Raw genomic sequence first — 141,585 nt, 5'->3', positions numbered from 1 at the left:
GAGCCGGTGGCGGCGGGAGGAAGGTGGGAAGAGGAGGCTGAGGTGGGGGCTCGGCGGTGGGGGCTGGAGCAAGCTCCAGCACCAGCACCACACGCCGGGCCTGCGCCAGGGAGGCTCACCAGGTCCGAGCGGTACCGGCAGCGGCGAGGCCGGATGCCGGTGGCGGCTTCCAGCCTGGGTACACCGTGGTGGGAACGACGCCTCGTCCTGGCTCTGCGATGGCTCCAAGCTCGGCACATTGCTCCGGGTTTGATGTGCGGCAAGGTGCAGGAAGCGCCGCCGGGTGCGTTGCAATGGTGGGCAGCGGGTCTGCTGTTGAATGAGCTTGGAGGGTTTCGGGAGCTGCACAGGGTTACCCAACAACGGCTCCAGATGCCTTCCAGCCTTGGCAGTGGCAAGGTTTGTACAGGTTTTGTTTCGATCCTGGAAACATCCGGTAGTATTAAAAGGTGCAGTTCACTGGTGCAACGTGGACATTTGTCATTCACCATGACAGGATGTCGCTCGCTAGAACACAGTCTTAAGTGCAAGTTTGTTTTTTTTCCCCCCACACCTTCGTGCTCTAACAAGTGGTTGTCAGTTAAGCTGTTATTTGCTGAAATGCATTTGTTCAGGGACCGGTTCCCAGGACCGCAGTGAAAACATCCTAACAGTATGTCAAAACCTTAATCCACTTTAGGTGTCTTAAAATACAATGTTTAAGTGAACCGGCTGATCCAGGAGGCAGATGGTTTGCTGTTGAAGGCTTTAGTCCCAGGTGATACTGTGCTCTTGCTGAATCCTTCTTTTCCATATTTTTTTTTTTTATGACTTTCTGTCACTATTGCACTGGAACCTTTTATTTCCTCTTTAAATGGACTGGCTTAGGTGACACAAGTGGATAACCAGGTTATCTTGGTTTTACAGCACATGGGCAGGAAAGCTGGCCATGTGTGATTAGGACTTACAGGGAGATTCAGTTCTCATTTTCTGTATATGTTTCCAGCTTGAACCACCTGCAGAAATGATACTCAAAGGGTGGGTGTTCTGCGCTTTCTGGAAAAGGGACTGGGTGGATTTTTGTTAACTATTAAAACAGAAACAAAAGAAAGTAATAAAAAAATTGCCCTTGGCATAACCTTCCTTTCCCTAACATTTAAGAGGATCCTTTTGTCTTCTCTTGATAATTCCCATCTTAAGAATGCACCCTCCTATAAAAAATATTTCTCCAGTGCCTTAAGCTGGATTTCTTCTGAGATGTCTATTCGTCATTTGTATTGTAAACAATGCCTTACAAAAGTACCAGTTTTTGTAAGAACTTTGGGACTCTGCTTCCTGCAGGAGTGGTTCCTTATGGTACAAAGGAGGGATAAACTGAGTCTTTCCATTAGCTGGATTACTGCACCCTTCCCTCTCTGGAAGAGTAAGTGTTCTTGGGTTCTCTTCCAGTGCTGAAATGCAGGCAGCTGAGATCAAAAGTGAATAATTCTTGGCAGTGTCTGTAGTCCTTGAGGTATCTGCTGAAGTTATAACAAGGAAATAAGTAACTAGAAGAAAATGACATTACCGTGACTTTAAATGAACAGCTTTAGGTTGTGTTTACCTTGTACTTGCCTATACAGGCTTGGGGTAAGAAGCAAAAATAGGCATTAATGCTCCATTCTTGTCATGGCTTAACCCCAGCTGGCACCCAAGTACCACAAGGCTGCTCACTGACTCTTACTCCCTGCCCACACCCCAGTGGGCTGGGGAGGAGAACTGGAAAAAGGTAAAACCTGGGGGTTGATATAAGAACAGTTTAATAATTGATATAAAGTAAAATATAGTAAGGGTGGAGGGGGGAATAAGAGGAGTAAAACCCAAGAAACCCAAATGATGCCCAATACAATTGCTCAGCACCCACTGACTGATACCTAGCTGGGCCCAAGCAGCGATTAGTCCCTTCCAGGTGACTCCCCCCAGTTTATATACTGGACATGATGTGCTGTGGTATGGAATACCCCTTTGGCTAGTTTGGGTCAGGTGTCCTCTATCTGCTCCTTCCTGGCATCTTGTGCCCTTCCTCACTGGCTGAATGTGAGACTGAAAAGTCCTTGATCAGGGTAGGTGCTACCGAGCAGCAACTAAACATTGGTGTGTTATCAGCATTATTTTGAGGCTAAAGTCCAAACACAGCACTGTACCAGCTGGTAGGAAGAGAAGTTAACTCTATCCCAGCCAAAACTCAGGACAGTTCTATAGCATGGAACTTTCAGGATAAATATTGAAAGGAGCCACATAAGACTGGCAGAAGCAGTTTGTTTCATCCTGGGCTTACAGCTGTCAAGACCTTGAGTTTCCTTCTTAGGATGACTCTTTGGAACATCTCCACCCTGTGCTAAGTACTGAAAAGGGACCTGTCCAGTACTCAGTACTAGGATCTGCTGAAGCAGAGAGAAAGAGCTGTGTTCACTTGGTCACAAGGGCTGCTCCTGTTTTCTATTTCCAGCCCGTTTTAGACCAACGGTGTTCCCTCTTTCACTTACTTCAAGCTCTGTGTAACCCTGACAGACAGCCCCCAGCATCATCTGTCCAAGCCTAGCTTACCCCAGAGCTGCAAAGAGGTGCAGCATGCTTTTGAAGGTTAGAGAGATTGGTTGCTAACTTCTGAGATCTCAGTGTTAACCACTTGTATCCCGTACATGTATCCCAGACACTGGAAACAGGCCAGCTTTCTCAGTAGGTGAAAAGAACTTAGGAAAAGTGAGGGCAAAGTGCCAAATCCTTTCTCCAGAACAGAAAGGTGCAAGAACTGAAATGAAAGGTTTTGAGTGTAGGGGTGGGTTTTAACGTTTTAGGGGGATTTTTATGTATATATATATTTATTTAAGTGAGGTAAATCAGAAGTGGAGTGAGGAAAATTCCATTAAAATACGATTTTTAGGAAAGCAGCCTGAGACATAATTAGGAAAAAGAGTAAAGAAGGAGTAACAGGTGGTGCTATTGCAGTTATGCAGTGAGTAGGTATCTTAATCAGTGCTTACTGTGTGGTGGTCTTTTGAGAACTGAAATAGTTGTAAGTGCTGCAGGTCTGTTTTTCAGGATGTGTAATAATGTGTTGTTCACTGACAAGTGAAAACAAGCCTCTGATGTCTTTTGTACTGTTTTTTTAGGACAGGCTGTTCCATAATGGATGGGGCAGATGGTACTGCTGACCTTGTGATTAACAAGAGGTTTGTGTCTGAATCGGAGCTAGAAGAGCGACGGAAGAGGAGGCAAGAGGAATGGGAAAAGGTCCGAAAACCTGGGGATCCAGAAGGTACAGGATAGATTTTAATTATGGGAAGGTGATCTGAGAATATTTTGCTTTCATGGAAAACAGAAATAAAAGGTAATAGTTTGTGTTCTGCAATTTCAGAAGGTTTCTAAATGAAGAAACTAAGATCTGTTGGTGATTTAGTATTCCTAAGATACGGTCTCATTTCTGGATTTATTCCTTCCTTTCAGAATGCCCAGAGGAGGCATACGACCCACGTTCCTTGTATGAAAGACTTCAGGAACAAAGAGAAAAAAAGCAGCAGGAGTTTGAGGAGCAGTTTAAATTCAGTAAGCACCAGTAGTTCATATTTTGAAACAAAACCCAGCAAGCTGCATATATTGTGTGCAATAGCTGTGTACAACATCTGACTGAGGGACATATCTGTGTGTCTTGTAATGTCTCTGAGAGATAAATAGAGGCTTCAGAAAAGTATTATTGATGTCTTGTATTGTTTGAGGGGGCAGATGTTTGCAGACAAAACATTGTCCTGGGCCCTGTGACATCACTGCACAGGTGTGACACTCAAAAGTTGCTTGCAGTTTTGAAGCTGCATTCCTGTAAGCATGGAATGTTTGGCTTATTTTGCACTATTAAATAAATAAAAAAAATATCCCCTGGTACCAATCCCTGGAAGAGTGGAAGTGTAACATGGTTTTGAGACTCTTGAACTCATTCTTTAACACAAGACCGTTCTATTTGAATCAATAAAAATAAGCCCTGTTCCAGCAGCTGTTTTATTTCCAAACCATAATTGATTGACACAACAGTGAATTGAGGCTCAATAGACTATTTGGAAGAAGTAAACATGCAGGAGTTGATTATTCTGAAAGTAGGTGTTTAGCTCTTCTTATGAAATATAAACCTAATTTCTGCTGATGTTTGAATTTCTGGCTTTGTAGAAAAATCACCTGTATACATGCTGCTGAGTGCAAAGATGATAATGAGAACTAAAAAATTATTAGTCAACCATTTTGGGAAAAAGGGAGCTACTGATGCGACAAAATCATGTCTTATCTTTATCTGTGGGATGATCTGAGTTCTGTTAGGTAATGCTCTCTGCCCCTGCAGATGCTGTCAAGTATGACACTGATGACCATGACTGCCTTTTCTGTTTTGTAGTAGATGCTTTTAGAATCATTCCTGTAGCCAAATTTCTTTGGGAGAAGGTGAGTGTGAGGAACTGACTAACTAAAGATCAGTGTTGGGTTAACTGTGGACCACTGCATTATCAGATTTCAGCCCAATTTGGCCACTTGTGACAAAATTTGTCAGCTAATATGCTTGAATTTGCCTTAAAATGTTCATAAAATATTTTTCTATCCATGGGAATTTTGGAAGAGTAGAAAATTATTTTGGTGTGCTGTCATTCCGATCTGTCAGAATTGATGATGGGATGTGGGAGGAGAAACACGTTAATGCTTAAGAATTGTGTTTGCATAAACAGACAAACTTAGCTATGGTCTAAACTTTTTGTGCAGATAAAAACCGGTACACAGACTAGCAGTTCTTTCTGCTGGGTTATTCAGCGTTGCAAGAATGTCTTCCTTTTCAAAGTAAAGTAATTTTAGTAGACTGTTAACAGCATTTTAAATGAAAAATAATCATAGAACTGTAGACTGGTTTGGATTGGAAGGAACCTTAAAGCTTATTCAGTAGAACCCCCCTACCACAGGCAGGGACACTTTCCACCTAGACCAGGTTGCTCCAAGCCCCATCCAGCCTGGCCTTGAACACTGCCAGGGATGGGGCAGCCACAGCTTCTCTGGGCACCCTGTGCCAGGGCCTCAGCACCCTCACAGGGAAGCATTTTTTTCCATTCTTTATGATGCAACTTTAAAAATTTTCTTTCTGAATGATCATGTAACCAAAATAAGGAGAAATGGAAGTTGTTTCCTGTCTCTCAAATGTAATTTGTATTTTTGGTGGTGAAAAGTGTAAATGACAGATAGGAGCATGAATGCATCGAAGTCTCCAACTGTACCTACAGGATTCTTTCCAGCTGGAGAGTTTCTAGTTTACTGAAGTCAACTCTTGATCCAGGTCATTGTTGGTGATGTGACTAAGCAATTCTTGTCCAGGTAGCCACCAGGAAACTGACTGCTGGCAACCTGGATGGGAAAGACTTCTGGTAACTGTCTAAATTGATTGTTACCCTTGCCCAGTTAGATCCGTACCATCTTCCCTTTTGTTCAGGAAACCTATAAACCGAGTACTGTGACGAAACCTATAAACCGAGTACTCCTGAGAGGGAGTAACTGAGAGGTAAACCAACAGCTCCCTTTAAGGCAACCACTGCAGAATAACATATCTGGTAACCTGGAGGGCAAACTGTAATGTACAGTATTTAGTAGGGAATAATGACTACAGACAGCAAGCCTTGGCCTTTCTAAAAAAAGATTTTTTATTACCTTTCAACTAAATCATTTGATTGAAAGACGTTGAACATTTACAGGTCAGAAAATTAAAAGACCTAGCATGCACTATCCTTAGGGCAGCGTGCGTAGAAGGAATTTATTTTTGTTTCGAAGTTAGGAATTATCCTGGTTCTACTTAAAAAAACCAAAACCACAGATGTTAATCTCAGAGAAGATACTAATTGTTTGCTCTAAGAAAATGTGCTTCCTATTTTGAGGGAAGATTCATGGAGAGATTTATGTGAGGTTTTTTCCAGTTATTGATTGGCTTTTAAGAACAGGTTCTGAGGAGACAGCCTTAAACTTGGTGCCCAAAACCAAAACAATAAAGATATTGCTTACTGTGGTTATTCCTTGTTTTGTGTAAGCTGTTCCAGATGGCATTCCAGACCTGCAGCAATTGATTTTCCCTAGCTGTATCAGCAAGTCTAACGGCATTTAATGCTTTCCTATGAATTGTGTCTTGCTTTTCTCTGTAGTAATAGTGTTGTGTTCAAACTGTATTAGTTTGTTGTAGTTCGCGTGCTTGAAGGTGTAAGAGTTTCAGTTTGTTAACATCCAGTATCATTCACAGGGAAGTATTTTTACTCCTTAATTACAGAATCCAGCAGAATTCAGCTGCTTCCTAAGTGGTTTTATGGCTTATCAACATGCATGCTTTTCCTTCACTCAGAAAATATGGTAAGAGGCTTAGATGAAGATGAGACGCATTTCCTTGATGAGGTGTCTCGGCAGCAAGAGCTACTAGAAAAGCAACGAAGAGAAGAAGAGCTGAAAGAACTAAACGAATACAGAATATCCTTTACATTAAAATGGCTGGTGGTTGTCTAGAGGAGGAGAAGATATGGGGCTGTAGTTTTATTCTGCGATAGACATTGTTTCTGTAGAACTGCATTAGAGAACATGTAGTATGATAGACTTTTTAACATTTAATGTTTTCATGGTAACTTGGATCTCCCACTGTAACATTTGATGAACCTCCCTCTCCCTCAACCCCCACATGTTTTTGGTACTTTTCTTCTCTCCCTCCAAGTTGTTTGGGATTTCAGTTCTGTTTTCCTGGTTGTTGAGGGCATGAAATACCATAGCTAAAAAGAGAAAAAGAACATAGAGGAAAATCAGCCTATTACTTCTAATCTTTTTGTTTTGTCTTCTTACTGAATAGTAAATGTGCTTATTTGTTTGTTTTTTTTTTAACTGTATATTGGCTGTTTTCAACATACCTGTTTGAAATAATGTTTGAATGTCTGTTATTTTTTTCAGAAGTCTTAGCTACTTTCTCCCTTGCTAATAACTGCAGGATGAGAAATTACATATGTCTGTGCAGATGTGCCAACTTTCTTCTAGGAAGTCCGTGCCCATGGAGACTCAGCTCCTTTGGGTAATACAGACTTTCAGGCAGTACTAAGAGCAGGATGGTTTGGCTTTCCTGGTAAATGCCAAATTTTCACAAAAAGTATGCTAGAAAATAATACAGGATGCTTTTCCTCTCTGATCATGGCAGTCAGGTGAGGTTGGAATGATTTGAGGATTTCTGTGCTAAGCTAAGTGTTGGGTTTTTGAGGTTTACTGAATCTGTGCAGAACCTGATGGTGTCTTGCCTCCTGATGAAATCCATTGCTTTTAAGTCATCAGGGAGCAAAGCACAAGCTCTCTGGGATGCTTGAGTATAAATGAAAGAGTTTTTCGGCACAAGGAGGTAACTAAAAGCAGTCAGCAAGTTAAGCTGAATAGTACCAAAGCTACAGAGATCTGCATTACCTTGTATCTGTTAATGATGTACAACTTAGAGTATGTGTTCTGGGAAGACCACCTAAGTTACCTCAGCACTATGATTATGAAAAAGCAATGATCCTACAATCCTAACATGGTTTGAGTTCTAAGGGACCTTAAAGTTCCAAACTCCTGCCATGGGCAGGAATACCTTCCACTAGGCCAGGTTGCTCCAAGCTGCCTGCAACTTGGCAGTGCTCATGCATTTTTTTCACTTGAGAAATATGCTGTAGTTGATTGAATGACTTGGAATGTTTTCTTGATTTGCTGGATGGGATGTTCATGTGGGATATATTTAGTTTTGGTGATTGTTGCTTGCGAGTCTGGCTGGTGTGGAGATGTGCCGTATAAGATTGTGCTGTGGAAGCAGCTGACACCTCTAGTTAGGTCAGATATATCAGAGGTGAACCATACTAGCCCAGAGGGAATCTTACATTGTCTTGAATTAGCCACATAACACATGGATCCCTGAATTTCCTGAGCAGGGCCTGTTCAAGATGTACATGCCACCTAACATCAGTCTTTGCAGTCTTAGAGATACTGTTTGGCTTTGTATCTGCAGTCTTGCTGTAAATTGAACTGCAGAACTTATTGCTGATGGAGTGGGCATAGGGAGAATGTTTTACAGTCACCTCATCTCATGAGGAACTGAGGAGTTTTGCTTGTTCCTTTCCATTTGTTTTGGGGTGGTTTTTATTGTTTTTTTTTTTAATTCAAGCATACTATTTCAAGCAACCTCAAGGGAACTTGCAAAATTACTCATCTGTGTTTTGAAATCTTTGGTAGTATGCTTTTGAAACAGAAAAGGTGTTTTTATATCCTCAGGTTGTTAGTAATGGTTTATCAGTGCAAAATGGTTTGTCAGTGATAAAAACCAGTGGATGCTAGGTAAATGTGCTGGATCTATAGGCACTGTTCAAACCAATTGGTTCTTCAGAACCATTAAGAAGAATGTCAACACCCTGGGTTTGATTATTTGGTCTTTTGCTTGGTATAGCACCCAATTTAAGCTACACAGAGGCATTAACTTCAGGACAAAAACTACGTAAATGAAATCTAGTATTTTAAAGGATAAACATGCCTTGGAATATTGTAATGCATTCTCAAGCATTGGAAATTCATATGCATGGATGCATAGGAATTTTACTTCTACTATATGAACAACTACAGTTTTTTACTTCCTGCCCTATCCAGACCCCACTGGTTTGACAGTGCTTAAAGATTTACAGATTTTTTTTTAATTTTTATTTTTTAAGCCATTTCCAAGAAGTGCTCGAGAACAGCATTCTCTTATTTTAAATCCTGTGCAAATGTAGGAAAAGTCCCACTCCCAAGAAGCAGGCTCCACTGTAGGACAGCTTTTTAATTGCACTTATATTTAAGATCAGGAGGTTTATTTCTAATACAGACTACCTGAGAGGGAATGCTTCTTGTCTAGTGTTACATTTGCTAATGTCAGCAGCACATAGAAGATCTCTGTTAAAAATGCATGGTGCTGACTCTGGTAGTTGAGGAGTGTCAGGAGAACACTTCCTGGATGGAAGTGGAAACCCTGTAGTTTGGTATCATAGGAAAGAAAAGTCGTTGGGTTCTTCAGCCTGGCTTTTGTACTGCAGTGTTAGAATACAGCAAGGTAATGAACAGACACGTGGAAGCTGATCACTGATATGTGGAATCATGTATTTGCAACATCAAACCATGTTTGACACACTGAGCTTTCAGACTGCTTCTGATAGCCACGGGATGGCACTCCTGCGCCAGCTAAAATAAATCTGAGCAGGGGCTTTGGCTGAGGCAGCTTTCGGTTGAGATAGGGAGCAGTCTAGGTTACTGCTGTATCCTTAGGAAAATTCAATAAGGAATGGCGTCTGAATGCTCTTAATTGTAAAGTGATCGGAGATTTTGAGTGTGTCACTTCAAAGTAAGTTGTAAGGGGGTTTTGATTTGCAGAAGTTCAGTCAGGAAAAAAATTGACTTCAAATATATGGTCCATTGATGTGAAATTCACTGTCCAATTTGTCTGCAGTAACTGGGGCACCTGTGAAACACCAGCTTGTGGTGATGTCTTGTGATCAGTAGAATTGCAGTCAGGTTAGATTTAGGATTATAAACAAATGCACTTTTAAACTGGTTTGATTTGCTTTTGCTATGTGTGCAGTTTAAAAGTTTTGCAGAAGCTTTTGTAACTCCTCTGGCACCTCATTAACGAACAGGATATTGCTTCATCAGGAGTAGTTGGACATGAACAGTTGTCAGGGATGGGACTAGGTCCTGCATGGGAGACCTGTTCGGTATGTGTGCAGTGTGAGTGCACCTTAATAACAGATCAAGCTCCTCCTTATCCTGTCTGAGAACCTGCTTAAGCTTCTCCACCTCATTGTAGGTTTCAGCTGTCCCACCATTCTAACACTGGTTTACGTGACATAAGATTTTCTGTGCTGTCACAGTCTTTTTGGGTGAGTTTTGAGCCCTATGCACCTATAGTCAGATGTGCCTCCTTCCTCTTGGGTTTGATATTCAAAGTGGCAGTAGTGGCCCTGTGGCCCTTAGACGCACTGCAGAGTTAAAAGGAAAAAGTTAAAGCTCAGTGAGAAAGTTGAACTGTTTTGCTGTGGCAGGCTGATGTCTGCTGGACTCAGCAAAAGGAGGGTTGGAGGAGTGAAAGTGAGCCGACATATTGCTACTTCTTTTTTTTTTTTTTTTTTTTTTTTAAGGGTTTAGAGGTTGCAGCAAACTTTAATTACAAATGTATTGATCCCCATAGAAGGGGGAAGTATTCGTAGAATCATAGCATAGTTAGGGTTGGAAAGGACCTTAAGATCATCAAGTTCCAACACCCCTGCCATGGGCAGGGACACCTTGCACTAAACCATATCACCCAAGGCCTCGTCCAGCCTGGCCTTGAACACTGCCAGGGATGGAGCATTCACAACCTCCCTGGGGAACCCATTCCAGTGCCTCACCGCCCTCACAGGAAAGAATTTCCTCCTTATATCCCATCTAAACTTCCCCTGTTTAAGTTTTAACCCATTACCCCTTGTCCTGTCACTACAGTCCCTAATGATGAGTACATCCCCAGCATCCCTATAGGCCCCCTTCAGATACTGGAAGGCTGCTATGAGGTCTCCACGCAGCCTTCTCTTCTCCAGCCTGAACAGCCCCAACTTTCTCAGCCTGTCTTCATACAGGGGAGGTGCTCCAGTCCCCTGATCATCCTCGTGGCCCTCCTCTGGAATTGGTCCAACAGTTCCATGTCCTTTTTATGTTGAGGGCACCAGAACTGCACACAATACTCCAGGTGAGGTCTCCTGAGAGCAGAGTAAAGGGGCAGGATCACCTCCTTCGACCTGCTGGTCACACTCCTTTTGATGCAGCCCAGGATACGGTTGGGTATCTGGGCTGCAAGCGCTCACTGAAGCCAGCTCATGTTCATTTTCTCATTGACCAACACCCCCAAGTCCTTCTCCTCAGGGCTGCTCCGAATCTCTTCTCTGCCCAGCCTGTAGCTGTGCCTGGGATTACCACATCCCAGGTGTAGGACCTTGCACTTGGCATGGTTAAACTTCATGAGGTTGGCATCAGCCCACCTCACAAGCGTGTCAAGGTCCCTCTGGATGGCATTCCTTCCCTCCAGCGGATCAACCGAACCACACAGCTTGGTGTCATCGGCAAACTTGCTGAGGGCGCACTCAATCTCACTGTCCATGTCACTGACAAAGATGTTAAACAAGACCAGTCCCAACACTGATCCCTGAGGGACACCCCTTGTTACTGGTCTCCAGCTGGACATGGAGTCATTGACCACAACTCTTTGTGTGCGGCCATCCAGCCAGTTCTTTATCCACCGAGTGGTCCATCCATCAAACTGATGTCTCTCCAGTTTAGAGACAAGGATGTTGTGTGGGATAGTGTTGAACATTTTACACAAGTCCAGGTAGATGACATCAACTGCTCTAGCCCTGTCCATCAGTTCTGTAGCACCATCATAGAAGGCCACTAAATTGGTCAGTCAGCATTTCCCCTTAGTGAAGCCATGGTGGCTGTCACCAAGCACCGTGTTGTTTTTCATGTGCCTTAGCATGCCTTCCAGGAGAACCTGCTCCAAGATTTTGCCAGGCACAGAGGTGAGACTGGCTGGTTTGTAATTCTCTGAGTCATCCATTTTCCCCTTCTTGAAAATGCAGGTTATAGTCCCCTTTTTCCAGTCGTTGGGAACTTCACCTGACTGCCATGATTTTTCAAATATGATGGCCAGCAGCTTAGCAGCTTCATTTGCCAGCTCCTTCAGGACCCACAGATGGATTTCATCAGGACCCATGGACTTGTGCATGTTCAGTTTTTTAAGATGGTCTCAAATCAGATCCTCTCCTACAGTGCACCCAGGGTCTTCATTCTCACAGTCCCTGCGTCTGCCTTCCAAGACTTGGGTGGTGCAGTCAGAGCCTTTGCCATTTTGTGTTCCCATATTGTGCTGCTTTTTTTCTTTTCCTTCTTTCCCCCATTGGTCCAGTCTGACCTTTTTGTTTTTCTAAGACCTTTAGGAAAAGGGAGGATGCTGAGTACGTTTATGGGTGCTGGATGTGTCATGTGTTGCACCTTTCTGCCTTCAGAAAAACATTTCCTGATCTGCTGCCTGAACGTCTTTTCAGGGAGAGATGGTATTGATACTGAGAGAGCTCCAAACCCAGAGGATGAAGTCTCTGCTGTATTGGCTGAAGGTGTCAGCTAAATGTCATTATAAGTAAGGTTATTTTGATAGAATATGTGAATGCTGCTGTCAGCAGAGCTGGCTAAATATATCAAGAGAGTAAGTATCTGTTCTCCCATTTTTTCCTGGATGATCCTTAACCCTTAGTTCACAGCACTCTCACCAAAGTGGGAGTCGGTATGGACCCAAAGAAGGAAACTGAGAAGAAGTTGCCCATGAAGTCAGTGGAAAACAAGAACAAATTCTCTCAGGCAAAGCTGCTGGCAGGAGCTGTGAAACACAGAAGGTTAGTTTCACACCTCTATAAATTCATGAGGAACAGAACCCAGTTAGCAGTGTAAAGGGAGGCAGGCCAAAACTGCCTTCAGCAAGTGAGCTGTGAACCTTAGCCCTAAAGAAAAAAGGGGGGAGGTAGAAGAAAAGACCAGCCTTGTTTCCGTAGGCTCTCCCAAACTGTGGGAAAAACATGAAGCAATTTAAATAGATAAGCATGTGTAAATGCAAGTGGGTAGACTCTTCATTCTAGACTGCCAGGCTTGGGCAATCCTGGTTGGGGATCTAGAGGGAATCTACTTTATATCTCTATTTATAGATATCAGTGTCACCTCACTCATGTGATTTCATTCAGGTTTGTGTAGTGTATCAGCTGATTTTATCTGTGTTTTAATTGCTGCTGGGGGCATTGTGAGGGAGATGGAGGTTACAGAGATGAGGCTGGTGTACCAATTTGATCTTGAGGACATCAGGCAAACTTCCCTTGTTCCTCACTGATTTGCACAGATTCATCAACACCCTTTCCATACCAGGGAGATGGCAGCTGGTTTTGTGACCTGTTTGCTGTTTTGATCATGGTCTTCAGATGCAGCTGCTGTCATGCTACAGGTTATGGAGAAATTAGGCACGTGGGACTAGGCTTATTTTCCACAGATGAATCATGTAATGCTTCAGATCATTACTGACATCTCAAAATTCAGTCAGTGTTTTAGTCCCAGAGAATGAGAGATTATTTCAGAAGCTTATCTTGTAGGGTGATGTTTAGCTGCCTGTATAGCAGTAATTGAATGTCTGAAGCTGAAGTATGTACTTCCACCACCTAGTGTGTGGGGTTGCATAGTTGTTTGGGTTTTCAGAAGGCAGAGAAAAGCCTTGAACTGATAACAAGCAGCCAATAATATTTTGGGGTTGGATTTTTTTTTTTTTTTCCTTTCTTGTGACTACTAGTACTTAATACTGTAGAATGTAGAGAAGGAGCTGGTATGTGCTTAATGGCACATCTGAAGTCTGCAGATGGCATCTGTTTGAAGAGAGCAGCTTAACTGACATGTCAGTGCCATCACAGACTTGCTATTCAGTGTTCTGGTTTTGTTGTCTTTTATTGCAAACTGTCCAAAACCAAGTGTAGCATGAGATCAACATCTGCTCTCTAAGCTTTGTAGTTTCCTGTAAAGGACATACTGTTATTAAAACTTTTCACCTCTACTGCATGCTCTGACAGGGACAGGAAAGAGTTAGTGCGTAAGAATGCTCATGCTTCATCACTTTAGTTCATCACAGCTGAAGCTGGGAAGCATTTGTTTATGTGAATGGCTTAGGACTGGGAACGTGCAAGAGCAGGGGAAAAGAAGCTGAGTAGTGGCAAGAAAGAGCTATAGAAGCTCTGCAGAGTCCAAGTCGAAGTCACGCTCCTTTTCCCAACAGGACCCCTTTCTTTTTTAAGTCAGACACTGCCATTGTGAATTGCTGCAAACCCTTCTGAGCTTCTTACTGGGTGCAAGACTTCTAGATGTTTTAGGACAGGTTTTCTAGGTGCTTGAAGGAGGGGAAGGAAACCCTGGAAGGGAAGAGACATGGGTGTTGCACCAGCAACTGTGGTAGTCATCCATATGAGCTAGCCTGTGGGCATGTGGGGTGGCTGAAGCTCAGGTTGTCATTCTTGATCTCCTTTGAGGTACTTCCAGCTGAATAGGCAGCTGTGGGTTGCTGTGCAAGAGGTCTGACTTTGACTCCCAAAGTCCAAGTGTGTGTTTCCCAGGTTAACCTATTTGCAGTGTAGGTGTTGGCTCTGTCTAGAATCCTGCATGTTCCCTGAGAAGCTCCAGTTAACAGCAGTTAGAAGTGGTGGTGGTCATGAGGGGATCCCGCTGGCATTTGTTATAACATTTGAGGCAAAGATGCAACTTTAACTTCACAGTCATTAAATGGTTACCTTATGAGGAACAAGACACTTTATTTTGTCCACAGTTCAGATGGTGATAACAGTGTGAAGAGATTGAAACTAGATACTGATCATGATGAAAAGAATCAAGGTATGTCCTGATTTCTGCATGTGGGAAGCTAGCTGTCTCTCACCTGAACAGCAACTGACTTGATGTTAAATCTGATAGAGGAATTGCTTGTCTGGTCCTTTATTATGCAAGACAGCACAGGCTGCAGTTGGCAAGTTCTCTCTTAAAGCAGAAGAAACAGTAACTATAGGTGCTGGCAGCAGCCTTGATAGAAAATAGGGCTGGAGGGAACCTCTACAGATCATCATATTCTATCCCCTGCCTGAACCATTCCTGATAGGTGTTTGCCTAAGCTGCTCCTAAATCTCCGTAGGTAAGAGTTTATTCATCCTCCTTAGGCAGTTTATTCTAATGCTTAACTGATATTACCCTTAAGGAGTTCTACCTGATAGCTAATAGGAGTCTCCTTGTCTGCATTTTGAGCCTAATGCTTGGTCTGTCAAAAGGAAACATGGCGAACAGATCATTCCCTTCCTGTTCACAGCAGTGTTTGATGTATTTGTATATATCCACTACTAGCTGTTAATTAGAAGAAAATTGAGTTGCATTTCAGTCTTAGCTGTCAGGACTGCAGTTGACCTGCTGTCAAGATACTCTGACACAAATAGGGTGAGCTGCAATTGTGTAATAGCAGCCCAAGGTGCTTCCTGAATCTCCCTCTGTTCAGTATACTTGCAGAACACTGGAAATAATTAGTTAGCAGTGGAAGATGGGAGATGTTGACTACAGAATGATGGACTAAAGCTTTTTCTTCAACTAAGCTGTTACATCACAGAAAAATCCTCAATTACACAAAGCAGAGCTATTTATTCTCATTTAGTGGGTTTGGTATTTGACGAGCATTAAACTGACAACTTTAGAATGAAAATCTGTAATGCCAGCATAGAGCTGGACTTAAATGAGTGATGAGGGGAAAAAAAAATAAAAAAATCCCCTGAGGCAGCAAGTTCTTCCTGTCAGAATAGCTTCATTGCAACATAAAGCTGCCTTATACTTTGATTAAATCCCGCGGTCATCCACTGCTGTGACAGTAGCAGGTGACTGACATGAAGCTGATTATAAGCCCTTTTCCTGCACTCTCATTTTTTACTTAGGTACTTCTCTTTCAGAAAAACCATCCTGTGTTCCCCTGGGGAGCAGCTCAGTGGGAGGCTCCACAGTCCACTGTCCTTCAGCAGCTGTGTGCATTGGGATCCTACCTGGCCTGGGCGCCTACTCAGGCAGCAGTGACTCCGAGTCCAGCTCAGATAGTGAAGGCACCATTAATTCCACTGGGAAGATCGTTTCTTCTGTCTTCCGTAGCAACAATTTCTTTGATGGTCCATAATGAAATCCTTCCGTGTGTAATGTAGTGCAGTGTATCTTCCAAAGCCCTGATGGATGCTTGATGCATCCTTCTGCCCCAAATATAATCTTTATAGCTAACCTCTCAACTTTAATACACTCAGCTACTCCTGAAGTAACTCATAATATTTCACCACCACCACCACCTTTCCATTTCTGGGGTGCATACTGAGCCTGTAAGAAGGGCTGCAATCCTAAACCTAGTAACTTAGTGAAGGTCTGCGGGTAGGGAGGAGAAAGCCTTATCTTTAAAATTTTCACAAAAAGAATTGAGTTCTGGTGATCTAAGAAGTTTACACAAGACTAACAGGCAAAAAATACTCACTTGAAGCAATGAAGTCTTGTAGAAAGAGCCATGTGTTCTGCTTTAAAATGCCGGTTTTGTTCTGTATTTGAGAAATGGGGGAAGAACAAAATTCAAGCAGATGGTGAAGTGTAGATTGCCATGACACTGTAAAGAAGTTTGTGTTACATGATTAAAGATATTCTGAATGCATTTTTTTTTTATCTCAGCTTGTGCCATTCATAATTGTTCCCATTCCATTAATCAGTTTCTGCACTACCCAGCCAGCCCCTTCCTCAACCCACCCTCCAGGAGAGGTGCAAGCCAGCCTCATATGAATGCAGAGGGTGAGGGGAAGCTCTTGTTCTGAGTGAACTGGCAGGAGCTGCAGTTGGCTGTTCTGCTCCAAGGCCATTGCTCCTGCACCTGCATTTGACAAGTCGATCAGCTTTTCTGCAGCAGTGTCCTGACGAGCATGAATCCAGAGTGGGTGTGATTCCCCACTGCAGCCAAATCTCTTTGTGCAGAAGCTGGGGAGCTCCACATTCCTTTGCAGTTGGTGGGTTTTGAGTTTGTTTTGGATTTAAGAAACCTTACTTAGGCATGTTTCTGGGTGCTGTGGACCAAGAAGCCAGGCGCGAGTGAGAAGTACTGGCTGTGGAAGCTGAGGGCCCATCCTTTTCATCTCTGTATGCAAACAGCTTGGATGGGAAGTTGGTGGGTTGGAACAGCTCAGCTGAGCCACTTGGAGGTGAAAATGCCTTTGTGACAAGTCTCCCTCACAGAAGTCATGCTCTTGGTACCACACTCAGTGTATATGATGCTGAGAAGACAGCCAATGGGTGCATACTACTGAGCAGTTATCTTGAGTGTGACGCTGAGCAACTGGTAAGAGCAGCTGGGATAAAAGAAGGGAAAGCTGAAGGCCTTTAGTTGGATTCACATCTTTGCTTGAGTGCTGAAATTCCCCAGAGGAAACAAGGGGAGTTACTCTCACAGTGAAGCTATCCTTAGCCAAGCACCCTTTTTATTTGACAGCACTGCTCCACAATCAGTTCCTTAAAACACCAATTTCTCCCCTGTTCTGGGTTGCCCAGCACCTCTTGTATTTGCTCCAGTTGCTCCTGCCTCTTCTGTAGCTACTGTAATTGTGGCACCTTCAATTGGAAAACAGCTAGAGCTCTTGCTGCGTCCCTTATCTATTGGTTTCGATGATTTTCGTCATATTTAGCTATGGAGTGGAATGGAAAGGATGCACCAAAAAATGCTTGTTTTTCTTGAAAATTGAACTTGTAGGAGCCTTGAGCAGTTGGTGTGAGAGGTGAAGGTGTCTCCCTGGCATTATTAAGCTGTATCAACAATCTCTATTGAGAGAGTTGGAACAGCCTGGCCTGGCTGTGAACATGCTGAGGTCATTTTCCTGGTATTTCACACAGCTGCTATGAAAAGGGCTGATTCGGATGTCTTCTTCAGGGGAACTGCCAGTCAGTTGCAGCAGATGTCATGATGGTGGTCCACAGGGACTGCAGGTGAGATCAGGAGGGGATGTTGGACTGTGCAAAGCCAGGAGGAGATGTACTTCAGTAAAAGCAGGTGTGGGAGCCCTCTGTTTTCCTCTTGTTCCCCTAGAAACAGGAATAAGGAATTTGGGGAACTCAGACAAACCTTTGGGTGAGCCACCTCTGCTGTTCTCATGGCCTGGCCTGTGTCAACAAACTGCAGACCTGGCACAGCTCCTTACTCTGTCAGTTTGTCCCATTTGACTTCTTGCAGTCAGAAGTCATCTGATAAAAAAGGGCACTGAGAGGCACGCTGGGGCATGAGGAGTGCAAGGGGTAGAGGATATATCAGCAGCTGTGGCAGTAACCTTGCCCCAGGGCTGATGTGCTGGAGAAGAGCTGGCTCCAGCAAAGCCAGCAGTCGGTGGTGGATTTCTTTATGATTTAGGAATACCCATGACTGCATAGTGTGTCCTTCACCCCCTCCCCAGGGGTAGCTTTGTAAATGGCATGTTGTCTGTGCTAGCTGTTAAAGCTTCACAGAGGTGGGGGGGGGGGGGAAAGGTACACTCTACTAGCAGAAGAGCTGCATGGGAGGTTCTCCTGTGGAAAGAAAAAAAACCCCCACATTTCCTTCCAGGGCCACAGACTCCAATATGGAAGCTGAACTGTGTGTACAGCATCATTTTTAAGTGAGCCACCCTTTAAAGGCTGCTTCTCCATTTGAAAAAGGGCAGTGCTTATTGGGGTTTTTCCATTCAAGAGGGCTTTGCAAAGCACATACTTCAAGGAGCAGTCCCACTTCTCCCAAGAGATAGGGTCTCAACCAGTGCCGTGCTCAGAGCAGCTGCACCACCAGCTTTGGCTCTGTGCTCTGGTCGAGCTGTGGGGCTCATAGGGCAGCCTGTGTGCTGGTAACTCGGTGGCAGTGGTGGAAGCCACACATTTGCTATCAGTGGTCAGTGGCAATGAACACAGCTAGTAGCTCACGTGCATGCAGATGAGCTGAAGGCTTCACACAGATGCCAACCTCCCACCCTAGTGCTTTTGCTAAGGGGGAGAAGGGAGATGAAGTCTGAGTTTGGAGTGAGGCTGGTGATCCCTGCACTGTATTCAGCTTCCTACCTGCCAGCTTCAAAAGCCCTTAATCTAGTTAACTACAGAAGAAAGCAGCAGCTAGCACTGGAGATAGCATGTTGCTGATGAGCAGCCCAAGGGAGCTGCTGGAGAGCAGGATTTCATTATCCAGCCCATCTTCTCCCAGGCAGCAGGGAGCTTTTGTTACTCAGACTTGGAAAAATGTCTAGGGATAAAGCAGCAGTGAACCATGAAGCTCCCTTTGCCACTTTGTTGTAGGTTCACTGACGTTTGCCCCACACACATGGTGTGTGCACACTAACTCGCTGCCCTTGGCTCAGGCAGGCACCAAATCTTAGAATCACAGAGAGGTTTGGGTTGGAAGGGGCCTTAAAGCTTATCCAGTTCCAACCCCCTGCCACAGGCAGGGACCCTTCCGCTAGACCAAGTTACTCCAAGCCCTGTTCAACCTGGCCTTGAACACTGCCAGGGATGGGGCAGCCACAGCTTCTCTGGGCACCCTGGGCCAGGGCCTCAGCACCCTCACAGGGAAGAACTTCTGCCTAAGAGCTCATCTCAATCTCCCCTCTGTCAGGTTAAAGCCATTCCCCACTGACCTGTCCCTACAGGCCCTTGTCCAAAGCCCCTCTCCAGGTTTCCTGCAGCCCCTTTAGGCACTGGAGCCGCCCTAAGGTCTCCCCTTCAGGAGCCTTCTCTCCTCCAGGCTGACCCAGCCCAGCTCTCTCAGTCTGGCTCCAGAGCAGAGCTGCTCCAGCCCTCGCAGCATCTCCGTGGCCTCCTCTGAACTCACTCCAACACCTCCACGTCCCTCTTGTGTTGTTGCCTCAGAGCTGGGCACAGGACTGCAGGGGGGGTCTCCCCACAGTGCAGTGGAGGGGCACAATCCCCTCCCTAACCTGCTGCTCACACTGGGGATGCAGCCCAGCACACAGAGAGGATCTGGGCTCACGCACACACTGAAGCTGGGTCATGGGGAGCTTCTCATCACCCAAACCCACCAAGTCCTCCTTAGGCCTGCTCTCAATGTGAGGTGGGGAGGTGGGGGGTGGGGGGGATGCTGCTCTCCCTTGGACATCCATATGCACCTCCATCTCCGGTAAAGCATCTTCCAGCATGTTGCTGCTGGGGGCTTTGGGCTATTCCCAGGGCACAGTGAGCAGAACCGCTCAGTGCAGTGTGAACGGCTGTGGACCAGGACTGCCTTGTCAGGGTGACTCAAACACCCTGCACTGCTGACCTCGTAAGGTGCTCCCAGACCTTGCCATCTAGGAGACCCTTGTTTTAAATGTCCAAGTTTCTTTATTAACCTGAGTATAACAAATATAACATGTACACAGTATAAAAATGAATGTAGAGAGTGACAGATGTACAACACAGATACACGAACTATACAATGACCAGTTCATTGAATGGCAACAATATATATTAAGCATTTCATTACTTGGAAAAAGCAAGTTTTGATTGTAAAAACTGTATCCTGTTCCACTGAAACGATACAAAGTACATTCAATACTGAAAAGTGACACAACAGAGTGGGATGAGGGCGCGGCTGGGCTGCTCAGTGTCACCTCAGGTTGGGACTGTACAAAATGAATCCGGACGCTTCTCTGAGATGAGTTTTACGAACTTAGCAATTAAGAAGTGTTTCTGGGGGTGGGGGGGGGGTGTATTTTTCTCTTAAAAGCATGTGGAACATGCATTTCCAGTAGGACCAACGGGCTTCGGCAACATGCAGGGGGCGCAGCCTTGCACAGCTCTATGCCTGCTCCGAGTTGATGGGCGGCAAGTTTTGGTGCTTGAAGTACTGCACGACTTGCTGGGGCAGCTCTGCCAGCACAGCTTTGGCCAGGGTCTCCTTGGGGGCCTGCAGGCAAAAGGGAGCAAACACCATTGTAAGAACAGCCATAGGGACTGACTGAGCAAATGTGGCTGAGCTGTCCCTGACTCCAGCGTGTGGCATTTCATTTAATGCCCCCTCGAGTCTACTGGCAGCCAGCATTTTATACACCTCTGAAGATGACATTCCCTCCAGGGGGTAATTCAGTGATAGGAAGGAATAAAACATCCTGGTTAGGTTAGGAAAAAAAAATGGTATTGAGTAACAGCAGGTGAAATGGAAAAACACTGATTAGGTGCAAAAAGAGTTAAGATAAATATGGGCTGATGTTATGCACCCTCTGGCAATCCTGTGCCAGCAACAGCATCTGGCCCAGGGCTGGCTCACAGCTGATCATGATGGGCAGGCAATAGCATCTCATTTTGACTTTTTTTTTCCTCTTTTTTTCTTCCTTGATCAGCTTTTTTTCCAAAACACAAGGCTGGGCTGGGCCACCATCCCATAGAGGGTACCCATGCAGGGGCAGTGCCAGCATCACCCCTTTCCACAGGTGCTGTGAGAGGATGGGGACGAGTAGGAGCTCACCCCAGCATTAAGCCCTCAGCACATGGCACATCACAGGTGCGGAAGAGGCCTGTGTGGGAGACGCCAACATAGGACCATGGTGAGGGACATGAGCCCAGCACTGCCCTGGCTTGCTATGGAAAACCTGCCGCAGTGAACAGGTTTTTGGTCTGACCTGCCTGGCAATGACAGGGGTGGCGGTGATGGGGGGATGCTCAGATGGAGCACACTATGGATATACAGATCACTGTTGCCCCTGGCTGCGCTTGCCTGCAGCACTGATTTATATGGTCCACACCAGAGCAGCACTGAGGGATATGGAATCCAGGGCCAAGGTAAGGTGGGCTCTTCCCTCTGTCTGCCTCTCCAGGGGTTGCTCCACTTCCAGGTTCATTTCCAGGCTTGAGACCCCATTCCTGCCTGCAGTCACCCGCTGCTGCCCACACTCACATTGCGAAAATCCCGGAAGGGCACAAACTGGACAATGTCGCGCACGGCCTCCTCGCCCGTGTGGGAGCGCAGCACCCGGCTGTCCCCATCCAGAAACTCCATGGCAGCAAAGTCAGCATTGCCGACCCCCACGATGATGATGGACATGGGCAGCTTGGATGCCTGCACCACGGCATGTCTCGTCTCATCCATGTCACTGATCACCCCATCTGTGATGATGAGGAGGATGAAGTACTGCTGCAAAGGGGAAGGCAGAGGGTTAAACTCAGTGGGATGCAGGTGCACCTTCACGCTGCAGCCAGAGCCCATGGAGTGTGAGCACACAGGATGCTCCATTTATGGGGGGGAGGCAGGTTCCCTGGGGATTTAGAATCACAGAATCATAGAAGGTTCTCTGGGCAGCCTGTGCCAGTGCCTCAGCACCTTCACAGGGAAAAACTTCTGCCTAAGATCTCATCTCAGTCTCCCCTCTGTCAGGTTAAAGCCATTCCCCCTTGTCCTGTCCCTGCAGGCCCTTGTCCCAAGCCCCTCTCCAGCTTTCTTGTAGCCTTTTCATGCAGTGGGAGCTGCTCTAAGGTCTCCCCTTGAGCTTTCTCTTCTCTAGGCTGCCCCAGCCCAGCTCTCTCAGCCTGTCTCCAGAGCAGAGCTGCTCCAGCCCTCAGAGCACCTCTGTGGCCTCCTCTGAACTCACTCCAACAGCTCCACGTCCCTCTTGTGTCGTTGTGCCAGAGCTGGGCACAGGACTGCAGGGGGGGTCTCCCCAGAGCACAGTAGAGGGACAGAATCCCCTCCTTTGACCTACTGCTCGCCCTCTGGAGATGCAGCCCAGCACACGAGGAAGTTCTGGGCTTAAGCGCACACTGAAACCTGGTTATGGGGAGCTTCTCACTGACCAATACCACCAAGTCCTTCTCAGGGCTGCTCCATCCAGTGTCCCCAGGCTGTGTTTGCACTGGCGATTGACCTGACCCAGGAGCAGGATCTTGTACTTGCCTTTGAACTTTATGAGGTTTGGTTTGGGAGCACAAGGCTTACTGCTCTTCAGGGCAGCCACCATCACCCTGCATAGCAGCTCCCAGACATTTCAGGTATTTGCCGCGTTTTTGAAAGATCGAGCCAACAACAAGCCAACTTCCGCCCCAAAATGTTTTGCTGATTTACTAATTGAATGTACTTAATGATGGAAGAAAAAGCCTAATCTGTGCAGACCTTCTGTGTCACAGCTAGGAGAAGTTTGAGCCTGGGGCAAAAAGCTCAGGTTGTGGGGTCCTCTTTGGCACGTTGCATAGATGGGGAGCATCCCCTGCATCCCAGCTCAGGACTCATCAGTACCTCATACAAAGCTGTGGGTCTCACAGGTACGAGGGAGGATGCAGAGGGTGGAACAGGCTGAGGGAGGGGATGCCACAGCAGCGGCATTTGCACCACTCCCCGGTATGAAAGGAGAATGGTTGAGGGCGGTCCTGCAGAGCAGGGAGAGGATGGGCAGATGGACAAATGGAGCATCCTGCTTGACTCAGCGAAACAATTCCGGGGAATGTGGACCTCCAGAAAGTCCATCTCCTCTGCCTCCAGGGAAACTAATGGTTCAATTTTAGCACATTACACATCCTGATTGTGCTGGAGAAATGACAAAAACAAGCACTCAAGCGCATTAAAGCCCTTTGTTCCTCTCCTCATTCTTTCCATTTCCTCTGAAAACCACTAGTGCAGCCATCCCGGAAAAGCCCATTTTCCTGCTCTTCCTCCAGCCCACATCTGAAACCTTCCCTTAAGCATCATCTTGCCTCAACACTCTCCAGTGCTACACTCCAAGTACAAAGGAGGCTGGGTCGAGCTTAAACACAACCCAAGCACGTGGGCAAGGAGATTTTCCCAAGCAGACAGACAGCCCATTCCCAACCCCGTTGATTTATTAGCTCTGCCTACAAAGCACCCTCAGGGTTTACTTTTTCCCTAAATCCAGACTTTTCAGAGCAAATTAGGGGAAGATGTGGGTCTAAAGAGCAGGACCCTGTCATCCAAGCCTGGAGGGTAAGACCTGCATTCTCTTCCATGGGGCCAGGACAAGTGACTGCACCCTGACCCTGTCTGGGAACCAGTACAGGAAGAATAGAACCTTGTGGATAGCAGCTGATAATGGAACTGCCTTTAAGCTGATTCCCCCTGGCCTCTGTGTATGATCAAAAAGAGGAAACCCAGAAAGGAGTATTTCCCTTTGTTCCCTTTTTAATGCAAAATCCATAATGGGACCAGAGAAAAATGCTGGGAAGTTTGCCAGGAAAGAGGGGGCAGCAGAGCTTATCCAATGTGTATCACAACATACTTCAGAGGCCAAGTGGGATAAGAGCTGATGGTGAGGGTCGGCCACAGCCCACAGCCAGGTACCACCTTGAGCTTCTGCGGCAGGGAGCAGGCTGCTAACGACATGAATAATTAGGCTCATGTGTGAGCAGGACTTGAAGGGATTAAGCAGCATTAAACAGCATGGGGTGAGAAAATAGGGGGTTTGAATGCAGGGGCCCTGCTGGAAAGGTGTGTTTTAATTCCTGGGAGTTTATTAATCCTTCCCTGAGAGTGAAATCGTGTGTAATCCCTCTGCCTCTTCCCCCCAACACTGACATGTTTTAGTACTGCCATCCCTTACAAGCCGACACCTCCCGTGTTTGTGATGTGTGTTGCCATGGTAAAACGACAAGGTTCTTTGGTTCTATTTGAAGTGCTAGGAGGAAGCAAGAGTGGAAAGAAGGGGAAGGCAGGTCTCGGCAGCCGCCGAAGCCAGCAGCATCAGGGGGTCTTTGCTGCACGTGTTGAAGATGGGACGGAAGAGAAGACGACCCCAGGGGAGTTACTCATCAGTAACACTTTGTGCTTCCATTAAACCCTAAGGAGTCATCGGAGGCTTGCCTCTGCTGGCGCTACCTGTGCTTGTTATTTAAAATCTCCCTTGATTAAACTATTAGTGCCAGCGGAGGGGTGCAATTTGCATGCGATTAGTGCCTTTGCTCAGCACGGAGCCCGTGGGCTTCTCCCTCCCCCACTGATGCCTAGACAGGCAACAAAAAAAAACAAAAGCGACCAACCTGGATTTTTGCTGAATTAAACCAAATTCAGTATTTCCTTGTGCCCACAGCTGGGAAGAGTAACAGTGTTCAAGGCAAGGCTAGAAAATATCCTCTTGGATCTCTTCCAAGAGGAGGAGGTTTCAGGTGTGATTCAGCTCTGCTCCAGGCAGGAATCAGAGAAGCTTCTACCCTGAGGCAGCTCCTGCCACACATGCTGATGCTCAAGCTGAGCTGCTTTCAGCCATCTAAACCCAGGGGCCAGACTTGCTGTCATTCATAGGCAGCCTGCTGGCACAGAGACCCAGGTAAGCTCCATCTTAGTGTCTTCATAGAATCATAGACTCACAGAATGTTTTCGGCTGCCAGCGATCTTAAAGCTCATCCAGTTCCAACTGCCTACCATGGGCAGGGACACCTTCCACTAGACCAGGTTGCTCCAAGCCCATCCAGCCTGGCCTTGAACACTGCCAGGGATGGGGCAGCCACAGCTTCTCTGGGCACCCTGGGCCAGGGCCTCAGCACCCTCACAGGGAAACACTTTTGCCTCAGAGCTCATCTCAGTGTCCCCTCTGTCAGGTTAAAGCCATTCCCCCTTGTCCTGTTCCTACAGGCCCTTGTCCAAAGCCCCTCTCCAGGTTTCTTGTCAGCCCCTTTAGGCACTAGCAGCTGCTTTAAGGTCTTCTTGGAGCTTTCTGTTCTCCAGGCTGCTCCAGCCCAGCTCTCTCAGCCTGTCTCCAGAGCAAAGCTGCTCCAGTCCTCGCAGCATCTTTGTACCTCTAAGAGGACACCCCAGCCACCTCCAGCAAGGCTGGACCACCAGCTGCAGCTCCCAGCACGCATGGGCATCCCAGCATCCCTTCACCACCAGCTTGCTCCTCCAATACCAGGCTGGTTCTGGCTCCCTTGTGACCCAGCATGACTGAGCATGGCTGCACAGGGCCCCCATGCTGACTAGCAGATTTTTGACATATGGATGTGAATGCTCAGATGGACTTACTAACAGGGAGTTCCAGGACTGCTGAGAGGCTGGAGAGCCTGGACAAGAACCCCAAGCCTGGCCCTGAGCTGACTAACACTTGTCCAAGCGGTGTAAAAAGCAAGGATCAAATGGAGCCTCTCTGTGGTTTTCAGCAATTAAAAAACTCTTCAAAGGGGAGTAGCAGAAAGGTTTTCTGGTTCGGATTTGGCCATCAGCCACGTCAGAAGCATCATGCTTTACTCCATGGCTCAGGCTTGCTCACTCCCGCTGTTTGAGGGCTGGATGTGCACCCCCAGAGAGAGCTTCCTCCAGCTATTTGTTGTCCAAGGAAAATAAGCTAAAGGTTTGAACTCATGCTCAGCCTCTTCCCTGTGGCTCGTGTTTCCCGTATGTGCCAGGACAGCAGCATGACCATTCTTGTGCCCCCCCCCCCCCCCAAGCCCGTCTTGTCCATCCTGCACCAGGACAGTCCTGCAGCATGCAGGAGCTGTTCTGAAAGGAAGAACCATGCTCCTGAGGACTATTAGTCCATCCATAAGTACAGAGGATGCCTCTTTAGAACAAAGCCCCTTGGAGCTCAGCAGAAGATGTTTTAAGAAAAAATGAGGAAAGAACAAAGCTGTCCTTCCTGTTTCCTGCCACCTGCTGCCCAGCACATGCCAGGGACTCCTGAGTTCACACTGGTGCAGTGGTGAATGGCCTATGATGGTCTGCTACAAATACAGCCTTTGCCTCTCTGAACCATCACAGTCCTCGGCTCCTCTGAGGTGCCCTTCCCAGGGCAGTCTCATGTCCCTGACATCACTCCATACTGGCCTGTTCAATACCCATCACCCAGCCATTCCAGGGGGGGCTTGCAGCCCTTCCCTGTCAGAATTAGGGAGAAATCAATCACTTTTTCAGCATTCCTGAAAGACATGAAAGGCTTTGCACTGCCCTGCCCAAAGCCATGGGGATTGCCATTGCCTTATGGGATCTGACAGACTTACAGATGCAGCTTCTTGTTGGGTGGCCTGAGACGCGAAGCGAGCCACGTGGTTGACGATAGGGGAGAAGTTGGTGGGTCCATAGAAGCGGATGTGGGGCAGACAGGCCGAGTATGCTTGGACAATGCCCTCCACACCTACAGGGAAAGCAGAGAAACCAAGCATTACAGTTCACCACAGTTCAGGCCCACCACAAGTCCAATTAGGCTTCATGAGCTAACACTGTCATGGGAGCTGAAGTCAGACCTATTCCCCTCCTGCCCATCCAGCTCCACAGGTTTTATCCACTTCAACTCAAATTTCCTAATACCAGGGCTTTGCTTCTTAGTTACTTTGTAGGAGGTCCTCAGACCTTCTGGGGTAAGAGTGTTCTCAGAGCGCCCACAGTTAAAGAAAGCTTTCCTTGGGGTTCTGCAAAAATCTTAGCATCAAAGAGGAAGAGCAAACAGAAAAGCAACTCCTGGTCTCTGAGCATAGCCAAGATCCAGACAGACGTGAGGCAGAGGTTGAAGAGAGAGGCAAGACAATCCCTCCAGAGCCCTCTGAGCTCCCAAACTGTGTTGGGAGCAGAGGGCAGAGACCCTTTTGTTTCTGCCACACCAGAACAAGGTAAATGGCTGCTCTCCTGGAAGGATGCATAATGTGTAGTTCAGAAATGACCAATTCCACAATTAACCAGCTGAGAGCCAGTCCTTTGGGAAGGACCTGACTCTGGTAAGAGTTGCAGGTGTCTTCTGCATCCCATCATTCCTGCAACAAATCACGTCCAGTTACCGGAGAGGAGCTGAATGAAGCCAAGGCAGCAGAAGAGCAGCTGTTCACAGCCATCTTCCATGGACTGGCAAGCCAGCAAGATCTGGGGGCGGCCTGAGCCCCGATTTTGTTGGGGTAGGTCAAACCAGATGGCTTTAGGAGTCCATGATGGCCCCTAACCACTTAAGATCTGAGCAGTTCTTCATCCACGACTGTGACCAGCCCCCAGCTGCTAAATGAAGCATTAGGTCTGAATTCCCCATCTGCTAAAAAAGGCTAGTTTCTTGCAGGCTTGCTGGAGGAGGTGGCGGCTGGTAGGACACAACAGACATCATAATGAAGGAGGGTTTTATGCTGTCTGAACCCAGTTGCGTTTTACCCTGGGCATTCCTACACACCTCCAAATTTTCTCTGCTTTGTTCTGAGTGCGCCCTTAGCGTGTGCTCTGCTTCACTGTCAGCTCCTGTCTGAATGCACCTTGAAAAATGCCCAAGGTGCTATCAAAGAAACCAAATGCAGAAGGAAAAACAGAAGACACTGAATGTATTTAAAGATTTTTAAAGATGCTTACCTGAACAGAATGGGTTTGTGGGATTGAAGTTAATGGCAAACTCATGGGATACCTGTCGAGAAGAAAAGGCCTAAATTAACATGGAGTGAAGAGCAGGTCGCTCACTACCAGTTTAGGTGGTGCTGCAAATCTGGTTTGGGCCTGGTGTTTCCCTGGGGCAGGACCCCGTGGTCACAGATGTTACAGTCCATCTTGCTGGGTCAGTAACACTTTGAGCCCTTTGCCACCCAAGCAGGAAGTAGCAGCAAATACAAACATGGTCAGGATTGATCAGTGTTTGAGGATGAACCGGTTCCTCACTCCCCCCATCAGGAGCCACCTGAAAGTATTACATCATGCATTCTTCTACAGCTATCAAAGCAGGTTTGCCCATATGGCTTCCTACTGGCTGCCTAGAAGGAAAACATGCAGAAGGGATGTTCTCAGACACATGAGCCTTCTCACCAATCACTAGGAGGAATTACTTCATCCTATTGCAGGTTATAAAGGGATAAAACTCAATTCATCACAGGGAGGCCCAGTTCTGGCAGCAGCCCAGTTCCTCAGTTCTCTGCAAGTGGCCTGATGCAGCAGAAGGGACGCAGGCACAGAGCAAACTGGGTTGAAGACCTGATCTGCATACCAGCTATCATGGCAAATCCATGGCATAATCATCATGGCAAGGCCAGCAGATGATTAGCTTCATCATCTGGGTCTGCATGAGTGTGAAAGGCAGCACAGCAGAGGTGGCGTAAATGCTTGGGTGTGATGGACGGCAAGTGCCAGCTGTTTTTTTCTGGGCTGGTTTTCACTGGCCTCCAAGGTAGATGCAAGATCCTTCTACCACCTTCTTTCAGGCTGAAGGAGATGCTCTCATGAGGATGCCCTGTGGGACACTGGCAATAGCAAGTAGCCTAGCACACCCTGATCTGCAGTGCATTGCACTAGCCCATCCAGCAAAACCAAACAGCAGTGCTGGCTGTAATCACAACGCCTCCCTCAGCTGCTTCCATGGGAAGAACCTGCTGACAGAAACCACACAACGCTGGTCAACAGTTGATTTGAACCCCTCTCTGCCAGCAAAGGCAGGGCAGCTCAATGGCCCAGGTGCAAGAGAGGGTCAAGGCTCCTACCCTTCCATATGAATCTCACCAGTGTTGGCTTGGGTCAACAGCTTGCTTGGGGAACAACCGTCAGACCTGGGGGTTTGGGCATTCCTCACTCTGCTACCTTCAGTTTATGCACCGTAAGAAGCAAACAGACTCTAAGGAGCACCAAGGATGCACATCTGCCTCTCCCAGCACGTCTGAAGGTTGAAGGGGTCAATCTAGGCTTTCAGGCCACCAGCTTGAGGGCTCTGAAACAAAAAGCTCCCACGCTGTCTGTGCCAAAGTTACAAAACAAGGATATTTCTCCCTCTCAGAAGGGTGGAGGTTTGCTGAGCTTCTCAGCCAGGGGAGCAGTTGGGGACATGCGTATTCATAACACTGGCAAAATGACTGTCCTTTAAGGCGTCCTGGAACAGAAGTCCTCCTGAGACTTCAATAGCAGCATGCATCTGATTCAGACTTTCCAATTATATTGGGCATTGTGTCGGAAGCAGCAGAAACCATTTTTGCAAGAGGCTGTAGGGTGGGAAACAGCATCAAAACAAAAGTAGGTCAACCAGAATTCCTCCCCATGCTGCGGAGCTGCTTAGCTGTCGGCCTGGCGAACATCAACAGCCTGCTTGGGTCTCCCTGTGCCTGTTGAGCGCAACCAGCAATGCTCCCAGCCACCAGTAACCCTGTGTTAGAGGAAAGACGGAGTCTGAAACATGTGACTGTGTTTTGCATACACCCTTTCTTGAAGCAGCCTCAATTTTGGCAAAATGTCCAAATTCCAATCTCTTGGTTTTCAGTTGTAAAGGGCTCAATTTTCTATTCAAAATTCTGCCATAGGAGTATTTATAGATGAGGCAAGCAAAAATATTTTCATGTTTTGCACTGCAAAAGAGAGGTTTCTCTTTCTTCTAAGCTGTAACAAAGCGGTTTGGTGCTGTGCTCCTCACTGTCTACATAGCAGACCCCCTGCAGAAGTGTTTCAAAACCTCCTCTGGAGTTTTTACACGTTATATATATATATGTTGGAAAACTCAACAGAAGGGCTTCAAAATAATGAAGAAAATTTAAAAAAAAAGAGGAAAAAAAGTTATCTTGTTCCCTATCCAGCTCATACTTTGAAAAACAGTTTTTGTGCAGGCAAATGGATTTGGAGCACCAGTATTACATTCATCAACAACTCACAGGGAGAAACTCTTTCAAACCACCCCAAAGGGTAAGATGTTAATTTGCAGCCACCCTGTGCTTTCTTCTTCTGAAGGACGGAGACAGCTGTAGCTCCATCCTTTACCATCAGGAATTAGTGATGTGTCTTGCAGACACACAACCAGAGCCTATGCCCAGAGAACTGACACTGCAGAGGATTCTCTGCCACTTCCCCTAGTGATCCCACCCCTCCTGTGACTCAGTTTCCTTAGATATATATATAAAAAGCAAATGGATGCAAAGCCTTGGGGATGGCATGTTGGCAAAGACACCAGCTCACTTTGGTCAACCCCATCTCCCAAACCTGGGGTGACCAGTGGGGCTCCGATGTTAACCATCACCCTCTCCACTGCTGCCTTGCCTTTGCTCATCCCCCAGAAACCAAAACCCATCTGCTTCCCTCTCCTGTTCCTTTGCTGGGAAACTGCTTGAGGCTCTCTACAGAGCTAACACATGGCAAGATGTTCTTTGACATTTCCAATGAGACTTTTGTGTGCAAAACATCTTGCTGCGACGGGTGCCTGGGAAGCGTTGGGGGAGCCATGGCAACGTGTGATTTATACTGCTCTTAACCCTTTTCTGTTTCACTCAGGTTTGTGGGTACAACAGCCACCCCCTGTCATGCCCCTGGGAAGCAGCATCGGCCACACTGCTCCCCACCATCTGCCCACTGTAACACAGGGCATTGGTTTCAGTGATTGTTTTGGCTTTGAAACTACCCAATGAGCTTAGTGATCAAAAAACCTTGAACAAAGGAATTGGGTAGTGATGCTAGGTGAGCTGGGTGGGCATGAAGCTCCAGGCTGGAGTGGTGCAGGATGATGCACTGCGGATGCCTCCACTGCTAACCTGAGGCAACAAATGGTTCACTCTGGGCATTTGGGTGGGTGACCTTTAGGCACAAGCCAAGCACGTGGGGAGGGAGAGCTGCTCTCTGTTGGGGCTTACATGGGCTAAGACATCATTCTGGGGGAAAAGGAGGTGTTTTTCCTGGTAGTGCTTAGAGAGTATCCCCAGGCCTATGGGAGCAGCCCAAAACATTTCTGTGGCAGGCTACAAGAGGCAGACACAGTGGGAGAAGAGGAGAAGCATCTCTCTGCCCCACAGCCCCTAGGCAGCATCCTCAGCCCAGCACCACCTCCAGCCTTGCAGTAAGGGATGCTTCCAACCCAGCAATGCCTTTCCCATGGGCACTGGCCCACACACAGAGGCAGCAGAGCAGGATGCTCACTGTGATTATTCACCTATTCCCTCAGCAGCCCAAGCCACTGTACCCTTTCCATCCCCACTATGCTTTCCATTGCTATTTCTCTCCTTAGCTAATAAATCCCTGATGGCATCTGGCTCTAAGTCCTTGGAAACTGCTTACCAAGATTTTCCCATTGAAAGCTGTGAAATGACAGACCAGAGACATTTGCCAGCCGAGGAGGATGAATCAGCTCCAAAGTGCACATGGAGGGTTCTCCTCCTGTGGCCTGCAAGCTGCAAGAGCTCCCACTTGAGTCACATGAATTTTGGCTGCTGTGAAAGCAGAGAAAAGTGCAAAGCCAGAGCAGGCAGGATATCCTCAGCCTGGTGACTTAATGTGACCACTGTGCTCAGCCCAGAGCAGAGCTCCCCTCCTAAAGAACACAGCAGGCTCACTGAGACTGAACCCCAGAACAAAGCTGGGAGCTTCTCAAAAACAGCAAGCAGAAAGAAAATGCACATTAAGGGCATGAGCAAAGAGCAGACAAAAGACCCATCCAGTAATGAACAACAGGGGTGTCCCAGCACATCTTCTCAGCCATGAGAACATGCTCCTCATCAGGCAAAGCAGTACCTGCCCACCTGAGGAGCAGGATGCTCCAACTCAGGCCCTTGCAGGACAAGGGTGTCTTTAACTCCTTTGGTGCCTAATCCCAACAAAAGGTCAAGGTGGTTTTGGGGAAAATCCCTCTGCTCCAGTTCTTGCTGGCTCTGGGGACTGCATCACATCAAGGCTAACTAGCTCCCACCCCCCTCCCAGGCTTTGCCACCATCGGACACATTCATCCAGTGGCCTTTTCCCCCGCCCAGTCTTGTTCCTGTCTCTTGCCAGGAAAATGAATCAATGCCTGGCTCTGCCCATTAATGCCAGGGAGCTGCTGCTTTCATACCAGTTTAGAAGAGAGCAATAGGCTGCCCGTGCCCTATCCCCACCTCAAGATTCACCCACACTGTCACATCTCACTCTCCACCAGTCGAAATTCCACATCTGCCCATTCCTGCTCTGCCTGGCAGCTTTTCCCTGATCGAGCCAGCTGGGAAGCCCCAGCAGCTCCGCTCCTGCCCAGGCAATATCAGGACAAACCACTCTCAGACATCCAGCTAGCCACAACACTTCACCTTCCAGTCTGGCGGGAGCTGGGCGCCGAATCCCAGAGCAGGAAACATCTTGTCTCTAAAAGAGAAGAAGCAAAACAGTGGGTGTATTCACACACAGGAAGCAGGCTGGCACAGCTCTTGCCATGGCCTCCCCATGCTACCAGCTCCCCAACACCCAGCTACAGTGAGTGACAGCTAGAAAAGGAGCCAGCTTTCCCTTCCCCCAGAACACAGTGCCTTTAAAAATCAGGAGCTGAACAGAGACAGAATATATGTTTGCCTTTGGCTTTTGATCCTTAGAGAAAACTAAGATCTCATGCCCAAACACCTGTATCTCTTGCAGACATGTAACCATAGAGATTTAAAACAAAAATTAACTATCCATTTTGTCCACAAAAGCCACTATGGCAAGACCAAGATTCCTATTCTGTCTTCTTTGTTGATGTCTAAGATGATGTTTTTCTGTGTTGTACCCTCAGGGTGACTGGGGAACAAGGCAAATACCAGCAAGCTGAGGGCGTCTGCCTTTGCACCAAGAAAGAGCCAAGTGGATGCCCCACCTTCTCTAAGGCACCCTTTCTCTCAACAACAGTGATGGGGGGAGAGGAGAAGCCTTGGCCTTACCCTCTCCTCCTCCTGCATCCCAATGTATATGGAAAGTTTCTCCAAGGAGCTTTTCAAAATCAAGGTGTTATTTAATCCTGGCCTTGCAGCTGGGAAATCAAGATACCTGCATCCCATCAGCCCCCCCAGGAAGTCAGGAAAACATCCACAAAACAGGGAGGAGGCAGGGGGGCAAGGGGCTTACGAGTCATAGTCCTGGATGATCTGGCCGACAGCCCAGATAGCTGACAAATATTCGTTTGTCCCCATGGGGTTGATGTAGTGCAAAGAGGAGGGGTCTCGAGGGTTCCCATTGGAGGCTGTGAAGTCAATCCCAACCTGGGGGACAAGAGAGAAGCACAGACACGTGCTCCATTAGCAGACATCACCACAGACCTGGCAACCAAGCCTTCATTGCCTTGGAGGTCAACACACAGCCCCATCAAGATCCAAACCTCAAACTTGAAAAAGTTTTAACAGCTCGTCACCTTCCCTAAAAAAAGCTGATTCAATAACAAGTTAGGCAAAGCCATTCACTATTACACCTACAGTTTTCAACAGCCAGCATCACAAATCATGTCCTGAAGCAGCCCCTGCTGCTGCAGCAGGCCATACCATCTCCAGCTAAGGATCCTCGCTACCCATCTCCCATGTGTTAAGTTCAGGAACTGAGTAGCTCCATGGACACTAAAGCAGCCAGGGCCACCTGGGCATCTGGATCTCAAGGTCTTTGATCAACGAATCACAACCTTGAGCACATCTTTCCCTGTGAATTCACTAGGCTTTCCTGAGGACCAGCGTATACTGAGCTCTCAGGGGACTTTGTTGGCAAGGCACTCCTTCTCCCTCCTCAATTAGGCTTGCTATCTAAAAACGTGTAGAATGCCCTGATTTGACATGACTGGGAATGAAGAGCCAGGAATAGGCAAGCAGGCGGCGCAACTGTGCTCACCTTGTTTGCTCAGCAAATATGCAAAAACCAGAATAACTCCAGGGCTAAACTATGCTCAGGGGATTCACACGGGATTTTGCTCTGTATCTGTAATGGGAGAGGATGAACTGTGATCCGGATGAGAAAGGACTTAGGCCTGGCTGGCGCAAGAAAATAGTCACAGCCCAGGACATGCCACCACTTTGTGCCAGGCTGGCTGATAAAACAGGCTTGACAGGACAAGGGGACATGGTCTTAAACTGGAAGAGGGTAAGTTTAGATTGGAGATAAAACTGTTGTTCAGTGAGTGTGGTGAGGTGCTGGCACAGGTTGCCCAGAGGAGCTGTGGCTGCCCCATCTCTGGTGGTGTTCAGGGTCAGGTTGGAAGGGGCTTGGAGCAACCTGGTCTAGTGGAAGGTGTCTCTGTCTGTAGCAGGGCAAGTTGGACTGATGATCTTCAAAGTTCCTTCCCAACCCAAAGTATGATTCTATGAAAACCCAACCTCTTCATCAAACAACCTTACAACTTTACCAAAACTGTTGTAACACCCATGCCCGTGTGCCAAGCTCCTGCTGAGCCACGACAAGCATGGCTGGAGAGCAAGAGGGAAAGGGAAGCATGGTAGGGGGGCCCAGAGGAGTCAGACAAGCAATGGCACAAAGAGCAGCACTGGGGCTACAGGTTCCAGGGGGATGCAGCTGCATCCTCTCCTCTGCATCTTTAGCCCTTCTCTCCCCAGTGCCTTCCTCCATAGGAGGACACCAGCTGCCTTTCCATGGGGCATGTGCAGCAGGAGCATGTGCAGCAGCTGCCTCCTCCCAGCTCTGGTGTTCCTGAAGTGTTGAACCCACGGCAAACCCACCTGGGGTTTTGGACCAAAGATGCCTTGGGCAGGGGAGAAGCCCTCCAGTAACCGGCAGATCTTTAGATGGGGTGCGGGGAGATTTCATTATTCAAGCCTAATTCACATAAGAGCTCTATGCTAACAATAAAGTTAATGATTTTCTCTTCACTCTCCAGCACCACAACCTGAGCACACAGAGACAGAACGGCACACAAAAGCTCTCCCAATCTCTCCTGTTCCTATGACAACTCTTCCTTCTCCTCCTACTCTCCCACTCCACCATGTTTTTAGATGAAACAACAAAATACAAACTGAAATCCTGTGAGTGCTCACAGCTCTCTGCATACTGCACCAGAAAAGTTTGGAGAAACTAAAAACCCCAGTTCTGCGTTGTGGTGGTTTCACTCAGGGTTGTAATGTCCTCACTTAGTTACTCCTGACAAGCTACGGTCCAGCTTGAAAGAAGGTGGAAATGGCAGTAAAAATGCAGAAAACCATCTCATTAACAGCCCAAAGCCTCTCAGCTGGCTTCAAAATAAGGAGAGCTTCTACAAAAAACCCTGCAATGGGGAGAAAAGCTGGTAACATTATGAGAAAGGGCAGGGGGTCTTTGTGTAAGTCTGACCTTAAGCCAAAGTCTAGCCAGCTCCCTCCAGGCTACTGCATACACCTGAGCATCACAGTAACGACCCTCAAACACCCCAAACCCATGCAGTTTAACAGCAAAACAAGGCAGCTCCTTGTTGCCATGAAAGGCCACCCAAGCTGGTGCCAAATCTCACACAGAACCTCCCTCCCTGGTCTTGAGTGTTAGATACATTCATGTTACTACTACTGGGCAGAGAAGAGCAAAAGTCCTTACAGTAAACATCAGCTGGCAGCCTCCCAGGATGTAGTCCAGAAAGGAGAAATCTCTGGTTATCTGAAAGAAAACCAAGCCAAAACAAGGAGTGTTTCCGCAATCTTCACCACTGCAGAACAAAAAAATACCCGAAAACCCACAGAAAGTGCCCAAGCCTGCGTCACTGTGAGGTTGGGCCTTTGGGGACATTCAGCCACTTGTCAGAGTGATGGGAAAAACCATCTGGGACTCCCACAGCACTGTTTTGGCAGTTCACAAGCTATATGAGGCCAAGCAGAGCTGTATGATGGGCAAGAGCTGGGCTGGGTAGGCCCAGACAGAGGTCATTGAGAGCTGGAAGTGTCTGTCATGGTGAAATGAATGGAAGGTCCTCTCCCCACAGCCAAAACAGTCTCATGCCACCTGGGAGTCAGGAGGGTGGAGCTAGGCTTTTTTCAGTGATATCCAGTGATAGGACAAGGGGCAATGGGTGTAAACTGGAGCATAGAAGGTTCCACGTTAACATCAGGAAGAACTTCTTTACTGTGAGTGACAGAGCACTGGAACAGGTTGCTCAGGGGTTGTGGAGTCTCCCACATTGGAGATATTCAAGGCCCGCCTGGACAAGTTCCTGTGTGATGTACTCTAGGTTACCCTGCTCTTGCAGGGGGGTTGGACCAGATGATCTCTCAAGGTCCCTTCCAACCCTTGGGATTCTGTGATTCTGCAGATCTGGTGTGAGAAAAGCTGTATGGGTGCCATACAAAGGGAGGACTTCAAGATCTTAGGTCAGAACAAAGACCCCTTTCACCTGACCTGACACAGAAGAGCTGGTAAGCACCTAAAGCTTGGGCTTCATGCAGGTGTTGCCCGTATTGAACACCTCCTCCTGGGACTGTGCCTACCCGAACTGCTGAGGTGAGTAGCTTGAGAGAGGATGCCTTCAACACCGGAGCAGCCGGGAGAAGCTCAGCGTCCAGGAGCCCCAACTCAGAGCGGTGAGAGCCACCCAGGGAGCCTCCTCGACAGCTCTCGCCGTATGACCAGGGCCCGGTCTGGGAGCTCTGCTCTGGCTGCCCCGGCAGTGGCCACCGTAGGCACCCAGACAGAGCCAATGAGAGGGGAGGCTGCAGTGCAGAGCTCAGAGCATAGAGAGGGCCTGCACTGGTCTGGTGAGGGAAAGGTGCACAATGGGCAGGGCTGCACTCGGTGCTCCCTGGTGGAGGTCCTCCTGCAGCAAGTGGCTGAGCTGTGGGACGCTATTAATAGGCTACGAGATGTCAGGGTAGCTGAGAGGAAGCAGGAATGCTTGCTCCTGGCCCAAACTGTGCAGAGGCCTCAAGCATCCCCTGTAGCTCATGGAGGAAAAGAGGAGGTCGTTAACCTGCGAAGCTGGGAACTGGTGACAAAAAAAAAAAACAATAAAAAAAGGAGGAAAAGGACAATTAAAAGCAAGGGGTTCCTCCGAAATATGTTGTCCCCACGCAGAACCGCTTCGCTGTCCTGCATGGGGCTCATGAGGAAACCCACTTCCACCAGAAACAGCCAGCTGATGCACTGGTAAAGAAGATCTCTACTGGTGCTGCCAGGAAAAAGTGGCGGGTCGTAGTAGTAGGGGATTCTCCTTTGAAAGGGACAGAAGCACTCGTCTGTCAGCCTGACGTGGTCTCAAGGGAGGTGTGTTGCCTACCAGGGGCATGGATCAGGATGTGGCAGAGAGGCTGCCTGCTCTAGTAACTCCCACAGACTATTGCCCACTTCTGGTGACACATGTGGGTGCTAGGGATATAGACAGTAGTAGCCTGGGGAACATAAAGGACTACAGAGCCCTGGGAGAGGTGGTTAAGGGCTCTGGAGCTCAGACAGTCTTTTCATCTATTCTCCAGGATACAGGGGAGGACCTAAAAAAAGCTAGGAGGATTAGCCAGGTTAATAAATGGTTAAAAGGGTGGTGTCACAGTCAGGGGTTTGGGTGTCTTGAACATGGGACCCAAGTTTGTAGGCCAGGTCTAGCGGGGGCTGGTGGAGCTGGTCGATAAAGGGGGAAGGGCAGTTTTGGTAGGAGGCTTGCGAGATTGGTCAAGGAGGCTTTAAACCAGATGTGTTGGGGGAGGGGGGCATCATCCCATCCCAACACACCCAGTCAGTTGCCAGCACCTATAATAAATGCTCGGAGCAATGCAGAGATATTCTGTCTGCTCCAGCGAATGAGCCGGCTTCATTTGGAGCTCGGCTCAGATGCCTCTATACAAATGCCCGTAGCATGGGGAACAAACAAGAGGAATTAGAGATGTGTGCTTGTCTACGGGGGTATGATATAATAGGCATCACAGAAACATGGTGGGATGGCTCCTATGACTGGAGTGTTGGAATGGAAGGTTACAGACTCTTTAGAAAAGACAGGCCTGGCAGGTGGGGAGGGGGAGTTGCCCTTTATGTTAGGGATAGGCTGGAGAGTATGGAACTCTGTCTGGGGACAGGTGAGCAGTTAACAGAGAGTTTGTGGGTCAGGGTTAAAGGGAGATCAGCGATGGGAGACATTACTGTGGGGATCTGTTATAGACCGCCTGAACAAGAGGAATCTGTGGATGAAGCACTGTATAGGCAGATAGGAACACCATCACGCTCACAGGCCCTTGTTTTCATGGGGGACTTCAACCACCCTGACATCTGTTGGAATGACTGTACAGCCCAGCACAAGCAATCCAGGAGGTTCCTTGGTTGCGTGGAAGACAACTTCCTTCTGCAAGTAATAGAGGAGCCGACAAGGAGAGGTGCCATGCTTGACCTTGTGCTCACCAACAGGGAAGGGCTCGTTGGAAATGTGGCACTCCAGGGCAGCCTTGGATGCAGCGACCATGAGATGGTTGAATTTGAGATCCTCAGGACAGTGAGAAGAGCGTGCAGCAAGCTCACTGCCCTGGACTTCAAGAGAGCAGACTTTGGCCTCTTCAGGAACCTGCTTAGTAAGGTTCCATGGGATATAGCCCTAGAGGGCAGGGGGGCTCAAGACTCTTGGTTGGTCTTCAAGGATCACCTGCTCCAAGCTCAGGAGTGTTGCATCCCAACTAGAAGGAAGTGCAGCAGGAGGGCCAGGAGACCTCCTTGGATGGATAAGGAGCTGCTGAGGAAAATTCAAATGAAAAAAAGAGGCTTATAAAAAGTGGAAGCAAGGACAGGCGGCCTGGGAAGAGTACAGGGATGTTGTCCGGGAAGCTAGGGACCAGGTTAGGAAAGCTAAGGCCCAGTTAGAATTAAACTTGGCTAGGGATGTTAAGGATAACAGGAAGGGATTCTATAGGTATGCAGCAAATAAACAGACTAGGGACAACATGGGCCATCTCTGGAAGCTATCAGCAGAACTGGCTATTCTGGATTTGGAGAAGGCTGAGGTTCTGAATGACTTCTTTGCCTTGGTCTTCACTGGCAAATGCTCTGACCACACCACCCAAGTCTTGGAAGGCAGACGCAGGAACTGTGAGAATGAAGACCTTGGGCCCACTGTAGGAGAGGATCTGGTTCAAGACCATCTTAAGAAACTGAACGTACACAAGTCCATGGGACCTGATGAAATCCATCCGCGGGTCCTGAAGGAGCTGGCAAATGAAGTTGCTAAGCTGCTGGCCATCATATTTGAAAAATCATGGCAGTCAGGTGAAGTTCCTGACGACTGGAAAAAGGGAAATATAACCCCCATTTTCAAGAAGGGGAAAATGGATGACCCAGGGAATTACAGACCAGTCAGTCTCACCTCTGTGCCTGGCAAAATCTTGGAGCAGATTCTCCTGGAAGGCATGCAAAGGCACATGAAAAACAACAAGGTGCTTGGTGACAGCCAGCATGGCTTCATCAAGGGGAAATCCTGCCTGACCAATTGGGTGGCCTTCTATGATGTGGCTACGGAACTGATGGACAGCGGTAGTGCAGCTGATGTCATCTACCTGGACTTGAGCAGAGCGTTCGACACTGTCCCACACTACATCCTTGTCTCTAAATTGGAGAGACATCGATTTGATGGATGGACCACTCGGTGGATAAAGAACTGGCTGGATGGCCGCACACAAAGAGTTGTGGTCAATGGCTCAGTGTCCGGCTGGAGACCAGTTACGCGTGGTGTCCCTCAGGGATCGGTGTTGGGACTGGTCTTGTTTAACATCTTTGTTGGTGACAGGGACAGTGGGATTGAGTGCGCCCTCAGCAAGTTTGCCGATGACACCAAGCTGTGTGGTTCGGTTGATCCGCTGGAGGGAAGGAATGCCATCCAGAGGGACCTTGACACGCTTGTGAGGTGGGCTGATGCCAACCTCATGAAGTTTAACCATGCCAAGTGCAAGGTCCTACACCTGGGTCGGAGCAATCCCAGGCACAGCTACAGGCTGGGCAGAGAATAGATTCAGAGCAGCCCTGAGGAGAAGGACTTGGGGGTGCTGGTCGATGAGAAAATGAACATGAGCCAGCTTCAGTGTGTGATTGCAGCCCAGATAGCCAACTGCATCCTGGGCTACATCAAAAGGAGTGTAACCAGCAGGTCAAAGGAGGTGATCTTGCCCCTCTACTCTGCTCTTGTGAGACCTCACTTGGAGTATTGTGTGCAGTTCTGGTGTCCTCAACATAAAAAGGACATGGATCTGTTGGAACAAGTCCAGAGGAGGCCATGAGGATGATCAGGGGATTGGAGCACCTCCTGTATGAAGACAGGCTGAGAAAGTTGGGGCTGTTCAGCCTGGAGAAGAGAAGGCTGCGTGGAGACCTCATAGCAGCCTTCCAGTATCTGAAGGGGGCCTATAGGGATGCTGGGGAGGGACTCTTCATTAGGGACTGTAGTGATAGGACAAGGGGTAATGGGTTAAAACTTAAACAGGGGAAGTTTAGATTGGCTATAAGGAGGAAATTCTTTCCTGTTAGGGTGGTGAGGCACTGGAATGGGTTGCCCAGCGAAGTTGTGAATGCTCCATTCCTGGCAGTGTTCAAGACCAGGTTGGACGAAGACTTGGGTGATACGGTTTAGAGCGAGGTGTCCCTGCCCATGGCAGGGGTGTTGGATCTAGATGATGTTAAGGTCCTTTCCAACCCTAACTATTCTATGATTCTACCTGAGCATAGGGTGGCACCAGCAAGTTGATACATTGGGTGCTCCAAGTGACAAGATACCCAGGCACAAAGGAAATCACACTTTGATTCATGTTTTGCTGGACCTGCACTTGTAAATGCAAAGGTGCTGGGGGCAGAAGGGATGGGAAAGCTCAGGAAGAGCCAAGCCCAGACAGGAGCAGAAAGAAACATCCCAGCGTCATACTCACTTTGCAGGAATTGACAATTATGATCCCCGAGTTCTTGTAATTCTTTTTCTTCTTTTGCTTTTTGGGGTTAATGCACTCCATCTCAAGCTGTAACACATGAGGCAGACACCGGTGTGAAAGTGGTGCTGGTCTGTGCTATGGACTGCAGATGCCACCAGCAGCCACATCCCAAGGGCACCCTCCCTCCATGCCTCTCAAAGTGCTGACGAGATAGAAAAGAATCAGAGTGAGTTACAGGTATTTAATGGTGGAATTGCAGGCACAGAACCTGTTGGGGATGGGGTGGGTCAAACACATGAATAATTAGGGCAGGCAGTACTCCTAGCAATGAGAGCAGCCCTGCTTATCTATGAGTCTTCACAACATGCCTTCAAATCAGGTGGCTTCTGCCAGGGCTTTTGTCCAAAACTTCAAGTGGAAGATGGGGACACCATTGGCCACAAAACCAGTGCAGACTATCACATGTCGCCTTCAGGCCCCCAAACCACAGGGCACCCCCCAAATCACAGGTGCTGCTTCAGACATCTCAGCAGAGCCCAGGACTGACTTAGCTCTCTCTCTAGCTCAGTTGCTTTAGCTACAGTGGCCTGGGTCACTTATGGTGTGGGTGGAAGGAGAAAGATGGCTGGACTTGGCCTCTCAGAATAGGTTGAGGGTCTCAGAGCTAGTACCAAAATCCATTGTCAGCTCCAAGGAGCCCATTCCTTGTTTTTCCCTGAAAGTGTGTCAGCACTTACTGGAAAGGCATCTTGGGCTTTGCACATCCCAGCCACTGAGGTCTGAAACTCCCCGATGAAGTCATGTCCTCCATCACTGTCATAGTCGTAACACACCACCTAGGGTGGAAGGAGCACAAACCAGCCTCAGACACAGACACTATGCCCTGCAAGGAGGCCTGCTGAAGTTCCCAACCTTTCCTGTCGAAGACCCCAAACAAGGGTAGGGTTTTGGGGAGGTTTGGAGGTTGTTCTGCTTTGATTGGTTTGGGTTTTCTTTTAATAAACCAGCCATGGGGTTTTAGATGTTTAATGATCAATCCCAGAGGCTGACCACCACCATGAAAGCCAGAGGGGCCCCCTTTACCTTTATCAGCTTCTCCACATCTCCGTCGCACAGTGACACCAAAGGCACAGTGAAGGGCTTCCAGGTGGGGTCCAGCGTGTACTTGACCACCTGCAGGGTGGGAACAGAGGGATGCTGTTACAACAGACACACCTGCTGGGAGAGACTGCCACGAAGCAGGGACACATCTCCAACTCTGGACCAGGCTCAGTGGGGCAGGCCAGGCAAGCTGCAGAAGTTCAATCTCAGCCCTCTTTTGCCTTCCTAACTTAGACAGAGCATCCCCCCTCCTTCTCAGGTTGTAGCACTTGTGAGTCCCAACAGATTCATTTGCATTACATCTCCGAGGCAGTTAAACAAACCTGCTTGCAAAAACAGCTGCATCACACTGGGTAGCATGGGCACAACCAAGCCCAGAGCATGGGCACAGCCACTTACCCCACCAGTCCAAGGCCAGGAGCTACTACTTACACCCTCTGCTTCCCACTGCTTGCACCTTACTCATTGCTTACTCTCTCCCAGCATTGCAGGGCAGCCTATATCCATCTGGGGTCTGACCATCTAGAAGATGGAGCAGCGGAATGCTGCAACCAGCCAGGAAAGCCAAACAGCCCTGGGCACATCCTGCCTCATCTGAGTAACATCTGCTGCCTCATCTGGAGAAATATTAATTGGTGCTTTTTGACATTTCCTGAGAGAATACAATTGTTTGCTTAGGTTTACTTGGTGGAAACAAAGCAAACACTGGCAGGCTCCAGGCACATGCCATGTACCTCAGAGATGCCTGCAGGCAGGTGGAGACCCTGTTTCATGAAGGTGTGGTGCTTTAAAAGAGAGATTCATGTGAGTATTAGAAAGCTGGATATAGGTGGCAGATTAACCCTTCTGTGTGCAAGGCAAACACAGGGATTGGAGGACTTCGGACCTTTGCAGCTGCAACAGCAACAGCAGAGCTGGAAGAGGTTCATGGCTGTGCTGCAGGCAAACAGCAACACAGGACTTGAAACAGGCATCTTGTTTTACAGACAGGCTTTGATGTGAGACCAGGTGAAAGAAACCCTGATGCTGCAAGCACAGTTTAGTCAAGAATACGTAAATTCCTCCTGTGGGAGGCTGGGAAGAGCAGAGGGAGCCCGTGCACCCCAAGACAGTGCCTGTGCTGCCAGCCAGGCCCTGCAGTGCTTGGAGAGGAACCTGGCATCTCCATTGCATGGCATCCACACTGATGCTTCAATACCAGCTGTAATGAGCACCCTGATTCTTCCCTGCCAGGTACCTCCATCATGGCACAAGGAATACCAGCATCAGATCAAGAGCTGGTTATATTTCCACACCAAAAGCTGTAAGAATGGGGAACCTTATTACTTCATATCCAGCATCAAAACACATAGATGGTCACGTGGTGTGGGATTCCTCTGGGGGCAATGGGATGCATTTGGGGCTGGTAAGGAGGAGACTGTTAGAGCCCCCATTACTTGAAACAAAACCTGACTAGATCCTTTTCCAGTGAAACAGGAGAGTGGAGAAACTGGGCAGCAACCCAGAGGAAAAACCAGTGTATACATGTGCTCCCCATAAACCTGTGCACCCTTAACAGCGATGGCTGGTGCAAAGCCACATTCCCAATTCCCACGCCTCTTCCAGGAGGAAGCGCTGAAGGTCACTCCAAATCCCCACGTGCCTGAGAAACGTATCTCGGTGAGTCAAAGCCCTGCTACCCACACTAAACCAGGAGGAAACAACCAAACAAGGTCCCAGCCTGCTCCCACAGAAATACAAAGAGAAATAATTAAGTTTGGTATGAATTAAATATACATGGAAACGTGTGTGGGAAAGCACAAAAAAAAAATCCAGAGCAGGGCTAGAGTCAGCCTGTGTCAGGACCACAGATCATGGGATGTTACACACGTCCTGGTGTGAGTGGGGGAAATCCTCATGGACTGCACAGCAGTGGTAAAAAGCAACCTACTGCAAGACTTGGTAAATAAACACCATGGTATATGTATAGCCTTCTCGGCAGGGGCTCCAGCTCCACTAGACATAAGCCAAGTGCTTGTGCTCTGAAGCTGGAGACACCCGGAGACACCCGAGCATCCTCCTAGCTGAGGATGTGGGAAAAGCTTGTTTTAACCTTTCCCTGTTGCTGCTCCCTAGGCCACCTCCCGCCACCTCTCTCCACCATCTGCCTGGGTCACAGATCATCTTGCTTTCCTGCAAGTGGAGGGAGAGTGGTCCAGGGCTCAGCCCATGTCCAGGCTGAGCATAGTGGTTAACGTGGATTAGAAAACCACCTCTCTCTCTGCTTGGTATATATGGGAGGGAATAATACAGAACAGATCTCAGGTCCTTGATAGTCTCAGTAAATCCTTATCCACTTGAGTCCAGCAGCCTCAACTGGGTACCAGGAAGGCAGCCATAAGTTAGAAATCCCTGGATCCCACCGCATTTTATGGGTCATGGGTGAGATAGTCCCATGAAGGGCAAGAGAAGCTGTTGAAAGGAATGGTCATGTCTCTGCAGCTTGGGTTAGAGTTGCACTCACCTCTGTTCTGTGGACCAGCATCGATTTCCCATCGTCACCTGGTTTATAGAACTCCAAGAAAGGGTCTGACTTTCCAAACAGGTCCTGGAGAAGAGCAGGATGGGTCACACAGTGCTCTGCAAGCAGCCGGTCCAAGACACCTCCTTCCCCAAGCAGTGCCAACCCCACAGACTCATGTCCTCAAGAGAGAAGCTCACAAGCACACCAACAAACCAGCAGCACCCATGGGCACCCACTCCTCCGTGCCCTGGCCACACGATCCCATGGACTTTCAAGCCACATTTTGGCACTGATGCTGCAGGAGAGTCAGCACCCCGGCATGTGCCCTGGCACCAGTGAGCACTCTGGGTGGAGATGCCATGGAAAACAGCCCCAGATGGGAGCCAGCTGCATTTGGGTTTGACAAACATCCAAAGCTCCAAAAGAAAAACAGAATTATGAAGTGCACGAGTGTCTTGGGGGAAAATGAAGAAAGCCCACCCTCCTCCACACAGAAGTGAAGGATAAGCAGAGGAAATCTTTCAGAAGCAAGCTGCCCTGGTGTTGACAGGGATTATGTAACACCCACCGAGATACACAGCCCTGAGTCAGTGTGTACTGCCTTTCCTGCCCATCTCCTCAGATGTTCGAAGATATTAAAGGGCTGCTGGTTACAAGAAATACGTGCCCCATGAGAAAAACACATCCCTGCTGCACATGGGGGCATCTGCAGAGGAGTAGGACAGCACTGGTGTCACCCACGCAGGGAAACTACAGCATTCCGACACAGGACTTCATTCCCATTCAGCAGGACTAGGAAGTGAAGAACAAAAATACCACCCTAAAATATCCCAAATTATTTACTGAGAACTCAATCCATTGCAGCTGGGTTTTTCCTCCCAGAGGGATGTGGGTGCCTGAGTCCTTCAAAAAGCTGGAGGAACTTAAGAGTTTGAACAGGAGCTTTTGGGCTTCCAAGTGACGTATCAGGGATGCAGGGGACTGCTCATGGAGGAGGAGCCCCAGGACCTGCTGTCCACAGCCAGCATGGGAGATGGTGGCTGGGACAGACAGAGGCTCTAGTGAGGCTCCAGCAGAAAACCCATTAACATTTGTATACAAATCCTGTTTCCAGAGCCAGCCAGAAAAGTAAATCCCTGCCAAGTGTTTGGGCTTGGAGAAACAAAAACTTGCTTCAGTCAGAATTCTTCTGCCAGAAGAGCAGACCAAAAAGTCTCACAGGGATGTGTTCTGGTAACGTGGGGCTATTTTCTCTTACCCTTTTTCACATGTTTGCAGAACAGAAACTCAAGCCATTTTTTCTCCAGGGTCACGTTTATGGAACAGTTCTGATCCTGCTCACTCACAGTGCCTGGCCTTGGCACTTTCAAGCTTCACTGATGGATTAAAGAACCAGCAATGTGTACTTGGCCCTGCTTTTGCTAGCTTAACTTGCAACCCAGTGCAGTTTCAACAGCCAGCTCAGCGTGGGTTAGTGGAGGCACCAGCTCAGATGGCAGCAGGGATCTTTGAAGGATGTCAGCTGCCATCTCATGTGGACCAGCGTGGTCTGCAAGCCCAGTCAATATTGTTCCATTCAGAACGGGGTGGGAGATGCCTCAAAGCCACAGGATTACATGCTGCTATTTTAAAACATCAAAACAACAAACACCTCACTCCTGCAAACCTGGCAGGAGATGGAAGCTGAGCAACCACAGGAGCTCAGCAGACCAGACTGGTCTGCAAACTGATCCAAGAATCTAAATCATGTAAACTGGTCCTTGCACATCACAGATGAGGACGGTGGAGGTGGCACTTCCACCAGGCACATCTTCAAACCACAGCTTCCAGCAGCAGTTCCAGCTCACAGTGCTTGCTCTTCCTGAGCCATGCTGAAGCATCATTGCCCTCTGGCTGTCCCCACGGCTGTGGTGGCACACACACAGCTCTGAATTTACCAGGGCCGATACCAGGTGAAAGTACCTCCCTTTTGCAAGACATTTTTCCTTGAAACAACTCTCCCAAGAGCTGGACAGGCTCTGATGAGGTTCCTGATAAGGAACAAGAGCCTCAGGCTGGTGCTGCTGCTGAAATGCTCCTGCTGTGCAGCTTTGGCATGTAAAGCAAGGTGGTGAGCTGTAGGTGGAGAAACCATGGACATGTAATGGGGAGGAGGACCTGCCCACAGCCTGAGAAAGGTCCCAGATTCTGGGTGCTCATGGTGGGAGCTGCCAATAATGACCAAAAAGAATTGTGTATCATCCAATTTCCTTGTTCAGACTGTTTTAATTTCTGTGAAGTGACATGAACATCCTTTGCATATAAGCAGGACTCTGAGCAGTGCTGTGCTGTGTGGTACCTGAGGCCGCACAGAAACCCCATCAGCAGGCATTCACTGAGGAAGGAGCTTTCTGCTGACACCTATTGATAAGCTGGATGGAGACCAAGAAGGAATATCACAGTCCTTATCCCTGTGTAACCAGGTAGATGCTGAATTTCTGTACCTTGACTGTGGGTCTGAAGGGCAGCAGATGCACAGGTATTGTGTTCTAGCTGAAGAATATCAGAAGATGCAATAGGTTATGCTTGGTAGAGGAGCTTGGTTGCAAATCTGATTAGAAAGGCAACTCCTGCCCATGTGGTGCCACCAAGGAAGTGGCTGATAAAAGTGGAGGTGTGCCTCAGGCATGCAGGGAGGACCCAGGTGCTTGGCCCTGCTCTTCACAGTGGCCACAGCTGCAAAGGGACCCTGAATGTTGAAGGAAGGGCTCCAAGCCTGCTGTGAAATCCCATCCCTTGCTTTGCAAGGGAGCAGAGGCTTATTCCTGGGGTGCTGGAAGAAAACTGTTGCGTTACAGATGCCTTCATTGACATGCATGGGGATTGACCCTCAGGCACATCCTAGACATTGTCAAGACCATTTATGAAGTTATGTGGGTATTTTCTGGTAGGGGCATTTGGTTTTCTGCACCAGGCAGGGTAAGCAAGAGGGCAAGAAAAAAGCTATTGCCAGCAAGTTGGAAAAACACTTGGGTAAATCAGGCATCCATCCGGTTTGGACAACAGGACTGAACAAACAACGTCTTCTGCCCCAGCAAATACCCTTCTGCCTGGATGACTGCTTTATCTCAGTTTAAAAACTGAGAGCTATCCTGCCAGTAACACAAGCTCTGACTAGGAAGAAGGGAAAAATAATATTCCCATCTATCGCTTAGCAACAGCACTGGTTTAAGAGGGATATTGCTGGTTGCCTGGTAAATAAGGTCAGATGGCTTTGTTCAGCGAAGTTCTCAATTTCCTGCATATCATATCCAAAGCAAAACTCGGGCACTACTTGAAACCATGAAGTCAACACTTCCTCCTCAGAAAAGGTGGGCCCTACTGCTCAAGACACAAGATGATGTTCACCCCGTTTCCAGAGGGACTGAAGGCAACGAGCCAGGAGCTGTCACCACTTCTGAGGTTCAAGGGCCATCAACACTGCCAGCTCCGTCAGGAGACAGTTCCAAATGACAGCCATCAAAGTAGTGTATCGGCTGTCTTTAGGACACACAAGTATGCAGACTGTGTGCCTCACATTATCTTTCCATTTCAGTGAGCATGATGAAGAACGCAATACATGCCAATAGAAAATCTGAGGCATGGGTGTACTCAGTGGCACCACCAGGACTTGAACCCCTCCAGTCTTATCCTGATGCTTGCTCCACCAGGACTATTTTATGTCACTGCTATGTCCAAAAGCAGAGATTTCTTTAGCCTGTGAGGGTCAGAAGTTTAACACTGCATCACCCAGTCAGAACCCCACTCACCTTTTTATCCAGTTTTCTGCCTGCCATGCTCAGAGTAATCACCCTGTTGTCAGAGAGCTCTTGGGCAGCTATCTGAAAGACAAGGCAAGGTTGCATTGATTTTCAGGTACAATTAAGCCTGTTGAATGGACAACCTGAAGGGATAATGAGGTGCCAGGACTCCCCAGACAGCCCCTTTCCCCATACCATTGGTTCTAAAATGAAGCCCCTTTCTTGTGTGTCATACCTGAGCTGGTCTCACAAGGCTTTTCTGCATCAGGGCTCATCAGGATCTGGAGAAGCCTCCAAGGACCGACCCATGAGGAAGCAGAAGCCATAGAAACCCTTGCCTGCAAGATGTGCCACCTCATCCTCCATACCCCAGGCTGGGCATAGCAAAAACCAGCTGCCCCATCCCTTGGGTGAGATGCCAGTGGGAGCAAGAACTTGAGCCACATATCCCCATAATCACTCGAAGAGGCAGCCCCAAGAGTGAAAATTCCACCACTGCTCCTGAGGCACTGCAGCAGTCAGGAGTACAGCCCAGATTACTTCAGTTTAAGAGACTTTATTCACATACACTCCAGAAGGGCTTCAGCTGCCAGCCACCAGTGGGCCAGTTTTGCCTGGAATGTGGTCTAATGAGCCTTTTGGTATTTTAAGAAAACGAATGTAACAAAAAAACCCCACCACCTCACATTTATTCACTTCTGTTACCAGCCATTTTCTGAATCATTTGTATTTTATCTCCTCAAGGCTGTGTCCTGCCCAAGCATCTGCTCCCCACCTCTTCCTCCTCCACTCCCTGCGGTGGGCTGAGCCATTCCCTAGCATCCTTGGCTGCAGCATCCTCCCTTGTGGGAACACGGTAGACAATTCCCTCACACACGGTGCTCCCAAGTTCAGCTGTTTGCTGGCTCCCAAGGAGGTTATCCTGGAGGGAGGTATTTCCTCACTAGAGGTATGTGGAGTAATCACAGCAAGGTTTGTAGAAAAACTTGTAGAAATAAAGGGGACAATTTTCTGCAGAATGAGAAGTCAGGGGGTTACTGGCACTTAGGAGCCAGGGAGTCTGCAGAGATGCAGCTTTTGAATCTGCCTGGGCAGCTCTTTAATATCCTGAACAACCTCCTAGCCTTTCCATGGCAAACACAACTCTTTTGTCCACAAAGGCCCCATTCACCACATGCAAAACCCAGTTTTCTCCTCTGCTCTGTATAGATGGGAAGTCAAAAGTTCCCTACTGCAAAGGCACAGCGTTGACTTTCTCTCCCACCTAGTCCTCATTGGGCAAGCACAGTCACCACAACCAGCAGGATGAAGAGGAGCTATAGGGAAGTGGATGAAATTTGCCTTTTGCTGATCCCCACAAAAGCACACTCAGCCAGTGTCCAGCATTTTAGGGCTCATTGCAGGCTAGAAAAAAGCTGGACTGTGCAGACAACCCAGGGACATCCTTGTGCACACTGCTGGAGGCTGCTGGTGGCATCTTCTCTTAGCCAGCATGGACAGTAACAACACCCCCACCTCTGTGCTCAGCAAAGGCACGCAGCAAGGTCTCAGGATTGATTTTACAAACACAGTGGGTTGCTTTGGGATTTTCCTCCACCTCTTCAAACCTAGGGACTCTCATGCAACCATATCCACCCAACCAAGGTTCTTCTGTTGCATTCACCCCTGTGGCATCTCAGTTAAGGAACTGGATACTTGGACAAGATCAAAGAGGAGAGGGGTGAGGAAGGCAGGCTTTGGTTCCAAACTCCATGTCTTGTCTGTGTCAGTCTAAAGCTAGAGCCTGCTCCTCCAACAGTGTCCATAGCCCATGCTCCAGCAGCGTGCTGTGCCAAGCAGTGGGCAAAGGTGCCCACCACACACAACCCTGTTGTCATCACCCAGCCTAAGCCAGGGGAAAAAAAACCACAAAAAAACACAGATCAGAAAATCACATCAATAGTACAAAATTAAGCAGATGTCTCAGACCCTTTGATTTTTAGTGACACATTCATGACCTTCCTTTTTTATAACGTGTAACCTTTGAACTTGACTGGAAGCTTTTAATCTGGTCCAGTTCTTCCTTCTTGAGCATTGAACTGGGTGTCAAGTGCTAATACACATCTTGGAGCTGGCACATGTGCTTGTATGGTTTTTACTATTTCCTTTAAAGACTAACTGCAGTGATTAAGAGAGAAAAGCTGGTAGCATCTTCCTAGCCTCTAGAGCAAACAGCAATGGAGATGCACATGCAGCAGCCAGGTCCTGGGGCTTTTAAACCCCTGCAGTGCTTTTAAACCCTTCTAGTACTTTTAAACCTGGTGGAAGTTTAACTCTTTGCTTGCCTTTTTCTCCACACCTTTGCTGCCCAGCTGCTTGTCTCACAAAACCCAGAACACAGAAGAGATCAAAAAGGATGGACAACGTGGTGGGAGGGAAATGCACCTAAATTTAGCTTTTTCTTTTAAAAAAACCCTATTGCTAAAGAGATCTAGAGTGGGTAGGCCACTGCCCGAAGGGGTCTGCATCGGAAGCAGCGGCTGTTGCTATGAGAATTGTTGCTACGGCACAGCTCCCATCCTCTTACAAAAAACCCATACATGAACAGCAAAGGCACCAGCCCTCTCACCTCCCGCAGTGCCAGCAAGGGCTGAGCAGCAATGTTGTACCAGATGACAAAGAGCAGCAGCAGGTTTTTACTTTATACTTCTGCAGATTGAGGTTTTTCTTGTTTCAGAGACGGAAGCAGAGATTGAAGACTCACAGCCCAGGGCACCAGGCAGACACCAGGCAACATGGTTCCTGCCCAGAATACACAGTGGTCCAAAGAGACCAAAGCGGGCAGAAAAACAGGAGGGAAAAATGTTCATAAGATAAAGTCAGGTCTCCTGGACCCCAGGTGAGTGCCCTGCATTGCCCCCAGGTTATTATCCACCCTTGCATACAGTAAGTAATGTAAAGGAGTAACTGTACCGTTATCATCCCTTTCCCAGCTGGCTTGCCATTCCCCAAAAGGAGAGTCCTTGTTATTTTCTTGCTGGAGACAATCTAGGGAAGCCAAAGAAAATAAAGTCATGATTGTACAAATGATCAAAAGCAGTCTCATAAGCAACTCAGTTAATTCTGATTAAGCATTTACAGGAGTAGAAGAAAGGCATCACACTCAGGGATGACCATGATACTGTGAATATCACCACCATTACCTGATCCCACAGGGAATGGGGCAGCAGCTGAACAGTGCAAAGCAGCACAAGAGGCTGAAGCACTACTTCCCGCTAAATCCAGGGACCAGCTCCTGTGTGAAAGAGGTCGGTGGGACCTCACACAACCAGAGCTACTGTGGCTTGCTCCTAGCAAAATCATAACTCAACTTTTCAGACCCCATTGAAATACTTCTAGCGTGACCCTGTCACCAACTGTCTTTTGGGACACACTTCCATTGGTGAATCCTGATTACAAGCCAGATGCTCTCCCCCAGCATTGTTCTGGACACCCTACACAGCAGCGGCCAAGCAAGGGACAGGGGTCAGCATCCCCAGAAGGCATGTTCTCCCTTTCACTTCTTGCCTGTAAGAGGCCAGACAGGGTGATGCAGGAGCTGAATGGAACCCCTTGAGATTTTTCTCAGCTCACTGAGTTTCAGTCCCCTCCAGATCTGGGGATCCTGTAAGTTTCTCCCAAGAGGCATGGACCTGGAACTGTCTGTGCTCTGCTCCCATACCTATCGAGGACACATTTGAGATCTAGAGGTTGCAGCTTAAAATGTGCAGTCCCACCCATTCTTCTGCCTCCACCTTTGGTCTTGTATCACACAGCCAGAAAATAATAGTGACTATAAAGAAACATGCAATGAAATATCTTGTTGCTCCTGACATCCAGGTGACCCAGCCATGCTTGGATTCCTCCCATTCCTCCCCAGAAATGTTCTTCTCCCTTCTGGGAGATCTTATTGTGGCCTTTCAGTACTAAAAGGAGGCTTATAAGAAAGATCATAGCATAACAGAACAGTTAGGGCTGGAAAGGACCTTAAGATCATCTAGTTCATACCCCTTGCCATGGGCAGGCCCCACACTAGATCATGTCACCCAAGTCTCTGTCCAACCTGGCCTTGAACACTGCCAGGGATGGAGCATTTACCACTTTTCTGGGCAACCCATTCCAGTGCCTCACCACCCTTACAGAAAAGAACTCTTTCCTGATATCTAACATGAACTTCCCCTGTTTAAGTTTAAACCCATTACCCCTTGTCCGATTGCTACAGCCCCTGAAATAAGAAGAGGCTTTTTAGTAAGGTGTTAGCTGCAATAGGACAACAGGTGATGGTTTTAAACAGCAATAGTTTCAGTTGCTTTTCCTAGGGTGCTTTTGATCCATAAATGCATAGGTATCACTACCCAGTGTAACTAGACATTTGTGGCACACTGTGTCCAGAGAGGCAAAATCTCCTTGCCACCCTGCCTAGCAGAAACCATGGACACCCTCCAGCCTCCAGTGTGATGCCTCCTACATTTCGTTTGGCCACAGAGGTCACGACAAGCCTGTGAATCATCCAACCATCTCTTTAGCTCTCACCACAGACCTAATTAGCTGCAATAAAAAAAATCTGGCTAATCCGACAGAGCTGCAATGCTAACTAAAAACTGAAGAGTCAGGTGCTCGCTGTATGGTTGATGCTGCCCACAGCTGCTCTCCTCCCCTTCCAAGAGTCTGTTCGCACCCCAGAACTGGGGAAGGACTTATGGACACACCTTACCAGACAAAATCCAGCCACCCATAGCAGGGTGGCTGAACCCACAAGCCCCATCCACCTATTTCACCCCTCTCCTCACCAGGCACCCTCCATGCTACCCCTATGGTACATGCTACACACATGCTACCCCTCCGGTCTACCTCTGCCCCACAGCTTAACCGTGCTGCAAGCCTATGCTGGCCACAGGGAGAGGAGGTTAACAGAACCTTAGGGAAAAAAAGGGAAAATGAGAAGATCCCTCCGTGCCAAGCTAGTGTCTCACTGTGGACTACAAGTCATTAAGATCATCACATGGGAACTGCTGCAAAAACTGGACACACACTTGGCATAAGCTGAGTTCTCTTTGCAGGGTGTAAATACTTACATGAGGTGAAGTTCAGAGCTCTCTTTTTTCTGATAGATTAAGCCCACTAGCTATGCCTAAAGACACAGGAGACACTTATTCCATATCTGTCAGCCACTATGGCAAAATGACCAACCTTGGATGTGAGTGAGATCTGCCAACAGCTGCCCATTCCCACCATTACCACAGCCCCAGTATGGTCTGTCCAGCCTCATGCTTTGAGTTAATCAGCTAGCAAAGCACTAGAAAAGGTTGGGCTTTTCTGGAAGACCCAACAAGACTCTTCCACCTTCTTCTCCAGTGCATACAGATAATGCTTCTCACTGGCATGAGCCTGCAGAGCCCTGAACTTTTGCAGAGCCACACTTAGGAACAGCAAGGTTTAAGCTCTGTTTCCCTATGTCAGTGAATTACCTGCTTGCAGCTTCCATCAAGATCAGGACCATCGCAGTGAGTTTTGCTGAACTGCCCCACACCAGAGCTGACTGTGTTTCAGCAACAGAGCTAACAGCAAAGGATGGGTTTGGCCTAAATCACTGCACACCAGCCTGAGCTGTTGCCTGCACTGTCTCTTAATTTCTGCAGGAGCAGAATTAGGTCATCTCAGAGCACTTCCAAAAAACCCAGGGTTAAGCTTCAGCTCTGTAAACACCAATGCTCTTCTAACCCATCAGGCTCTTGAGTTGGCAATGGTAAGGTCACTTACCCTGCCTTGTCATATACAGTGACATATTGCAGTCTGTATAACAAAACTATCATATTCACAAGCCCCCCTGAACACCCTGGGCTGGCTCTGCATACCAACCTACAATGTTCCCTTACCTCCCTCTTCCCAGCACCAAGCACAACAGTTTTTCCCAGCCTCTACACTTGTGCTGGGTACCACATCAGCCCTGAGCTGACGGATGCTGCAAAAGAATGGAGGAATTTCCCCTCATTCCCTGCCTCTGAGTCAGCGCAAGCTCAGAGGACAGAAACATCTGAAGAATATAGCTGCCAACTCCTGACAGGATCTGGGCTCATGAATGCAAAGACCTTCCAAAGGCTTATGAATCCCATTGTGTCCTGAACACTCTTCCACAAGAACAGAAAATACATTCCTGCACCAGCACACTAAAGTAGGAGAGATGATTTGCTATACATTGCAATAGACACAGCTTTCAAACAACCTCCTAAAAACCTACCCTCTCCCAAAAAAAATCAAACAAAAAACCAAACCACAAAACTGTGATAGAAAGGTAGACCACAACACATCCTAACTTTAAACATCTGGAAGTTTCCCAAGTCCAAATCCAAGATGGTCACCAGGGTGCTTTCTATAACCCCTGGTAAGATACAGGTACCTCAAACACTTCCATTTGATATCTCTCTGCAGGCACCAGCAGAAGCTCACACTATGACTAACTTAGGCTCAAGCAAGCAGACAACAGCCCTAATGTGGAACGGTGCAAGCTTATCAATTGAAGTGTGACAAGCAAACTAAATCAGCTTTTCCAAGAGATACAGCTCTAATCTTCCCATGTCCCTGTGGCTGATACGATTTGGGGTCCCTTTGCTGGAGGACAGCAAGCTGTAGGACCTCAGAGACTTACCACGCCCAGTGTGCAGGAGAATTCACCAAGGAAATCATGCTCATACAGCTGCATGCTTGACTTGTCCTGGTCAAATAGGGCAAACTTGAGCTTCTGAACTTCTTCAAAATGATAGTCAATGACGAACTTCTTGGCAAAAGCTGGGTTGAGGTTGTTCACAGCTGTCTCTGTCCTGTCGAGCTGCAAAGAACAAAAAGAAAGAGAAAGCTGCGTGGAGATCTCATAGCAGCCTTCCCGTATCTGAAGGGGGCCTATAGGGATGCTGGACAGGGACTCTTCACTAGAGACTGGAGTGACAGGACAAGGAGTAATGGGTTAAAACTTAAGCAAGGGAAGTTTAGATTGCAGATAAGGAAGAAGTTCTTTACTGTGAATCTGGTGAGGCACTGGAATGGGTTGCCCAGGGAAGCTGTGAATGCTCCAGCCCTGGTGGTGTTCAAGGCCAGGTTGGACAGAGCCTTGGGTGACATGGTTTAGTGTGAGCTGTCCCTGCCCATGGCAGGGGGGTTGGAAGCATCCTGGGACATGCATCTGCATGGGAAACCCACCCCAGAGAGACCATCTGCTGATGCAGCAGCACTGCTGGTGATCATACAATCATAGAATCACAAACTGGTTAGTCTGTTAGTCTAGTGAGATCCTGGTTAGTGATTTTGGTGATGTTCAGTGTGGGATGAATGCTGAGCAACCTTTGTGTGACAACTACAGCCAGTTACAGAGCAGACTCTCCTCAGGAAGCAGCGCTGCATGCTGCAGGCACCATGGAGTTATCCCAGAGGCACAGCTCCTCCAGCAAATCCTCTGAATCAGTGAAGGGACACAGATGGCTCCTGTGTTGCCTCTTTTCATAGAATCAGATTGGTTTGGGTTGGAAGGGAGTTTAAAGCTCATCCAGTTCCAACCCCAACCGCCTGCCATGGGCAGGGACACCTTCCACTAGAACAGGTTGCTACAAGCCCCATCCAACCTGGCCTTGAACACCACCAGGGACTGGGCAGCCACTGCTTCTCTGGGCAACCTGTGCCAGTGCCTCACCACTTTCACAGTAAAGAATTTATTCCTTATATCCAATATAAATCTCCCCTGTTTAAGTCTGAACCCATTGCCCCTTGTCCTATCGCTAAAGTCCCTAATGAAGAGCCCTTCACAAGCATCCTTACAGGCCCCCCGCAGATACTGGAAGGCTGCTATGAGGTCTTTACACAGCCTTCTCTTCTCCAGGCTGAACAGCCCAAATTTTCTCAGCCTGTCTTCAAATGGGATATGCTCCAGCCCCCTGATCATCCTCATGGCTGTGATGACCAAGGTTGTGCTGCTGAAAGCCAATTTGGGCACCTCTAGATGAACTATGGTGCCAGCAGCAAGCACGCTCCCGTTCTGTGACAACGCTCCTTCCTTGTGTGCCCCTTCCCTGAAGGAGGAATACACATCCAGTTGGTGGCTATGCCAGGAAGCAGGCTTTTGGGATCAAGCCAACAATTTACTTGCGCTTCAAAATAATTCAGACAACTGAGGGTCAATTCCCATTAGACTAGATAGATACAGCCTCATCCTACTGAAGCAGAGGGCTGGGAACAACACACAACTGCTCCTTGTGCACTGTCTGCATCCTGTCACTACCAGGGACAGCACAGCCATGGAAAGTCCTCCTGTCTTTGAAGAGCCTTTTGTCAGCAGGGTGTTACACTGGAGTAAGCCTCTGTTGGAGTGGGTAGGCAGAGGGGATGAATGCGGCTCTCAGCTCTTTGGCACATACAAGAAAAACAAAAATATGCACAAGCCGCCTTGTCCTGAGCTGCAGGAGTGTCCCATTGTGTTCCTCTGTGCCCAGAGCCCCAGTGCCCACAGCCCACAGGCTGCCAGCAGCACCCACATCTGCTGAGCAGGGTGTCCTAGTGCAGCAGGGGCACACAGAGGTGGCAGGAAAGAGAGTCATGGGGTGGCAGACTGGTTTGGGTTGGAAGGGACCTTAAAGCTCATCCAGCTCCAACCCCCTGCCACAGGCAGAGACACCTTCCACTAGACCAGGTTGCTTCAAGCCACATCCAACCTGGCCTTGAGCACTGCCAGGCATGGGGCAGCCACAGCTTCTCTGGGCAACCTGTGCCTCACCTTTTCGATAAAACATTTCTTCCTTATATCCAAGCTAAACCTATCCCAGTTTAAAACTGTTGCCCCTTGTTCTATCTCTACAGACCTTTGTAAAAAGTCTCTCTTGATCTTTATCACAAGTGTCATTATACTTAGGTAGGCCACAATGATGTCTCCCCGGAGCCTTCTCTTCTCCAGGCTAAACAATCACAGCTCTTTCAGCCTGTCTCCATAGGAGAGGTGCTCCAGCCATGTGATCATCTTCATGTCCCAATTCTGGACCTGCTCCAACAGGTCCGTGTCTTTCCTGTACTGAGGACTCAACATCTGGACACAGTACTGCAGGGGGGTCTCCCCTGAGTGCAGCAGATGTGGAGATTCCCCTCCCTTGACCTGCTGCTCACGCGCTGGGGATGCAGCCCAGCACACATGGGGTTTCTGGGCTGCCAACACACATTGTAGGGTCATGTCCATTTTGTCACCTATAAGCATCTCCAAGTCCCACAGGGCTGCTCTCCATCTGTCCATCCCACAGCCTATGGCTACTAGGGATTGCCCTGGCTCAGGGGCAGAAGCTTGCACTTGACCTTGTTGAATTTAATGTGATTATCAAGGGCCCACTCCTCCAGCCGGAAAAGGTCCCTCTGGATCCCATCCCTTCCCTCCAGCAAATCAACTACAACACTCAGCTTGGTGTCACCTGCAGACTTGCCAAGGGAGCACTCCATCTCACTGTTTACATCATGATCCCTCCCCTCCTCTCTTCCTCTAGGAATTACATTTCTCATTTGTAAGGTGCTGGCTTCTGAAACCAAGCAAATAACAAGATCATCTTATCAAGGTTTTTATCAAGGTTTCTTGATCTTTTATCAAGATTTCTTATCAAGGGCTCCTGGTATCAAATACAGCAGTTGAAGCACATATTTATAAGATTTCTACTAAGGAGAAAAGACCAATGTCTGCAAAGAACTTATCTGGGATTTACCATCTGGATGCTGTCTGTCTGCAGCTGAACTGATCCAACCTCCCCACACACCTGGCTCCCAACAGTCTCCATCCCATCCCATGGTCCATCCCTCTCCATGGAAAACACCCAGTCCATGAAACGCCCAGCTTAAAGACTGTTGACCTTGAAATATTTCTTGAAGGAGGCCACAGATTAAGAGCATGAGCATTTCCCCACTGGACTGACCTGCCAGACACTCAACCAGCACACTCCTGGCCCCTAGAAATAGCCACTTTTCAAGTGAAACCTGAAGATCGGCTGTCTATACAACTCATGATCCAAGAACCAGCTTATCTTGTCTCACCTAGAAACACCCCATTGCGAGCAGGACCTCACAACATCCAACTATCGTGCAGGACTGACATTTCAGGCACTTGAATCCAAAGCACTCAAAATTTACAGCATAATAAAAAGGGGCTGGGACCACTTTGAAAGTGGCAAGATCCTTTCATGCCTGCCATGTGCTTTACCAGAGGCTGGCATTTCGAGATACGTAGTTAAATCTGACTCTAAGCATGAAGCAAAAAGCACCAATGGGGAAAGGACTGATTGCAAAACACAGAATAGTTAACAAACTGGTGACACGCACACAGCCTTGGGAGGACCAGAAGAGCTTCCACCTCTGAAGGAAAAAGGACCAGCCTTGTATTAGAACACAGAGAAGACACCATCATGGGCAAACCACTGGAGGAGGGAATGCACACAACCTCAGAACTTACCTCCACCCACTTCCCGCTGACTTCCATGAAAAGGACGCAGAAGGGGTCAGATTTGGAAGTGACATCCCTGTCCAGAAGGTTTTGGCCGCAGACAGACAACTCCACCTTGCAGACACAGTACTGGGAGCCGACAGGCCCCGTCAGCATGGGAGTCATGGTGTACGCCATGGACTCCAGCGGCAGCAGCTCCAGGCGGTCTGTGGGACAGGAAATGGAGAGGAACCTCAGTGCAAGCAGAAAGGAAGAAACCACTGATGCCACAGGCAGAGAGCCATGCCATCCTCTGAGTTACACTTCATAAGTTATGAGGCTGTGCTGGCTTCAAAGCATTAACCCTGCCCAGCCACCATCCTCATGTGGCCACCACACCAAGCAGATGTTCTGAGATGCCCAATGAGCACCTACAACCTGCCTGGGTTTTGTTCATAAGTAAGAGATTTTCAAGGAAAGGTAACGTCTTCTGCTCACCCCTCTCCAAAGGGTTGAAGCTTCCCCAACCTCTTCTTCCAGCATGCTGTGGGGCTTTTGTGGGGAGGTTCTACACTTCCATACCATCTTTCTGCATGAAAACAGGTCGTCTTTGAGCTGGTCACAAGCCATGGCTCATGGACCTGAGCTACCAGGGCCAAACTTTAGCTCTGCCTCTGAAATCTTCACAGGGAAAGGGGTGAGTCTGGGAGGATGAGTGGGGTAGAGGACAGCCACAGCTCTACTCACGAGGCCACCAGAAAGCAGAGGCTCTGGCAGCAATCACAAGGTGGCAATAGTTGTCTCATAGAAGTGCAAGGCAACTGTGATAATCAGTGTATGACCTGGTGGTGGATGGGATGATTTACAGGGCCCTGATGAAAAACCCTTTGTCACGAGAACAGCTGCCAAAAGTCTGCTACTAAAGCCATTTTGCAGAGGTACATGTGTTCTACACCATTATGAGTTCAAAACCTCATCCCACATGACAGTTTTGCCTTCTGATGTGCAGCTTACCTGGTAAAAAACACCAGTGGTCTTCAGCAAACAAGAGGAAAGGGGGAAAAAACAAAGTAGAAAAAGCATTTTCAGATTAAGCTGTACTAATAAACCTTCATGGCTGGGGTTGCTGGTGGAGAGAGAGCTCTTTTCACCAGCTCCTTCAATAACTTTCACCCTTTTTTTCAAGAAGGGCTCCCTCCTGGCTCATAAAATTTATTTGAAAACCCCAAATATCTCCTTCCTCCACTTTTATAAGCTGTCTGCTGCTGCTTGGCATTGAAACCCCACTTAAAAGTATTTGTTTGTTTTGCATGGGCATGAGTATTTACAAGCACTTGCACTGCTAGGAGCTGATGGCTACCATCTTCTCTTATCTTGCAGCTCAGCCTCCAAGCTGGGATGGGGATAGGGGACAGGGATGGGGTAAACTCAGGAACCTTAAAGCTCAACCAGTTCCAACCCCCTGCCACAGGCAGGGACACCTTCCACTAGACCAGGTTGCTCCAAGCCCTGTCCAACCTGGCCTTGAACACTGCCAGGGATGGGGCAGCCACAGCTTCTCTGGGCACCCTGTGCCAGCGCCTCAGCACCATCACAGGGAAGAACTTCTGCCTAAGAGCTCATCTCAATCTCCCCTCTGTCAGGAAAAAGCTATTCCCCCTTGTCCTGTCCCCATCCTTGGCTGCACACACGTGTACATCACTGAAGCAGGTCCCATGATTTTTCCCTGAGCACTGCTTCCCCTTGCCTAGACCAAGCCCATCTCATGCCATCACTTCCCATGCACACCAGAACAGTGATGGTGTGACATCAAAATGGAGACACGTGAGGGCAGCCACCAATCTACCGCAACTTTGAGGACAAACGTGCAGACGCAGAAGTCCTCATAGCTTATAACACCACAAAGCCCCTTGGGCCACCAGGGTCCCTGCCAGAGCTGCTCAGCTCCTCTTGAGCCCATGCTGCCAGTTGTAGCTGAAATAAAAGAATTAATTAACTTTTTTCCTTTAATGCACGGATCATGTGCCTTGCTCTCATGGGGGACTTCAACCACCCTGACATCTGTTGGAATGACGGTACAGCCCGGCACAAGCAATCCAGGAGGTTCCTCGATTGTGCGGAAGACAACTTCCCTTTGCAAGTAATAGAGGAGCCGACAAGGAGAGGTGCCATGCTTGACCTCGTGATCACCAACAGGGAAGGGCTCATTGGAAATGTGATGCTCCAGGGAAGCCTTGGTTGCAGCAATCATGAGATGGTCGAATTTGAGATCCTTAGGACAGTGAGAAGAGCGTGCAGCAAGCTCCCTGCCCTGGACTTCAAGAGAGCAGACTCTGGCTTCTTCAGGAACCTGCTCAGTAACGTTCCATGGGATACAGCCCTAGAGGGCAGGGGGCTCAAGGCTGTTAGTTGGTCTTCAGGGATCACCTGCTACAAGCTCAGGAGTGTTGCATCCCAACTAGAAGGAAGTGCAGCAGGAGGGCCAGGAGACCTCCTTGAATGGATAAGGAGCTGCCGAGGAAAATTCAAATGAAAAAAGAGTCCTATAGAAAGTGGAAGCAAGGACAGGCGGCCTGGGAAGAGTACAGGGAGGGTGTCCGGGAAGCTAGGGACCAGGTTAGGAAAGCTAAGGCCCAGTTAGAATTAAATTTGGCTAGGGATATTAGGGATAACAGGAAGGGATTCTATGGGTATGCAGCAAATAAAAGACAGACTAGGGACAATGTGGGCCATCTCCAGAAGCTATCAGCAGAACTGGCTACACAGGATTTGGAGAAGGCTGAGGTTCTGAATGACTTCTTTGTCTTGGTCTTCTCTAGCAAAGGCTCTGACCGCACCACCTGAGACTTGGAAGGCAGACGCAGGGACTGTGAGAATGAAGACCTTGGGCCCACTGTAGGAGAGGAACTGGTTCGAGACCATCTTAAAAATCTGAACGCGCACAAGTCCATGGGTCCTGATGAAATCCATCCACGGGTCCTGAAGGAGCTGGCAAATGAAGTTGCTAAGTCACTGTCCATCATATTTGAAAAATCAGGGCAGTCAGGTGAAGTTCCTGATGACTGGAAAAAGGGAAATATAACCCCCATTTTCAAGAAGGGGAAAATGGATGACCCAGGGAATTCCAGACCAGTCAGTCTCACCTCTGTGCCTGGCAAAATCTTGGAGCAGATTCTCCTGGAAGGCATGCTAAGGCACATGAAAAACAACAGGGTACTTGGTGACAGCCAGCATGGCTTCACTAAGGGGAAATCCTGCCTGAACAATTTGGTGGCCTTCTATGATGGGGCTACAGAACTGATGGACAGCGGTAGAGCAGTTGATGTCATCTACCTGGACTTGTGCAAAGTGTTTGACACTGTCCCACACGACATCCTTGTCTCTAAATTGGAGAGACATCAATCTGAGGGGTGGACCACTCGGTGGATAAAGAACTGGCTGGATGGCCGCACACAAAGAGTTGTGGTCAATGACTCCATGTCCAGCTGGAGACCAGTAATGAGTGGTACCCATCAGGGATCAGTGTTGGGACATATCTTGTTCAACATCTTCATCCCTGTCATGGACAGTGGGATTGAGTGCGCCCTCAGCAAGTTTGCCGATGACACCAAGCTGTGTGGTTCGGTTGATACGCTGGAGGGAAGGAATGCCATCCAGAGGGACCTTGACACGCTTGTGAGGTGGGCTGATGCCAACCTCATGAAGTTTAACCATGCCAAGTGCAAGGTCCTACACCTGGGTGGGAGCAATCCCAGGCACAGCTACAGGCTGGGCAGAGAAGAGATTCAGAGCAGCCCTGAGGAGAAGGACCTGGGGGTGCTGGTCGATGAGAAAATGAACATGAGCCGGCTTCAGTGTGTGCTTGCAGCCCAGAAAGCAACCGTATCCTGGGCTGCATCAAAAGGAGCGTGACCAGCAGGTCGAAGGAGTTGATCCTGTCCCTTTATTCTGCTCTCGTGAGACCTCACTTGGAGTATTGTGTGTAGTTCTGGTGTCCTCAACATAAAAAGGACATGGAACTGTTGGAACAAGTCCAGGGGAGGGCCACGAGGATGATCAGGGACTGGAGCACCTCCTGTATGAAGACAGGCTGAGAAAGTTGGGGCTGTTCAGCCTGGAGAAGAGAAGCTGATGGAGACCTCATAGCAGCCTTCCAGTATCTGAAGGGGGCCTACAAGGATGCTGGGGAGGGACTCTTCACTAGAGACTGCAGCGATGGGACAACGGGCAATGGGTTAAAACTTAAACAGGGGAAGTTTAGATTGCAGACAAGGAAGAAATTATTTACTTTAAGGGTGATGAGGCACTGGAATGGGTTGCCCAGGGAAGTTGTGAATGCTCCATCCCTGGGGGTGTTCAAGGCCAGGTTGCACAGAGCCTTAGGTGACATGGTTTAGTGTGAGGTGTCCCTGCCCATGGCAGGGGGGTTGGAACTGCATGGTCTTAAGGTCCTTTCCAACCCTAACTATTCTATGATTCTGTGTAATTGATGTCTCAGAATAGCCAGGCCTGTTCTATTTATGCTGCTGTCTGTCTGCCACTCCCTCTGAGAAGCAAACACAGGGCAGCTGTGCTGGTGTGGACCTGGTCCTCCCGGAGCAGGGAGACCGTGGGTTTTTCCAGCTCCCCTTCCCCCAGATCTCAGCACTATCTCACAAAAGCAGAGATAGCAGATGACTCAGTGGGAAAAGCGTTTTCCCAGGGCTGACAGGCACCAGAACATCCTCTCAGCCACTGCACACCACCCATACTCCAGCCCCTGCACTCAGCCTGCCGAGCTCCCCAGAGAACACAAAGCCAAGATGGGCATGAGGAAGAGGAGAAGTGATCAGCACCAGCTGGGGCCATCTGAGGGCAGAGACAGTGGGACATGTGTCACGTTCCCCTCCCTCGCACCCAAAATCAGGGACTCTGGCCTCTCCCCCAGGTAACAACCTGTAGAGCTTGATTCTATCTCATGAGTGCCAAGGCCAAAATCCTGCAGATGCCACCTTCTCAAGAAGGGAAAAGGCAGCAGGAAGATGCTGTCACCCCTTTTGCCACCATCACAGTGAAGATGATTTTCCCACTGAGGAGCTGCTGGTCCAGCCAGCCCACCAGGGATGGAGATGCCAAATTGGTGGGCAGCTCTCCCGTCATGGCTCAAGCTACTCTTCCCCCCCAGCTCCAGTCCTGGTATAAAACCCATAGGAGCATAAACATCCCCAGCAGGTCCCCCTAGCCAGAAGGTTCACTAGCCATGAACCACCTGAGGCAACCAGCAGGCTTCAGTGAGCCAGCAGCATTTTAACAACCCAGCAAATGCATTAAATTCAGTGATGCATTTCAGCTGGAACCAGGCAAGCCAACTTGCCATCATCTGTATTCCAGGCTCTCCTTCTTTCTTTATTCTCTCCCTGCATTCACTGCTCCTGAACAAAGTCTTACAACTCACTCAGCATCTGCAGCCAAATATTCTCCCAGTGTACAATCCCAGCTGTGTACCCATCACATGGACACACGCTCTCCTGCCTAAACACAGCCAGGATACTGATGAGAGGTCTCAGGGACAAGCATGAAAGTCTGACATCCCCACAGTCTCATCTACCATCAGCCACAGCAGCTGCCTGAAGAGTCACAAGAGTAAGAGCAGGGTGGAGAAACATGATCCCCAAAACTTTTCTAGGGTCCAGCTTCCAGGACCTCCTGAAACAGACTCATCTTTGTGCTTCATAAACTTCAAGTGTTTTTTTTCTCTATGACTTAATATCACAGAATCCCAGACTGGTTTGTGTTGGAAGGAACCTTAAAGCTCATCCAGTTCCAACCCCCTGCCACAGGCAGGGACACCTTCCACTAGAGCAGGTTGCTCCAAGCCCCTGTGTCCAACCTGGCCTTGAACACTGCCAGGGATGGGGCAGCCACAGCTTCTCTGGGCACCCTGTGCCAGGGCCTCACCACCCTCACAGAGAAGAACTTCTGCCTCAGAGCTCATCTCAGTCTCCCTTCTGTCAGGTTAAAGCCATTTCTGCAAGTACTTGGTCACCTCTAAGATGCTCAGTGTCTAAAACCTCCTGCAGTGAGGGGTTTTGCTCGCTGGTGGCACACAGAAGACTTGGGGCCACCAAGAATATCTGAGATGAACATCTGGGATCCCCAGAGCAATGCACACAGATGTTCTCCTCCTCCTCTTCACCCCACGCCCCCCACTATGTACAGAAGACCCCCAAACCATGTGCAGAGCTGTCTGGAATCCCTGGGGCCTTTCCTTCCTCTCTTATCTGAAAGAGGAGGGGAAGGGGTTTTCTGTTTTACAAACTAACTTCTGCCCTGGGGGTTCCCTTCCCTCCACAGAAGAGAAGCCACACAAGAAGCAGTCGCTCGGACCATGCTAAGGCCCGGTTTTAAGCATTAACAGAAATAAATAGAGAAGAGAAAAAAAATAAGATATAATTTAAGTGAGACATTTTGGTGTATTAATATTGCTGCCAAACTTCCGTGATCTCCTCTCCTTGAAGAGATCGGATTTATTTGCACAGGGAATACCAGACATATTTGAAACAGCCACAGAAGTACTGATAACCACCAGTGATACCATGCAAATTCCCCTGGGTCCTTCCTGGGAACGTCTGTTCCCTTCGGGATGATCTGTGATTCCTGTAACACCACACAGGAGTCACACATGGCTCACTTTACCCACTCAGGCTATCCTACTACAGCTACTGCATTGTAGAAGCAAATGTCCTTTCTGGGAGGGGAAAGTGAGATGAGTGTCAAACAGGTAATTTGGGTTCCTATAAGGCACATAGCTCAGCTTACAGCAGTGGGGACACAGCAGGAAAGCAGTGGTACTCGAGGGAAGACAAAGAGCTGGTGAAAGTGAGTTGTCAGAAGACTGAAGCAAAGGAAAGGAGGAACACAAGGATGCAGAAACCATTTGCCCAGAGCAGCAGTGAAGGTGAAATGCAGCACATGTGGAGCTGGCGGCACCAGGAAAAGCCAGGAAGCACTGGGACAGACGATGGCACAGCTCCCTGTGCTCTGCTCCCTGCTGTCAACAAATACAGTCATCTCCAGAATCATTTTGCAGAGCAGAACTGTTTGCCTTTCAGTCTCGCCCAGGCAACACGTGTATTCACCAGCCTGCATCTGGTCTTAATAACAGCCTTGTTTCCTTCTGAATGCACGTGGAATTAGTCATGTTCAGGGCCCCTTCCCAGCAAATGCCTCTGCCAGGGCTGAGCAGCCTGGGGGAGGCAGCACTTGAAAACTCCCTGCAAGGATGTACCTTGGGTACCCACTATCATCAGAGGATCTTCAACTCTTCTGCAGGCAGTGAAAGGCTGAAAACTGCCTCTGAGCATCCCAGCATGGGTGGGATGGATGTGAGCTCAAATTCTCCCAAATCCCTAGAGATCTGGTGTAGACTTGGCAAACGGGGGTGCCCAGGCTGGGTTCTGCTTTCCACACTGGCATGCTGTCAGCAAGTCAAACAGTCCTGCCTGATGCAAGAGGCCACAGGGACTGTACTGAGTTATTTTAGGGGCCTGACAAAGTGAGAGAGTTTCAGAACAGACTAATTAAATCATCTCCCCAGTGAACCCTTCCTGATGGAAACCGTGTCTAATAGTGTTTTGTGGGCTCATGACAGCCCAGTTTGTCACACTGGTGCTGTGAAATCCTGTTCCAAGTGAGACATGACAATGGCTGGTGGCCACCTCAGTACCACAATGGATGCTGCTTCATTTTGTGCTCAGGGAATAGTCACCCACAGTGCCCATCTCCTCCTCCTTGCAGCTGTCCCCAGGAAAGCCCTCATTCACCAGGTCTGGTCATAGAATCCCAGACTGGTTTGTGTTGGAAGGAACCTTAAAGCTCATCCAGTTCCAACCCCGTGCCACAGGCAGGGACACCTTCCACTAGAGCAGGTTCCTCCAAGCCCCTGTGTCCAACCTGGCCTTGAACACTGCCAGGGATGGGGCAGCCACAGCTTCTCTGGGCACCCTGTGCCAGGGCCTCAGCACCCTCACAGGGAAGAGCTTCTGCCTAAGAGCTCATCTAAATTACCCCTCTGTCAGGATAAAGCTATTCCTCCTTGTCCTATCCCCATCCTTGGCTGCACACACGTGTACATCACTGAAGCAGGTCCCATGACTTTTCCCTGAGCACTGCTTCCCCTTGCCTAGACCAAGCCCACCTCATGCCATCACTTCCCATGCACACCAGAACAGTGATGGTGTGACATCAAAATGGAGACACGTGAGGGCAGCCACCAATCTACCGCAACTTTGAGGACAAACGTGCGAGCAGAAGTCCTCATGGCTCATCCACCACAAAGGTCCTCTGTCAGGTTAAAGCCATTCTCCCTTGTCCTGTCCCTACAGTCCCTTGTCCAAAGCCCCTCTCCTGTAGCTTCTGGGGAGAACAGGAATAAACTGAGGCAGGAAAGGAGGATAAGCCAGAGTGCCAGACCAAGGCACCAAACACAGGCCCCTCCCAGTGGCATTTCTTGCATCCAGGCATTTTCAAGAGAAAAAGGTTTTGGATGGAAAGAGGTCTTCAGTGAGTTGAAATGTCCCATTATCTGCCTCCTCACTGTGATCTCTGCTTTGCTTTAATACAGTACAATTCTATTTGGCAATAGCCACGTGAATTTATCATGAGGGAGCGAGTGAAAGGCAGGTTTAATGGTCTGGAACACTGTTCCAACACCTTTTTTGTGGTTTGATAGCTCTATGTCAATTTGAATTTGGATTTGAATTTCAATTTTCAGCTTTGGCAAGCAGAGCTTCTGTAAGGAGCTGGGGCGGTCTAGAGCAGGATTAACACAATGCTTGACCCAGCATCCCCAAAACCCTTTCTAAAGGCAGTTAGTGAAAGGAAGACTCATAGGGCTGCTTCCTCCCATGTCCCCAGCTCCACACACTCACCCAGCTGCAGCACCACCCTAACCCTTAACCCTGGGGTCCCCAGGGGGTGAATTGCACTTCTCAGCAAGATCAGGGCTGGCCAAGAAAGTGGAACTGATCCTGTGTCCTCCCTGACCCAGGCAGCCCAATCTTCCTACCCTGGGGGGCATCGTTCAGCAAAGGCCAACCCTTTCCTGTCCCATGCCTGTGACGTTTAGGTCCCACTCCAGGAAGACCTTTCCAAACCACATTCGGACTCGTGGGGTGTGTCAGGGCTGGGAGATGAGGAAATTCCCTCTGTTCCTGACATGGTAGAGCAGCCACCACCTGCCAAAAAACAGCCATTGCCCTTCCTTTGATCCTCAGTGCAAACACATCTACCTGGGCTCCTCCAGGCACTGGGGACAAGGCTCCTCCAGAGTCTGAGGTCAGGGCAGGTGGGCATAAGAGCTGGTCACAGGGCCAAACACCCACCACCAAGCCAATGTGGCTCCAGCTGATGCGGTCACCTGGGCTGACAACAGTGAGGACAAGCCCAACCTGATGCATACAGTGGCATCTCCCCACCACTGCCTGAGATGCCACTAGCAGCACCTTCATAATGACACCATTCAAGGGATGTGGGGCCAGGCTGACAACGTAACTGTGAAGTGCTCCTTCAAAACCGAAATCAGGAAGCTGCGGGGGCTATAAAAACACTGAGCTTCTATTGGCATGTAAAACGTTTTGTTTAAGCCCAGGTGTTCCTTGAGACCCCACACCAATTTCCAAGGACTGCTCTGAATCAGGCCAAAGCTACGTTTGCATGGAGTTTCCACCTCAAACCACTACTCCTAGGAGGGATGAAGACAAGTGGGCCAGGAACCACCTGTAGAGTAATAGAATCAGCTAGGCTGGAAGAGATCTTTAAGATCATTGAGTTCCCAGCACTGACAAGGCCACCACTGAACCATGGCACTGAGGGCCCCATCTACACCGTTTGTGAACACTTCCAGGGATGGTGACTCCACCACTGCCCTGAGCAGCCTGTTCCAATGCCTGAACACCCTCTGGGGAAGAAATTGTTCCTAATCTCCAGTCTAAAGCACCCCTGGTGCAGTTTGAGGCCATTTCCTCTTGTCCTATCCCTTGTTCCTTGGGAGCAGAGACCAGTCACCTCCTGGCTCCATCCTCCTGCCAGGTAGTTGTAGAGAGCACTAATGTCCCCCCTGAGCTTTCTCTTGTCCAGTCTAAACCCCCTTCAGGTCCCTCAGCCCTTCCCCATCACACCTGTGCTCCAGGCCCTTCCCCAGCTCCGTTGCCCTTCTCTGGACCTGCTCCAGTACCTCAAAGTCTCTCTTGTAGTGAGGGGCCCAGAACTGAGCACAGGATTCAAGGTGTGGCCTCACCAGTGCCCAGTACAGGGGGGTCATCACTGCCCTGGCCCTGCTGCCACACTGGTGCTGATACAGGCCAGGATGCCATTGGCCTTCTTGGCTGCCTGGGCACAAGCTGCTCATGTTCAGCCCTGTCACTCAGCATCCCCAGGTCCTTTTCCATGAGCAGCTTTCCAGCCACTCTTCCCCAAGCCTGGAGCTTTGCATGGGGCTGTGGGGACACAAGTGCAGCACCTGGCACTTTGCTTTGTTGAACCTCATCCCATGGGCCTTGGCCCCTCAATCCAGTCTGTCCAGATCCCTCTGCCGAGCCTTCCTATCCTGCAGCAGATCAACACTCCCACCCAGCCTGGTGTCATTTACGAATCTATTGAGTGTGGCCTTGATACTCTCATCCAGATCATCAAAGAAGATATTAAATACCACCGAGCACCCAGGACAGACAGGCTCAGGCACTGAAGGAGAAGGGAAGGGAGAGAGACAGGATTTGCAGCACAACTGGGCAGAAAGTGGGATAGGCAATGCAGATCTCCACCTGGAAAATGAGGCAGAAAAAGCCCAAGCTCCCTCAGCAGTCCCAGGAGAGACCGGCCTCCTCAGGGCTTTTCCACACCTCAAACAGGCTGCAGCATCCTCTCCTCCAGCTCCCAGGAAACTCTTGGCAAACAGCTTTGTGGATATTGAGTGGCTGGAGTTGGGTCAGTTTGATCCTTGCACCCTAGCCCCAGCACAGGATGGGCAGGAACACCGGGATCCCACCCTGACCATACAGTGAGAGTTTCACCCAGTGGGAGATCCCTCTCCAGAGAGCAACCAGATGGATAACGGCATATGAGCCACATCTACACATCAGTACATCTGGGGTCAAACTTGAAGAAAGGAGCACTTCCCATGCAGAAGGACTTGCCCATGGAGATGCTGTTGCTCCCTCTGTAGCCTTACAATATGCACCTGCAACCCACCCAGATTTTCCAGACAGATGAAAGGGAAAAGACCACTGTTTCTCTGCTTGGGATGACTGATGGGTGAAAAGGAACCCGCAGCAGCCATAAAAGTTTCCAGTGACTTCCCAGCAGTACCCCTGTCCCTGCTCAAGGAGTGGGCTGGTGGCAAGGAGCTGTGTGGTGTGTGGAAAGAAACCATGGAGCAGCCTGTCCCACCCATGGGTGTACTGCAGGACAGCCCAGGCGCACTTCAGCAGCCCAACCCTGGTGGGGTGTCCACCATGAAAGCCTGCTTGGCCAGGGAAACCTGAGCAGGACCCGCTGGAGGGCACAGGCACAGGCATCCTTGGCGGGACTGCAATCTCCCAGTGCATGCTGTGGGATGGACAGGGACCTCTCCATTCATAACGAAAGTGCTGGAGCATCGGCTTCACTGGTGCTCCACAGAATCAGGACAGACAGGTATCACAACAACATATCACACTGTAACACCACTGTAATCACATCAGCAGGTCCAGCACATGAGACTCTCAAGGGAAAAGGGATTAGGAGACATCATTATTTACAGTCCACCATACTGGCTGAGCTCCTTTGCTGCTCATGTATCACCAACAATGGCATTTAGCCCTTGTGAAGACCCCACAGGTTCCAGTTGCTCTACTGGCACCATGGCCCCAGCCTCAGCTGCGGCACGCAGCCATCCAGCCACATCCAGAGAGGATGGAGACATCCTGTTTTCTACTTCCTACAAACCCCCTCACTCCTCACTGCTCTGTTCCGCACTGGGAAAAGTGACAGCCCCTCAGAGGTTCCTCCAGGTTGGTGGACAGTCCCCTTGCAGCTGCAGGGACACAGTTGCTCCCTGGTCACTGCTCCAGGACCCAGTGTCCTCCAGCAGAGCTGCCCTGGCAGAAGGGAACAAAGGGCAACAGGATTCTGTTCTCCAAAAAGATGAAGTCTGAAAATATTATTACGCTGTCTCCAAATATCCAAAACCACTTACCAGGGAGAAATCATTACTCCAAAGAGCAGGAGAGCCAAGTGCTGCACAGAGGTCAGGGCTTCCCTGTGCTCACTGCACCTCCTGCACCCATGGCATGCCCTGCTCACAAATGCATCTGTGGTTTTCAGAGCAGCAGCAGCTCTGGTCTTGCTGCTCAGACATAGAGAAAGGGCAAGAGAGGGGCAGGGCAGGAGCAATGGACAAGCCACCCAGGGAGATCCCATCCCAATCTCCACTGGCAAGCGCAGATTTGGCCGACTGCACATTTCCCCTTGACTACAAACTTCCTCTAGGGCCCAATTTACGGAAATTTGTGATATAGGGCAGAAAAAATCATGTTGTCACTGTGCATCCTGGTGATCACATCAAACCCCATGCACAACCGCCCACAGAAAAGGTCCACATTGTGCAACAGCCAGTTCCCTTCTCCATGCCAGAGAAAACCACAGTACCCGCTGGGCATGGGCAGCTGTGCAAGAAGAGCAAGGCACGGTCTTACAACGGGTGTGTGTGTGTGTGTGTGTTTGTTTCAAACACCAGATTTTGAGGAAAGAGTTGGTTTCATTAAAGGCAGACCCTGTGAAGTGGAAGGGAGCAGAGCAGCCCCTGGGGGACACGCAGGCGTCCCGGCTCCTGCGCAGGTGCAGGGGAACCTCCTGCACTCACAGTGTACTTGATGTGTTCTGGCTGTTACAGGCTTTTTTGAGTTACTGAAAACAGAAACGCTGGCTTTCTAAATTTTAACTGAATTCCAGTTTCCAGCCAGCACCACATAGTGCATGTGAGAGATGGATTAAAAAATCATCACTTACGGGATGAGAAACATCTTTAACTGCTTTCTAACATAAACACATGCCAAAATCACATGCATGCCAGCCAGAAAGGCACTGCCAGCTGTCCCAGCAGTCAACAGCATGCAGGTCCCTCCACCCCAGGCACCATTCCATTCCCATAGCCCATCCCCTGACAACATAACTAAATATTAATTAATGTGTACTTATGTGTAATGCTCATTGACCTGGCACATTGACACCAAGCCACACAGACCACCACTGATGTCCCCACAGGCTGGAGGCCACCTTCACCCTGCATGGAGGTAATGATCCTATCTTTTCCTAAAGAATTTTACAGGCCTCCTTTTGCAGCAGGGAGATGCTGCTCCTTGATGTGTGAAGCTTCACCCTTAGATGGATTTGTATTGCCAGCGAAACAAAATCTCATAGAATCACACAGCCATAGAATGGTTTGGGTTGGAAGGGACCTTAAAGCTCATCCAGTTCCAAACCCCTGCCACAGGCAGGGACACCTTCCACTAGACCAGGTTGCTCCAAGCCCCATCCAACCTGGCCTTGAGCACTGCCAGGGATGGGGCAGCCACAGCTTCTCTGGGCACCCTGTGCCAGGGCCTCAGCACCCTCACAGGGAAGAACTTCTGCCTAAGAGCTCAGCTCAGTCTCCCTCTGCCACTTTAAAGCCATTCCCCCTTGTCCTGTCTCTACAGGCCCTTGTCCAAAGCCCCTCCCCAGAATATGGTGGGTTATAATGAGAACTATGCCTGATAAATCCTCAGCTCCTTCCCAACAGCTTTAGACTCTGCTCAGGGGATTATAAACCTGCATTTAAATGGCTGCACAACCCTGAACTTACTTGTTCAACAGCAGAACTTATGTTCCCAGCTTGTCTTATTTTTAAAATCAGGCTTATGACAGCTCATGTTTCTTCCTAAATCCTCAGCTTCTGGAATCATGCGATGATGGACAATCCAGGGCTGGGGGGAAGGAGACTGTTCTAGGCAGAGCTTCTTCCTGCTGGCTACAGGCAGAAAATCTGACAGCCCAAACCCAAAGCCTTAGCAAAAGCAGCAAATAAAAGTGAAGTCCTTCTTGCTAAGTAGTGCACTTGTTTGTTTTCCTGACACTGTAATGATGTTCCTGTAATCAAACCCACCTGTGTTCCCAGGAATTACTTTATCCCCTGCCCCTTTGATCCAAATAAGTATCCTTGCAAAGGTAGCAGCCAAGAAACTGAGCCAAAGCATCAAAAAGTGATGACTTAGGTCCCTTGACAAATATTTTACAGAGGTTTAAAATACAAGTTGCAAGATTCCAGGGGTGGGGGGCAGTGTCCAGTCCTTCTTTCCTCCTGCTGTTTTGTGGTTGTGCCCTGTGCATCATTTCAGATGCCCAGCTCCTCTACCACACCAGAAAATTTACCTCTTCTCCTCCACTCCCCTCACCCTGGTTCTGAACGCCATCCAAGACGCTCACATAAAGAGTTCCTTATGAGAGCTGGCAACCCTGAACCAGGACAGGAGGCTGCAAGCATGGCTTGTTCCTCTATTACCCGGTATTACGTTCTCGGCATGCTGGCTGCTCCTGGAGAACAAGTCCTGATTTACAGCAGCATGAGTGGCTCCGGTCAGTGCTCCCCAGGGAGAGGTTTCCACTGTAGTCAGTGGGAAACTCTTTCCACCGGGTGTAACGGGAGCAAGAGAAGTTGTTGTTCTTCCCAGAGTCTTCACACACCATGCTGAAACTGCTAAAAGGCAAACAAAGCCAGTGCAATTCCAGTACACAACCAGAGCAGGCTGGTAAGTCATGGGGTGTCACCAGCACTGTGTAACCCCACTGTTCTGGGGTGAGGAAGGAGGATCATGGGCAGAGGAGCAGAGACCATGCTGGGGGCTGCATGGCTGATGTATCGCCCCAGGGCAAGGAGTAGCTTCACCCACATCTCAACTCCTGTGGCTGAGCTCTAATTGGATTTTTCCACACTGGAAACCACAGGTTTCAGGACCCGTGCCCTCCTCCTCCAGCACGGACCCTAACCTGGCCTTGCCAGCACCCTGCACAGGGCCCCTCACTGTCCACCAGTGCAGACCCCAGGAGCAAAGTGTCCCTGTGGGAAGGCAGTTTGGTGCAACTCTGGATGAAGTAATTTCTCTTGAGATCGGGCTCAGAAAGGCAGTGGGGAGGGAGAAGCATCACAGCCACATCTCAAATACTAGCAGTTGTATGGCACTGCACCCTCACATTGCTACAGCCTGATGTCTGCAGCATTAAAGAGATGTGAACTGTCACCCGGACTAAGCAGCCCCTGGGAATGGTGCAGCATATGCCGGCAGTGCCAACAAACCCCATCTCCGAGTGGTGAGGGGTTTCAGGAACCAGGAAAACAGCTCCAGGGCTGCTTGTGTACCCCAGCAATCCCCAGCAATTGCTGACGTTGTCTACACTGCAAGTAGGTGCAATTTTGGGGACACTGGGAAGCCTCACTGAGTGCCTTCCCTTCACATTATCCCAGGAGGGATGCTCCAGAGGCAACAACAGAGAAGGACATGCAAATCATCAGAAAATGTATGTCCCAGGCTATCATCCAGCTGTAACCAAAGCAAATGCAGCATTTCCCTGAGGCTACTCCAGCAAAATATCCTCCACCGAATCAGTTCTTCACAACAGATCCTTTCCACACGCCCAGGGCCTTTGTTTCCAGCCTTTCTCCTCCCATTGCTCTGCTCCCTGCTCCCTAACAGGCTTCAGTGGGATTTCTGGCCATGATAAAACATTTTGTGGCCCTAGAGAAGCCCAGTGGCATCATATGCCAGAATAAAAGCCTGGTACCTGGGCTTGAAGGAGGAGGCTGGTGCTGGTGATAGGGGACGGTATCAAAGCTGAGCACTCCTGGGCTGTGATTGCACTGGCCTGTTCTTGACTCCAGCTTCCCCAGCAAGGTTTTAGTGCATCTCCAGGAAGCTTCAAACCTGGGGCTCAAGGTTGACAGGGATCCTTCTAATTCTGTCCCAGGAAGCAGCCGAGACTCCTGGGGAATCAGCAGCAAGGACCCAGCCCTTCAGAGACATTTCTGCTACCAAAGCTGAGCTCTCATCTCACCTCCAACTCCTGTTCCACCCTCCCTGCAGTGACCTGCTCCAAAGGGTGTGTTCATCCACCAAGTCCTCCAGCCTGGCTGGCTTCAATCCAGCCACTTGCCACTTCAATCCACCCAAAGACTTATTGCATCAGGTCCTCAGGGTGGTGGAGCTGACGGAAAAACACCTCCCTGCCTGCCATGCTCCAGGCACCCCACGCTGCTGAGAACAGTGCTCTGTTCACCACAATCATGGGGGTACCATCACCAGGCGGAACAACATCGGGCTGCAAACAGTCCCCCAAGAAGCACTTATGCACTTCCCAGCCATCAGCTCACTGGATCCCTCTGGAACTCGATGCAGCTGCCAGGAGAAACCCCAACCAAACGTCCCAGGGCTGGGGAGCAAAGTCATGCGGCCCCAGCGCTTGCCTAGGGGTTGTGCGCCCGGTTGGCAGTGTTAGGAGTGGATGCAGAGGGAAGTGGGAATGGGAGGGACAAGTTCTACACAGCACAGAAACGGAGTGGCCTGGGCTGGGGAACAGGGTGTGAAGCGACTGGGAGGAGGGGATGAGGGAGGGTGTCCCAGCAGATGGGGGCTGTGATCGAGGGGTTGGAAGGTCTGTCCTATGGGATGAAGTTCTGTCCCAGGGGATGGAAGGCAGAAGGGACACCACACACTCCCAGGACAAGCTGAGGACACGGACACACACGCACACACACACTGCGTTGCAGGTCCCCAGGGGATTCCTGCCGGCCAGCGCCATGCTCTCTCTGGGATGCCCGAGGTCTCCGGTCCTCGCTGGTGCATTCCCCGCGGCTGTCACTGCCCACGGGACCCACGGGGGACGATCCCGCCGCGGGCCCGGCTCAGACACCGGCGGGTCCCGCGTCCTGACCCCTTCCCCTCTTCGGTACCTCCGCGGCGCGCCCAGTACTCACCCGTGGTGTTCACCCACCCCGGCTCTCACCCACCCCGGCTCTCACCCACCCCGGCTCTCACCCACCCCGGTTCTCACTCACCCGCGGTACTCGCCGCCGGGGCCCAGCAGCTCCCGCGGGGCCGCGGCTCAGAGCCTCCCGCTGCCGCCCCGGCCACAGTAACGGGGGAAGGAGGGAGGGCGGTGATGTCGAGGGGGGGCGCGGCCATGCCTGGGCCACCCCCGGAGAAGCATCCTGCCTTTCGGATTAAACAAACCCACAAGGATCCACCCCAAAACTTCCCAGATGGCTCTTGGGCTCTTCGCAACAGAAAGCAGCTTTTAAAAAAACCCATGCAATGCGGCTGGGAAACGCGTTTCCGCGTTATTCACCCGGGAGCAGCGAAAACGGAACTTTGTGGATAATCCTGAACCAAACCCACCGGTTTCTGCGCTGCCTGGAGGCTGGCTGGGCTCATCCAACCCGGCTGCTGCGGGTGCTCCTGGTGCCGAACCCAGACCCGGGTGCGGGTGCTGTCCCGGCAGCGGCGAGAAGAGCTCAGGGCACGGGGCTGGCAGCATCGCACCTACGCTCCCCTGCTCCATCCAAGCAGTCCTACCTTCCAGCCTGGAACTGCCGCGGTTTGCACCCAACGTACCATGAGCAACCTCAGCTGACGCTTGGCGGTCACATCATCAGGCGTCAGGGATATTTATAGTTTTGATGTGGAGATAGGGTAATAAAGGGTGTCCTGGGTTGCATCCCCAGAGCGTGAGCAGCAGGCGGAGGGAGGGGGATTCTCCCCCTCTGCTCCTCTGTGGGGAGATCCCCCCCTGCAGTCCTGCATCCAACTCTACGGCAACAACACAAGAGGGACGTGGAGTTCTTGGAGTGAGTCCAGAGGAGGACATGGGGATGCTGTGAGGGCTGGACCAGCTCTACTCTGGAGACAGGCTGAGAGAGCTGGGCTGGGTCAGCCTGGAGAAGAGAAAGCTCCTTAAAGAGAGACCTTAGAGCAACCTCAGTGACTAAAGGGGATACAAAAGAGGGGCTTTGGACAAGGGCCTGTAGGGACAGGACAAGGGGGAATGGCTTTAACCTGACGGAGGGTTTTGTCCCTTAATTTTCACCCCATACCCTAATGTCAGGTTTGCTATCAACATAACTTGGAAGTCACAGGCTCATCAGGTTTACTTCCACCTAATTCTGCTGGCATCAAGTTTACACCAGGAGCAGATCTGGCATTTTAGGAAGACTTTAGGACAAAGTTCTTTCCTGTGAGGGTGCTGAAGCCCTGGCACAGGGTGCCCAGAGGAGCTGTGACTGCCCCATCCCTGGCAGTGTTCAAGGCCAGGTTGGACACAGGGGCTTGGAGCAACCTGGTCTAGTGGAAGGTGTCCCTGCCCACAGCAGAGGGTTGGAAGTGGATGAGCTTTAAGGTTCCTTCAAACCCAAACCAGTCTGGGATTCTGTAATAGTAATACTGGAAGCCTCCCTCTGAAGCTTCAGATCAAGTAAACCATTTCTATCTGTACAGAGCCCTTTACTATGGGCTCTGCTCATGCTCTTAAAGAGCACAGGCAAAAGCAGCAAGTCCTATCTTCTCCCTGGACAGCCTTGCCCTCTCTTTCCTTCAGCTTAAACTGTTAAAGCTGGAAGAGTTTCAAGGCACCAAGTTGGATTTTGGCATGAACAAGGTCCCCCCCTTTTCCAGCCCCACTCCCTTTTTGGCACCCCAGGAGTGGGTAGGGGACCAAGATGGGCTTACAGGTCACAAATGCTCCTGCTTAGCGCAGCGCAACAGGCAGCCTCCAGCTAAAAGCTAAGCCTAGTTTTTAGGCACAAACCCTTTCTTCCTCTGTTAACACATCCAGAAAACATCACAGGAAGGGATAAGGTTGCACCTAGAAGAGGAATTAAGTTGGAAATGTGGGGTCTGCACCAGCCCTGCTCTCCTCCCTCCTTGCTTGTGGCTCAAACTCTCACTTGGGGATGAGGGAGAAAAGGGAAAGGCAGGCAGTATTTCAGGAATGCCAATGTCCCTGTTTTCTCCACTATCAGTTTTCCCTGTATTTACTCTCCTGCCCAGAGTGATGTCTGTGAGTCACAGCAGATTCAGCACTACCTGGACCTGGTTTTAACAAGGATAACCAGTGGCTGCATTTCCAGTTCTTCAGAGCAGCAGCCGTGGTGTTCAAAGCCCAGCCCAGTATGGCTCTGGCTGTTCTGCAGCACAGAATTTGGGCTCCTCACTGCCCTCCGGCAGCGTGGTAATTGACAGCAGGGTATTTCTTGGTAAAGATCTTGTCTCAGGGGCAAAATCTCTTCCATGTCTGTCACCAGTGCTGAGCAGCTCAGACATTGTTTTCCGGAGACTGCAGGAGCCTGAAACAACATGGGTGTCTGGAGCATCCCAATGCATTTCTATTTTTGGGCTGTGATAAATCTGCAACCCATAACAGCTTTAAAAAAGGCCCATGCCGATCAGCTGTTTGGGAACTGGTTTGGTATTCAACCATCACACACAACACCCAACAGCCTCACATCTTCCTGCAAACCAGAAGGTTCCTTTTCATCACTCAAAATTGCACAAAGCTTCCAGGTTCCCTTTGGAAAGTTTCGGGCACAAGCTGGAGCACTGACATCAGCAGTGCACTGAGATGGGAAGCGGGCTGGGGGAAGGCGGCCCAAAAGTCCTTGTCATTCGATATAAGGCACAAAGAGAGGGCTGGAGTGTTGTGTCTCGAGTACAACTCAATCCAAACCTCTTTTACAAACGCGACCCACGCACTTAAAACGCAGCAGAGAAGCGCTGGGCAACGGCTTCTTCCCGTTTTTAGAGTTAGGATGACACCCGGTGTTCTGGACAAGATACTGCAACGTCCCGCGAGTCATTGCCCTGGCATGCATTGGGGTGACCGCTCTCTCAGGCCAGACGTGTGCCTGGGAGCTGAATCTGGGGACAGTGTAAGAAATAGAGATGTGCACTTAGGTTTCGGAGGCACTCTTGATCATCCCAAGTCAAAAGAAGGTCTACAGCAGCACTTGTAGCATGCTTCAAGTTCCTGCAAACCTCATGGTGCACATACACGCTTCCTAAGTTCAGGAGCCAGGGAATCTCAGGTCTCACTTATTTTTAAGTAGCATATTTCATTGCAAGGGGAAACAGCGACATAATTCAAACCCAAGAAATCTCTCTACAGTGGCTGCTCTACCCACGCCATGTAGGGTCAGCACCCACCACCCAGAAACAGAAGAAGGAAAAAAGTGGAAAAACATGCTCATCATAGCAGCATTCTCATTTATTCACTTGAAGTGCATTTTCCCCATGAAAAAAAGAGGAAAAACAGTCAAGAAAGCATATTTTACACCGATAAAAGAGATAAAAATGCCCCATCCCAGGCAGTGTTCAAGGCCAGGTTGGATGGGGCTTGGAGCAACCTGGTCTAGTGGAAGGTATCACTGCCTGTGGCAAAGGGTTGGAGCTGAATGACCTCTGAGGTCCCTTCCAACCCAAACCAGTCTGTGAGTCCATGAAAATAAAATATTGTGACTCCTAAACGAATTCAAATGGAAGAGGGGATGGCATCAGAAGACAGTACAGGGGAGGTGAACAAAGATCTGTTTGACTGTGGTGATTCCCCCTGGTTCACAAAGTGTTTTACAACCATAGTACCTTAAAGTTTCTAACTGAAATTTAGGGCAACACCAGCCTTTCCATATCATCAGAGCATAAACACTGATCATCTGGGGACTATGGTTTGACATTTAAGTCCTAAAGTTCTTATTATGAAACTGAGGCAATTCTGGATGAAACGGAGCCTGCTGTGAAGCAAACAAAATCACTTACCACCATTTTTCATCTAAAAATCATAGAGGTATTTCATGCATGGTTATACTCCATTTTAAAACAGCCTGTTGTGTATATTTTGAACAGGGTCAACAGTTTACAATTTTACATAAATAATTTCACATCCTCTCCTGGAGGATTCTTCCATTGGAACACCCTATAAGGCGTTTTAATTGGGATTAAAGATAATGAAATATGATTTTGGCTTTCTGAATGCCTGAGCAGACGCATCTCATCCCCTTGAAGGGAGTTTCAGTAATTTTCCAAGAACACTGCCTGCTCAGCAGCAATTCTTTACAGTCTTTTGTTTTTCTGTACAATAAAAGCTCACAAAAGTCAAAACACCACAAAATGTTCACATTTGATTTGATGCAGCAGAGGAAGACCTAATAGTTACAGTTTGTAAATGTAGCAGCTTTGATCTCCTGGATTCTTCAGTGCCATTTTTAAGGGCAGTGGGGGGCGAAGATCAATTCCCAGTCAGCCAAGAGCTCTTCTTTGCTAGAAGGAGATGCAGACTCTTGGGTCTTGGCTTGTCAAATTCTCAGCCAGGCCCCTGGGCACTGGATTGTCCCACAGCCTACAACAGCAAACATGTTACTGCAGGACTAAGCATGGTGAGCAAGGAGGTGGCATGTTGAAGACAGTGGAAGAGGCAGCTTTGGGATTTCATCAAAGCGGGCCTGACAGTGAGACAGGATTGAGGTAAGGTCATAATGCAGTGACACAGGATTGGGGTATGGCCATATCCCACCATCGCAGCAGCAATGCAGCAGCTGCCTGCCCACTGAAATGGACTCATCTAGCTTGGGAGAGAGACTTAAGGTTTTAAAAAGTCCTCAGGCCACTAGGGTATCAGAAAGCAGAGGAAGAACTGAGTCACACAGAAGCAACCTGATTGATGTGAGCCATCCTTCTTCATCTACCTCGCCTGGTGGAGTCTACCCCAAAGCTGCCCATAGTGGGCCTCCACCCTGTGAAGCAGAGTGCCCTGAGGAGTCAAATGGACTGCATGCTGTGCTGTGCCCATCAAGATGAGCAAGCACACAGGGGCCCCAAGCTCCAGCTGGGACCAGAAACATTCCTCTGCTCTTGGACTGCTCTCGCTATTGGGGAAGACAGAGACAGTTCTGGGGCAGAGACAGTTCAGGCAGGAGCAGACACTTGGCTATGGGACCTGTGTAACCAGAAAGTTCTCAGAGGCACTCTCAGGAGAAGGGCTTTTCAAATGAGTGAAGGACAAGTGGGGTCTCTTCTACAGAAGGTTTCTAGTGGAGTTTGACACACTTGGAGACGCAATGACAAGGAGTGGGAAAAATCAGGCAGCCAAGTATCTGTGAGATACAGATCCCAGAACAGAGTGTGACAGAGCAGGAATATATCTCAGAAGTGAAACCGGATGTAATGAGAGAAAGAAAATGGAAAAAAAGCAACAACTTCCTGATAGGGAGGTTACACAACTGGGTCTTCACTTTTGGCCATTTCAAGCCAATGAGCTTTCCAATCCCTTTTCCCCAACTTTCCTTAGAAGTGGAGCTGGTCTAGAAAACAGTCAGCTTACTTGGCTTGTGTCTGCATTCACTGCAACACCCTATTCCATGCCAGCTAACTCAGGGCAGTAGGCTGGCATGGGTCACAACTGTTCCAAGACTGTCCCAACTTCCCCTTGCTGAGCCAATACCCAGCCACAGAGCTCCATGAGAACTCCTCACCCTATGAACTGAATTTCCGGGTATTTGACAAGTTCCTCTGCCAGTTTTGTGGCCCACAAACACCAATGTGATTTTTCTCCAGACTATTTTAAAAACAAAAGACAGTTTTAAAATCCAAAACCAAATAAAGAGCGGAAAACATCTGAATAAACCCTGACTGCTTCTGCTGTTCCAGAAGAGCTACACTTATGCATAAGTGCAGCAATGCCGTACAACTTACATCAGCCTCACCTGTAATACCATGGCCCTATTTATGCACGAGGTGTTTCTGCACTAGTCCCTGTTACCCCCGGCTAGCAACAGGGCTTGTAAGCAGAAGTCTTGCCGTTGAAGTACTCTAAGAGATCTTACTGCAACCTTCGTGCCAGAAAGTGCTGCTAGCAACTTCTCTTGCTTTAGCCACAACCTTCCTGCTTGTACTTGCAAAACAGCCAGGCTCTACTATACGGTTTCCTTGTTCAAGACAAACAAAACTCAGCTCCCCAGCTTCTGACCCACAGACTACTGTTTTTATACAGCTGAGGGATGTAAGACATGTACCACGTGTTCCAAAGGGAGGAAAGCTCCACTAACAGTTCTTGAGCAGAAGATGAAAATCTCTCCCATTAACAGGGCTGGGCTGTGATGCCACCAGGCCAGCACACAGCATGGATCCCCACTGCTGGCTGCACTGCTGTTCCAGCACAGGAGCTGCATCCCAGCTTCCTGTGAACTCCAGCAGTCCAATACCCACAATCTGGCTGCTCCATCCTGGGGATGGATCGCTTGATTTTCTGCAGGCTTTCACAAAGGAAGGCTCTCTGAACACAGTACCCATGTAGACCATCCCAGACACTGAAGAGAAGTAGAAACTTGAAGGAGGCAGCTCACCTGAGGTTATTAGGTGACACGAGTCATGTTTTACAAATACCAGTTTGTCTTCCCCAACTCTAACAGAAGGCCTTCACAGACTAGCTTCTGCTCAGACACCTATGCTGCAGATGCCTTAAAGAAAACAAAGGCTACTTCAATGCCTATGTATCACCCAAGCAAGGCTGGCCCTCAGTGTATGAAGCAGGCTAAGCAAGAAGCAGGCAAGAAGCCTATCTGTCTGTTTTTCCCAATGTACACTGTCCTTTTGGAAGTCCTGTGACTGAAGGTTCAAAACCAAAAAAACAAGTCTTCCTGGTGTTGCTCTCTAGGCTGCACTCACTCTAACAGCTTCAGCTTTTCCATCCCTGTGAAAGCACTGGCCAACTCTCGGGCTTCTTCAATCTCCAAGGCCATTCCACAACAGTCTAAGACACAAGAAATCCCAACTGTGAGTCAGTAGTAAAACTCAAGGGAACAGCAGCAGTGTAACCCTCACAGATTAGGTGTTTACAAGAGCTTATCACCCTCCTATCATGGCAGGTAAACATTCCTTGGCTCTCCAAGCTTCATTTTGAGGAGTTTCTTCAGTTTCATCACATATTTCCATGTACAGTAAGACATCAGGGAGTGTCACCACAGAGCCTGAGGACTGTGGTTATCTCCAGGTCCTGCAGGCCCAGGGAATGAGATGAAAAAGATGGAAATGACTGCTGAGCACAGACCTCTACTCCAGGGCAACACCAGTAAGTTGCTAGTTATACCAGGACATTTGTAGCAGTGAATTATGTCAATTAGTAATTGACTAGTAAGTTTATCACTAAAAACTATTTAGTGGCAGGTATCAGTAAGTATTTAGAAGGATCAGAAGTGTACTGCAGTTGAAAACAGATGCAGACATTAAAACAAGAGTGACCTGTGTGTTGCAGGGTCTCCCCCCACCCATCCCTACACTCCCATTATCTCCTCCATGGAAGGGCATTGTCAGAAGACGTGAGAAAGTGATTTTGAAACATCATCAGTGATTCCACAGAGCTTCAAGCTGAAGGAGTGGGGAGAGAAAAACAGCACAATGTGATGATGTCAGAACCAGGGGGGAATACAACCAAAGACAGCCATTCTCTGCCCCGGTACTCAATCTTTCAGAGGTGTTCAAAGCATGGCAGCCCCTTGGATAGGGCATAGATACTTCCTTCCCCAAGATCATTTTCTGATAAACTGTTAAGATTAATGGAAAAACTTTGAGAGGCCACAAAAAAAGCATGTACAGTCAGAGAAAAGCCACCACAAAATATAACTATTTGAATTAGAAAGTCGGTAACTAATACCCAGGTTAAATGAAGACTCAAGAGAGCAGGGGCAAGCCAGACTGGTACATGGCAATGCAAGGCCAATTCCATGCTTGGTAAAATGGGAATTACACGCTTGCTATCACACATAATGTGTGTGTCTACAAAATAAGTCAATTCAGCCGTGAACTGCTTGCAGACAGTAACGTGGAGTTATACCTACTAGCTATGACAGAGAGACCTGCGGCACACCATGTGTTGCATGTGAAACTGGAAATAAGAAGTTAAGGATGCTGGGGAGGGACTCTTCATTAGGGACTGTAGTGACAAGACAAGATGAGGATGATCAGGGGACTGGAGCACCTCCCATATGAAGACAGCCTGAGAAAGTTGGGACTGTTCAGCCTGGAGAAGAGAAGGCTGCATGGAGACCTCATAGCAGTCTTCCAGTATCTGAAGGGGGGCTATAGGGATGCTGGGGATGGACTCTTCATTAGGGACTGTAGTGACAGGACAAGGGGTAATGGGTTAAAACTTAAACAGGGGAAGTTTAGATTGGGTATAAGGAAGAAGTTCTTTCCTGTTAGGGTGCTGAGGCACTGGAATGGGTTGCCCAGGGAAGTTGTGAATGCTCCATCCCTGACGGTGTTCAAGGCCAGGTTGGACAGAGCCTTGGGTGAGATGGTTTAGTGTGAGGTGTCCCTGCCCATGGCAGGGGTGTTGGAACTTGATGATCTTAAGGTCATTTCCAACCCTGACTATTCTATGATTCTGTGATTCTATACTGGAGTTACAACTGTTGTGACTTGAGAGGAGATGACAGTAAGTGAAAATGCAAAGAAGACATGCTCTCGAAAGACACAGGGGGCAGCAGTAACTGCCTCACAGCCTTCACAAGGATGTGCTGCTCTGTTCTCATCTGCTAGCAGACACAAACTATGGCAATACCTCCCCTATTCTAACATACTTCACATCTAAATTACCACCACCCTAATTCAACTTTTTATTTAACAATAAACACATTAACAAAGAACAGTGACATCACAGATGCAGCAGGAAGAGGTAATTCACATCACCTCCATTCTCCAGTTTTGTATTTAGAAGTTTTATCTCTCCCTAGGTCACTACATACAGTAATTCAAAGGCATGTGGCATGTGGCCACAGAAAGCCAGCACAGGCAGACAAGGTTTAACATCTGAAGCGATCCAAGCTGCCCTGTAAGTAGAGCACTGCAGTGACCTTCAGTGTCTCCTCTCATCCTACGTGAAGTGTCTAGGAGGGGTGGTGAGACTGTCACCCTGAGCATGGACAAGCCCATGTGACAGCCTCAGGCCTGTGAGCTGGAATAATTCTCACTCACAGAGTTGATACGATCCATCCATTTCACATCATCCCAAGTGGCAGGTATCTGCCATGTCCTACCTGATCTCTTCCAGCAGCCCACATGCCACCAGGGCTCTGGCCAGCTCCATGCCTCCCGCTGGCCCAATGTTATTGTTCTGCAAGCTAACAAACGAAACATAAGCATTGGAGGATTATTTTAGAATAAAGCTGTAATAAAAGCTCATACTTAATTTGCCAAGAAGATAATTGCTAGTTCTTTTGAACCAGCTGGTAACAACCTGGAATCGCTGTGGATTAATCTTAAATAAGGGGCCTGGAAAATAGGGAGGCAGCAGTGGGGGCCAGCAATGTGGCCAGCCAGTTGTTGTCCATAACCCTTAGCCCTAAGGACATGGAAGTTCATGGGTTTGGCCATGCTCACAAGGCAGGAGCACAGTCAGCCAGTCATTGCAAAAGCCATAGCTGCATATTACCACCAGGAGTCTGTCCCCAGCTCTGTACATGTGGGATCAACTTGGGATGAGTGGGGAGCAGCCCAAAGAACAAAAAGCAGATGGGAATTCTCATGTCTGAAGATTTTTTAACATCTTTCCAGTGAAGACAAGAACCTACCCAGAGGACTAAAGTCTCTCAACACTGGGATTTCTTTTCTAAGTTATCTTTTGATCACACCTTAGACACATGCTGCAAGACACACCACTAGGCCAACTAAGCCCACTAAGCTCTTCTAGCTCCCAAATTTCTTGCTTTGCTATTGTAAACCAATATGAGAAAGTCTTGCATGTTAGAGCCTTGGAAAGACTCCATAAAATCTTTAAAAATATAATACAGGATTCAGGGTTAAAAATAAGTCAGAGGTGCCTGCACAAAACAGTGAGAACCACAAAAGGTACCCCTATTTATGTTTACAGTACATCAGAACAAAAGGACAGCCCGAGGCATCAGAAGCTACAATGACCCATCAGAAGAGTTATTTTACCGTATGTACAATACCTGGTTCATATGTAAAGGTAACACTGTAAGAGATTACACAAGAATAGTTGATGTGACTTGAGGCTTCAGAGTAATTGTAGAGGGTTTCACAATCCTCACACACTGAAAATAATGTCTAAACAAGAGACCAGTGCATCACTGCAGTCTATGCCTTTTCCAACGCCTTCTTTCAACCATCTCATATATCCCCAGGATAACCAACATTCCTGGGGCAGAGGTCAACACTTCCTGCAGCACCTTCAGGCTGTCATGTGAGGCAGACAGCAGGCAAGTTTCACTGCTGTCCTGCTTCCAAAACCATTTTGAGATAGCCTGAAAGAAGCAAAAATTAAACGTCACTGACAGAGAACTACAGAGCTTCATTCTCACATGTGTGTGTCACCCACAGGCATCTGTGATCCCCATTCCTCACCCACATATGCATGGGACTATGCTGAAAGGAGCTAATGTCCATGATTCGAAGGACAATGAGGGCGGGGGGAAAGAACAACTAGATTTTGTAATCCTGCAGCAGAAGTTAAACAGGGAAGTAAAATGGTCTTGCACTCCTCAGGAGCACAAGGATTTCCCTTTGAGTTGTCCTGAGCTAGAATTCAACTGAAATTGCAGTTTTGAATATGTGCCTTAGTCCAGTACAATGTAATTGGAAGGTGTGGTGAAGAGCTCCACCATTTTAACTGTAACTTTTCTTCATTTTCCTTTTTAATTTGGTTTATTTAATATGGGAGGGCACACATGTTCTATAGACTGGTCTAGAATGGAATGACTGATAAAACGTCTGGCTGAGGAAAGCCTCTGCCTGTCACCTTCCCTCCATTCCTGCAGCTATATGAATTAATGCTGATTTATCAGGCACCATAAGCAATGTTCAGTCCATATGCCTGTCCCACTGCCCATTAAGACACAGATTCAGCTCTTCCTCAGTCAGGTACAGTTCTTGGGAATCTCAGAGTGAATAACCAATCCCAAACCTTCCACACCCAGCACCACACATACTTATCCTATGTTGCTATGAGTTTTTACCCTGTTTTCCTAAGAACCATAGGTAAAACTGATTTGGGCTTTACTGGAGTCATATCAGATTTGGTTTCTATGTTCTGATTTTTGCCCAGCTTCCTGACGGGATACTGGAAATTACACACTTACAGTAACTCCTCCCTACGGTTGCAATAGGCAAGAGCTTCTATCAGCTTCACCCCTCCTGCAGAACTAGGAATGTTCCCTGAAAGGCTAAAATAAGCATAAAAGACTCTCAGTGACTGAACAAGAACCAGAATGTACCAACTTAAAACTATTTCACTATTTCCTGGGCATGACAGGAGACTTGGGTCAATCATGGACTAAATAGTGGTATGTCCAAAGACTTAGGTTTCTGGAAAAGAGCCTGGGATTTATAGTGTGTCTTTGCCTAGTGGTCAGTCACTCCTGTCCCTGCAGGTACTGAGGGAAGGAGCTGTTTTCCCTCTCCCAGACAGAACTGTGAATTTCCTTTTCTTGTTCAAGTCATTGCCAGTTTTTTAATTGCTAAAGATTATAACGAATAGCCCAGAGCTGAGCCTTAACAAGCAGCCTGGATACTCTAATTTCCACTCCCATGGAGGAGTGAAAATTTGAACCATAGAATCATAGAATAGTCAGGGTTGGAAAGGACCTTAAGATCATCAAGTTCCAACCCCCCTGCCGTGGGCAGGGACACCTTGCTCTAAACCATATCACCCAAGGCCTCGTCCAACCTGGCCTTGAACACCACCAGGGATGGAATATTCACAACCTCCCTGGGGAACCCATTCCAGTGCCTCATCACCCTACCAGGAAATAATTTCCTCCTTATATCCAATCTAAACTTCCCCTGTTTAGGTTTTAACCCATTACCCCTTGTCCTATCACTACAGTCCCTAATGAAGAGTCCATCCCCAGCATCCCTATAGGCCCCCTTCAGATACTGGAAGGCTGCTATGAGGTCTCCACGCAGCCTTCTCTTCTCCAGGCTGAACAGCCCCAACTTTCTCAGCCTGTCTCCATATGGGAGGTGCTCCAGCCCCCTGATCATTCTCGTGGCCTCCTCTGGACTTGCTCCAACAGTTCCATGTCCTTTTTATGTTGAGGACACCAGAACTGCACACAATACTCCAAGTGAGGTCTCCTTCGACCTGCTGGTCACACTCCTTTTGATGCAGCCCAGGATACGGTTGGCTTTCTGGGCTGCAAGCACACACTGCTGGCTCATGTTCATTTTCTCATCGACCAGGACCCCCAAGTCCTTCTCCACAGGGCTGCTCTGAATCTCTTCTCCACCCAGCCTGTAGCTGTGTCTGGGAATCCATGTCTCTGAGAGTGAACCTTGCTTCGAGACTGTCTTCTCACTTCGATAAACTCCCAATTTCACCTCTACTTCTACTAGTAAAAGTAAGCAGTGTAGGAACATAGGGGCCACCACACCAGGAACCCACAGAGCCTGAGGAAACTGCTGTGTGAATATGAGACTTGTACAGTTCCCCACAAGCTTGCAGATTTACTTTCCAGGACACAACAGAGCCAGAGATCTCTGTGCAAACAGCTAGTGAAGGCTGGCAAATGCTCACCATGTCTCTGTGGGTGATTGCTCCAGGACGTGGTCATAACTGTCACTCTCAGAGAGCCTCTGCAATGCCAGACAAAGTTGTTGCGTATTCTAGCTGTACATGGGGAGGGCACGAGAGGGAACACTTTCCACTGAAGATGCTCCAAGGGCTCGACCAGCTCTTCTCTGGGCATACGCTGAGAGAGCTGGGCTTGTTCAACCTGGAGAAGAGAAGGCTGCGGGAGGCCTTGGAGCAGCTCCAGTCCTTAAAGGGGCTACAAGAAACCTGGAGAGGGCTTTGGACAAGGGCCTGTAGGGACAGGACAAGGGGGAATGGCTTTAACCTGACAGAGGGGACACTGAGATGAGCTCTTAGGCAGAAGTTCTTCCCTGTGAGGGTGCTGAGGCCCTGGCACAGGGTGCCCAGAGAAGCTGTGGCTGCCCCATCCCTGGCAGTGTTCAAGGCCAGGTTGGACACAGGGGCTTGGAGCAACCTGGTCTAGTGGAAGGTGTCCCTGTCCATAGCAGGGGTTGGAACTGGGTAAGCTTTAAGGTCCCTTCCAATCCAAACCAGTCTGGGATTCTGTGATTTTGTGTAAGGTCTTCAATTATGCTGAAAGCCTGGAAAGTGGAACATTGTATAAATGAAGCCAGCACAAGGTTTCCCACACAGGCTCCCCCACTATCTATGGCCATAAGCAAAACTACTGCAAACAAAACAGAGAGACTCACTTGATTCTCTTCAAGTTTTGCATTTCCAACAGGACAGCAGCTAGAGTTATCAGGCCTGGATCTCCAATCTTGTTGTGGCTTAAACTTTAAAGAGAAGAAAGGTTGTGTTATAAAAGGAAATTCTAACAACCAGGCAGAGTATAAGATGTTATTTAACATGTCCCATCTGCTGGATGACAACTCTGACCTTGGCAGCAGAATCAAAAGAGCTGCTTGTCGCAACTATTTCATCAAAGACTAATAGCTGTTAATGAGGCATTAAAAAATTGCAAAGAACAATCAAAATCACCAGATCTGTTACAGGGTGTGAAATTACTTCAGCCAGAATACAAAGACAGGGAACAGAGGGTTATTATTTTCCAAACTACTGCAGTGGAGAATGGACAGCACCTGGCTAGAGCAGGAGGAGAAACAAAACAAGCTTGGGGCTGGCTCTAGATTCACATCTTTTCAGAGCACAAGAATGTTGGATCTGGTGCTCTCTCAGGAGAGAGTCTTTGGCAGTGTTCTGCATCCCAGGAAACCCAGAGAAGATTTAAATCCAGAGTATGCTTAAACTATTTTCTACAGGACTGCACCAGAGTGGGGTTAGACTAAATTCTCCTCTTCTGAATGTCAAGCTCTGATTTCCTGTGGCACAAGGTACCTCATACATGAGTGTTTTGCAACCTCCTTCCTTTTGTTACAACATTGTGTATAAGCACGTCTGGGTCTCTCCAAATGCTGGCACTAGTGGTCACCTCTCTGCTGATGAAGGACCACAAGAACAGAGAAACTTACTTGATTTTCTCCATGTAGTGCATATTTGTCAAGACTTCTGTGAGTATGCAGCACCCATCATTACGAATACTGTTATGGTTCAACCTGGAAAGAACATTCATAGGAAAATGGACATTAAGCTCCTGCAATTCAGTATCACAAGTGTCGTGGTTTAAAACCAGTCAGGCAGCTCGTTCACTCACTCTCCCCCTTCTTGCCCTCTCCCTACTCCCAGAGGGACAGAAAGGAGAATCAAGAACGCAACTCCCATGGGTTGAGTTAAGAACAGTTTAGTAACTAAGGTATAACACAAATCACTACTGCTACTACCAATAATAGTAATGATAAAGGAAATAACAAGGGAAGAGAATGAGAATACAAGACCTCATCACCAGGCGACCGATAATTCGCCCCCCCAGCCCAACCAAGCACCAACCGATACCTCCTCCAACCCTGCAGTCCACCCTTTCGCGTAGCTCTCAGTTACATCCTGGGCATGACGTACTATGGTATGGAATACCTCTTTGGTCAGTTTGGGTCATGTGTTCTGTCTCTGCTTCCTCCCGGCTTCCCCTCCTCCCTGGAAGAGCATGAGGCTCACAAAGTCCTTGGTCAGACTAAACCATCAGCGTTATCAACTCTGTTCCCAGGCCAAAAGTCAAAACACAGCGCTGCACCAGCTACTAGGAAGGAGAAAAATGACTGCTGCTGCTGAACCCAGGACAACAAGCCAGACTAGAGACAAGCTGCAGTCACATACTTACACAAGCCTATTCAAAGATGGTGTTACACGAAGCCCCAGCACAAGCTTAGGAACAGCAGCACTGCCGAGTTTAATGTGGCCCAAGCCAAAAGATGAAGTAACACAGGAACAACTAACTACCCACGGGCAGTCATGCAAGCACTCAGAGCAGAGGAGAGCAGGACAAGAGTTGAGGAGAAGTGGGACTCTTTTCTAGTTTCTGTGAATAGTTTTCAGTTTTGTTCTCTAATGCAATTATACTGGGCATGTTTGTATTCTGATGAAATACCACGAGAATCCCAAACCTCTGAAGCAAGAACGCAGCCCCTCATGGAGCAAGGTGCTGCTGTGACCACAAGACGGCAAAGCTATAGAGACACCACCATGCACGGTCCCGTGACACTTTATAACAGAAGGATGCTTTCCGTGCAGGTGCCTGGAAAAGCTTCTTTTGTATGCAGGCTACCAGACCATCCTCCAGGAACGAAATGCTGTCTCTGGGATTGCTGTACAGGAAACACAGCAATCTTGTCCCTAGCTGGGACAAGATCATGCAAAAACCACTACCAATCACTACATAATTTCTTCACCAGACATTCCATGCCACTGACTTCTGATCTCCGTCTTGCTCGCTCATCATTCTTGCAAATAGAAAGGAATTGTTGCTTCTTCCCTATCTGAAGTCCCCCAGCCACTAGGAAAATGACATCTGTATAGGGTGCAGGCAGAAGAGAGGGTGCAGTTCAACTTAAGCTTCTAAAAAGACCTGGCAGGCACTGGACAGCCTGGAAACAACACTCACTTGAGCTCTTTAATGGCCTGGCAGTTCTGCAAGCCCAAGATCAAGTAATCCATTCCAGCTGGCATAATACTGCCAGATGTCAGCCTGCAAAACAGCAAGGATCAAATACAGAGGTCAGGTCCCAGCACACTGAGAAAGAATTTACTCCACTGACAGGCCAGCTGCCCTAACACAAACCCCAGCCAGCACAGACATCAGGAAGCAGTACATTTGGAGAGATTTCCACACCTCCTCTGTACAGGACTACAAGGACTAAGTAGTTAAGACATGTTCACATGATGTACATGTACCAAACAGCATAGTCTCTGCCTCAGCCAAACAACCCCAGCATTTGCCCCTCAGTTTAAGAAGGACAGGGACCTGCTGGAGAGAGTCCAGCGCAGGGCAACTAAGATGATTAAGGGAGTGGAGCATCTCCCTTCTGAGGAAAGACTGAGGGAGCTGGGTCTCTATAGTTTGGAGGAGAGGAGATTGAGGGGTGACCTTATTAGTGTATATAAATATATAAAGGGGGAGTGTCACGAGGATGGAGCCAGGCTCTTCTCAGTGGCAAACAATGAAAGGACAAGGGGCAATGGGTACAAATTGGAGCACAAGAGGTTCCACTTAAACCTGAGAAGAAACTTCTTCTCAGTGAGGGTGACAGAACACTGGAACAGGCTGCCCAGGGAGGTTGTGGAATCTCCTTGTTTGGAGACATTCAAAACCCGCCTGGACACGTTCCTGTGTAACCTTATCTAGGTGTTCCTGCTCCGGCAGGGGGATTGGACTAGATGATCTTTTGAGGTCCCTTCCAATCTCTAACATACTGTGATACTGTGATACTGTGATTTCACTGGGCAGAGATGCCCTTTACGAGCCTGCCTCTTTGTTACAGGCAGTTGAAGAGGGCTGTGAAATGGACTGAGTGGCTGCATGAACACCTCAGAGCAGCTTCCAATATCTGAAGGGGGCCTACAAAGGATGCCAGGCAGGAACTCTTCATCAGGGACTGTAGTGACAGGACAAAGGGCAATGGGTTCAAACTGAAACAGGGGAAGTTCAGGTTAGATATAGGGAAGAAGCTCTTCCCTGTGAGGGTGATGAGGCCCTGGCACAGGGTGCCCAGAGAAGCTGTGGCTGCCCCATCCCTGGCAGTGTTCAAGGCCAGATTGGACTCAAGGCTTGGAGCAACCTGCTCTAGTGGAAGGTGTCCCTGCCCATGGCAGGGGCTGGAACTGGATGAGCCTTAAGGTCCCTTCCAACCCAAACCATTCTGTAATTCATACCAGAAAAAGCTCTTCCACACAGCAGGGTGATATAAACTTGTTTGCAATGCAAAGAAGAGCTGCGGTCTCAGTCTCAAATTGCTTTCACTTCAAAAAAGAGGAGAGGAAAAAACCTCAAGAGACCCTATAACCACCTTTGGTGTGAACTGCAGAGATCTGCCGAGTTTGCAACTTAGACATGGCCCAGGAGAGATCACAGAGCTGATGGCCATATTCCTGACAAAAAGTGTTTCCGAGAGGATGAGTTTGGGTTGAGCAAATGATAAAGATGTGGAAGAGAACCCAGCATGGACATGCCCAACTTCTTCAGCTCTGGAAGAGGTAGCAAAGAGACCCCTGCCCATGACCAGAGGGGGCACTGCGCAGGCAGAAAGGACCTTCTAGCTCACTGTAATACGAAGCGGGGGCAGGACATGAATATGTATAGGCATATGGTGCAACCTTATAAATGTAGAGGGAAACAACACTGAGGCACGGATGACTTTGAGGAATTGTCCCCGTGTGTCTCAGCGCTGAATAAAAGCATACCTACTTTACAACTTTAACGAGTTGTGGAGTCAATCCGAGCATCAATTTGGCGAGCCAGCCAGGAGGCCTCTGTTCAGCTGCAGGATCGGCTGAGGGGCACACATCCTGGGCGCCCCAGGCAGCTTGCCTGGAGGAGCTCCGCTTCTCGTCCGCTCACTGCAGGGACAGACAACAACCTGTGCCGGCTGCGGAGAAACGGTATGCTTGGGATTTAGGTAATTTAGGGGGCCTGTAAGGCGTACGCGTGGCCGGGGCTGCTGGTAAGGCGCGCAGAGACGTCTGGCGCACAGCGTAGTTCCCCTTGGCAGGTAGGGCTTGCAAGCAGGGAGCTCGCCGACCGATAGAGCGGCCGCTAGCGACCCTGAGGGTGCATCGGGTGAGTCTGGGTTTTTGCTGCATCCCAAGTTTTGGGAACCAGGATGGACCGTGTTCTCCGCGAGGAGAGCGGCCGGAGACGGACGAAGCGTCTTTGTTTTGTGTTGTGTCTAAGTGCTTTGTGTGCGTATATGTCTGTCGTTGGTGTTAAAGATTACAGTGCTTAAGCGATGAGGGAGGAGTAGACAAAAGTAAACTGTTGCTACTGGGGGGGGGGGGTGTGTGTTAAGAAGAGTTCCCTCTGCGCCCCAGGGGCTGTATAACAGAAATATAACCTCTAATGTCTGTAGTCCTACTCTTGAGACCTGGACTTTACACGCAGTACCAGAGGCTTGTAGCCTCACATATGGGTGCATAATAACTTTTGAACAGTGGAACCTGCCATGGATACTAGGACAGTGTAAATTTTGATGGAACCGAAACTATGATCCAACAACAGGGGAGCTGATCTGAAGAACCCAGAGATACTATTTTACTGAACCCCCTGAGAATATCATAACACTCGTGTGTAGGTGCTCTCATATTTTTTAAGTGCATTTGCAGAGCACGGGGAAGGAGAAGCTGTAGAGATTTGTAAAAGATTGTTTGAAATGGGAGCCGGTCAAAACAAGGGAATTCTGAAGAAAAGCCCATTGAGTTACATTTTGGCACATTGGAAAGAACTGGGAGGGTCTTCTGGGGGCTCGGTAAACAAGAAAACATTGATAAAATATTGTAACCAATGGTGGCCTTTATATACTTTGGAAGATCAGGAGAAATGGCCTAAAAATGGAACTCTGAATTATAATGCATTGTTACAATGAATGTTGGTTTTGAGGTGGCCACGAAAATGGGATTAAGTACTATATACAGATATGTTTCTCACTTGAAGAAACCACCCGGAGTGGCAGGCAGAATGTGAAATTAATATAGCTCTGCCAGATCCCTAATTTTGGCTTTGGAAAAGGACAAGGAAAAACTGAAAGCTAAGCTAGAGAGATGTTGTTCGGCCTGTGATATTGGGGGAATGATGTTTAGAAGTTATAAATAGGAAAATTATATAACACACATACTTCCGAGAGGAGCACCTTCTATATCTGTCCTATCAGGTATTGATAAGGAGGAGGAGATTGCTGTCACCTGCAACAAGCAGTGCATTCACATTAACCAGAAGTGCTGCTGCAGCGGCAGGCATCTGAAACCTCTGCAGAGCAGGGCGAGCAACTGTGAGGAAAAAAAAAGGGGGGGAAACCAAGTGGGAAGGAGGGGAGCTCAAGCAGCTCCTGTGTTTGAGCACGGGATGGGTGCTGGGGCAGGCAAACAAGTGGGAACAGACATGTTGACAGACGGTTGTTGAATAGATGTGGACAGAAGTGCTTTGAAACTGATGGAGGAGGAATGTCGGGCAAAGGTGGGGGAAGTGGGTTCTTCTCCTATGGGACCGGATCGGTGTGTGTGTGCTGTGGGTGTTTTAAACGTTGGAAGTGAGACTGCCCTACGGGGGAGGGAGTGCCATGGGGTGGCTCTGGTAGCTTAATTGGACCTGGGGAATCTACCCTAGCAGATCCACTGGTTACATTAGAACTATCGACTAGAGGAAATAAAGTGGAATTTTAGTGGATACAGGAGCAACTTATTCGGTGTTAAATCAGAGGGAAAAGAATTTGTTACAGATGTGGGAGCTACTGGCCACCAAGGAAAAAAAAACAGGGAAAAAACCCCGGAAAAAAAAAAAAAAGTGCAAAATGACACAACCCTTAAAGTACAAATTGGGATAACAAATAGGAATGCATAAAATTTTTATGCATGCTAAATTCTCCGAAATCTTCATTAGGGCAAGAAGCAACATTTAAAGAAGGCAAAATGGAATTAAGAGTTAAAAATCAATTAATTGCAGTTTTGAGTCTATCTTTAATTCAACAGAAAAAGCAAACAGGAGGACCTCCCTGAAATAGAAGAAATCCTAAATCCAGGTATATCTGGGAGTATGGGAATCTGAAGTTTCAGGTAAGGCGAAAAATGCTTTGCCTGTTAAAGTAGAAATAAAAAGGGGGACCTGCCCAATTAGAATAAAACAATATCCCCTAAAATTGCAGGAAAGGGAATTAAAAAAAAACAAACCAACATTTATTTTAATTGTATGTGAATTGGAATATAATACTCTTATCTTGCCAGTAAAGAAATAAAGTTGCAGATTGGTTCAAGATCTCAGGAATCAACAAATTCATAGAGGATATTTATCCAGTAATAGCTAATCCATTTTCTTTATTGACTAAATTGAATCAGAAATGATTTGCCGTCTTGGATTTAAGGACTCTTTCTTTTGCTTACCGTTGGCCAAAGAAAACCAGAATTTATTTGCTTTTGAATGGGAAAATCCTGACACAGTAAGGAAAACCCAATTAACTTGGACAGTATTATCTGAAGGGTTTTAAAACAGTCCAATGATTTTTCAAAACTAGAACTAGAATCATGGAACACCCACTCGGATGGGGACTCTGTTACAATATGTGGATGACCTATCAATTGCTACTGAAACAAAGGAAGAATGTGTTCAGTGAATGGTGGGGTTATTGAATTTTCTGGGACTGAATAGTTATTGGGTAACCAGACAAAAACCCAACTAATCCAAACTCGAGTTTCCTACCTAGGATATGAAATAACAGGAGGACAAAGAGAACTTGGAACTGCTAGAAGAGAAGCCATTTGTCAACAACCATCAAGGAGCTCCAGATGTTCCTGGGAGTGACTGGATGATGCAGACTTTGGATGCATGATTATGGTGTTCCGGTAAGACCCCTAGATGAACTGTTAAAAGAAACCCCTCTCTTTGGAATAGGCTGATTCATCAGAGGAGGGCTTTAGAAATTTAAAAGCAGAGCTAATGAGAGCTGCAGCTCTGACTTCTGGATATGACTAAATCCTTTTGGCTATATTCCTGTGAAGAACAGGGAACAGCTTTGGTGGTCCTTACTCAGAAACTAGGACCGTATAAGAGGGCAGTGGTGTATTTTTCAAAACAGCTGAATGAAGCAAGCAAAGAATGGCCTGGATGCCTAAGGGCTGTGACAGCAGTTGTCATGAATATTGAAGAGGCTCGCAAATTCACCTTGGGACAAAGGATTACTGTACTAGTGTCCCATGTGGTACCAGCAGTCCTGGAACAGAAAGAAGCCCACTGTCATGTTTTTTAAAATACCAAGCCACCCTTGTGCAACATCATGATACAGAAATTGTGGTCAGTGTTGTCAATCCAGCATCCTTTTGCAGAACAACCAACAGAACTATTCACACCCGACTGAACTGTATATTCAAGCCAACCAGATTTGAAAGAAACCTCTGGAACATGCCCTGCAATTGGCTAAAGTTTGTCTTTATCCTTTTGTAGGATAAATCTTTGAACTGATTCTAAATATGCATTTGGTGTGGTCCATGCACAGCGTGCCATCTGGAAAGAATGAGGACATTTGAGCACACAGGAGAAACAGATTAAACATGCTACAGAAATTCTATGACTACTGAAAGCTGTTCAGCTACCTGAGGAAATAGCTATTATGTATTGTTGAGGGCATCAACAAGGTGAATCCGATCAGGAAACTGGAAATAATTTGGCCAACTTTGAAGCCAAATGAGCAGCTGAACAATCTAAACTCATTCCCTTAATCCCTGATGGCAAACTAACAATTGAGAAATCTAAATCTAGATATTCAAAGGAGGATAGAAAATTGATTGGAGCTCTCAAAGGAGAGGAAAACAAACAAGATTAGGTTCAGATACCTGATGGGCGAATTATAATCCCCTATAAACAACTCTGGAAGCTAGTTCAGGAAGAACATAATAAAACTCATCGAGGTAGCAACTCTTTGTATAAAAATACTTAGATGAACAAATTGAAGGAAGGAATCTATATAACATAGTTCAATTAGTGACAATGTCAGCTCTGTCTCAAGAATAACCCTAAAATTGAAAGTAGAAATCAAATTGGTACAACTGGGGAGGAAGTTATCCGGGACAGCACTGACAGATCATTTTTTCTGAATTATTGAGACCAATATCTGTTGGTGTTAACAAGTAATTTTTCAGGGTGGCCAGAAGCATTCCCTTATAGAATAAATAATGCAAGACAAGTAATTGGAACATTGTTAAACGGTGTAATATCTTGTTTTGGAGTACTGGAGGCAATTTCTTCTGACTGAGGCTCACCCTTTAGTACAAAATAGTTACAAGAAATTAGCAAAAATTAGAAATAGATTGGCAGCTGTATGTTCCATACAGGCCTCAGGCCAGTGGGCAAGTAGAAAAGATAATCAAACAACAGATTAGTAAAATATGTCAAGATATTGATACCAAGCCGTACCACTGGCTCTACTGAGAATTTGAACGAAACCTTGGTCCAAAGAAGAGGCTATCCCATGTAAAATTTTATATGGAAGACAACATCAGTCCCAATTTAAATGAGAAAGTCTTCTGGAAGTGGGAGAAGGCTATCTCCTAGAGTTTCTGATCAATCTGGGAAAGCAATTAGAAGAAATAAGAGAATACTGAGGACAAGAGCGAGAGGTTTGGATTATCCGACTCACCCTTTTAGAGCCAGAGACTGGGTTTATGTTAAGAATTTTTCAGGAGATCCTCTACAGGAGAAATGGAGCAGACCGTACCAGATAATATTGACCACCTTTACAGCAGTGAAGATAAAGGAACAACCTGCTTGGATACATTATTCAAGAATAAAGAAAGCACCAGAATCAGAGAAGACATAGAGGATCGAACCTTCAGGACCATTGTGTATGAAATTATATCAGTCGTAATTTGGATTTATGTGATAAGTGACATACCACCTTGGGACTAATACTTATACCTGAAATTAATGCAGAATGTTACTAAAGTTGTTAATTGCAGTGACTGTTGGGTGTGTGCACAGTTGCCTGTATCAGGAGAATATCAGGGCCTTCCATTAATTGGCATTCCAATTTCCAACACTATCTCATGGACCATTTTAAGATTTGGAACAGTTAATCCTAATCCAAGTATTATACTTGTATACAAAGATGTATTACACCAGGAACCAGAATAGGAGACTATGTTTGTTTAAATGCCACAGGTGTAGGTCACTATTCAAATTGTAATCACACTATTAATACAGATGGTATTGTGGTTCAGTGGTGGCCTGTTCCTGAAGGGAAAGGATGGTATTGGTTAAGCGAGGGTTTAACCCTATCGATGAAAAGAATACTGCATTTCATAGTTTTGTGAGATGGCTAATTCCATCTTTGGGAATAAGTGAATTAGAGAAGGCAATCGTAAGTATCTCAGCAACCATGGAGGAAATAGAAAGTAAAACCATTTATATAATCCAGGTGGAACAAGAATCAATGAAAATTTCTGTTCCTGAAACAAATCTGGAAACAAACTAAAATATTTCATAAAATGGCCAAGGGAATAAATGTAGAAAAAGTTACCCTCATGGTTACCTGATCTCTCCTGGTTAAGGCAACTGGTTGCAGGAATATTAATTCTTTTAATATTGATTACTTGTGGTATAACAAAATTTTCTTCCTGGAATTGTAAGTGATCTATGATAAATTATGGAGATTGAAAAAGAAATTAAATGTAAATATCAAGTAGAAACAGGAAACTATTTCAAAAAGATTCTGGATGGTAACAGCAGTATATAAAATGTTGCAACAGAATTTTCAAAAGGACAGAAAAAGGGGTATAGACATTTGTTGGTACTAACAGACACCTTTTCAGGTTGGCCAGAAGCCTTTCCAACTAGAAGCGCACAAGCCAGGGAGGTAACAAAGATATTGTTACAGGATAGTTGTGAGGATTTCGAAGGTATGTGCTGCATGAACTTATCTGACCGTTCTGAATCAATTCATGCTAAGCTGTGAAAATCGCAGGAAAATATGCAAGAGCTTAGAATTGTTGGAGGCGGATTGGGTGAATGGCTAAATAACCTAGGAGTTACTGGATGGTTCAGGGAAATACTTAAACAAGGCCTTCTAATCTTAGCTACAGGATTACTCATTTTAATGATTGTACCTTGCATGATACAATGTATATCGAAATCAATTCATAAATCAATAGAAGGAACATGGATAGCTATGTCATAAATAACAGAGTAAAAGAATTTACTCACTTTATAGAAAAAGGGGGGATTGATGCAGAGGGTTGTACAGGGGGGTTGTACAGGGGGTTGTACAAGGGTACCACAAGTACAGCAGAGACTCCCCGGCCGCCCAGCGCTGTTTTGCTTGCTGTCACTTGCTCAATAAACCAATTTGATTCATTGGCCTGGCTCTAGTCAATTTATTTGAGCCACCATTCATCACACATGGAGAGCACATAGGAATCGGGAACAGGTAGAAAAGAAAAAGCTAAGTTGTGCTGTAGGTACGGCTGCGGTGGTTGCTTTGATATTGGAGCAGGAGGAATGTCAGGCGGAGGTGGGGGAGTGGGCTCTTCTTCTGTGGAACTGGATTGGTGTGCGTGCTATGGGGAGTTTGGACACTGAAAGTGAGACTGCCCTTGGCAGGAGTGCCATGGGGTGGCTCCAGTGACTGAACTGGAACTAGACTGACAGGGACTGGGGGAATCTTCCCTAGCAGACCCACTGGTTATAATAAAGCTAGGGGACACACACAAAAAAAAAAAAAAAAAAAAAAAAAGGAAGAAAAATGAAGTGGAATTTTTAGTTGATACGAACGCAACGTATTCAATTTTCAACAAAGCTTTAATGCCTTTGGGGGATGATTATATTATGCTAAAAGGGGTGACTGGACAAAGTGAAAAGGCTTATTTTTGTAAACCATTAAAATATCAATTGGGAAAACAGTGGGGCATCCATAAGTTTTTGTATATGCCTAACTCCCCAAAAGCTCTTTTGGGGAAAATTTGTTAGAACACTTGGGAGCGACCATTACTTTCAAAGGAGGCGAGATCACTTTAAAAGTAAACGACCGACAGTATATAGAGATGTTAATCACGTCGAGGGAGAAGTCAGGGGAGATATACTGAATCAGGTATTCCCAGGAGTATGGGCCACAAATGTACCTGGAAAAGCCAAAAATGCGCCCCTGATACAGATTAAGTTCAAGGAGGTAAAACAGCCAGTCAGGATTAAACAATACCCCCTAAAAAGGGAAATTAGGGAAGGAATTTGCCCAATGATTGAAAATTTCCTACAGCTAGGACTACTAAAAGAGTGCCAATCTGATTTTAACACCCCTATTTTACCTGTTCGTAAACCTGATGGGTCATACAGGGTGGTACAGGACTTACAGGCTGTTAACAAAATAACTGAGGATCTTTACCCTGTAGTAGCAAATCCATACACTTTGCTAACATGCTTAACACCAGAGCTAACTTGGTTTACTGTTCTAGATTTGAAGGATGGTTTCTTTTGCCTCCGTCTCCACGAAGCCAGCCAGAAAATCTTTGCATTTGAATGGGAAAGCCCTAAGAGTGGGCGGACACCCAGCTCACATGGACGGTGTTGCCTCAGGGATTTCAGAACAGTCCCACCCTGTTTGGAGAACAACTTCCAAAAGATTTAGAGTCCTGGGAAGCCCCACCAGAAGAAGGGAAGTTACAGCAGTACAGAGGCAACATCCTAATAGCTACCCAGATAGAAGAGACCTGTGTGGCCTGGATGGTATGACAGGATGGTGTAGATTGTGGATCTACAATCATGGACTAATCGTTAAGCCTCTATATGCACTAACCGTAAAAGACAACAAGAATCTTCAGTGGACAAAGGAAGCCACTCGAGCCTTCCACCAATTAAAAAAACGCCTTGATGTTGACACCAGCCTTAGGACTCCCAGACGTGAGTAAACCATTCTTTCTTTTCTCCCATGAGAAGCAAGGAATTGCCTTAGGTATACTAGCACAGCACGTGGGCCAGTACCAGCAAGCAGTTACTTATTTTTCTGCAGCTGAAGGATGGCTGGGGTGCCTCACGGTCGTTGCAGCAGTTGCACTAAACATCCAAGAAACACGCAAATTCACCTTGGGCCAGAAAATGACTGTGCTGGTGTCCCATACAGTGTCCGCAGTGGTGAAAGTGAAAGGTGGGCACTGGCATTCCCCACAAAGGTTTCTGAAATATCAACCATCATGGTGGAACAAGATGATGTAGAGATAGTGGTAACTAACATTGTCAACCCAGCTCCTTTCCTCAGCAGAAATGAAAGAAAACCCGTACACCATGATTGCCTGGAAACTATTGAGGCCACATATTCCAGACGTCCAGATCTGAAAGATACCCCTTTAGATGACGCAGAAACCTGGTTTACTGATGGGAGCAGCTATGTCAGCATGCTGGATATGCAGTTACCACCTGCAGAGAGGTAACAGAATCTGGACCTTTGCCTATAAACACCTCTGCACAAAAAGCAGAGCTGATTGTGCTGACTAGAGCCTTAGAAATAGCGAAAGGGAAGAATATAAACATCTATGCAGACTCAAGATATGCATTTGGGGTCGTACATGCGCATGGAGCCATTTGGAAAGAAAGAGGACTATTGAACTCTCAAGGCAAAAACATCAAACATGCACAAGAAATAGTGAGACTATTGGAAGCGGTCCAACTACCTGAGAAGGCAGCAATCATGCACATCAAGGCACACCAGAAGGTGAGCTCAGAATTAGAAGAAGGAAATGAACTGGGAGATAGAGAGGCAAAAGAAGCGGCAAAAGGTGAGATAACAATTGAAGGAGCTTTAATTCCTGATGGGAGAATTTCCCTGGAAGGTAAGCCAAATTACAACAAAGATGACCAAAAATTAATCACAGACCAAAAAGGAATATTCAAGGAGGACGGGTGGGCCAGCACAGCACGGGGAAGAATAATTGTCCACTCCTCTCTGTTATGGTCACTAATTAGGAATGAGCATCAAAAAACGCACTTACGTAAATATTTGACAAGCAAAATTATGGGTAGAAATTTGTATGCTACTATCCAACAGGTAACTCGCCAATGTGATCTCTGCCTCCAAGCAAACCCGCAAAATAATCCTAAACCCAGAATGGGTCAAACTGGGAGGGGCAACGGACCAGGACAGCAATGGCAGATCAACTTTACAGAACTGCCAAGAAAAGGGGGGTGTAGATATTTGTTGGTATTAACAGATACCTTTTCAGATTGGCCAGAAACCTTTCCAACTCGAACTGTGAAAGCTCTAGAAGAAACGTAATTGATGCGAAGGACATATGCCTTGATACAGAACAAGGCACGTGTCATTTTGAAATCCATCCAGACATCACTCAAAGGACTGTACTTGTATATATATTGTACTTGTATATATTGTATATATGTGTATGCTTAAGAGTTGCTTGTGCTTTTGTGAGGATAAATAATGATAATGATATTGTGACTGTTAAGAAGCATTCTAATTTTTGTATTTGTAATTTTACTAAGATTACTGGGTGTGACTTTATATATTCAGCTACCCATCAGCAGCTGCATTTTTACATCAGACTCTGTGCAACGTGCACTGAGATGCATGACCTTAAGTGTGGCAGTGTTTGATACTTCTCACAATGCCTCCCTGAGGTTAGTAGTGACAAATCACAAGTGGGGAACACATCTTTCCACAGTTTTTGCCATCTCCATGGTACCTAACTGGAGACATGTTCAGTCTTCTACAGAGGCGCACAGCAAGCATTCCTCCCAGAGACGCTACAGACATGTATCACATACACATCACACTGATGCTCACATGAAGATTATCACCCAGAATTTGAAGCACACATTTAGAAAATGTGGTGGTTATGGTTCAGTTCAGTTGCTTGTGCAGCAAATTCTGGTGCAACTCAAGGTAATCATAGAATCCCAGACTGGTTTGCATTGGAAGGGACCTTAAAGCTCATCCAGTTCCAACCCCCTGCCACAGGCAGGGACACCTTCCACTAGACCAGGTTGCTCCAAGCCCTGTCCAACCTGACCTTGAACACTGCCAGGGATGGGGCAGCCACAACTTCTCTGGGCAACCTGTGCCAGGGCCTCACCACCCTCACAGTAAAGAACTTCCTAATATCATGAGCAGTCCTGTAGCCACTCAAGAAAAGCACAGGCTTCCGCCACCCCAATATACCCAAATGGTACTCAGTTGCACTTAGGCAGCTGAACTGAGCCACAAAGCTTCAGCTACTAGCCCAAGTTCCTTGACCACCAGCCCATGAGTTCTTCATACAATAGGAGATTTGGCTACCTGCATCACTCAAACCAAGGGAATTATAATTAAGTGTTGTATGTCAGTACCTGCAGGCTTCTCATGGTTGCTCCTAGATGCAAAAAAGCATTTTCTCTTGACCTGAAACAAACACAGAAGACAGTCCTTCAGCTATGCTCCTCAAAGATGTCAAGCTCTGAGAGTGAGCTGCTGGGCTCATCTTACTGGATTTCTACCATTCTGATCCGCTCACACAGGTTGATGGAGTTGATAAGTAGGACAACGCAACACGGTGAAAATGTGTTATTCCTAATACTGAAAAAGGAGGAGCAAGAAAGAAGAATTAAATCATCTCCGAAGAAAAAAGGTTTCAATATACACAGCCCAATTTTCCCACTGTTTACTTGAAACGCAAAAGGCTGGATCCACCTCGTTTAACTCAAGATCAGTATCTAAAGTTTTGAGCACTGGCACTCAGCATTCCTTTAAATAAAAGGAGAGTCTCGTTTAGTCTCCTTTCACTAAAAAGTAAGTACAGACCAAAGCTCCTCTTCAGAGCTACTGACATAGAGATACTCCAGACTGGAAGCAACCTCATGAGTGAGCAAATTCAGTTTGTCAACATCTGCAGATTCCCCTTGCTACAATATCTTGTGAAAGATGACCAAGCTTGTTATGGGCTTTTTATCCATGTGGTGGGAGTGCCTTAGCCCCTCCTGACAGCACCACTCTAGCCTAAATTCCCAAACTAAACAGCTGATACGCTGCCAGGAAACATTTTGGTACCAAGTGCGGCAGGATGCCAGATCCATGCAGGGACAGAGCTGTGAGATACAGACCACACATGTGTGTGCACGGGTGTGTGTCACCATGTTCAGTCAACAAGTCCTACATGTGCTATGGCTGCTGGAAGTCCTGTTGCATGGGACCTGCTAAGTGAAGATTACCTGGGACGCTGGGCTTAAGGTGGGTATTTCTCCTCCTGTCCTTCTTTTTCCCCCCTCTACCAATCATTAAAGAAAAAAAGGTTCAGTGCTGCTTTGGTTCTAGAAACAAGACACGAAGAGGTGTGAAGGAGTTTCTGCATTTCCCTTGCCTAGCCTGTTTATCTACAATTACAGATTAATGCTCCTAAAATATGCTGTGGTATTAGCAATTTTCAAACCAGTGTTTCCTGGCAGAGACCAGAACAAGGACCCCAAACATTACCTCAGTAGTTTCAGATGACAGAACTACAGCAGGAAGCTCAGTAATGTCTCAATGCTCTGGTCACATGATGGATTTCCAGACAGACTGTAAAACATGGAAGGAGACGAATTCTAACAGAAACTGGGACAATCTGTAAGTATTTTTATAAACTATACATGGATGTGCACACACATGTGCATATGCAAATTCTGAAAAAGGACATGTCCAGAAATTCCTTAAAATTTGAGCAAGATTTAGTCCCACCAGGCTGATCTCTGTGTTTCTCTACATCCTACAGCCAATTAACACTCCAGTTTTAAGAGTCTTACCTTTTCATTACTGTAAATTTATAAAGTGATGCTACTGACATATTTAGTGCATGAAACATGGGTATTATGCTGGTTTTATTTGTTACTACTCCTGGAGTGCCCAGCCCTTCAGGAGTTAATCTCATGGTTTAGGGGGCCAGGTGCTCTTGCTGCAGCTATGCTACAAGCCAGGGTCTTGAGGTGACACCACTTGGGTCTAGCCACATGACTGAGGAATATTATGAAATGAATTTGTGTTCTGAGATGTTTACACACTGACATGATAGAGTTAGGAAAGTGCATGTTTGAAACAGAGAGGACAGTAGAAAGTGTGGGTTTATTTAAGCACCTGGGTGAAGCTTTGCAGGGATTTCTAGAAGGCCATGGCTAGAGGAGAGCCACTTTACACTGGCTGCTAACCTGAACACTGACTGTACCTGGAGGATGGGAAGACAGATAGACAAACAGGGTTGCCAAGTGCACAACACTTACTCAATTTGTGTCAGCTGGGGACATCCAGCCAGTGTCTGGCACAGCCTGGTCACATCCTCTGGACCCAATCAGGAGTCCCTGGGACTGAAGCAAACAAATCACTCAGGAGCTAAACATTCCCCATGACCACAGTAGAGCAATACTCCCATAACCTCACATCCTAGGAAAAGACTTACAGCAGCTCTCCTGCTTCCACTACCCGTATTTTGTTACCCACAGTCTAGGACTGAGAAGTCAAAACCTGTGATAACCAGATGATTTCACCAGCTCTGAGCTGATTCAAGAAATCCAGTCCACCAAAATAGCACGTCACTTTGGATGTTGCCTCCCTAGAGCCACATCATTGCTACTTAAGTTGTTTGAGGAAACTGGGCAATTCTTTTACTGCTCAGCACTGTCCTGGTTCCCTCAGAGAAAGGCTGGGAATTGTGCCTCCTATGTCCTTCTCCAAGAAACAAATCTCAGAAACCTTCCTGGGTGACAAACTGGGAGGTCTCCATGGGACAAATGTAGTAGCCAGACAGATCTGTATTCCATTTTGTATGGGTAGAAGTTTCCTCTGCAGGAAATCAAGGCCAACCCCTCAAGCCCAGTCAAGCAAAAGATGTCCTATTGTTTTCCTATCTAAGCATGTAGCAATGGAGATCCCAAGTCTGTTCCAAGAGAGTCAGACCTCGGACTTGGTCCTTCACCCAGCCACCTCTGGCATATCATTGTGTCCCTCCACTGACCCCAAAGCACAAACATCTGTTGGCCTGGGTTGATGTCAGTTGGCCCAATCTCTTTAAAGCTTTGCCAAATTACACCAGCCAAGACACCTTCCCTTGTAAACAAGTATTACTCTGGGGACTGGCCTCCCGGAGCAGTTTCAGCAGGGAAGAGGATGGTAGAGAGATACATTAAAGATGCACTTTTTCCAGTGGTGACTCATGGGGAATCAGTCACGATGCGATAAAAACACAGGAAAGCCCCTCCCAAGGCAGGCAGAGCACAAGACAGCTCTCTGAGGAGACAGCTGGAGGAATGGGTATGTTTCACACAATACACTACAGGCACGGACTCCCCCAGCCACCTCTCCCTACACTCCTTGGTGACAAAAGGAGTGTTTTGGGGGCTGGCCATTCCAAAAGCACTGTCCTTCTGCTTCATGCTTGGGATGCATGAGGAAATCACTTCTCCATCTGCTGGTACTTGTGACTCTGGGGAATGAATGGTTTATTCCCTGAGGTATGCTCATGTTATTGCCCCCATGGAGCTGACTCCCCAAACTGCAGCTGGGGAAGAGGGTGAGGTGTTGGCAGTGGCCTCATACTCATCTGCCTTTTCCCACCACCTGTCAGAATTAAGTTCACATCATCACAAGGGCCTTATATCACCCCTTTTCCAGTCTCCAGAGCGTTCTGCATCCACTCAGCTATTTGGGCATTTGCTCTGCCCTGGCCCAGGAGGGATATGGCTTGCAGCCCTGATTAGCAGTCGGATACCTCTGTCTGCTCCATATTCTCAAGATGTCGAGCCATGAAACAGCTCACCCTGCTTCCACCACCCTGACTGGAGCTTGGAGCAAAATGACTCTGTAATTGTCACACCCTGGGGACATACATTATAATCTAAGATTTCATTAGGAGTTCAAAAGGATTAGAGAGAGTGGGTATAATTTTACCTGATTCTGTCCCAGAAGGCTATGTGAACCACCTGGCTGTGTCCTAAGCTGTAATCAGAAAAGAACATAATTAGGTTAGAGTTTGAAGACATGTTCCTGTATCACTCCTAAAATGCCACAGCTTGAGGCTTTAAATAGCAAAAAATAGGAAAAGTACTCCTGGTCATACCTGAGGTCCATTATTGTAATGTCTTCCAACGTAGATAAAGACTGAGCTAAGAAAAACACAGAGTCCAGGGAGATGTGGTTGCCATTAAGTCTACAGGAAGAACAGATGAAATCAGCTGCTGCAAGCAAAGCTATCAGGAATTTACACCGCATCACCCAGGCCCTTCCCAAATGTGCTGCCACAACCATACCCCCACAAAACCCATCCATGAGTAAGGAGAAACAGGAGCTACTCACTTGAGAGAACTTAACCTTTTCATATTCTGGAGGAACTGAAACAGCTGCAGCAGTCCCTCATCTCCCAGATAATTATTTGATAGGCTAGGATTTAAAGAAAGACATTTAATTTTCATAGAAAACAAGAATAGGAATAAACAGCTCTCAATAACAGGAGCTCTGGAAACAGCACGGGCACCCTAATCAAACCAACGCATGCACTGCCCCTCAAGTAAAGCCTACAGGAAAACCAAAGACCGGGAATAAACAACACAGGACAGCCAAAAACCTAGCTCAGGGCTCATTCTTTTCTCATGCCCGCCAAGTGACCCCTCGGGACTGAGGGGTCCTTTTTAATGCAGTTACCAGGGACCAGAAGTCCCCAGCTGTGAGAAATGACTATCATAGACAGAGGAGCCCTGGGTTAGTCCTGGAGAAGGCTACTAGGCTATTATAATAGAGCCTAAGGATTACAACAGGCTACAGCCCATGTAAGATCAAGGGACACAATTGCTTAAATAGAGCAGAGGCTAAAAATCTCTTCTACAGGCTGCCAGGCCTAAGGGAACAGCCAGCTCTCAGATGGTGGTGCACAGACTACAGGCTTGTGATGGTCTCTCTTCTGGCCTCAAAATCTAGATGTAGGGTGTGTGCTGGCTAGCCCTCCCATCAGGGCTGCATTTGCCCATCTCTTAGTGTTAGCACAGCACAAACGGAAAAAAGTGCTTTGGTGCTGAAGGTCCCTGCACACAATACATGGGATCACCACCAAAAACACAGATTCCCAGCCTTGGTTTGGGTGGGATTCCTCAGTTTCTACAGCTTTGCCCTCAAATGGCCCAAAGGCAAAAATGACACGACGTTTCCCAGCTTCTGCAATACCTGAAGTCAGGCTAAGTGATCAGGCAGCCCCTTTCTAAATTTATGTCCTGCAACCTTTGCTCTAAAAGAGCATTAGAACTGTATATCTCCTTGGCAAAGGATATCAGCCCAGGTAAATCTATGCCCTTCATGAGGTTACAACTCTACCACATCTCCATATAACACTGCAGAACAAGCAACTGGCATTTTCTCAGTATCCCAAAGAACTGCAGATAAGGACCATAACAGTCAAGAAGAACTCACTCCAGCTCAGAGATGCTGCTACATTCCCTCAGGACTGCATACAGCTTCTCCAGGTCACTGGCTTGAAAATGACTATCTGTCAGTCTAGGAAGAAAGAAATCAACAGTCTAGGTCTGCAGGATTGCAAACAAGATTGTAAACTTCACTCCTTCAGATAACCAGAGAATAAAGGAGGAGACAGCAAAATAAAGAATACCCTTGAAAAGGCAACATCAGCAGCTCTGTCACCACCAGCTCCCGCCAGCTCCCATGGGAGCTGATCTGGTAACTGCACAGTCACCCTGCCAGCTCTATGACCAAGACATACAACCCACAGTCTATTTTAATGCCTGTGGACAACCAGAGATGCTAGCCACAGAGCTTCTAGTGTTAGAAGGTGGAAATAGGAACACAATGACAAATGACTGACCGAATGGGCCTTTACCAGCTCTCTTGTGCTTCACCATTCAAACGTGAAGATAGTGGTTATGTCAGCTATAGAATCCAGAGACAAGACATGCATGAAGTATAAGGAAAATCTGCCATGGTACCTTATTTTTTGTGGGGTAGTAGGAGTCTGGTTGTCCTCTCCGTATTGTTGGTCACCAATGATGCACACAGCCTCTTCCCTAAGCGAGCACAAACCCAGACAAGAGTAAAAACTTTAAACACTTCAGCTATTTGGCAGTCCCTAGGGCTGCCCTGGCTCTAGTCCACATCCATATCTTGCCAATAGCAAGCTCCTCTTTCTTTCAGTGATTAAGCAAATAGCTGAGCATGCAGGCAACTGGGGAGAAGGTGAAAAACCAGATTACTCATCTAAGCTACAGTTTGGAGAATTCAGCTTTTTCCTAAGCATGTTTTGTGAAAAGAGTCCATTCCTGAACCAAAGCTTGATTATTCACAAATAAATGGAACATCCAAACCCTGAAATATCTCAGTTTGAAACATCACCTGGTACCTTAAAGGAGTCACAGATCATATGTGCCAGGCAGTCACTCTCTTTCAAGCACAGCCACAACAAGTGGGTTGCATCCCATGATGGCCCTGCTGTTCCTCCCTGGCTAAGAGGTGGGCTGTGTACTTTGAGAAATGTTATTTTACAGTAGGCTCAGTACATGGAGAACAAGGACATAAATAAGTGAACCTACGGCTCCAGGAGCAACAGGAAACCATTTCTCAATCAAAACATTTGGGTTGAGCTTTTCTGACAGTAATTTTCTGAGGGGGAAAAATTAAACTCCAGATTTACTTTGATTCAGGAGTACCATGATCCAGAATGCAGAGTGTAGTGAACTAGAGGGTTTTAAGAGCGCAGGGATGAGTGAATCTTTTTGCAAGTTGGCCTGGAGGTGTGAGGTTCACTTGGGTTTTTGCTCTTCAGGATTATCAGAGAGCACAATTTAGGATGGTGTGGGTTGAAATGTCCCCCAGAGACATGAAACATTAACACTACAGAAGGCAGAGACAAATTTCAAAGTGGCTAAGGAAACCAGGAGAAAGTACTACATTTAGGTTCAGATGGAGGGGGGGAAAGAACCGCTGTTGATACCTAACTGGGATGTAAGAACTGAGATGCTGAGAAAACACCATTTGTGCACACGCACTCTTACCTAGGAGGAAGGGGAGAAAACTCTCTGTCTCCTGTAAACCTCAGGACTGAAGTCTCACGACAAAGGCTGTGAAGAAGAGAATAAATCAATGTCACATTTTAGTTACTTATTGGAATTCTTGGGGTGTTTTTTTTTTTTTTGTTGTTGTTGTGGCTTTTTTTTCTCTGCAATAACTTAAAATACTCCCTACGCAATCAAAAAATAATCTTTAGTTTTAAGTACTGGTTGGATCACACTATGCAGTATCAGATGCCCCGCTTTCTCTGAACCATTAGAGAAAGTGCAGACAAAATGGTTACACTTGAACTCCTGAGGATTTCAAAGAGACAGTAATAAGAGAATTTAAAGCTCCGTTCCAGGAGATGTCACTGGTTCAATATGCTACAGAGATCCTCTCTCCAGAACTTCCCAGAGCAGAGAAAAGAAGAGTCTGTAACTGCCCACCACATGTGAAAGGACACATAGTCCTGTAGCTTCTCAAATGCTGGTTAATGGCTCAGATAAAAGAAGCTCACAGCAATGTATTACCAAGTGCCTGTGTTAGTAATCACCTCTGGACACATTCCTCACCTACCCCACTTTCAGGGTAACTAAACAAAAACCTCAGAACATAACTCTCAGACTTGTAATTTGGGATTAACCCCAGGAATGATTCAAGACTTACATACCTGAGTTGTACATCCATCATCTTCTGGCAGGTACTTACCGACTTCAATAGACTGAAAATGCCATTAACAGAGAGGTGGTTTTGACTGAGACTAAGAAAGGCAATATAGAGAATTAGCTGCCTGTAGTACCTCTTCTCTGGAGCTGGCTGAGAGAGCTGGGCTTGTTCAGCCTGGGAAACAAAAGGCTCTGGGGAGACCTTAGAGCAGCTTCAGTGCCTAAAGGGGGCACAAGAAAACTGGAGAGGGGCTTTGGACAAGGGCCTGTAGGGACAGGACAAAGGGGAATGGCTTTAACCTGACAGAGGGGACACTGAGCTGAGCTCTTAGGCAGAAGTTCTTCCCTATGAGGGTGCTGAGGCGCTGGCACAGGGTGCCCAGAGAAGCTGTGGCTGCCCCATCCCTGGCAGTGTTCAAGGCCAGGTTGGACACAGGGGCTTGGAGCAAGCTGCTCTAGTGGAAGGTGTCCCTGCCCATGGCAGGGGTTGGAGCTGGATGAGTTTTAAGGTCCCTTCCAACCCAAATCGCTTTGATTCTATGAAAAGGGACAACACAGAAGCCATCTGTGTCCCTTCACTGGCTCAGAGGATTTGCTGGAGGAGCCATGCCTCTGGGATGGCTCCAGGGTGCCTCCAGCAAGCAGCTTCCTTAGCAGGTTATGCTGAACTGGCTATAGTTGTCACAGGAATCAAAGGTTGCTCAGCATTCACCCACACTGCCCACCCCACCCCAATCCTCACCAAAATCACTAACCAGGATCTCACTAGACATAACAGAATGCTGAGACCCTTCCTTGGGGTCAGGCCCCATGTCTCTCTCAGTATTCTACATGCAACATCACCTGTTTCCCTCCACCCACCTGCAGCCTCTCAACAGTAAGGAAAAGAGGCACTTACTCCACTTCAGAGAGAAAGGGACAACTCCGGAGCATGGCAACAATCTCCTTTGCATGTTGGGAAGACAGGCTGTAGTCCTGCAAGCTGTGAACACGAGGGTTTAATGAGCAAGCAGTGAGGGGACAGCGGGACTCACGCACTTCTGGTGTCTCTCTCCAAGTCAGGGCACACAGAAACAGTGCCAAGAGAGATCTTTTGCTCTCTGCTGTCACAGCCCTGGGCATACCACTCTGTCCCTCTGTAGCTTCTCTGCAAAGGAGTGCAGATGGACACACTTGCAGAGTGCTGTGTGAGTGCAACACCTCGTGAGAGCTGCCTGTCACCACAATCCACGAGAAGGGGATGGATAGAACTGTTCCTGTTGTACAGAGGAGTGACAGAAAGACGAGGGAGGGGAGGGCCATTTCCCAACATTGTGATGCTCAGATAACATGCCTGAGGTCTATTTTGAGAAAACCATTACTCTCTTCTAGAGCCCAAGCAAGAAAGAAAACTATTATACCTTTGAACATATATCAATATGGACACTACCAAGGGAACTCTGCCTCTCTAGGGCTGCTCTCTAGAGCCTAACACACAAGAAATAAAGCCACTGGCTGGCCAAATAGCATTTTCTATTGTTATTTTTATTTACTGGTTCAGGTTTATATAAAATATTTTTGTATGTGGAAGCATATTCTCTCCTTAAGGAACAACACAGATGCTACCTTTGTCCTTCTATAGTAGCTGGCATCTGCAAATCACATTCACCAGCAGGGATTTCAATGCCTTCTCTTATCATAACTTCACTTGTCTAGTTGGAATTACATGTCCCTTATTCTCTTCCCACCTCAAATCCAAAGATCTGTAAACAAGCAAACTATCTGGCTTTTAATATGCCTTCACAAAATACGTGATTTGAATGCTGGTTAGTATTTTCTGGAGTTTTTATCTGGAAGAAACCACGATGTCTGTTCTGTGCAACCATTCCATGCAAGGTTAAGTGATTTTCAGGAGCCAGAGGAACTCCATTGGGAGATCAGAGCTCAGGGATTTCACTGTATATTTGAATCAACTTGATAACTGAGCCCCAGTTCAAAGGCACTACCAAGATGCAGGATGTTTTGCCTCCATGTGGGACTGTGCCATCACACAAAGGGATAAACAAGCCCATGTGTGCCAGGCTGCCCACAGCATCTGAATAGGATGTTCAGGCATCTGAACAGTAGCTTCTACAGGGCTAGGCTGAGCCAGTTTATACAGGCTTACGGAATACTGGGAGGTCTCTCAAGGACTGCATGACATGGTAGTGAGCTCCCTAGCAGGGAACAAGTGATTCTTTTGTAGTTTCTGAATTAAGGTCAAACCCACCCTCCCCTCTAAAGTACACACGGGCAGGGAGAACACAGGAGCCAGACAGAGAAGAAGCAGAGTCTTTTCCTTCATTCAGCCTCAGACTACATTGTTTTTCAGCAGTTTTGCAGCAGAAAATCAGCACATCAAGCTTACTCAGGCACTAAGGTAAGCCTTTGTGGAACTGGCTGGTAGGTCTGTGTAAAGACCAGCTATTTTGCTTACATTTATGCTTGCTCAGGTGGATTGAGCTCTGCCAGCTACAAGGGTAGAGACAACCAGTTCTGTGGCTGGAGTGGTTTATGGTGATGCCAATCTGATGGTTTGAATCAGCCTAACGTTGTATATAGCACAACCCCGGGTGCAGTTTCTCATCTTGGAACTTTCCAAGATGGGCCAGAACAATATATAATCACAGTGTCCTTCCTGAAAAACAAATCCAAGCCAATGTTAGGGCAGCGGTGGAAAGATGACATCTCTTTCAAGGAGGTGCTTTACAAGGACTGAAGCTGTTGCCTGGAGGCTAAAGAGGGCCTTGGCACCTTCCACACCAGCACATTGCCACAGGAGAGCCACAAACCAGGCATGTGGCTACAGGGCAGCAGGACACCCCTCATGCTGGAGCTGTGGTACACACACCACAGTAACACAGGTAAGAAGACTGAGATGGGGTTTTTTTGATTTTTTTTTTGCAAGACCAGCAGTTTGTTGGAAAGAGGATCAGTAGAAGCTCCATTCCAGCAAGAAAAATATGAAAAAGCTGCCTGCAATTCAGCTTCCCTGAAGTCACAGTAAGGATTCATTTTGGCTGTTAAACTTACAACATATGACAACCATAAGAGCTAGGATTTAAAAGTTCCATCTTTTCTTGGTCATTCTGGACCCATGAAAACACCAAAACCTGTAATTTAAAGGAGTACAGAGCTACAGCTACTTAAATCCACACCTTTTCAGTAAATTTAGTTGATTTGTAGCAAATTCATGCTAGCTGGTAAAGAAGTTGATGTATCCAGAGCTTGAAGGCAAGTTTAAATTCTATTATATATGAAGTATTACAGCCTGCTAAACAATTTCTAGACCAAGGATAAAACAATCTGTTAAAAAAATGCAAAGAGTAAGTCCATAATGTGATGAATTCAAATTTTGTTTCAAACAGAAAACAAAAAGGAGTAAAATTAATTTTTGTTGAATTGATTAGCCAACAATTAAGCTGTAAAGCAGAGTCCATTTAAAAGGCAGCACCTAAAGAGACAACATACAGCATGTATTGATATATGTATTGATAACTGGCAAGCGGCTCAGTAGCGTTCTGACAAGTGATGACTTCCTTTGCCAAAGTGAGAACAGCAGCCAAGGCAAGGTTGTGGTTGCTCAGACTGTGAACATGAGGAAGAAGACAACCTCAGCTGCTGGACCCAACATACCTCTTGCTGTAATAATAAATCCCATTGAAGTATGGCACGTTACAGTAGTCTGGTCTAAAACCCATTATAACACCCCTGAAGACACAATACTAGCAACCTCTGAGGAGATATTCTCTAATTGCATGTTTATTCTGTTTCACTACTTGTTGGACCTCATTAAATATGAACCGTGAGGTCTTGTTTCTCTTTCTGGGATGCTTTTAAACACTTCTAATCATACTGCAAAGCCATTAATTAACTCCTGCATGGGATCCAGCAGTAATTGCAGGTATTTTTGATTCACCTGCTTGCACCTGGGGGTATGTGGAAGACCTTTAAAGAGGCACTCCCTTTTAACTGGGGTAGGAAGGCAGTTCTGTGGCTTTGACTTACAGCGTGCCTCTTATTGCTGAAAATCCAAGGGAACAGTGTCTTTTCTGTTTCTTCCTTTGAACTGTAGCTAAAATCCACATGGAAAAGGGATGTTGTCAGTGGTTTTGTCCACAAACTGATTTATCTAATACTGTTCCTGGTTACAGTATCAATAGTTGGAATTGTTGACCTTAAAGATCTTTTCTAACCTCAACGTTTCTATGTTCAGCTTTGTGACTATCCTTCTGTAATGCGAACTACACTGAGACTCCAACACTTGCAGAGGCTCCGCTCTGCTTTGTCTGCTTCTGCTTAAACTGCCCCTGCTAGCTTCCCAAAAGCTTTAAATCCCTTTAAATCATAAATCACGCTTGTTCTCTCCACCTAAAAAGATGCAGACCCATGCTGGGAGCCCTCTTAGCGGTCAGTCCCTCTCATTCAGCACTTTGCTGTTAGTGTTACAAGGAGTACAGAACAGGGCTAAGAAAAAGACTGGACAGACAGGAATGGAGCCATCCACTCTGATGCAGAGGTGAGGTATCTCAATCATAGCCTAACCAAGCAGATGGGAGGTGAGGCAGTAGAAGAGGAAAATGCCATGGCAGGCACCAAATTGGGCACATGTAATTTCTGGAGAGGTGTCAGCAGTGCCACAGCTCCCTTGAGATTGTTTTTAAATGCCCGGGTAAAAACTGTGAGGCTGAGCCTATCTCAGACTGAGACAGGCATCATGCACAGCTGGGCTTGCATTTCAATGTCTGTGCCTCAGCTTAGTTCCCTACATGCCCCCCACTGTCACCTCTAAAAGCGAGTGTCACCCCAATCAGAGACATGCAGCAGCTCAGCTCCGATGAGGATTTAAACCCTCTCTGATGCTGTGCTTGGCTTCATAGTGACTACCATTCTTACTAGGTTTAAAACATTTTTACTCACTCTGTTTTCTTCAGCTTTTCCATTCTGGAGAACAGATCCACTGCCCTCTTCACCGGCAGATTCCATATCCGACTGTCCTGCAAGCTACACACAGATTCACTCTTATCAGTACCACACGCCCCCAAGGAATGAGCAGTTGATTTGAGGGTCATTGCCACAACACACTCACTTTATTTCCTCAAGCTGAGGGCACTGTGATGACCAAGTCAATGATCCTCTTAGCTGTGATGCTCTCACTTCTCAACCTGGCAAAAGAAAGAACCACTCAAACCAAGCAGAGGGAAGACAAGCACCCCATGCATCACACGGCAAGCCAGTCTCAGACGTGTGCCTGCACATCACCACAGACAGGAGGTGGCCTGACTCTGCCTCCTGCAACCAACTTTATACTCCTTTTCAAACAGGGCAATGCAATACTCTTGATGTCAGCATAAAAGAAGAGTCACGCATATCCATGGTGCTCCACACAGCACTGCGTTACTCTCTATACAGTGCTGCATGGAGAGCAGCCTTGATTGAGTTGATGTAATTAAATTGCAAGACAGAAACAGAGGACAGAGAGAAAGAGACAAGGCTTTCACAAGCAAAGACTCATTCTAGTGTCTTCAGGCTTGTTATTCCTCTTAAGCTCTTTGACAGAGCAGCAGCAAAGTCGTCGCCATATCTCCTACTATGGAAGCTAAAACATGAGGGGGAAAAACATAAACACAACAAAACCCAAAATAAATAGCTCACAGAGCAAGTTAAATCACCAATTTTTAAAAAGCACTTTATTTCTTTCTTTAACATTGTATCGGGCTCTTTTTACAGAGCATCTTTATCTTTTCAAACATCAGTGCAAAGAAAACCCCAAGCCGTTAAACTTACACATCAACTGTAAATACCTCAAGAGACAGGTTCTGCCTTTTGGTACAGTGACACCATGCGTAGGTGCTGCCACAGACAAAGAGTCAGCCTTACCAGTGCTCCAAAAACGTAAGGACCCTGGAGACAAGGGTCACACAGGGACAAACCAAACTCCCACAAACAAAGAGTGTTTCTCAGCTCCCACATGATGAGCTGCTGAGTTAGGAAAGCACTGATTTTGGGCCAGATACTTTAAACTTGGGCAGCAGAGTAGCCAGAGTTGTTCAAAATATAAAAGACACAAGGTGTTTAGGGAGAGTAACTCTTTTATAGAAGAAACTGGTGGTGTTGAAAAAAACAAGCAAACAGGGAATCTTTCAGGCACATGAGCACTCCTTTGTATCAGCTGTGGAAAGTACTGATTATGGGATGCATTGGTACACAGCACCCTGGGCTGCAGGTCTGAAACAGCATGACTGGGGGTCCTGAAAGCAGAAACCCACCTATGGCCCTGTTGCCCCAAGTGCCCCCATCACCCTCCCTTAGGAGGGGTCCTGGAACCTCCAGAGGGGGTCAGGAACATGCTGCACAGGGGTGGTGGCATAATGTATATGGCCCACGGTCGCTAGGAACATGCCTGAGGTGATGCTTGGGGTCCCACAGCCCTTTGCCTACCCTTCCAAGATACACTTCTCAGAGTGCTGGTATCTGCAGACCATAACAAAAGCAGGCATGGACTAGAGTGAGTATGAGCCAAGAAAGAAGCCCCCAAAATCCTGTATTACATTCTCCTAATGGAAGGGAACAGCCCAACCATTTTGGTCACCTACTAAGCTGCTTGTGGGCCCCCTGCACTGCCCTATGCCTGCATGAGCCATTTACAGTTAGGTTGTACAATCAGAAAGCTTTTCTGACAGCAAATTGCATGGTATTCCAGTTCTTCTTAATGGAGGCAAAGAACAATCAGTGCTGTCCTTTTTACAATGGTATTGCTAGCTGGGAATAGCAGTTTTCATGTCTGTTTTTTGCTCCTCCGCCTCACATCAGAAAACTACATTCTCTTCAGGGCAAGGTAATTCTCCCCCTTGCTGCTCCCCATCTTCTACACATTAGCAGCTCTACACATACTCCTCTGAAGTCAGCCACAGAATCACAAAATGAGACCTTTTCCATGACAGGATCCAAAGAAATCCTCCTTGAAAAGGCCTTCCAGCATTACAGAAAAGCACCAGTAGAGAGCACCTGAGATTGCAGTTGTCACCTTTTGTTCATCTGGTTTATGGTGATTTCATACGTTCTCATTTGTTTGCAGGATTCACCCTGCCTCTGCACAGTCAAGAAATACCCATCATTTTCTCTCTTCTCTACTACACTAATTACCCTATTGTTTGATTGTTTCAGTCAAAACAAAGAAGCATACAAAAATATCTTTATATTTATATATATCCTTAACATCCTTCCCTCACTCATAATTTTATTTCATAAATTGCTTTAGTATCAAAGTTATGCTGTTCAGATCAGCATTTCTCACACCTTCTTTCTCACCCTTCTAAAGCAAATCCAGGCTCTCCCTTCCAACCCCTTACCCTTTCTCCCCACCACCAGCCCATCACACTCAGTGTGTTTACCTCAAGTGCTCTACAATTTTACAGCTGGCCAGAATTTCCAGACAGTCAATGTCCATGAGACATCCTCTAAAATCCAAACGAGTCAAACCCTGGCCCAAGTTCATGACAGAAGCACAGCCAACATGTCCGGGGTTTTTGAACTCATACTTGAAATTCAGCAGGCTCCCGATGTGCTGGACTACTTTGAGGTCCTGTGTTTCAAAAGTGCAATGGCAGACCTCAATGACCTTAGGCCCTGTCAGATTAGTGGCTGCCAGTTTCCTGAGAACCTCAGGATTACATCCTGCTTATCCTGCATCCAAGTTTCATCTTGTTCAGCTAGCAGCATGAGAAATGTCCTACGTTCTTTTGACAACAGGCCTGAGAGGAAGATGTGCAAACTCTCCATTATCCTGGTCTTTGCCTTGTTCTTTAAAGTCCATTTTGACTTCAAAAATAACTTCTTCCTCAAGTAATTCTTGTCCACCCTCTTACTTACCATGAGACACAATGCTGCAAAAAACTCTTTCAAACTCAAGTGGACAAAGGCATGGCCAACCTCTGGGCAAGCGCCACTCATCTTCACCTCAAAAGCAGTCAGCAGTCCATGTAAGGAAGCAAATTTCTTCATGTGCTCTGGAGTTTCTCCAGCATAAAATACAAGCTTTTTTCTTCCAGCCCTTTCATTGCAAGATCATAGAGACCCAAAATGGCCTTTTTGTTGCAGTGCAGCTTAGCCTCCTCACCACCTTCATGCTCTCCCTGCTGTTTACTTATGAAGATGAGAAGCGTTTTGATATAAAACTGGGTCATAGTCTAAGGAAGCTCCACGTTCATCTGATGTTTAAGGAGCAAATACTCCAAACAGTTGCACACAACCTAACACAGAGCAGGGATGTGGCACATGCTGAGAAGCTTAATGTTGTTCTTCAGGTGAGCAATGGCTTGCTTTTTGAATGAATGCTGATGAAAATAGTGGCTGGCATATTCCTTAATCTTCTCATGGTCAAATCCCCAAATTTCTGCTAGCAGATTTACTGTAGTTACTAAGAAGTCAGGTAGTCTCATAGATCTGATGGCTACCAACACTGTGCACCCAGGCAGGAGCTTCCCATGACAGAGGTCTGCAAAGAACTCAGATACACATACAGGAAGTAAGGGTTGGCCTTCCCTCAGAACAGCCTGACATGTCCATGTTAGCTGCAAACTCATCCAGCCCATCAGAGATGATCAGTGTACAGCAGGTATTTTCCAGCAGGTATTGGAACACTGCATCAGGGCTGTCTTCTATCTGAAGGAACAGGTCAAACAAAAGCTCCTTCAGAGTCAATTCTTTTTAATAAATTCAGCTGCTGAAAACTCAAACAGGAAAGTGAAGAGAAACTGAGGTAGGTCACCTTCAACCCATTTCTGACAAATGCTGTGCATTAGCATGGTCTTGCCTGTACCCGGTTTACCAGACAAAAAGATCGCCTTCGTTGTGCCTGATGGGACCACACTACAAAACAGATCGGATACATTCAGGCTGTACACACATATTCTTCTGGCTTACTCTGGGGTTCCTCTGTTCCCTCTTTTAAGCAGGAGGTTTTGCTCTGCCAAATGACAAGGTTGACAAGGGCTTGGTTGACAGCCAGTGGCTGCATTTGTTCTTACACTGCTACTCCTGCTGCTCTCCAGCTTCCATATCTCTGGCTGACAGAATCCATGAGGAGATGCTGGTACTTTTTAGGTGCATCTGAGAAAACAATAGAGCAAGTATGACGGTGAAAATGTTAGTTCTGAACAGTGACAGATCCAAAATACTACCCCTTATACACAGAGAAAACATGGTCTTGGTCAGAGGCTGTTCCACACAGGTGGGTAGAGATGACAAATTCTGCGTACACGAAAATAACTTGTAATTTTTCCTACTTTTGCATAGGGGCTGAAGGAAAACAAAATTAAGGGAAAAGGTGAAAGATTTTTTTGTAAAAATTAAATCTTAGTATCTCTTTAAGCTATTGGTACGTTATGCATATAGCCTCCTGTTCATTAGCTCCCTGTTCACCCACACTGGCCTTGTGCCACACTTGTCAGCTTACCAGCACCTTGGGATGCTGTTTTTGCTTTGAGAACTGGAGATCCCTGATGGTACCAGCATCTCTTTGCTGAAGAGAGAACAGTGGCAATCATTAAGGGTGCTCAGCACCTTCTGAAAAACCCTAACCTCACCATCCCAGCAGACAAGATCTGGCATCCTGGGAGCACCTCAAGGCCTTTCCTGTATGCAAACTGTTCATCAGAAAACAGCTCCAGCCCAGCTGCAGCTGCTGGGAGCTTTGCCATGCTCCCTGTGTTCCCATGTGAGACATTGGAGCATGGGCAACACAAAGCTAAAAGCAGAGGTGGAAAAGGGTGGAAGGACAGCTGATGAGGGAAAGGACATAGACTCTGGTGCAGGACAGCCTGCAGGTCTGCTCAGGCTACTCAGTCTTTCCTAGAATTACTCTGGCTCAACTCTGTCATCACTCATCTATTCAGTTCTTTGTTTTAGAGTGAGCTGAAACCATACAAGTTTTAAATGTGCTAGAGAAACTGTGGAGCCTTTAGTGGGTTTTCAATTGCCAGTATAGCTTCTGATTTGGCTTAAAAAAGAGCAAATACAGGGATGACCTACAACAGAATGCTTCACCAGCATATCACACTTCTAACAGAGAGTTCTTAGCCTGTGCCACTCTTCTCCACTAGATTTAGTACAGCTCTGCAAAGGAAGTGGATACTTCTTGTTATTCACCAGGTTCCATTGTCTGTGTATTTTATAACCTGCTGCATTAAGAGTTTATGCAGCTACTAAATAAAAGTTTCCCTCAAGTTGGGAGGTTGGGGTTTTTTTGTGTTTAAATAGGTCCTTCCTCAGAGGCAAGCACACCACTGCTCTGCACTCAGAACTACATACCGAGCTGCTGCTGTTTCACATCCTCCTCACGCATAGAGCTGCTGTGATGGTGACATCGAGCAAAACCTGAAAGTTGAAAAGTCAGAAACATGTCAAATGAGGATTTTGAATGGCGTATTATTAAAGCTGAGGAAGACTCCCCAGCAAAGCATTTGGGCAGCTGGAGAGGCGAAATCAGAGGGAGAAAACTATTTGCAAATTCAGGCTGAGTTTACAGAACTGCTTTTGCAAACGCTGAAGTAAAAGCAGAGGGGTATCTAGCTATAGAAAGTCAGCTTGGGCTGCCCCTCATGAGGCTAATCCATCCTCTAATCTCACCCGAAATATGCTACAGCCCTCAGGAGCGACCAAGGGGTGTGGGTTGGTTTAAAGGCCTTCAGTAATGGAGCTCCCTGAACCTCTCCAGGCAATTCATTCCAACACTTCAGTTTGTTTATAAGGATTTTCCTAGTGAATAACAACAATCTTGCCTGCCTCAGTGTGAACTGCTACCTCTCCGTTCTCTCCACTTGAGTCTTTCTGCAGAGAAATCAAGCAAGTCCTTTGTCTTCCCTGAGACACATGATCAGCTACAAGGATTCAACGTTTTTCTAATACTGGAACATGATGTTGTGCTTCACACAGCTGCTTATAGCCAGATCTTACCCTTCTGAGTCAGCGGCGGCACAGACATCAGAAACAGGGAGGCGCAAGCTTCTGGTGGAATCCTGGCTTTGAAAATCTTTGCAGGAAACAACATGAATTTTGAAAGGCATATTTTCCAAGAAATGTGTTAGGTTTAGCAAATGATGCTTTGATCCTTTTGCTCAATCCCCTCATTTGCTTAGAAGCCCAGTGCCAAGTAGTGCCAGAACATTACAAAAAAACCCTATCACAACAGCTCATCAAAACGTACCCTCAGAAACAGTCCTGCTGGCAGCACAGCTGATGGAAGGCAAAAATAATGAGGTACGTGTTCAGAGGAGCGTACAGCAATAGGGAGAGCATTAATGACCTAATCAAAGACAGCAATGGGTAGTGGAGTTTCAAACATTTGGATGCACATTTAGCAAAAGCTACCTGGTTGGTCAGCAATAGGGAATCTGCCAACCAGGCTGGCCCAGCCCAATCAGAACTTTTACATACTGCAGAGGGGGATAAAGTTCCTATGGTGCACATTAGGAACATGGTAGTGAAAACAGCCAGAGTTATTCCTGACTCAAGCCACGGCAAACTCACTCGTGGGATTTCTTTTGGTCAAGGACCTGGTGAATTTGTTGGGTAATGTGGGAAGATGGGGAATTCCAGTGTATACCTTGAGAAGATTTGATTTTAGGTGAGAATAGCCAGTAAATTAAACTGTATGCCGTTAACTGCCATATGGCACTGCATATTGCCACTTCCGTGAGGGCTCTATGCCATATCAAGGGTCCTATAGATCAATGAAGAATCATCTCTGGTGAATCTGGGCAAGCGCAGCAGTGTAAAGAATACGAGAATGATTCATGTGAAGAACTTGGGAATCATTGTTACCAATGCACCTGTGACCAGTGTACCATGTATAATAAATGTTGCTGTCAATGTAATGACGGGAAAGAAGAGGAAACAAGGGAATAGACTAGTCCCCTCTTTAATCATTTTGACTGTTAAAGTAATAAGGGTGCTTTATGGCTTTGTTTTACTGCTTGAGTGCTTTAAGGAAGGGGTTGGGTAAAAGTTTCTCAACCAGAGACAAGACCCCAGCAACCAAGGAAGAACAACAGAAAGGAGCCACGTCAATGTAAAGGAGAAGGCAGGATTGGCTGAGACCCAGGACCACAAAGTATAAAAGATTGAACCCCAAAGACCCCGGTGTGCGTCACTGGCGGCGTGGAGACTCCCCAGCGCACCCAGCGCTGCTTGCTTATTGCCTCTCAATATTAATCAATTGTAACAAAATAATTAAATCAGATCTGGTATATTTTAAAACTTTTGTAATTCCTGCATTTGTGGGTCAGGAAAATTTAAAAAAAAATTTGCAATTTAACATCTACAGAGTAAAAATGCAGTATTTCGGTTTTTTGTCTTCAAATGAATGTATCAAAACATCTCATCATTGAGAAACTCCTGAGCTACTACTGCATCCATGTTTTCCCTTCTCACAGCTATCACAATCCTCTCCACCCTCACAAGAAGCAGTAGGGAATCCCTACAGCACAGCATCCCTTTTTCCCAAATAGACCAAATTAGTCTCTCAAGAACACTAATATTCTCTCTGGGCAAAGTGACTTTGACCTGGCAGACACTTCCAGCTTGGGAATCCTGATGATATGACCACGCAGGGTCCCACAAGTTCCACAGAATCTTCCATCCTCAAATCAGGCCAATTCCTACTGAAAGGGTGAAGAAAGTGCCCACAAACAGCAGCCAGGCCTAGCAGTGGCGAAAAAGCACACCTGAAAATATGAACTATTGCTATTTGCTCCAGTAACTATTTTTGGAGGTCCTGATCTTACCCCAGACATTATGGTTAAAGGCAAGACTAAACCAAGTGGCTTGGTTGAAAAGGCTTGTAACTGTTGGACACAACAGAGAAGGCTGCCAGTTCTCACTGATGAGACACTGACCATGTGAATGAGGCACTTATGTTCTCTCTGCCTAGCCTGGTCTGTTAGCTCTGGGGGCCAAGGCATTGGCTGTGTTTGGAGATGGTTAGAGAAAGCTGGCCATTACCTTCTCCTGCTGAGCTCATGAGCTGTGTCTCCAGGTCCAGGGGGAGGTCCCATTCCATGCAGAGGCACTGTACAAACTGTTTCCAGGTGGCAAGGCCAGTCTCCTCCAGGACAAGGAGCACGACACTTTTTCTTTGTGGTTGGTGATCCCATCTAGGCCATTCAGGGCCAATCCTGGGAGGAAGCACTGGGAGGTCGTGAGCAGCCATACGGGATGGTGGCTGAGGAGCTCCACTAGCTGGGAGTGGGCACTGACTACATTCAGGTCTAGATTGACACTGAAATGGTGGTTAGAGGGTAGCAATGGGCATAGAGGTGAGAGATGTTCACACACACAGCCATGCTGTGGAGCAGCCAGCACAGCCCTTGATGACTTGATCTGCTTTTCTAGCCCTGGTCTAACTCAGAATAGCCTAGCTGCTGTACTGAGTGTAATGTGGACACTCCCAGCCCAGCCACGATACAGTGCAAGGACCACAGTCCTTACCTGCACACTGCCTAACTCAGCAGCACTGTGAAGGGCAGGAGCAAGCAACAAGAGTCAGTCTCTCTGGCATCAGCCAAAGAGAAGCTCTGTTGACATCTGTATCTCTACAGTGACCACATCACATATGACAAGCTTCACATGCAGCAGGAGGCACATGAAGGGACTCTAAGAGCAAGATATTTCCCTCATCAAAGCGCTCAGACAGCTGTTCTTGCTGCTCCTTTTGTGGGGATGAACAACTCGTTTCTGCTTTAGTGTCAAAGTCTCTCTCCACTTTCACTTCCTTCCCACAGCAAACCTGTGCAATTACAGTCTCCTACCTGCATTGTTGTGTGGTCAGCCTCCTGTTAGTTGCCAAGTGCAAAGACAGCTTCTGCTCCATTCCCTGATGAAGAACTGAACTGCTAGCAGCAGCACTTCAGCACACCCCAACCCACGGTGCATGCCCATATGCGGTTGTCTCACTCCATGTAGATGCCTAAGGATTGTAACACAGCAGGATGCAGATAGGAAAGGACATAGGCAATTACACAGATCACAGATCTAGAGCTCTGCCTTTGATCCCAGGGTCAGCTCTGGAGCTTTTAATCTTTAGGTAGCAACTTCCACTCAAACCAGCAGTGACCACAGCCTGGACATTTGAGGACCCACTACTGGTGTGATAAAAACGCAGGACTGAGTCTTGTGCCCTAAGATGCAAGTGAAGACAGGCTTTACAGGAGCAGTTTAAAGGAATCACAGCTTTCCTGGTGTCATCGCCCTGTCCAACCTGGCCTGAACACTGCCAGGGATGGGGCAGCCACAGCTTCTCTGGGCACCCTGTGCCAGCGCCTCAGCACCCTCACAGGGAAGAGCTTCTGCCTAAGAGCTCAGCTCAGTCTCCCCTCTGTCAGTCTAAACCCATTCCCCCTTGTCTTGGATCCTGGTTTAAGCCCAGCTGATAACCCAGAACCATGCAGCTGCTCGCTTATGACCCCCCCCTTTTTCTCCTCCCCTTTCTGGGCAAGATGGGGAGGAGAAACGAAAGTATACCCCAAGGGTTGAGATAAGAACAGTCCAATAACTAAAGTATAACATAAAAATACTAATACTAATATTATTGCTACTAATAATAATAATTATAAAGGAAATAACAAGGGGAGAGAATACAAAACTAAAAGGGGAAAGGGAAAAACCCAAGAAACGCAAGTGATTCCCAGTACAATTGCTCACCACCCACTGGGCAGCACCCAGCCTGACACAAGCAGTGATCTAGCCCTTCCAGGTAACTCCCCCAGTTTATATACTGGGCATGATGCACTGTGGTATGGAATACCCCTTTGGCTAGTTTGGGTCAGGTGTCCTGTCTCTGCCTCCTCCTGGCTTTTTGTGTCCCTCTTCACTGGCAGAGCATGAGACTGAGAAGTCCTTGGTCAGGGCAGGTGCTGTTGAGCAACAACCAAAACATGGGTGTGCTACCAACACTGCTCTCAGACTAAAAAACACAGCACTGCACCAGCTACTAGGAAGGAAAAGGATAACTTTTACAACTGAAACACTGACATCCGGTCACTATAAACCAATTTCAAAAAGTCCCACTCCAGGTTTTGCTCAAATTGCTCAAGATGTTTGTCCTGCTTATGTTTAAGAGGATATTCCTTCACCATAACCCACCACTCTCTGCTCTCTCTGTACTGCCACTTCGAACAGCCTTGCATGTTTATGAGACTAAGCCAAATAAATGCAGCAAAAGTATGTGAGCTGACTGAGTGCTGCAGCAGAGGACGGGGTAGAAAGGGCCTCATCAGCCTTGTCTGTTCCTGCACTCCAAAAGACAAGCAGACATCCCACAAAAGCAAAGCTGGTGACACTGGATGCTCTTTTACTGATCTCTGATCCTTCAGGTCAAAACCATGTCAAAGTTGGTGTGTGATAACATAGCGTTGCCATATACTGCTATAACAGAGCATCACTGCAAGAAAGACTTTTTCCAGGTTCCCATTCCAGATGAAGCTTTCAGGATGTGTTTTGTGAAAAGGGAGGCATCTCTGGGATCCACCAAAATGTGGGCAAACCCCCCAGTTTGTAAAAAGCCTCTAATGCCCATCACTCACTATTCTAACAAAAACAACATCAAAGTTCCTGATGAAATGCTAAAAAAGTTGGGCTTAACCAGGATCAGTTTTCTCCTCAGGCATAAATCCAAAAATTCAAACCCTGAATGTCTTGCAAAGGACTCTGCAAGTTTTCATTCAAAATTTTTATTATGAAATGCATTTTATATTCTCAGTTATACAAATAAAGAAGGCTAACAGTAACACATACATTAAAAACAAAGGGAGCAATGGAAGACTTAAAAATAAAACATTTAAAATTTTCAAATTTTAATAAACTGCAAAATAACATGGTTTCTGGAAAAAAAAAACAAACCCAGAACACTCATTTCCCAGTAGCCTGATGAGTCAAACTTTAAGGACTTTCATTTTACATTTCCCCAGCCAAGAAAAAAACCCAGACACCTGTAGACAGCAACACCCGACTTTATTCCCCTGGTGATGACGAGCCACTACTTAATATTGAATATAAATATTGAATCATGCCAATGAAGACTGGAAGCCATTCAGACAAAGAAAGACTATGAATTAATTTCATATGAACTGATGAACGACTCATATTCAAGAAGTCTACACTGAGAATTTAGATGAAAACGCAGGTGGTGCTTGCAGCTCTTGTGCTACTACTGTTCCACTAAATAAGGCCATCAGAAATGATGGGCACTGACCTACAATAAAACACTTCTCAGCTCAGAATGAAGCACAAAAACCTCCTGAGACAGGAAACGTTTGAGCCTTGACCCCTGGCCTCACCCTTCAAATGTAGAAACACCATTAAAACACATTAAAAAACCACTCCTCGCCTCACCTCCCCAATTCCCACCATTCCCAGCCACAAAAAAACAACCAGATTTGAAGCTGTGACAATTTCTTGCAGTGTCTAATGAGCATTGGCTACATACCAAAAGTCCACAAACAGAGCAGTGGCACTGAAACCAAAGTGGGGTCACAAAACAGAGGGGCTGGGGGACAATGTCCACTGCCTTCATCTCTTCACTTGTAACCCACCTCTTCACTGAGGTATGCAGCAAAATGAAAGTAAAACCATCTAGGAATTCCCCAACTGCAGCTCCTCTGTGATAACAGCAGTGAGGTGAGTGAAAACACCCACCCAGAAAAGCAGAAGAGTGTTTTCCTTAACTAAAATATATATAGCTAGATGATAATTCAGGTAGATTTGGGGGAGTGATCCAAAGAAATGGGACTTGGGGGTGAATACTCTCTGTGGAGCAAATTCTGACTTGGTTGTGGTTAAGGCTCTTGCAATGGGAACATTTTTATTTATATGCATTTACTCTGGCACACAAAGAAATATTTATTTACTATTTTCTTTATATCTAAGGGGGGAAAGCAACATGGCTTTCCTTGGGAATAGGGACAAGGTTTAAGTGAGAGCAGATATAAATAACCTGAGAATAAACCCCAGGTATCTAAATAGAACTGTGTGCAGAGACCTCAGATCTAGCCAGATCAGATGCAGCAAACTAATATTATTAGTATTTCTCTATACACCAGAGAAGCGATGCTGGACAATCAGATGCAGCCTGCACCTGAGTCCCACACAAGGCAAGGTGGTAGACACCACTGTTTCAAAATTCACTTATCAGAAAATGAGTAAAAGGGAAAAACAACACCCCCCAAAAAAAAACCCACAACCAAACACATGTCCAGCAATGCCCACAACTCCAGACAGAAACACCTGCTCCACTTATCAGGCCTTGAGTAGGGTGCAGAGGATGGGGGGAGCTCTGAGAGAACTGGCATGGTTAGAGGGGACCAATGAGTGGATGAAGGAGAACAGGGGTAGATGGTGAGGGACCAGAGGTGGATGAAGGGGACCAGGGGTGGAAGGAAGGGACGGTGGGGTGGATGGTGTTTCCACCAGACCACAAGTTGCCACTGCACTACCAATGCAACCCCTTTATGGACAAGCTAGCAATTTTGTGCCTGAAAATCCCCAACAACATCCTTGACAGACTCCCATATATCACTTCAGTTAGGAAAAGCTGTGATACTGGTAAGACCAAGCCATTAGGCCTTAGCTGAAATAACTTTACTTTTTAGCATGAGTATGACTTAGCACCTAAATGTGACTGCTCACTCAACACGGGACCCCTCTGAGGGCTGAAACCTGCCCCTGAGAGGGCATGATAATGTGTTAGAATTTTGACCTGCAAACTGCTTGTATCTGCTTCTGTAAATTGCTTCTTAAGCAGGGACATCCCTCATGTTAACATCCCTAATGTTAACAATTTAAACAGAGAACTAAGCACGTAGCTCGCAGGTATTAGCAGTTGATCAATGCTACTAAAGCTAAAAGGTAATCAATAAACTGTTGTTGTAGCCCTAACCCAAGTGGTGAGGAGGATGAGAGAACTACAGTTATATAACTTGCTGAATTGTCTGTGTGCATGCTTCAGATAAAATCGTATCAAGATCAGAATGTAAAGTAGAAAAAACCTTGACATTTACTGTGCTTTGGAGACATGTATGGAAGTTAGAACCTCACGTGCTCCTGGCACCAGCAAAGATCTGTGCTTTACAGTGAACTGATTTCTTTGAATCACTGGTTTGGAGAATCACTATAGTTTGGAGAAGAGGAGATTGAGGGGTGACCTTATTAGTGTATATAAATATATAAAGGGGGAGTGTCACGAGGATGGAGCCAGGCTCTTCTCAGTGGCAAACAATGATGGGACAAGGGGCAATGGGTACAAACTGGAACACAAGAGGTTCCACTTAAACTTGAGAAGAAACTTCTTCTCAGTGAGGGTGACGGAACACTGGACAGGCTGCCCAGGGAGGTTGTGGAGTCTCCTTCTCTGGAGACATTCAAAACCCGCCTGGACACGTTCCTGTGTAACCTTATCTAGGTGTTCCTGCTCCGGCAGGGGGATTGGACTGGATGATCTTTTGAGGTCCCTTCCAGTCTCTAACATACTGTGATACTGTGATACTGTGATACTGTGTTTGATCCCAGCACCAGGGAGCAAAAGGCATCTCCATGAACGCATCCAACCTTACCCCTGGACGCAGAAAAGCAACAACCGCGGCCACCCGCGCCCGCCCGCACTCCGAGCGCTCACGGGGGACTCCTGCTCCAGCCGCGGTACCCACCGGAGCGCTGCCCGGCGGTCACAGGGGCAGCGCCGTCCGCTTCAAAACAGAAGCTGCCCGACGGCCGGCGGAGCACGTGGGGCAGCGGCATCGGCTCCCTCCCGGGCTCGGCCACCGCCGCCTCCCTCAGCTCTGCTCCTGGCACTGGGCTGCGCCCTCACGTCGGGGGTGGGAGTTGGGGGTCCGGGGGGTGCGCGGGAGGCGAAGGCGAGGCCCGGCTGGGCTCAGCGGCTGCCCGGCCCTGCACTGCGCCGCCGTTTCGCGGTGGTGCCCTCTGGGGTCTGCTGGACGCTTCCCTCATTCTCCCTTCAGCAGAGCCCCTGCTCTCTATGCTAGGGGAGCCGGCTTCTGCAGCCCCAGTGAGTGGGCCCCAGCAGGCGCCTTTGGCTGGCATGGCATGGCAAGGCACCTCTAAGGGTGAATAGAAGGTGGTGTTTTTTCCCTGCCATTTCTTTTTTATTAGTGCTTGTCACTCCACTGGAATGTCAGGAGGACTTGACAGGCTTGACAGAAGCCAGTTCCCATAGAATTAAGCAGGCATTCCCATGCAGACAGGGGACACGTCACCTCAGTATCAGTGGCTTTAGAGCAAGAGGGAGCACGGACAAACCTGTAGCTGGTACTGAAAAAGCCAGCAGAGACAGCATGGGGACAGGGTGGGAAGGGAGGTGAGAAGGTGCCCACTGCACCAGGGCTTCTTCAAGGCTACCGCTGGCCCTGCTATGGTGTCACTGTGAAAGCTGCAGTGTCATGGACACGGCTGGTTGAGGCTCAGCAAAGATAAACCTTCCTTGGCTGCCGTGGAGCAACCTGCAACCTGAGCCCACTCCATGTGCTGCAGTCTGCTCCTCCACCAGACTTGGCACCAAGTCCACTGAACAGATGTCAAACCCAGCCATTGTGTGGAGCAGGAAGCACTGGGGAGGTCAGAGGCTCATTCCCCAGGGTGTCCTCACCCATGACAGTGCTAGGGAAGCAACCACCATGCCCCAGAAGCTCAAGAAACCGAGGCTGTCCTGTTGCCAGCCTCATAGGATTCTTTCCAGGAGCCCCAGCTTTAATACAGTTTTGTGTGGAAGAAGAACATCATCCTCTGCCTTTGTTAATGTGATCACTGCTACAGCCTTAGGTGTGCTGTCTAAGATCCCTTCTAAGTGAAGAGACAAGTATAAAACAAGGAAGCATGAATTAGTACATGAAAATAACAGGCACTTCAAATAAATTGTAGGAAGAAAGAGGAACCTGCTGTCTAACTGGACTCCTGCTCTTTCTCTTCTGATCTTTTTGGCTTCCTTATAATTTTATTTGCTTTTCTCAAGCTTGTTCCCATTGTCTCAACAACACGGGCATCGCAGTTTACCTGGAGCTCTACAAAGAGTACAGGCTGTGTATAAAAAGCACCCAGGGTGCAAGGTCTCTGTTACTGTACTGCACTGACAGTTCACATCCATTTACATTTTTTCACCCACACCCAGGTCTTTTAGTATAACTGGTTCTGAGTTTACTTGAGTTCGGTAGTGTCACTGGAGTTGTCAAAATCAGGAGCCTCTTGGCTCATGGTAGAAATGAAACCCAGCATCAACACAAAAGATGCAACATTTCCATAATGTAATAACGAAGATGCCAGAAGGTAAGCAAAGCCTATTTCTGCTGCCTCCCCTGAGTGCTCATCCAGAGCCCATGTACTTCAAAAGTCCAAGCCTTCCTCCTAAGCACACAAGTCCTTAAAGGTTCCAGAGAAGTAATGTGCATAGAAGTGCAGAATTCAAGATTGTTGCAGAGGAAAGGCTCCATGGAAGTACAGTTGCACAAAAACTGGAGCATTTATTACAAAAAGGAAAGAAAATTAAACTGAAACTCATTTAAATCAGCTCATCTTTTAATTTTAATTCACACATGATCTTTCTGTTTGTACACAAATTCCTGGGCTCCTTTAAGAAGAGATCAGCTTTATAATCTATTTTGAAGAAAATCAAGAAGCAAATGATTCGGGAAGCTAAAGTCAAGTTGTACAATTATGTATCCCTAAAAAGGGAGGATAAAAGAGAAAAGTATCGTATTAGTTTATGTCACACTCCCAATAAGGGCTTTAAGATCCAGGTATTTCTAAATTCTGCTTACCTTTCTTGTGATGATCTCAGGATTTCTGATCTCAAATAGATGAAGCCCTTTGCTGTTCATCAGTGAAGTCAAAGCTGGTTCGATCCCTATGGAATCAGTAAACCAATGCAGTTACAGGTACAGCCATCCTGGCTTGCTGCTCATCATGTGCTGCTACATTTTCTGCCTCTTGCCAAAAGCTGGTTGTGCCTCAATGCCTCACAACCTTCAGCCTGACAGAACACTTACTTTTCCTTTGTCCCAGCCATTTACAAAAGGTTCCCCATTCCCCAAGTGAATCCAGCAGAAATTTACTTCAGTAATGTGGTCCCTCAAAGCTGTCAGGGTTATTGATGTATTTTTTAACGCTTAGGTTTAGGAGTCCTGGTGTTAAACACTTTAATGGAGTAGGCTGGCACTTCCCCAAAGGGAAAACTCACTTGAAATCACTTCTGGGATCCCAACAACCGAGATCATTGTCTGCAGGAAGTTTCTTATGGATGGGTCATTCTAAAAGCCAGAAAATTCATACACAACAGGTTTTAAATACATCATTTTGCCACAGATGGCCTGGAGAATACTTTCATAGGACTTACCTCACTTGGATCAGCTGTGCAGTTAAAGACTTTAAACTCTATCCTGAAGGGAAGGACAAAAAGGAGGGGGGAAATCATTACAGGCTGCAGAGATCCTCTTGTTATGCTGCTCTCAGATACAGGCTAAAAAAGGCAGAGAAACCTCCCCCCAGAGACCACAGTACCAACCTGGAGTCCAAAGGGTGCAGAATTAGTTTCTTTTCTGCATAAGCAGCTTGGATGGTGACCGTGATTTCCTGCACAAAGATGAACAAACAGCAGGGTTGAGACGTAGCTTATCTTGCCTTACAGCAGCAAGTTTCATTTGGTCATTTTGGTTTACTTTTTATGACCCAGAGTTCAACATCCTTCTGGCTTTGCCTCCAGATATTACTAGAGCAGGTCATTTTCCTTCTCTATTTGCATGCAGTGAATTCCTCCCTGATGCCCAGAGCCTCAGCCTGTGGTGTTCTACACTGGCTTATTCACAGGACTGATGCTTTTGCCATTTTGTGAACCAAATCCTGCTTATGCAGGAAAGAAATGGTTATATAGGGTGATGTTTCCCAATGACCATCCAGTTCAACACAAAGATTGTCAGATAGAATGTGGAGAGAACAACCACGGATACTACAAGTAGCCTTCCTATAGTGTTTGCATTTATAACAAAACTAAAAAAGAAAGCAGTCTCTGAATTCTGGCCATTTAGGATCATTTTCTTGCTTCTGCCTGTATGCAAACATCCATTTAAAAGGAGCGTTTTGTGATCCAGGAGGCTTGCAGGCCAGGAGCAGATCATATCCTGATGGCCACAGTTCTGGGCACCACCTCTAGTTCAGTAGTTTCCTACCAGAAATTAGCTTCAAGAGATCACCTGAAGCAGAAAGACCAGCCTGGAATACTCTGCTCATGTGGGATGCTTGCAGAAGGCAGGAGGGAACTCTACTCAGTTAGGGTTTAAGCCTTTAAATTGAAGAGGCCAGTCTACCCTTAGGCAGGGATTTGCTTTTATGCAGTGTTTGGTGTCCATACCAGCCCATAGTTACAAGGCTGGACAGACATACTGCTTTCTTGTGACGTTACCATGACAGCAAGGCTGTTCACATTTCTTTTTTCTGCCTCCTTTGATTCAGTATAAAGGAGTTTGGGGTAAAACACAGTGTAAGCAGGAACTTTCATACAGGCATATATAGTGGAAAGGGTTGTATTTTGAGCTTCGCATTCTCCAGAGATGTACCTCCGTGTCATGAGAACCATCTTCCAAGCAGGGACCAGAGCTAGAATTTGGGAATGAGGAAGTCTGAAGTTTCAAAATAAATACATTCCCGTGGTGCCTTCATTCTCTCCTAAAATACCTCAGCTAAAGGGGTTCACTGTGTCTGGTACAGGTTAAGGGGAGCTCATCAGAGCTTTCTGCTGCTTTTACCACCTTGCACACCAGTGATGGGCTAGCCTAATAGGGGAGGCACTGAGCCAGCATGATTGCTGTCATCATTCCCAGCTTTAGCTGTTGAGGGAAGAGATGGAAGTGTTAAAAGGAACCGATATGCTTTCTCCATCTCCCAGGGTTCAGCCACCCACCCCTCCCAAGGTCTTCACAGTCAGGAGAAGCAAGAACTGACCTTCTCCATGTACAGAACCATCAGGGACTCTTCTCCCACAGGAAGGGTGCTGACCTCCACTGCTACCAAGGACTTCACGACTGTCCCTTCAGGCTGAACAGAGATTTGGGGATGGGCAAGACTCCACACCCTGGCCACAGAGTCATTATAGGAGGTGCCTTTAAAAATCTGGTCAAGTGAGGAACAACAGAAGAGTCAGGCTTTTTCCCACAGAAATGCGTCCCTTCTGTAGTCCCAGTTTTTCCTCCAGCTCACACAATCCCAGTAATTCAGCTGGGTTGGAGGGAAGCTGTGCCAGCTTGGAGGGTGAAGAAATCCTTGCAAGACACAGTTTCTCCATCAGTCCCTGGTTTTCCCCATCAGGCCCACCCAAGATTCAAGTTGTCAAGGGAAGGACACTGTTGTTCCAGTGCAACAGAATCTATTTGAAAAGTTCTTCATTTGACATAAACCACTTTGAATAAGACCAAAGTTACCATCTGCACCGCATTCCGCTGGGCTTCCGTATCTTCCATTTCAAACAGCGCCTTCAGAAACAAACCAGAAACAGGTTGTCGAAAGGCACAAGAGAGGTATGGTCAGCCCTGATGCAGGCTGGATGGCCAGAGTGGCTTGTGGCCAGGTCAGAGGCATGGCTAATTTCCCCCTGAGCTCACCCCTTGGCTACCTCAGTACTCCCACAGAGAGCCACATCACTTTGCAGTTCAGAAGGCATGTTTTCTACCAGCTGGTGTTACTGCTCTAAGGTATAGCACTGCCTGGTAGCACATTCTTGCTAAGAAGGCACAAATTTCTGACCAGGATCACATGTAGTGACTGACTATAGAAGTGTCTTCTACAGAAACTAACCCTCACAAAAAAAAAAGGTATTTAGGGAATTTTTTACTGTCTCACCACAATGCAATGTAAGGAGGAAACCACTCCTGAAATCACCTGCAACTCCTCTCCTCTGATGGTCAATTCCAGGCGCTTGTCTAAGAAAGCTGCCGAAGCCAAAGAGTTGAGGATGTGCTCAGACAGCCAGAAATAAAGCATCCGGGACTCAGTCAGCAGCGACGGGGAGAAAACAGAGTCACTGAAGACATCGGAGTAGTTCTTGTACAGGACAAGGCCCTTTAAAGGGAAGCAAGCATGTTGGTCAGCTCAAGCAGCTGGCAGACAGGGCAAGGTGTCAATACCTGTGTTTCCATTGCAAGGTGAAGGCTGGACTTGGAGCAGAGCACGAGCTGTGTGCCTGGGTAAAAGACTGGCATCAGGCCACACTGCAAATGCAGATGCAGCCCATGCTCTGTATGACAGCAAGGGACCAGCCGCTCACAGCCCTCCTGCAAAAGTCACCCCCAGAAAACTTCTGGTCTCTGAGCAGCATGGGTTACTTTACCTTGTGGTGGGATTCTAGGTAATTTGCTTTTATTAAAGGAACTGATGCAAGGGAGATATCGACGCTGATACCTTCATCCCGGACAAAATTTTCTGCAGGAAGAAAACACCAAAACCTCACACCACAATGTGACTGCGGGCACAGCATGTGGCAGTCACTTTTAGGACTTGCTGCAGAAGGTGACTGGGAGTTACAGAAGGATACAGAGATGTCTCTTCATCAGGGACTGCAGTGACAGGACAAGGGGCAATGGGTTTAAACTTAAACAGGGGAGATTTATGTATACTGAAGAGTTTTTTTACTGTGGGATTGGTGAGACATTGGAACAAGATGCCCTAGGAAGTTATGAATGCCCCATCCCTGCCAGTGTTCAAGGCCAGGTTGGACATGGCTTGGAGCAACCTGATCTAGTGTAAAGTGGCAGGGGGTTGGAACCTTCCCATTCTAGGATTCTATGATGGGACTGAGGGACCCCGTTCCTTTGGGTGCTAGTGCTGGGTCCTGCTACTGCCCAATGAATCCCTTGGAAATGGTGGAAGCTACTCTCAGTTTTACATTCCTTTTTTTTTTCATGTTCCATGTCCTTTTCCCTGATATTTGGGACTGGGAACCATGGGAAAATCATCAGCAGGCATATACAGATGATGTAATATCTCAGCCTTAATACTCCAATGCATGTTCCTGTGCTAGCTAACATCAGTCCTTCTGCAGTTGTTCCGCACCTCTGGTCATTCCATAATGAAGGAGAAATACCTCATTCATGAAGTGAGGCATTTCACATCTTTCAACCAGGGCAATCACCCTTATAAATCAACCTGATACAGAAAAATTCAAACCAGAACTTTGCTAAGGTTTATTTCGCCTTTGCCTGAGGACTTGGGATCCCACATACAGTTTCAAAGGATTTTTTTGATGGATGTAGCTATTGCCCTGCTGGGGCTCAAGCATTAAAAGTTGCACATGAAAAAGAAAGCAGAAAACCCAAGGATATTTACCTGCTAAATCATGTACAAAATTTGCCAGCACCTGGGCAAGAAAATTGATTTCGTTGCACACCTACAAGAGGAAAAGAAGGGGGTTAGGACTTCGGGATGTGGAGCAGAGCTGGGGCTCATGGTGAGACCTGAGGGCTGTTTTTCAGTCCAGCACCATCCAAGATTCCAGTATCAGTACAACCTCTGACCCCATCCAAGCTGGGGTGGGGGCAGGTTTTGTGGATTCTATTTATTTGTCTTATTTTTTGCAAGCTCTAAAATGCTATTGCCATTATGTTGTGTGCATACGTGAGCGGAGGTGTGTGTAGCAAACTGACCTTTCCTCCATCCACAGGCGGTGTCTGATCTTACCTCACTCCTGAGAACAAACTTCAAAGTGAAGGAGATGAAATCAGTGAAAAGCTGCTTCAGCCAGCCCGGTCTGCACAGAACATGAGCATGGTCAGGGATCACTCAGCAGTCCACAGGGTGAGTGTTGCTTGGGATGAAGCACATGGGGACCAGCAGCCGGGCAAGTGAAGCCTGATTTTGAAAGGGGACAGACTCACTCCTTGTCTCCTTGCAGGTGAAGCATGAGTTTGTGGAAAGTCAGGTAGCAGTCCGAGGCATCAGCAGCCACTTGGTCCTTCTGGCACACTGCATGGGATGAAAGAAAAGAAAAAGATAGCTAATTTGCCACCAAGACAAAGGAGGATGAGTGCACTTTGCAGACCCTGCATACCTGGAGCAGGGCATCACTGCAGAGGGGCAGCCAATGTCCCCCACACCTCCCAGGCCATGCTTCCAAAAGATCCAGGACCCTGCAAAGCTGGGCCTAATGAGGTACCCTGGACCTGGATGGAGGGTTTCTGCTGAGATAGTTTACCAAGCAAGCTTCTTTGCACTTCATTTGGATACGAGCTCCTTTGTTGTTTCTAACATAACCCAAGAGGACCTGGGCAGTATGTACAACCCACAGACCAGAGCAGGGAGGGAATTACATTGTAGTGCAAAACATTAGAAAATTGCAGTATACTGTCATCAAGACCTTCACACTGTTCTCCCCTGGACCCTACCAGGAAAATGTATTTTGAGGCAGGAAAATGTATTTTGAGGCCCGTGTGATAACCCACATTCCTCTCATCCTTTATGGAGGTTTGCCTCTGTCCCTTTCTAGACTGGGTCTACTGACTTTCTCAAGAAATAGGCTTTGCAGAAGTTTTTTATACTGGCTTCTGCTGCTTGATCCATTAAAACTACAAGTTGAGGGCCATGTCATCTCCTGTCCTGTGTACAGAGGGTGACAGAGACCCACTTGAGGCTCCAGCTGCTACCCGTTCCCCACAGAGCTGAGTGGAGCAGATGCCCAGTCCTTCCTGTTACTCTGGAGGAAGCACACACCCCAAGACCCTTGCAGCCTGCGATCCCCAGATGTTACTTACTCAGCTTAATGTTTATCTGGAGGTCAATGGAAGACTCGATTTCAAAATCAACTGAATGAAAAAGCTGCAAACTGTAATGGCAGAAGAGAGAACATTTAGCAACCTGAATGCTGAATGGGATGCATCTTCTCCCTGACCCCCTGACAGCCACAGGGTGGGTTTTGTAACACTTTTCACATCAGTCACATTAGTGTAAAGCCCCAACATGCAGCAGCACATTCAGATATCCTGGTTTCAAATCGTTTCAAACCACTGCCTTAGTAGCACTTGGACCAAGAGCATTAAACCCCTTTTTTACACCACTCAAAGTATATAGAGCAGCAAAGGGGAGGGAAGAACTTTTATGCTTTGGTCATTTGTCTCCTCACGCAGGGGGTAATGGTGAGGACAGAAAGGCAGAAAGCAGGATGAGAAGAGCAGTGATAGGGCTGAGCAACACTGCTAGCATATAAAACCTTTTCTCATGTAGGCAGGAAGCAGCGCTGCTATCCAAGAGAGCCAGAGGACTGCAGCCCCTCAACAGTGACACATGCCTGTGGGCAGGAGCATGAGAGGGGCATGGTGCTCGGCGACAACCAGCCCCCTGGTACTTACAACCAGGCCCCAGCATAGCCGTAGTTCAGGGTCCCTTTGAAGAAGGCTGTCACGTTTTTAATGGCAATGTGAATGGCATCGTTCTCCTTGAGCTCCACCTCACTCTGCTCGATGGACAAATCATTTACCTGTATGCTGGAAACAACAGAAACCTGGTTTGTCACCACCCCCAAGGCTGCTTTCTGTGATCAGGCGAGACAGGTTTGCTAATGAGGACTGGGGGTCCCTAAGGGGCCTCTGCCAACCCTCGGGAGCTTTTCCGAACCACAGGGGTAGCGCCACGCACAAGGACCACAGTGATTCTGCTCAGCCTCGGTGCGCTGCTGCTCCCTGGCGATAGTCGGGGGTGAGGCAAGGAGAATGCTTCAAACAGGAAACACAGAGCACTGCGCTGCAGAAACAGCCCTGTTTTCATAGAATCCCGTCCTAGTTTGGGTTGGAAGGGGCCATAAAGCTCATTCAGTTCCAGCCCCCTATCACGGGCAGGGACACCTTCAACTAGACCAGGTTGCTCCAAGCCCCTGTGTCCAACCTGCCCTTGAACACTGCCAGGGATGGAGCAGCCACAGCTTCTCTGGGCACCCTGTGCCAGGGCCTCAGCACCCTCACAGGGAAGAGCTTCTGCCTAAGAGCTCATCTCAGTCTCCCCTCTGTCAGGTTCAAGCCATTCCCCCTTGTCCTGTCCCTGCAGGCCCTTGCCCAAAGCCCCTCTCCGGGTTTCTTGTAGCCTCTTTAGGCACTGGAGCTGCTCTAAGGTCACCCTGGAGCAGGTGCTGTTCAGGCTGAACAGGCCCGGCTCTCTCAGCCTGTTTCATTGCACTGCTCTCTGTTTACTGCAGACACAGCAGGAAATCCATCCTGTGTTTGCACCACTCCATTTGTTAACCCAACCATCAGCCTAAACCTCAAAGTCCAAATTGTCTGCAAGGCGCAGATCAGAAAGTGGATCTGTCCCAGGTCAGACCTTTGCTTTCACCAGGAATTGATGGATAAAAGATCCCCCCGAGGCCAGTTCTGGTCCCCTCCATCAGCCTGCACCTCCGCTGACATGGTGATGCAGAGACACTCACTTGGTCAGCCCATAAGCCACCTTGCCGAGGAGCCGCATGGACCTTTCCCCAGTGATATTTGGGAACTTGGCATTTCTGAATGCTGCTTGAATGACCTGTGCTGTTTCCTGGTTCACTGTTGGGAGAAAAGGACAAAGATGCCAAACGTCAACCTGTCCTGGCTGCAAAGCCAAGTCAGTACCTTGGGTTAAAGCTCTATAGGAGAGTTTCAATCAAGGCATTCCCATTAGATTAAGGAAGCACGAGTGGTAGTTTCAGAGCATTCTAAACACAAAACCAACTCCAAACCTGACTTGAAGAGCTGGTGGCAGCTGGCGATGGTCACATGTGGGCTGGACAGTGACCAGCCAGGCTGTTCCCAGGGAATCTAGCCCAGCTTTCACACACCTCACTTGCACCTTAGGGCAGGTTTTGGAAAGGTTGAAGGTCTCTCGTCCTTACACTGCACAGACTGTTGTGCTGCTTTGTGGTGCTTTGCTCTGTTGCTGCTTGCTCCTATTGCAGTCAGCTGTTGGGTCTCCAAAGGAAAACTTCTGAGATTCAAGTTTCTGCACCCATTTTTGTAATGTTATCCATCCAATTCTAGCTTTGGCATCAGGCGTAAGCTTGTACTGGACTTTTTCCTCTCAGAAATACCCTCTCTGAGTTCAGCCAAGCATTCTTCCCTACATGTCCCACTGTTGGAGGGGATAGAACAGAGCTGCCCCCACCCTTTGCATGAGCTCTAATTATTCTTCTTCCACCTGCAGAGCCCCCAAAGCCTTGCACAGAAACCCCAGTAGCAGAGAACCCTTATTTCTCCCCTTCTGTGTTCCCACCCCAAGTGAAGTGAGAAGTCAAACACACATTTGCTCTAGGTCTTCCATCACACCATCTCCCAGTGACTAACACTGCTAAAAGTTTGGGCTTGGGGATTATTTTCTAGATGCTTTGAGAGGTTGTGCCTGTTGAGTGCAGGTGCCCATGCTTTAACCAGTGCTCCCAGGCAGGTATTAATACATTTTATGGGATAAATGGTTGCCACAAGAGCCAGGTGAGCAAGAAACGCACTCCGTTGACTGCTCTATCACTAACCTGGGGTTGGGATGGGGGAAGTGCAGCCCGTACAGCAGGTACTTACGCAGCAACGCCGCAGGCTTGGTCATCCTGCAGACAATCCCTGTGAGGCTGTACGGGAAGGGCCCGAACTCACAGGCTGCTGACACGTGGACAAGCACTAGAAAGATCCTGAAGGTCCCCAGCCTCATCCTGCCAGCCCACAGCTCCAGCCAAGAGCAGAGAGCGCCGATGAGATCGACTGCTTCTTGACCGTGGCAAAGGCTGCTTTCATACCTCCGAGCAGGGCTCATTCAAAGCAGGACATGACTTGCTTCCTCCAGTTATCAAAACTCATCACACATTTCCTAATGTTCCTATAGTTTCCTTCACACTCTTCAAGTCACACGCCACCTTCCCCCCACAGCAGGCACTTGGGCTGCAGGACTTGGTGCTCCTGCCAAGACTGTTTTAACTCAGGACACGCACACATCAAAGCAAGCAGAGAAAGCTGCAAGGGGGATGGAGATTAGAAGGGGATGAAGTGAAGGGAGCAGCCTCATGCTCTGCCTCCAGACAGATCATCATTTGCTCCTCATACAGAAATATTCCGTAGTTTGCATTCCTGCAGTAACTTCATAGAATCCCAGACTGGTTTGGGTTGGAAGGGACCTTAAAGCTCATCCAGTTCCAACCCCCTGCCATGGACAGGGACATCTTCCACTAGAGCAGGTTGCTCCAAGCCCCTGTGTCCAACCTGGCCTTGAACACTGCCAGGGATGGGGCAGCCACAGCTTCTCTGGGCACCCTGTGCCAGCGCCTCAGCACCCT

At 47.6% G+C, this 141,585-nt stretch overlaps 4 protein-coding genes across 8 annotated transcripts in view; 1 reads left to right on the top strand and 3 right to left on the bottom strand.

Moving 5' to 3' along the window:
* Positions 1-16,297, top strand: part of PSME3IP1 (proteasome activator subunit 3 interacting protein 1) — a 16,693-nt gene extending 396 nt beyond the window's left edge. The window contains exons 1-7 of one of the 3 annotated variants that reach the window (XM_061369099.1): positions 1,329-1,402; positions 3,132-3,277; positions 3,466-3,564; positions 6,365-6,491; positions 12,330-12,458; positions 14,414-14,478; positions 15,552-16,297. In XM_061369099.1, coding sequence (XP_061225083.1) covers positions 3,148-3,277; positions 3,466-3,564; positions 6,365-6,491; positions 12,330-12,458; positions 14,414-14,478; positions 15,552-15,784 — 783 coding nt within the window. In that variant the 5' untranslated portion in view covers positions 1,329-1,402; positions 3,132-3,147 and the 3' untranslated portion in view covers positions 15,785-16,297. Of the gene's footprint in view, positions 1-1,328; positions 1,403-3,131; positions 3,278-3,465; positions 3,565-6,364; positions 6,492-12,329; positions 12,459-14,413; positions 14,479-15,551 lie in introns of those variants that run through there. The other 2 variants (XM_061369100.1, XM_061369098.1) reach the window with 2 other exon arrangements.
* Positions 16,298-19,957: 3,660 nt separating this feature from the next.
* On the bottom strand, positions 19,958-76,411 carry CPNE2 (copine 2). Of its 2 annotated transcripts, none has more exons than XM_061369096.1 (16): positions 76,312-76,411; positions 58,901-59,097; positions 55,085-55,264; positions 51,373-51,447; positions 48,430-48,501; positions 44,642-44,725; positions 42,121-42,210; positions 41,775-41,873; positions 41,038-41,124; positions 35,759-35,818; positions 33,326-33,459; positions 32,539-32,593; positions 27,887-27,938; positions 26,566-26,699; positions 21,533-21,769; positions 19,958-20,545 (listed from the first exon to the last, which is right to left on the bottom strand). In XM_061369096.1, exons 2-16 carry the CDS (start codon positions 59,066-59,068, stop codon positions 20,438-20,440), a joined length of 1,635 nt encoding a protein of 544 aa, XP_061225080.1. In that variant the 5' UTR covers positions 59,069-59,097; positions 76,312-76,411; the 3' UTR covers positions 19,958-20,437. The 2 variants fall into 2 exon arrangements, with proteins under 2 accessions (XP_061225080.1, XP_061225081.1); XM_061369097.1 differs by lacking the exon at positions 76,312-76,411 and adding an exon at positions 75,972-76,168.
* A 2,879-nt stretch (positions 76,412-79,290) lies between these two features.
* Positions 79,291-130,052, bottom strand: NLRC5 (NLR family CARD domain containing 5). Its single transcript, XM_061369118.1, is given in 43 exon segments — positions 79,291-80,299; positions 81,432-81,483; positions 81,486-81,514; positions 82,624-82,682; positions 82,684-82,708; positions 83,233-83,322; positions 83,415-83,498; positions 84,993-85,076; positions 86,133-86,219; positions 87,054-87,137; positions 89,200-89,283; positions 89,980-90,063; positions 90,723-90,908; positions 91,503-91,586; positions 100,709-100,788; positions 103,920-103,971; positions 104,056-104,145; positions 105,040-105,123; positions 105,819-105,902; positions 106,934-107,017; positions 107,482-107,529; positions 107,651-107,740; positions 107,887-107,970; positions 108,991-109,074; positions 109,521-109,598; positions 110,583-110,648; positions 111,251-111,392; positions 114,718-114,851; positions 116,184-116,267; positions 116,353-116,419; positions 116,783-116,862; positions 118,658-118,925; positions 118,928-119,308; positions 119,311-119,780; positions 119,782-119,968; positions 119,971-120,159; positions 120,162-120,374; positions 121,575-121,779; positions 122,634-122,698; positions 124,266-124,385; positions 124,388-124,607; positions 124,752-124,776; positions 129,931-130,052. Coding segments are annotated over 43 exon segments (5,007 nt in total). The 3' UTR covers positions 79,291-80,220.
* Positions 130,053-131,539: 1,487 nt separating this feature from the next.
* On the bottom strand, positions 131,540-141,062 carry CETP (cholesteryl ester transfer protein). Of its 2 annotated transcripts, XM_061369094.1 has the most exons (16): positions 140,840-141,062; positions 139,720-139,834; positions 138,650-138,784; positions 138,056-138,126; positions 137,183-137,270; positions 136,986-137,055; positions 136,635-136,695; positions 135,640-135,731; positions 135,192-135,371; positions 134,735-134,785; positions 134,259-134,426; positions 132,826-132,893; positions 132,658-132,700; positions 132,502-132,571; positions 132,083-132,168; positions 131,540-131,986 (listed from the first exon to the last, which is right to left on the bottom strand). In XM_061369094.1, exons 1-16 carry the CDS (start codon positions 140,964-140,966, stop codon positions 131,912-131,914), a joined length of 1,500 nt encoding a protein of 499 aa, XP_061225078.1. In that variant the 5' UTR covers positions 140,967-141,062; the 3' UTR covers positions 131,540-131,911. The 2 variants fall into 2 exon arrangements, with proteins under 2 accessions (XP_061225078.1, XP_061225079.1); XM_061369095.1 differs by lacking the exon at positions 135,192-135,371.
* Between the last annotated feature and the right edge of the window lie 523 nt (positions 141,063-141,585).

Source organism: Neopsephotus bourkii, unplaced genomic scaffold (genome assembly GCF_033783945.1).
Source record: "Neopsephotus bourkii isolate Nb327-2 ecotype Australia unplaced genomic scaffold, CSIRO-AGI_Nbou_v1 NB_1474, whole genome shotgun sequence".
In the NCBI taxonomy this organism is placed as follows: domain Eukaryota; kingdom Metazoa; phylum Chordata; class Aves; order Psittaciformes; family Psittacidae; genus Neopsephotus; species Neopsephotus bourkii.
This window is presented reverse-complemented; position numbering and strand designations above follow the sequence as displayed.

What these genes read in the sequence shown, in the direction of transcription:
- CPNE2 (XM_061369097.1), bottom strand. Translation starts at nt 76,098, where the DNA reads ATGGCCGCGCCCCCCCTCGACATCACCGCCCTCCCTCCTTCCCCCGTT. An exon ending in TCAGCGGGAAGTGGGTGGAG is followed by an intron (nt 55,265 to 58,900) that starts GTAAGTTCTGAG and finishes TGTTCTTTGCAG; the next exon opens with CTCGACAGGACAGAGACAGC. An exon ending in CCCAACAAGAAGCTGCATCT is followed by an intron (nt 21,770 to 26,565) that starts GTAAGTCTGTCA and finishes TCCCCTTTGCAG; the next exon opens with CAGTACTTCATCCTCCTCAT.
- CETP (XM_061369094.1), bottom strand. Translation starts at nt 140,966, where the DNA reads ATGAGGCTGGGGACCTTCAGGATCTTTCTAGTGCTTGTCCACGTGTCA. An exon ending in GGCTATGCTGGGGCCTGGTT is followed by an intron (nt 138,127 to 138,649) that starts GTAAGTACCAGG and finishes CTGCCATTACAG; the next exon opens with TTTGCAGCTTTTTCATTCAG. An exon ending in GATCCCAGAAGTGATTTCAA is followed by an intron (nt 132,169 to 132,501) that starts GTGAGTTTTCCC and finishes CTGATTCCATAG; the next exon opens with GGATCGAACCAGCTTTGACT.